The 144179-nt window shown below is 43.3% G+C and overlaps 1 protein-coding gene and 1 non-coding gene across 5 annotated transcripts; both read left to right on the top strand.

Annotated features, from left to right (window-relative positions):
• The first annotated feature begins 33577 nt into the window (after positions 1–33577).
• Positions 33578–143455, top strand: LOC114769590 (leucine-rich repeat and fibronectin type III domain-containing protein 1-like protein). Of its 4 annotated transcripts, XM_028962773.1 has the most exons (7): positions 33578–33649; positions 88690–88823; positions 100195–100324; positions 129136–130509; positions 135265–135825; positions 135922–135960; positions 142383–143455. In XM_028962773.1, the coding sequence occupies exons 3-5, from the start codon at positions 100215–100217 to the stop codon at positions 135818–135820; spliced, it is 2040 nt and encodes a 679-aa protein (XP_028818606.1). In that variant the 5' UTR covers positions 33578–33649; positions 88690–88823; positions 100195–100214; the 3' UTR covers positions 135821–135825; positions 135922–135960; positions 142383–143455. The 4 variants fall into 4 exon arrangements, 1 of the variants encoding a protein (XP_028818606.1); XR_003743234.1 differs by lacking the exon at positions 100195–100324 and adding an exon at positions 127922–128154 and having other exon boundaries at positions 135265–135960; XR_003743236.1 differs by lacking the exons at positions 33578–33649; positions 88690–88823 and adding exons at positions 101180–101247; positions 127922–128154 and having other exon boundaries at positions 100271–100324; positions 135265–135960.
• Positions 89865–89976, top strand: LOC114769800 (U6 spliceosomal RNA). Its single transcript, XR_003743260.1, has one exon. It is a non-coding gene; the product is annotated as a U6 spliceosomal RNA (small nuclear RNA).
• Positions 143456–144179: the final 724 nt, after the last annotated feature.

The following is a 144179-nucleotide window of genomic DNA, read 5'->3' as shown; positions in this document are numbered from 1 at the left end:
AGGTAATTATTCACAATGGTCACAGCTGACAGGGCTCATAAACAAACACACTCTACTATTTAAATGCTGGGTCTGCAGCATACAACAGCACCCACAGACTGGCTGACCCTGACAAATGATACATCCAGGTGTATGATTTATGGAAGTTACAAAAACCTTTAATGGATCCAAAGACTACGCATTTGCAATCTTGCATAATGTTTTTTCAGACCAAGGTCAACTATATAGATACTTTTAACCACATGCAACATGTGTGCATGATGGCTGCCGCACATAGCTAATGTCCGCTTTGTGCATGGGTAGTGCAAAATATATGAATGGTAGGTGCACTTTAGTAGCTCTATAGAAATGCTAATTGACAGCAGCGACATTAGCAGACAATGACAATGCTTTCATCTCACTGATTTATCATTGCCACTGCACAATATGCATCACTGACGCTGACACATTCTGTGTGCCAAAAAGCTGAAAAAAGATCATTACAATATATACACACACACACACACACACACACACACACACACTCACTGCGTTTTCTGGTGGTCTCCAGTAACACATTTTTGCAAGTGATATTTTCAAACTAGCACCAAGTGCAGTGGTACGTGCTAATCCTGGACCTTGTTCGCTTGTCAGGATTAGTCCAAATACATAAAATGAGCATTTCATGAATAGAAAATAACTATCCTCTCTTGGTGTGTAATTATTTCTGTCATACTTTTATACAGAGCAGTTAAAATGGTCGGAGCCCAATGATTGACAGCTTTCGCACGTTATTTCCGCATTCTGGATGATATAAATACGCACCTTAGAATACATCACAAATGCAATCATCGTTAAGGACAGTGTTATTTCATGCATTTATTTAAACTCTTAGGTCTCAAGAAAATATCATGATAATTTTGCCTGTTTACAAATAAAAGCAGGCAAAAAACCTATGGTGTGCATTCTCTCAAACATACTTGATGTGAACAGACCAAAGGAAACGGTCACAGTGACTAATGGAAAGTTTGACCAGGGGCTGCGTGCTTGGTAGGGCTGACTTCAGCTCTGATTACATCTCCAGGAGCTTCAGACTGGGTCTATTTGCTTTCATACCCCAACATACAGTATGCGTGCCTCGCCACAATCGCCTCGGCTCAGACGGTTTAGGAGCCCTTCGGCCATCGAGCCACCTGATAGCATCTGTTCCTGGGGGTGGCTGTCATGCATGGCACTCAAAGGACATGCAGTCTGATGCGCTTCGGATCTGGTGCTATCAAACGATGCTGAGTAGCAGCTTTGATTTCAGAGGAGCCTGCAGCTGTATGTTTCCTCAGCCTTTTCTTCGGCTCTTTCGTGCAACACAAAGGCAGAGGAACTTAAGCGGTTCTGTTGAACATAGGATGAGGGTGTCACTCTCCATATACTATGTTTATGGACACCTCTTTATAAGTTTCAAAAAGCACTATTTGAATTCCTGTTGTAAGTACATTCCTGCATGCAAAGATGATTCGTTACGTGCAACCATCAAGTCTCATGGGAAATACATACCTCTGAACACAAATATGTACCAGCATACATAGTGTTAAAAAGGTTGGCAGCAGCCTAGTGGGTAACTTTACGAAGTGATGAATGTTCAAACCCCACTTACTACCATTGTGTCCCTGAACAAGACACTTAACCTTGAGACACTTAACCTTGAGTGTCTCCAGGGGCGACTGTCCCTGTAACTACCGATAGGAAGTTGCTCTGGATAAGGGCGTCTGAATGCCATAAATGGTAATGTATAATGTAAGTTTTACCTGAGTGACTGCTAAAGGAAAATATCAAAAATGCACAAGTTGCTACACAGGTAACATAACAGTTGTTCATTTTTGGAACATGTAAGGCATGTAATTTATGACATTTAAATAAATCTTAGCTATGCAAATACAAGTACGTGAAACAAAAAATGTAAGCATACATCGAATTCTTTAGAAAAACGTTGGGTGTTAAAGTTAGATTTTTTTGTGCTTTTGAAGTATTGTACAATAATGCAGTGTTTGTCCTTTCCTTTCATCTAACACACTTATAAGTTTATCAATGGGTTGTAAATAGATTCATTTAGGACCAGCATGTTAAAAATGACTTAAAAATGACTCCTGAACTGGGCCTTTGAATAGTGTTCCCATGATTATCTTGGATGTGTTTACCTGTGTCTCTGTGTGTGTGTAAGCCTACCCTTTTCTCCAAAAACCTTGCCTGTAGTCAGTCAATGCTACCCCTTCGTAATTACCAGTACCACGAGTACCACGCATGTGCAGATGTGCCATGTTTGAACGCTATGGTGCCATTTTCCCTTTTCCCATGGAATTGCGAGTGCATTTGGGACCTATTAGTTTCCCCTTCCTTATGTGTTTTACCATGATGTATATGTGTCAGCTGTAAGTCATGATGTTTTTCAAATGTATTTCATGTTTATTGGGTTTTTCACTTACATTGTGGTGTACAATTCTTTTTGTATTCTCTGTTGTAGATAACCACTCAACACTCGGTAATAATTCAGTAACCTTCAATAACTGCAATTCTTGTCTGGGGTTTGTGTCTAACCCGCATGCACCATCACATACTGTGATCCAGCTGAGTGCTCTCCTCTTTGTGTTTTCTACAATCTACTATTCTTTTACCTTTTGTGGTTGCAAGGCAAAGTAATAAATGTATATATACAACTGCAAATGTGTTTGGCTTCAAATCTCTCTCTGTTTATTTGCTACAGTCAAATAGATTTCAGTTTATGACATAATAGCACAACAGCAGACTCTGATTCAAAGGGTAAAATGGGCGAAAAACCGACAACGTCTCTTCTCATTTTCAGACATTATCATTAAATTAGTGGCAGGCTCTTTTGTTAAGTTCTTGGGCTTCTTTATAATCTAAAACTAGGAGACACTTGGAGCACTCGGACACCCGTGTGGAGCAACAGATGATGACATTAGCATAACCGCCAGGGAGCAATCCAACCAGAACAAATTTGAATTTGTTACATTTAACGCTAAGTGGTGAGGGGTCGCCAGCCTCACAAACCTACAATATGGCAAATGTATATTTTTATGTCCACATGTCCACATCAATAAACAGACACACTAAGGATGTTTTGATGGCACATTGACCTTTTTTGCAGCATGATAAAATATGCAACACATTAAAGACTGATGCAACCTGTCACTGGTTTTTTCCCCAAATTTGCCATTTTTTCAAATGCTGCTGTGGTTTTTAAAAGACTTGGGTACATCAGTAGTCTGGTAGGCCTCACTTTGATCAAAACTGGCATTTATTTAGCATTTATTTAATTTAATAAATTGTATGTATTAAATCTTAATTTATTTAAATCTCTGTGAGAATTGTAATTGGTTTTGTGTGTGTTTTAGCGTTCATTTGCACTTCATTTTAAACACTGACTGAACCTTATGCAAACTGTAGTTAATTGCATTACGCTTTACTGATTTGATGATTTAATTATTAATGATGAGACTGCTTCTCGTAATGGCCCTTAAAATCATTCGTACAAATGAAACCGAACAGCAGATGTGTCAATATTTTTTTCTGCCATTGCACTGTACATGATAACAGTTGGAACAGTGATTAATGACCAGAACTGTGCTCTGATGTGGTGGTCTGCAGCATGGGGGCTTGATAGGTGCAGTGCTTTGCCCTTTAGTCTTACATCTAGAACACAAAAAAATTACGACGCTTACTGTATGATGTGAAAGGATCCAGCTCTTGATAAGTATCAGTACGACGAAAGAAATGGTGATTGACTTCTGCTGCAAGGTAGTTCTGCTGCAACTAATTATACTGGTGAACATCCAAATGAGGAGCTGGAATAATTATTATAATAATCCGAGTCTGAGTCACATACTCGACTGGAGTACAAGTCCAATGTCTGAACTCAAGTATTAAAACCCTGCTCATGGTGCATAATGTAACTGTACAACTGGTTCATACTCAGATACAACAAGAGTAAACACGCCCGTGCTCCTCTAACTTCAGACCTGCTTTCCAATCTCTTTCTGACAAACTGACTCTGGATCAGTGTGTTCTCATTGTGTGTGGCGCTTGAACCCAGAAGTGGGCGAACTCCATTAGCTTGCTGCTGTCCCTTGGCTGGACAAACAACTTGTGACAGCAACCCCAATGCTTCCTGTCTGCGGGAGATAACTGTTCAGTCTGGGGGCGCTGAGCTCACCAGATGACAAGCAGGAAATGTCATCTCCTGGCTTCCTCAAGGGACTCCATCTTTACCTAGCAAGACAGGTCAGGACACGACACCGCTGACATGAACAAGTAAGGCCACAGCAGGCACTTGCTTTCTTCCGCACCAGCTCTTTGAGGCACCTGAAGCTCGACCTTTTTGTGAGCAGTCCTACTTTCATCTATGTTACCGTCTCTGCATTGTCACTTATTCTGTGTCCCCTTTAAGTACCACTCAGTGCTAGGGACCTTGGACACCAGGTCCACATGTTTGTCTGGGTTGGTATTTGCTAAGTGCTCATTGTTCCCATTATAACGCTATGTAAGTGGATTAGTCTTGTTTGTACAGTGAGCATTTATTTTACAGAAAATGTCACAGCATTTTAAAAAGAAGTTGACAGGAAATGAGTGTGTATGTGTGTGTGTGTGTGTGTGTGTGTTTTGTGACATGTGTGTCCATTAAAAAAAATGGACGTGCAAGGAACACAATCTGAAAACGGTAAATTGGTTTGTGGGGGGCTTCAATTGGCATAGTGGACCTCTCATAACTCATGGTGATCTTCAAGAGCCAGAATATATGTAGGATTACTTAGACGGCAAATTCAGCCAGGCTCTTCATATCAATATCATGTGCCACCAAATCGCATTTTGGAGACAATATTACCTCAAGGAATCCCCCATGGCTACTTTTATCCTTCAGTAGCATTTGAAAAGAGTTACCAGTACATGCTTGATGGGAAAAAAAGTGGCTTATGTGGGAGATCATTGTGGAGTTGCTCTAAGTGGTGCTTGGCAGCTTTAGTCCAGACCTTGGATCAAGTTTTCATTGAAGTCTTTATTAGTCTCAGTCATGACCAGACTCCTTTTAGTCTAGTCAACTTTCCTTTGAAGGTATGAACATTTTAGACAGATTTTAGTCAGAATTATCCAATAATATTTTAGTCTAGTTTTAGTCAATGAGAACCGATGACATTCTATTAATCTATTTTTAGTTGATGGAAATTGTATTTTATATCTTTTTTTTTGTAATGCACTTACCAGGGCACAATGGGCATCTGCTTTTCCAGCGGTGGGCAACTGAGTATGATGGACTGGAGGAGCATATGAAAATGTCCCCAATGCCAGCTGGGTCATAACCTCAGACAACAGCCTTTTCAAAGTAACCAATTACTTATTTAATGAAAAAGATTATTTATTTATTTGTTTGTTTGTTTGTTTGTTTGATTGATTGTTGCTAGTCCTTGAAATATTCCAATACGCTTCCTATCCTGGTCAGTACAGTCAGCTGAATTCTGTGAGTACCTATGGTATTTATCAGACACCCTTATCCAGAGCGACTTACAATCAGTAAGGGATTACTTACAATCAGGGACAGTCTCCCAGGAGCAATTTAGGGTTAAGTGTCTTGCTCAGGGACACAATGGTAGTAAGCGGGATTTGAACCTGGGTCTTCTGGTTCATAGGCGAGTGTGTTACCCACTAAGCTACTTCCACCCTAAGTACCTAATTTATAAATATATTCTCCCCATTATCACAGCCGCTGTTGTGTGTAGGCCACTGGTAGTGTGTCATCTTGTAGGCTCATCTTTTACCTCCCTGTATCTGAACAGGTCCTAATTGGGCACTGTGGACGTCTATGTGTTCCTGTTGCACTACATGAAACATTCACTTCAGCTTCTCTGACAGCACTGCTCTCACATCGCCTTGTACTCACCACATAACAAGGCAAAATGTGCCTACCATTGTGGCAAAAGTGAATGAAAATCAGTATATAAACACAACCGACAGAGAAGAAGACTGCTCAACATTCAGCATCAAGCACACTGAAGGCAGTGCCAAAAACAAAGAAGGCCCATGTGAGCAAACACATGTGCGTTTATCTTGTGACAGCATAGCGAGACGCCTCAGAAGGTTCTTGACAGGTCAAAACAACAAATCCAACACAAACCTCTGCATGCAGATTAGTCTGATGGTGCAATTAACTCCAGCCCAGTCCAAAATCAGAACTGAATAAAGGCACTTTGGTCCCTTGTCAGCGCCCGCTTTGGATTTCAGACCTGAGGTGTGCTTTGTAGATAGGTATGATCTGCATTATTTAATGTGTTTGGATAAAACTGCTGTCTTTCAGCTCTGCAGAGCTGCTCTTGTCCCAAGGGACGCTCACATTGGTGAGCAATGACCTACTTTTCAGCACTTAACGTAGAACAATAGCTTCTGAGCAGTGTCAAAAAGAGCGACTTGGGAAAGACATATAATATAGTGAGCATTGATTAAAACGGCTAAATTTCATTATTTTAGATTTTATAAGAAGATTTGCAGCTCTGAAAGGAAAACCATCTTCTGATCTTTTATCATTATAGATAATATGATTAAGAAGAGACATTAAAAAAACCTACATTATACATTTGACTTTTTTTTTTGTTGTTAGGGAGAGCACAGAACATTCTTTTTGACTGAAATCCTATGGGAGATGGGGCTCAATTTCTTGATCTGACGTTTTTGTTTGTGAAACAATGGCTCTTAGAACAATGAGACCATGGGCCGTATTTTCTCTGTGCTATTTAAATAGCCTATATAGAATGCAGTTTGAACATATATGAACATCATTCATTTTTGGTTGTCCTCCTTTATACTACAGAGAGGATATTAAGAATAAAAACCACACTGCCATTAAACACAGAACAGCTCTGAATATTAACAGCTTTCTGGTGTATTTCTAGCTTGAAAACTAAAGGTCAAAGATTGCAAATATTTGTATGTCAGTGGGTCGACACAGATGAACGCAATATACAAAAGGCATGGCTAATTGAATAAAAGATTGTTATCTCTTGAATCCCATCCATAATGGAAGGCAGCACACATTACAATCCTTTGTACTATAGATGTTGTGGTCACAGCTTTAACATATTTCCTTTTCTAAAGACAACTCACTTTAATATTCAGCACAGCCTACCAACAAGACGAATACTGTACCCACCCCCAATTCCATTATGTGCTCTCAATTGATTCCTCCCCAGGCGTTATTTGGCTGGCAAAAGAAATGGAGTCTAATTCCGAACCTTCATTTCTTTATCTCCCTTTTTTTCCTCCAAAACAAATCCATTTAACTCCTATAACCCTTGGTCCCCCGCGCTAATAGTTTCCAAATCTGGGCTAAGGTTTCATATCAATAGAAAGGATGAGGGTTTGGTTTCGGCTGCTCTCGGGGCATCATTGGCAGCCATGTTTGGGAAGACCCCTTCTTTAATCTGTGGCCATCATCTATCACTTAGCCGTGGCCTTCATGCCTGTCAGAATCGTAAAGAGTTGAGTCAATAGACAGTCCTTGGTGATGTGGATAACATCCAGTGCCTCAGGAAATAACTCTCCTGGAAAGCATATTGGGGAAATCAGGCGAGGCTCCATTGAACATGTCAGTCAGACACGTTCACACACTTCCACACTGAAAGGAACAGGCTAATTGTTCAAATGTGTTGTGTTAGCAGCAGGGACGGATTACGGACCAGGCCAGCAGGGCTGCTGCCCAGGGGCCCTTGGGGTGCAGGGAGCCCGTGGGGCCCCTAGCCCAGAACAATTTGCAACGCTAACTGTTTTTTTTTTTCACATTGGAGAACTTGCAATGCGTAAATCATGGGGAGAGACCTATCTTTTCCCGTGGTAATAACCAGGCTGCTGAATAGAAATGGGATGATTAGCAAAAGTGCTTTGATTTAGAGTATGAATTGTATGACATTCAAATAATGTTTGTTACGGTACGATCTGGTTGTGCTACATTGCTGCCTGTCTCTATAAACAGAGATGGGTAACCTGGTGCTAACATTAACGTGAGGTAGTGGTATCAGGCTGTACTGATTATAATTTGAGATCCAACTTACTGTATCAACTTAAGCCACCTTCTTTTCAGTTTTTCTGAGGTAAAAAGCAGCAAAAGATTTTGTCAACATCATTCTGCTTTTACAACACGGTACACCGCACAAGTTTGGACCGACAAGTGGCATGGTGACATAGCAACTTTTTTTTTTTTTGAGGGAGGGGGGCTCGCGAACATTTGCCCAGGGGCCCACACGACCCATAATCCGTACCTGGTTAGCAGTGCCTTACATGCACCTTGAGCTGATATTAAAAGACCACTGACAGTAATTATTTTTGGTTTTATATCGGTCTTGGTGTCCCCTAATACTGTATCTGATGTCGCTTTCTGAAACTCAGCCATGGTGCAGAATTACAGCCACTTTGATCCAGTCCCACAACAAGATTTCCCTAAGACACGCCGTTTCAGAGTCTGTAGCTTTAAATGCTAATGAAGAGGAGCTACACGCTTTCTTTCTCCTGTCTTGCCTCATTCCCGTGACAGTATGACTGAGCCAAACATTAAACCTGCGGAGTTCACTGTTTTGTGTGTCCAGGTGTCCACTATCATTGAACGTCTGTCTCAGAAGGGTTAACCACCTGCGACAGCCGGCCACACAGGGGCCCACTTCCTCATTCTTCGGTTCCGGAGCCCAGCTTGCCTCTCCTGGAGCACTGGAGCGGCACAGAGGGGAGCAGAGTAGACCTACCTTCGTTTACAGTTTTTGAGTTACAACCCAGGCTCTACCCCTTCTCTTGGTCTTTTGGGATTGCCCATCTGCTCTCTCTGATTGGTCGAGCTGCTGAATGCGCGCCGGCATGTCTGCCATCACCTAACTCTGGGTCACTATCCTACCTGGCCTTCTTAGCTGGATACAAAGCCACCTTCTGCCATCCAGACAGCGTGGAGGACGTCTCTTCCCGGCTCTACCAGCTGTGGCAGGGTTCCTCATTGGTCAGTCAATTCATTGCCAGATTCGACCACCACCTGCTGGTGCAACCCAGATACCACAGTGCACCGGACACCCGACCTCCTCCTTCACCACTGACACTCAACCATCCCGAAATCCTGGGGGAGCCGTACAGCTTGGACGGAGCCATCCCGGCAATGACCGCCCACCGAAAATCCACGTCATCATCGCTTTCGTCATCCGTGTCCTCCCACTGGTGACTCAGAGGGTCGTCCACCCTGCGGACATCCTGGACCCATGGCGCGATAAGCTCCCATGGGCAGTACTCTGGCCATTCGGGCTGGAGGCTGCCCACCTCCTCGCTGGAGGAACGCCGCCGTTGTTGCCGCTTCTCACCCCCCTGGAAGTGACGTGGGTCCCCACGGACCTTGCGACGATCGCAGACTGGTGCGATGGGCGGAGCCCAACTCTCGTCTCCCGTGCTCTCGTCGTCGTCCGTGTCGTCCCAGTCCACGGGGAGCCTTGCCAGCAGAGCGCAGAGTTCTTGGCTCGACATGGAGAAGATCGTGGGGGTCGCATCTTCTGCGCTCGCTGCTCACGTCTCTTCCTCGCTGCTGCCGACGCCAACGTCCTCGCTCCGCCCACTCACTCGCCGACGTTGTCGCTTCCGGGTTTCGCGGAGTTTCCCGGGGGTGACGTCATCACTCGGCGCCGCGTACCACGGCTTCTCGGGGAGAAAACGCTCCACCAGAACGGGTGTCGCGTCTCTCCCCTGGCGTTCGCCGCGCCGGGCTGCGTCCTTCGCGGCGTTTCTTCTCCTCTGCTTTTTACCTCTGTGCTTTTGGGGGGGTCTCTGGCATTCTGTCACGACTACGGACTTATGGGGGAAGGAAGCGCAGAGGTCTGACATACTGGGAAGGGGGTTTTATTATTAAATAAACAATAAACACAAATAAAGACGGGCGCGGTGGCCGAAAACGATTTAACTTAAATAAAGAACTGAAACTAACCCGTAGGCGTGTGGCGATTGCCAGAACTCAAAACACATGAAACTAAACCAGGTCAAGTTCGTGCAGAGAGTTCACGAAAATGCCAGAGACCCAGAAGGGGCGGAAACTTCCGGCATTTATGGGGCGTCAGGATTGGAGTCAGGTGTGGAGCCCAGCTGCAGGCAATCCTGACAGTTCCACCATACATTTTTTTGCAATTGAGTCATTAGTGTCATCAGCACTGTCATCAGTATTATTATCCACAAATGATGAACATTATTAGTAATTGGCCAATGCTTGACCTATAGCTTTCATTTTATTTAAACCTTAATTAAAGCAAATAAATGGCTCATGCACTATATCTTCTTGTTTCATGTATTACTTTGACAGCAGCAAACATTTAAGTCCACTTGAAGTCCCTTGAGAAAACATACACGAAGGAAGATGACAGTAAATCGTGGCAGCACAGCACCCCAATATTTTTTTATTAGTTTTTGTGTAATTAGCTGAACATATGCATTATGTACGAGTTTCTTTCTTTCCAAGACACATTAATGAGAACAATCTGTTGTCTTCAATTGCTCCTAGAAATCAAATACATTGATTTGTAGTTTTGTCAATTTGCAAACAAATAATAGTTGTGTTACACTGACCCGGTGATTTTGTTCTTTGACTGTATGATAATGTGGCATTTATAACTCAGTATTGTATTGTATCATTTAAAAGACAAAAGTCATATGTTGATGAACATTCAGCTCTTTGAACAATGTCTCTCAACATCACCTTTCACCTTAGACACATCACATCTATGTCCATGGATGTGTTTAGCGATGTACACAATTGTGATGCCTCTACTGAGCCTCTACATAGCTGTGCTAATGAAAATATTCAGGGGAGGAGGGCGTCCGTGGCTTAAATTCAAATGAGATGGGCTCCGTTCGTGATGGATGTGACAGGCGGAGAAAGTCCAGACGGCTGTATCTCACAGCATATGAGCCCATCCTGTCCTTCAGCCATAAAGCAATTGGAATGGAGTGCACTCACTCAGGGAATCAATAGAAATGTCTGCAATGTTTTAATATTTAAATGAAATTCATGTCAAGTTTATTTTCAGTGTTTACTATGACAGCAGAACACATGTTAATAATCCGTTGATATAACACAATTTTAAAATATGTACAGAGATGACAAAGATTTTAATTTCACTTCTATTTACACCACCAGTCAAACGTTTGGACACACCTACTCATTTATGGCTCTCTCATTTTTTACATAAAAAAAAAAAACGGCACCATTTCACACTCTTGGCTTCTCTCCACCACTTTAAGTAAGAACCAACCTTTCTGAAGGTTTATGCTAAATACTTCATTCTAAAGCCCCGGGCCATGGGGACGGCACCTGATTGGGATAATCATCATCTGGCCTGTTCACTCAGGGTTCCATGAAAAAGAGACACGTTAATGTGGACTCCGCTCCTTACCTTATGTGTTTAGTTTCAGTTTCCTGAATGCGTGAATGCAATGCACGCAATTAAATTGTTTACTGAACAACTGTGTTAATGAACAACTAGTCTACACCCACCATCATTCCCCCTGCCACCTCTGGCCATGCTGGTTTTAATATGATTTTATTTCATCCCTTTACAAAAACAGGCATGACTTACAATACAAGCTTGGTTCCATAAAACCTTGGATCCATTGGACAGCCATATATTAACCAGTATAATGCACCATTAATTGTTAACTGTGAAAACGCAGAAGAAGTCTGAAAGCCATGTATTTTTGTGTATGTATTAAAGTATTTATTAATTAATTCATTAAAGTAATCTAGAAAAAACTATTTTCACATTTATACAGACAGTACAAGCCAAAAGTTTGGACACACCTTCTCATTCAATGTGTTTTCTTTATTTTCATGACCATTTACATTGATAGATTCCCACTGAAGGCATCCACACTATGAATGAACACATGTGGAGTTATGTACTTAACAAAAAAAAGTGAAATAACTGAAAACATGTTTTATATTCTAGTTTCTTTGCTCTGATTACTGATCCCCCAAAGACCTTGAAAACATTTTTAGGGTACATGGCATTCCATCAAATATCAAGACATTTTAAATCAAAACTTAGCTGTCTAATTCAGAAAACTATAAATGGGGGAGAGCATAGGAACCCAGACTAAAAAGAAGAATGGTCTCAGATGACTTCCAGCCTTATAAAGGTTTAACAGAGAAGACACCATGCTGTTATTTTGGCAAAGAAATGTTGTATAAATTAATAAATGTTCCTTGAATAAATGAGTTTCAACTAGATATCAGATTTTTCTCTATTCATTCAAAAAAATCAGCAAACAGTGACTTGTCTGTGACGATTCACAGTCATCCTGGTGAATTTGTCTGAAAGTTGAGTCGTGGCAACTGGACTTTCTTTCTTTAAGGCAGAGACGTTTCATTCTGCATCCACAGAACTTTGTCACATCCACCCACCCCCTCCCCCTGCCTTTGTTTTTACGTAACGACCCTATTCAAGGCGGGATTGAGGTAAAACCAACCTGGAGGATAAATTTGTGGGCACAAGCCAACTTCCCTCAGATTGACAAATGTCTCTACCTTAAAGAAAGAAAGTCCACGTGCCATGACCTAACTTTCAGACAAACAGTGACTTGTTTCTAACCATTAAACTATATGCTTAAAGGGTGCCAATAACAGTAGAAGACTGTATATTATACAATGAATCATAGAATTAAAAAGTATTGTAATGTTTAAATATGTTCTTACAAAAACAGCAATAACAACATGAGTGTGTGTGTGTGTGTGTGTGTGTGTGTGTCCCAGTTCAATATTATGACCTTTTAGAATACCTTACACTCACACTGTGCCTTTCTTTTCTACATTCATCTTCCTTCCTTTATTTATCTATCTATTTATTATCCAGCACACTGGACATGAGCTGGGAACTGGAAAAATGTCAAGTTATTTATAGCTTCAGCGATGACTGACATGCGCTACTTGCAACGGAGTGATACGTCTGTCATGCGTTGCCTGGTATTTAAAGGCACTTCGTGACATTTAAGGAGAGGCTGTGGCCTCGGAGCTCCTTTCGGTTCTCTTTTAAAAGTGCAGTGCCGGCTCAGGCATGGCATGTACACCAAATCTATTTAAAAAAAGAAAAAAAAAAACTGTGTTGTGAGCGACGGGTTTGCATCGGCAGCGGTAATGTAAGTAAAAAGTCCGCTGTACCACTGCCGACACCACAGGGGGCGCATGACCTGCCGAGGGCACAATCAACTGAATATCGGAAGCAGACGGGGTCAACATCACCAATAAAGGATGTGCGGCCATCTTGGGTGTTGCTCGCTCTTTTCTGGAACGCCCAATCCAGACACTGAAAATGTATGTTGCCGACCCGGTTTTCCGTCCCTGGCAAGTTTCCCGCCCAATCGGATGTCACCATGATCGAACCACGGCCACGAACCTGGATAAAACCTGGCGCGTTTGTATTCACCCCTGCCCCGGGGAGAACCCAGTGGTTCTTCCCTGCCTGGTGCCTCCTTCACCCCTTCCCGCTCCCTGCGCTCCCGTCCGCCTTCCCCCTTCACTTCCAGTCTCCATCCCGAATCTCAGGTGTCATCGTGGTGTCACCAGCCTCACCTCTGTGTCCTCGCCCAATCCCTTCTTGTCCTCTCCCCGTCCGGCCATACAGTCCCTTACTTTTGCTGTGTCTGCCGGCGCGCCCCCGAACTCTGATCATGACTCTTCCAGGCTTGAATGTATAAGGATGAAATTTGCACAGAGCAGAAGAAAAAAAGGAGGAAAAGGGGGATCGTTAATGACTGTAATCCCACGGATGTATAATCAGTCTATGAGGTTGAGAAACGTGCTCGAATAGCCGAGACGAAACTGAGGAGGAAACGCGCAGTTCGGGACCAAACCCACTCAAGCTCAGGAGAAAATCCATCGTCCCACTGGCAGACGGGCATTTAGGAAGACGGTCAATTAAGGCCGAGCCCGTGCTGAGGACATGAACGGGGGCTTCTGTCATCTTGGGACCTGCACTGCCGCGCTCGGCCGCGTGGGTTAAATGCGGCGCAGGACGCCACGCCGCGGTTTTCACGAACGACTTGGCTTTCCCACCGACAAGGGAATCTAATGAGTGAAATCAGGCGTTATGGTTCAGGATCGGCGCAGAGCCCCAGCAGACGCCGCGCCCTTCGGTAGGAGCGCAGTCAAACGTTTCCCACATGACAACAGAGGCAAACAAAGACAAACAAGTGTGAGTAAAGGTTACGCCGGCGAGGAATTTAATGGTCTGTGCAAATTGTCAGCAGCTGCAGGAGCTCTGAGGCTTCATCCGGCCTTTTTGTAAAAGGCTCCAGCGCCGGTCGTGAAGCGTCTTGATTTCTGGTGATTATGTCAATCGTTCATCATATCACTGCAAGCGCATGCTGCACAACACACAATGGAGTTTTCGGTTTGTATCTAACAGGGACGTCGCTGCCGAACACTGTAGACTGTGTGCAATATTTCTCAAGGGTTATTGGGGTCTTTATGATTGCACTTTATCCTTTTCTATCATTGTAAGGCACATCACTTGTGCCGTATTGTGTTGTTTTTCTATCTATCTATGAGTTGTACATCTATTCATCAATCTATCTATCTTAATAGTAATAAATATGAAGGTAACAGTCTTAATTTCAAATGAATTTATTTATCCTGGTTTTATAGCTGCAGCTCCCGCAGTTGTGACCCTGTTTAAGATCCACATTCCATTATTCTCCTTGTATGTCCAGTATTGAATACCACTGTTGCAGAACATGGCATGCAACACAATAAGGCTGATACGGTGTGACCTACATAACCCACTCAAGACACAGGAGTAGCTACAAAACTAATGAACATGGCAGAGGATGCTATCATGGAGAAGTGTTTCTTTAATTTTGCTAATTAACACTACACAAGGGAAGACCAACAAAAACAAGACGTACCACAAGCAAATTGCCAGGAACTGCAATTCCTGCCAAGTTGGAGGAGAAAGAAGAAGAAGAAATAGCTGGCTGGCAGACAGTCCAGTCCCATGGGAGCCTGGATCTGGCCCTGCAAAGTATGATCTCACCTTCTAAATTATCTCCTGTCATATTAAACAGTGTGATAATCACTTTATGATCACAAGCATAAAAGCACGCCCACCAAGGAGAAGCGCTTCCTTTCTTCCTTATACTTTAACCATTCTCTCATCAAAAGAACAGCTCACCTTGGGGAAAGAATAATCTGCAATAATGCACCCAAAGATGCAATAGCGTCTGAATTAAAGTGGTGGAAGCTACAGGCTGCACCCACACAAGATCATCAGCCTCTGGCTTCCCAGGTGGAGAAGGCACCCCAGCTGAGATGAGTTATTCTGTCCATCTCCTTCATACGTTAATTATATAGCAATGCTGAAAAATTGTGCTGCAGTATAATCAATAGGTCTTATAAATTATTACTGCTCATTAATATTAAGCTGTTTGCGTGTACTGTACACGTTGAGCACGTTCTGGCGCTGGCGAAAGTGAAAAAAAAAATAATAAAGTGAAGTGAATGTTGTTGTGAAACACTATAGGCACAGCACATGGTGACACAACAAAAAATTAACCATCACCCTTGGTGAGCAGTGGGCAGTGCAGTGGTGAGCAAGACACACTGCATACAATGACCCGACGAAGACATGAGACAAGCAAGGCAGTTTTATACAGGCGGGAACAGGAGCAAACAATGCGGAATCAGGGGAAGACAGTCTCCAGTAAATTCCGGTCCAGACGTGCATGCCGAGTAGGTCTATTCATGAAAAATGCATTTACTCTGGAAATAGAAATGGAAGCAAAGCTAATTTGAACGATTGTAAGTCCATTTCAAGTATGACGATGATTGCACGCAGAATAGACACATTCAGATATATTCTTACATGTAGGGTGGGCACAATCATGGCAATCAGGGCACACAGGACATGGGACACAACGAAACCCAGCCTGGAGTGCCGGGGAAGTTTGGGTAATGACAATACCTTCCCCTATGGCACATCTTCAGGGTGCCATAAGCACAGTGAGGGGATGCTCATCCTGAGGAGAAGCATTGGGACCTCCAGTGTCAACCTGACACAGAACCCCAAAGCGCACAACTCCATGCAAAATACAACTGATTAATCACGTACCAGAACATGTACCAGGAAATGACAATGGTCACACGCAAACTAGATACATTCAGGTAATAGTAAAGTAACTAAAAACACTAGGAACACCCAACCTGGAGTGTCAAGGACAGTTCAGTTTGGGTCATGAACATTATTTACTGAATTAACATTATTTCTTACTCTCTTCCATGTCATCCTATTTTGACAAATTTTATGAAAGCTCACAGGAACAATGGCATAAACAGAAAATACACATACATATATAAATATACATTCATTAAATAATTTCCCTATACAAAAAAAACATAAATGAATACATTTTTAAATCGACTAAGGGTATCCTGGCAAATGTGTGCTGAATGTTGATTTTTTTTGTGTGTGTTTTTGAGCTGCAGCATCCTTGTTGCCCACAGTTCTGTTTCCTGTACTGTGTCCTGTTCTGCACTGACCCGTGTTTGTCAACCCTATTCCAGTTCTGGCAGCTAACCTGAGCAGCAGCGCACTGGGAGTTTTCCCAGGCCGCCAAATTAGCCACTCTGCCGGAAGCTCTTGAAAAATTCCCAGCTGGCTGCCAAGATTGAAAAGAACCTATCATTTCTAAATGTGCACAACAGTAAAAAGTACAGCAAAAAGTAACTGATTTGCTGAAATGGAATACAGAGATGGAGCGTTTGTTAATGCTCAGTATAGAGGTTTGGAATGTGTGCATATTGGTAATATACTGTGTCACGATGGCTGGACATGGCGAGGAAGGAGCATGCATCCGCATGACGTCACAAGACAGGGGTTTAATACATGGTACACAGAACAGGAGAACATCACCAAACAATGGACCGACGGAGAACAGACACGAACAGGATCGCTTTATACAATCACACACAGGAGAACACGATTAGACAACATTGCACGTGACGAACATGAAACTCCGGTCCGAACACTTGCCGGACTGGATCATGTCAACTGGTCATTGTTGAAATGTTACTGTTGGTGTCCTGGAACAGAACTAGTTAGTTCCTCATCTCAAAGATACAGATAACTAGCAGACAGTCCATTGTAATTTGGCTATGGTTATTTCATTTTAAAGCACTTTGAAAAAAAAAAAAAAAAAAAATTCTCTATCCCTAACCATAACCCTATATTTAAAATGTCACTACAGCACTGACACTTTTCCTTGCTTGTATCATATTTTTATAGGCATGTTGTTGTGAGCATGCTGTGTTCTAATAATGAAATACTTTTACTTTTTACTTTTCTTTTCTTCTGATGTGTTCTGAATGAAACTGGCATGTCTTTTGTCTGGATGAAGTAGGGTTTGTTTTTGAATTGAGACTTCCTGAGCATTTTTTGGCCTGGTGATTAGAGCTAATGGTATTGGTGGGTGGTGTGGGTGCTGACAAGCATGCAAGCACGGTGAGAATCCGGGATGAGGCCCTATCAGACAGCAGCAGGCCGCATGCTGACCCTGTAATTGCATGGGCAGTGAATGTGTCATGAACAAAGCCACAAGCCACAAAAGCCACTCCTGTTCTGTTATCTCTGGTCATGGCCCACTATCGGCCCTCACAAAGGGGGTCTCTGAAACAATGGGGATCGCTTTCTCTGCTATTCGGTTCAAAGGCTGGGTGATGCTGGATGATGGTGGACATCATGGTCATGCAGGAAAGTGGCTTTTAATGTATTCCTCAAGGCTTTTGCATTCATTTAGAGGCTTCATGTGAGTCACACAGCATGATAAAGCCTGCCTTTCATAAGTGTTCGGAAAAACATTCTTTCTACAAAGCATCAGTGAAATCAAACTGGGATTGAACGGGAAATGGCATCAAACGCTAACAGCCCGAAGGACCGGACTGATCTGGCTTGTCTAGCGGTGGGAATTATTCATAAGAGACCCCTGCCTAATTGAGCTAGCCTACAGCACTAATTTTATCTACGGCCAAGGTTCAGCCATTAGAGCAAAACGCCTTAATATTGTATGGCTGCAAGTGATGCTCAAGATATTACCAGCGAATTGTGGCTCCAGTCGGAGACAAGCTAATCTCAGGAGGTTGAGGGAAATCAAGAAAGACAACACATCTGCTCAGGTTATCTGTTAATGAATTGATATAATTGCCGTACGGGCGCCATTTAGGCAGGTGAGCGGTGATTCTTGTGTAATGAGGTGAGCAGACGCTGGTCAGACCCAGTCAGAGGGAGTTAGGCTGCCTCAGATCCAATCAGCTCTCTTTGAGAAAAGCCCTTTTGTGAACGGAGAGACCGGTTCGGAGCACCAGACCGCTGCAGTGTTTGCTTTCATTCCCTTTATTTGCCCTATCAAAGACTCACCAATTAAAGTGTCTGTCGTAGGTCCCCACTTCAGTTGCTCTTGAACCCGTCCATCAGGGTATTAGGTAAGAGTCATGACACAATAGAGCTTACAATAGAGCTTTGGCCATTAGAATATTTTAAGCAGGTAAGCTCTGGACCTGTGAGCAGGTCAAGCCATCAATTCTATGTGTTTTTTGTTAAAAGAACCAACTTAATACAAATGATGTATTAAGAATGATATGGATTGGCAACCAATAATGTGTGTAGTGTAGTTCATTTCATGTTTTACCTTTCTGCTATTTGAAATGTCAGCACCAAGTAGACATGTTCGATCCCAAAATCATTCATTCACAGCACAAAGACACATCTCCAGGTTCATGCATTTTCTTTATCCACTTCATGCTTTGTTAAGAGGACCACAATGGACCAGGTGTCTAAATGACCCATTCGCTATTCCTTTTAGTGTTTCCAGAACCACTCCTCTCCTGCAGACAGAGAGGACTGATAGCAAGGGCGTGGAGGAAAGGAGCAAATAAACTGTTACAGTTGCCCAAGACTCGTAAATGGGTGACACTAAAATTCTGATGAGATCTCACTTGGTGTCAGTAACCAGTTATTAGTTATCTCATTTACAGGCATTACCAACTCACAGCCGCAATGTTTCCAGGCAGTACTGAGCTTGTGGCTTAGTTATCTTGTTAACACACATTGCCAACGTGGGAATTATATTACCAGAATTTGATAATCTCGTTCCCACGCATTACCAACCCGTTTCCATGACTATCTAGCCTGTGGCAATGAAACAATTATCAAATTCCTGCACACTGACAACCCGTCGCTATGAGTTACTAACTCATTTTCACAACTTCACTATGTTGTTCCCAAGCATTACAACTTGCAGCCATGTAATGATATTTTTATCACCCCCTAACTGATCTGGTCATTTGTGAGTCCTACCACTGGCCAGTCAAGTTCCCAATTATAAGATGGCAGGCTGTATAGTGGGGACAGTAGAAGAGTCGCACAAATTATGTTAATCTTTCACACCATGTAGATTCCCTTTGAGGGGCACAGTGGAAGTGTGCAGGCTTCGACCTGTGATTCTACTGCTGCCCTCTTGATTCACTGGAAAAAATCTGTATATAAACTCACCTCATGGCTGTTGGAACAGACAGCGAGCACCACTTATTTACGAAATATTAATTCCCATTTAATCAGTATTACACTGCTCAGCTGTCGCTATTAGTTTGTCTAGATTAGTCTGTGATGGAGACATTTGTGTGGGATATAGAACTTCAAACATAGCTTAAATGAGAGATAACTCCCACGCTCTGTCTGCCTCCCTATTGCTTCTTACCTTGGGTCTCAATGCTTCGAAATGAAGGCTGCTTTCATCTGCCTCAAATGAGATAGAAAATGGCACCGGGATGCATGGATTCTGCAAGACTCTGACATGGCTATTTAACCCAGAATTCAATGCTTTATTTCGGAATGGTGACAGAAAATTGGATTAAAGTGAGAATTTTTGATTTTACATTTGTGCCTTTTTCTCACAAGGTTTCAGAAATCGGAATGACAGCCATTACCCTGTCCATAGTGTTGTAGCTTTTAATATTAAAGTCAATTTTGCAGCAATGCAAAAAGTAATGTAAAAAGGTAGTGAGGCAAAATACCCCTTAAACAGAACATTAGATGCTGCATAATGCAAAACATTTTGTCACTTTTGTCATTGTAATGATTAACATGCAAAATATTAAATAAACTGTGGCTGGGAAAGACAAATCTGTTCAAATCTCTCAACAACCTTCAAGCCGAAGCACTATAACATTTCCCCAACCAAACACACACATACACACACACACACACACACACACACACACATACAGACACCCCTTTTATTCCGTCAGACAGAGCCTGCAGCCAATGTAGCAATTCCTGCAGAATAATCTTCTCTCCCAAGACAGAGCTACTTACCCACTTGCCTTCAGCATGCAGCTTCGTAGTGGAGACAGAAATGTACGACGCAGCGCATCTCTGTTCTCAGGCATCTAGATAATGACTGTCAGGGAAGAGTAAAGGACTTTTTAATTATTTATTATTAGTAGGTTTTTTTTTTACGTGGAATGAGTTGTCGCCGTGAGAACAAATCATTTCAAAGCACCTGGCTAGACTCCTACAGAGACAAGCAAGGATCTGCGCATCATGAAGGAGTGTTAACACTCCACTGTTACTTAGGACCTCCCTTTTTTCTTTCTTTTCTGAAAAGTCCTGGGATGTGTCAGGACATCATCGTTATTTCCAAGACAGACTTGTTTTGTAGATCCTAAAATTAAGAAATACATACAAAAATCCCACTGATGCTTCATAGCAACAACACACACCGGACTGATCTTTGACACTATACCCATGTGATATCAGAACACCTCTGCAGACCTCAAACATCTGTTATAACCTACAGGACTTCAGGGATCTGCCACTGATGGTTTACGTTCAAAGGGCAATAAATATTGGGCCCATAATGTCATGGCTAATTACTGTATTTTTGGTTACAGGATAAATTATAAAGCCAAAACAGGTTATGCCATATGTATTTGTGTACATTTCTCACCTCCCCTTGGTAGCTTCTGCCCCTTAAAAAAAAAAAGCATAGTCATCTGCATGCCTCCATGTGTTCAGTTTTGTTTTTTGCATAAACAGTTGCTGTGGCGGGTGAATCAAAGGGCCGTTTTAAAAAGAAGCACTTTAATCAGTAAAGATGAAGACAAAGGCAAAGCGTTCCGTGCCAAAGACGATAATGAGAGCGCACGAGATGGAAACCGCATCTCTTGGACCAAACAAGAGCACACGCCACAAGAATGTTTTAAAGAATAACCGCACCGCCCGTTTGTCTGATGTTTTACGGTAATAAATAAGTAAATTGAAAAAAGGCCCTTTTAAAAAGGTTTGCTTTAAAAGTCCTTGGCCCAGATTAAAGTGCCGCCGCAGCAGCTCGGCTTGCTGTTCAGCATTTCCATGCGGCCGTGTTCTGGGAAGTACCTTGTGACGGTTTATTTGTATCGATTAACGCCTCCAAACGCAGGACCTCTGAAACTTGTCTCTCATACAAACCCCACCGTATATTCCTCTTAAACGAGCTTATCTTTGAATCCATTCTCACTGACTGCTGCTGGGCATCCTTGTTTGTCACCGTGAACAAATTCGAATTCGCCTCACTAAACCGTGGCTTCACAACGATCATTAAGAATCTTTAATTCCTCCAAAAAATCACAACCACGGGTCCCTCTAACAGTATCTGAAGCACCAAGAAGGTGAAGATTACAAAAAGATGGAAAGCATTTTCAGTTATTAAGAGATAACGTTTCACAGAATTCTAGAAAGGCAAATAAAGCCCACTGTCTGGCTGCAACAGACTTTTAGCAGATTCTGGAGTGGCGGGGCACTGTTCTACTCTGCAACACAAATATGACCTTCGGGGGTAGAGTTAACAGAACAACCTTTCCTGCGGCTTAGCCTGATGCATTCTGGAAACAAAGTTCTGTGGATTGATTGAGTTTTTTGACCACAAATTACAACTTTGGTGAAAAAAGCACGGGGATCATCACATTGTGCTAAAAAGACAATGGGGTCATCATAATGAGTCAAAAACCCTTCTCAAAATCTTCAATGGAATAACCCACCAAGAATAAGCTGAAGGTTATTCCCCCAACCTAAAAATATCAGGAGACATAGCATTGAATGCATGACGGGTCAGTAATCTCACAGAAATAGCTTTTGTAAGGACAAATGGTCAAAAATACTTTTAGATGGCTACAAAAAGTGGTTGCAGGTTGTGATGCTGCATTCCTTTGTTACTTTTTACCTGTTATTGATGATTGTAGTGTTAAAATATGTGTTTAACATTCTTTAACTTCATGCCTTCTGTTCACTTCACTATTTACTCTAGCAAAGCAAGGATGTCCGACCTTTGCATGCAATGCAATCTGGCTGTTCAAAAGGTAGTACCACATCTTCCTGTGTGTGGGTAGTAATAATGGTACGGTCCATATATGGTTAGGAATTGATTACCGTTTGCTTATTTTGAGACTACCTGTTCCCATTAGTTATTGTTTGTTTACTTGGTGTGTGTGCACATACTGTCAATTGAATTAAACCAAACCTATATTACAGTGAAAGTGAAGTGATTGTCATTGTGAAACACTGCAGCACAGCACACGGTGACACAACGAAACGTGTCGTCTGCTTTTAACCATCACCCTTGGTGAGAAGTGGGCAACCATGACAGGCGCCCGGGGAGCAGTGTGTGGGGACGGTGGTACCTTGGCGGTTCGCGATTTGAACTCACAACCTTATGATTACGGGGCCGCTTCCTTAACCGCTAGGCCACCACTGCCCCATTTATAGTAATGCTGTGTTGCAGAGGAAATCTTTTTGGGTGAGCTGGTCTTCAAGTAGTGTGAAGTAGTTTCTCCTGGAATATCTCCTGCAAGATATTAGTGGCGTGTATGATTTTAATGGTTTTTCTTAAACAACCCTTTTTTTCCTCGCAGTAACAAATGCTTTTCTCTCCTCTTTGTTTCACTCATGAATACGACTGTTTATTACTCTCTTTGTCACACATACACACTGCAGCATGAATACTGAAATTCAGTGAGGGAATGATGTGGACAAGATTAGCAGGTTAATTCAGTGTCACTAAGAGCTCCCCCATCAGCCAGTCATTCCCAGCCATTGGTGGACAAACACAGCTACACTTTGCATCATGGGAAAACGCTGGTCAGATGCATTCTCTATGATTAGTTTTAAACAGATTTATTAAGGTCTTTAGGTCAGAGATTGTCAGTGTTTTTACTTAGGGGCACGTTTAAACTATCAAACGCAGGAACACACAATACCATAATCCAGTCAAAGAGAAGATGCTAAACTCTCATAATTAATAATATCAAACAAAAAAACAGAGAATTGAAGCACATGTCTGTTGTGACAATGTGTCAGACACATGATAAACAGACAAGAACTGGATTCAAAATTGAACTGGATTCAGACTTAAGTATTGTGAGCTTTTGGGGTCAGGTGTTCACATGTCCACATGTAAATTATTATGATTTAGGCTCTGTACACCCCCACCACTGACCCCGCAAAAATATGACCACCACCCAAAGGGTTAACCACAGTGAAAGACAGAGGGAAACGAAACAGACCCTATAATAACTATAATACAATAATACCCCATGATTCTCCACACACTGGCTGCCCACTGCTCACAAAGGGTGATGGTTAAATGCAGAGGACGCATTTCGTTGTGTGCAACTGCATGCTGTGTATCAAAATGACAATCACTTCACTTTTACTTTCGAGGCCACGTAAGGACAAAGCAGGGAGTACCGCCCCAGAGAGAGCAAGAGCGAGCAGGAGCACAGGGAAATTACACAGATGAAGTAATCGACTTTCTGATTTCAAGGTCACTTAGTTTATCTTAAATATGAAATATTGTGCATGATTTTTGATCCAATCTTGGTCACAGTATGTGGGGCATTGTTTTCCTTAAGCTCTTTTTTACCGAGGCTGATCCCCTCCTACCTGTTCTCCAACAAATCACTTGTTTTTGCATCAAAATCTTACATAAGGTAAAGAAATTTACTCAAACCTGCAATGGAATGTTTAATCTATATCCCTTCATTATGTGCACAGTATAGACAGTAGTCACGTAAAACCTGCATGGAATAATTATACATGAAGCGGTGGCTGTGTCCCATGGGTGTAGAGGTGTTAAAACCTGATTCGTCAATTTTTTGGCAACCGTGCATTTGTGCTGGTTGCCAAGTTAAAGTAACCAAAGTGGAGAGCACAGATGATCAGTGAAAGAGGAGGGTTTTGGTTTTTTTGTTTTTTTTGCACACCAAACTCTAAAACATGACTGCTCGTTGTTATTAACAAAGTAAGATTCTGGTTTGAACAAATACTGCAGGGGACTTTGATATACAGAGCACATAAAGAATCTCATTACTGGTGAAGATAGTAGTGATCTTTGGTTAATGAGCAATACATTGCAAGGCAGTTTAACTGGACCTTTCAGCGGCATTTAATACAGTCAACCACAAGACTCTCCTGAGCATCGTTAGGGGTCTGGGAATTAACGACTTAGCATGGCAGTGGATAGCTTCCTATTTGGAAATGGAAGGGGACCACATCTGTACCTCACAAGTTGTCATGGTGTCCCTCAGGGCTTGGTAGTTGGCTCTGTCCTTTTCTCCCTTCGCACCAAATCTCTTGGTGAGGTCATATCTTCCCATGGTCTATCCCATTACTGCTATGCAGATGACACCCAAATATTCTTTTTTGCTGCCATCAGGAGCTCAACCCCAGCAAAACTGACCTGCTATTCATCCCTGCAGATTCCTCCCCAAAACAGGACCTTAAACTCTCCCTGGACAATTCTTCAATCTTTCCTTCAACCACTACACTCATCCTTGGGGTAACGATGGATTATTCCCTCTCTCACTCCCCTCATATTCATGTTGATTTCTCCTCTGCATCATTAAGAGGATTTGTCCATTTCTATGAACTTAGACTACTCAGGTACTTGTCCACTCTCTGGTCATCTCCAAACTGGAATACTGTAACTTACTCCTGGGTTCTCTTCCTCCTAGCGCAACTCAACCTCTTCAACTGATTAAGAATGCTGCCGCACAAATTCTCCCACACCACACCACTGCTACGTTCCCTCCACTGTCTTCTGGTAGCTGCCCATATCAGATTCAAAATACTGATGCTGGCCTACAAAAAGAAGGGTCAGCACCTGTCACAATAGCTGGACATGGTGAGGAAGGAAGACGCATATGCACAACATATCGAGACAGTGTGGTTATTACATATTGAACAAGACACGGGAAACATCATGTAACAATCACCTGATGGCGAACACGAACACGAACAGGGCAGCTTTATACAGGCAGACACGGGTGAAAACAATCAGGAAACATGCAATTTCACACTTGTGGGACTAATAAAGGTTGATCTTATCTTATCTTATCTTAACAGCACAGAACACCGGACCCGGAGTAGCCCCTTCTGTACCAAATACTGACAGTAACCTCCCCCCTAGGCACGACTCCTGGAATGCCACCCAAAACAGTCCATGAAGGGAGGGAGGAAGTCCATATAGACGAGTGGCGGCTGTCCTGTGCTGATGGCTTCAGGCCCCAAAGCACAGCCCATCCATGGGGGACCGGCATCCTGTCTGCTGTCCGCAGGCAGCCACAGCTCCGGTCAGTCTCTGTCACACCCCGCTGAATCGCCGATTCTCACCTTGAACGGCACCAGACACATGACCATGGGGCAGACATCCTCAAGTCTGGATATTGGAACCCACGAAACATGATTCCAGCGTTGGCCAGTTACAGGGGGGTTGGCGGCTCCTTGGATTCCAACGAGGCGGCATTGGCTGCGTCCAAATGAGGCCGGGTCATTCTGTCACAATGCTGAACATGGCGAGAAAGGAGGTCAGACACGATGGCTGGACATAGCCAGGCAGAAGGCAGGGGTTTATTACATGGTGAACACCCCAAGTAGTCCTTTTCAGACTGAATTCTGAAAGCACCTCCTACCTTAGATCTCTCATCACTCCTCACTTTGCACCTCGATCTCTTTGATCCTCCATCACCATATCTCAAAGTACTAGGGAAAACATTCATCTATACTCTTCTCTGTCTTGGTTCCTAGATGGTGGAATGAACTTCCTCTAGATGTTCAAACAACTGGGTCATTAAAGATTCTCAAACACAAACTGAAAACCTTATATTAAATATTTGGAGTAAAAGAGCTTGACTAAAACTATATTCAATATTGATTTATATATTTAAAAAACGGTTGGGTTCTGAGTTATTATGCAAATGATATCTACAGATCGGGTCCTAGTGAACCAAATGAGGGTTTTCAATGAGGGATATTTAAAGTACTCATGTAAATGTAAATGTGAACTCCTTCTTTGAAGATAATCGACGTCTGTGAATCACAGTCTATCTGCTTGGGGAAAAAATTGACAAGGAAACTTTTCCCTTTAATTTCTTCCCTTTCTCTGGGGGCCTGTTGTGCAATAGCTCCACTGCTACAGAAGGAGAAATCTGTAACTTAAAAGCCTGAAATGTGTGGAAGATCTCCATATATACCGCTGACCCTGCTTTTCTTCGCTGTCATTTAACACAGTCCCACATTTCCCAGCAGTAGGAAAAGGAGCTGCTCATGATTTTTTAACAAAGCGAAATCACTCACCCACACTTCACAAGGCATTATAACAGTAATTCATTTTTCATAAGCCCACTTGGTTTGAATGCTTCTCTTTTCTACTGATGTAGGGTATCTTATAGGGTGTGTCATTTTACACACACTTAAAAGTGGAAATCAAAGGGGGTATCAGGGCCTGCAGTTCACATAACTGTAACATGAATAATAACCTTGAAAGAGGTTATTATTGTGATAAACATGCAAAATATGCAAAAAGGCAAAAGTGGATGAAATTTCAAATGGGAAAAGAAGTGTAAGTTTCATCATGGCTACTATGAAACATTTTTGGGAAGTAATCATGTACTCTAATGGCATAAGTGGAGGGGAACTTCTAAACTAGCCTTTTGTTTAATTAAAATCATCTGGTGGAACAATGCAAAGAGCTAAGGTGAGACATATTGAGTCTCGATAATGGCCTTGTCTTATATGGCACAAAATTTACCCTCAAGCGACCAATTATTCCAGTTCATAAAACCCCAAGCAATGTAAATTGACGGTAAGAGTACTGGTGCATTAAACAGAAAGGCTGCTGTTCCACTAATGAGAACTTTACACGTGGTTGCTGGTTTGTGCATGTTTGTGTGCACATGGTCGCTCGCATGTGTTAATATCCTCACAAAAATAAAGAATCAAAAACAACATTGGCAAATGTGAAGATAATGTGGGATTTTTTTTTCAAACAGGAATGTGATTATTTACAATAATCTCACTCGCCCATAGGGCACAAGGTATGGACCAACAAAACCAGCACACTCATATATATAAAAGAAGGGGCTGTCATCCAAGGCTGTTACCCAGCATACCAGTTACAAATGTATTATCCTAGATTCCCACTAAGACATAAAATCAAGTGTGTGTGAAAAAGAGAGAAAATGTGTTCTGCCATGTGTGGAATTTCTAGATAGTGAGAGATCAAGACAAATAAAATCTCTGTGGACATTTACCAATTTTTGTAGCATTACCAAAGTACTGTAAATTACCTTGGAGGGGCATCGAGGGGCCGGGCTCAGTTCTGATCCAATTCAGCTGCCTTTTTTTATCCATCCTGTAATCCCCTCCTCCTCCCTCTCTCGCCACCTCACTACCCCGGAGAAAGCAGAGCCAATCCCCCAGGATCCGGCAAGGTCGAAAGGGGGGGCCACTGCCATCAGAGCAGCAAGTTCTCTCCATGACCCTGGTGGCCTGAGTAAAGTTCGCTTCAGGTAGAGGAGTCGGCTCATCTGTCACACTGATGGAGTTATTAGGCTGTTGAAGTTGCAGATTTGATTGGCATGAAGCTCTCATACTTACTGGCTTAACCATCAACCGTCAAGGGTTGACAGGAGGGAATGAAAAGGCATCAAGGTCCATCAGTAAAAACGAGCTGAGTGTCATGAATCCAAATAAACAATATCAAGTGTAACAAGTGTTACCCGTTTCACTCCTGCTCCATAAAGAAAACATCTGGTTTGAAGGCTTGACTAAAGAAGCTAAAAAGATGCATTTTTAAGAAGCAAACTTAAAAAGTACATGAATTAGAAATGGAAGGTATCTTTTTTTTTTAGACCTGCACTGGTCTTCCCAAAAAAGACACCTGATTTTTGCATTATATTGCATAAAACTGGCATTTTATACACAAAATATAACTTCTTTTTGTTACAGAAACCAGAAATTACAGAAGTCAGACCAGTTTTGCACATGCTGCAGCAATGATTCTTGTCCACACCTCCAATCAGAAGATGTTCACAGATCTTTCAGGTTTTGGGACTGTCAATGAGAAACATACATTTCCTATTGAGTTCAGGTCTGGAGAGAGCATAGGCCACTCCAGGACCTTGTAATGCATTTTACGGAGCCACTCCTTTATTACCTGGGTGGTCATGCCTGACCCAGCCATGGCCGAGACTGGCTGTTGGCCAAAATCTCACAATACAGGACCCCATTAATCCTCTCCTTCATACGGTGCAGTCGTTCTGTCCCCTTATCCAGACACAGAGAGAGTTTATGCCAAAATGTTCTGTTTTAGTCTCTTACAACCTAACCTAATTCTCCCAGTCCTCCTCTGGGTCATCGAGATGAACAACATGAACGCGGAGTCAGGAAAGTGAAGCGATTGTCATTGTAATACACAGCAAGCACAGCACACAGTTACACAATGAAATGTGTCCTCTGCTTTTAACCATCACCATTGGTGAGCAGTGATTGGCCATGACAGGCGCTCGGGGAGCAGTGTGTGAGGGCGGTGCTTTGCTCAGTAGTACCTCAGTGACTGTTGGTGTATTTAAGTCCGTCTTTCTCAAATCACAAGTCTAAGGTAATCAAATACTTATTACCTGCCCATAACTTTAAATGTGTTCCTTCAATTTGACTGGAAAGTTATTTGGTGGGGCTCAGTCGGCTCCCCTGGCTGAACTCCAAATTTTAACTTTCTTATTGAGATTAATGCAGAACTTTGACAAAGTTTTCTTCAGGACCATGTTCAGACTATCCCACCGAAGCCTTTCCTGTGAGAGTTCCCTCGTTCTAACACCACTCTCTGGAACAAGTCAACAACAAACATATAAAAAACAATTCAAAAATACCAAAAAAAAACACTGTCCTTCTGCACTTTCCCCCAACCTCTGTGAAAGGAAAAGAGAGTGAGGCAGAGAGCAAGAGCCAGAAACAGTCGGCATCACCTCTACAGATTCAATCCTACGTCTTCCATCTCGACAAGAGCGAAAGTGGTCATGGCAGGCACCACTTGGGGAATGGCACCGCCTTCAGCACAGATAGCAGAGCAGGGCCAGCCTAAAGTAATGTCTGTGACAGGAAGGCCAACATCTTTAAGACTGGGAACACCAGCAGCGGGAAGTTCTCCTGTAAAGGCAGTAAGTTATTCTGGGTGGATATTTGACAACAGGCATTCTTGTAAAAAAAAGAGAGAGAGAGAGAGAGAGAGAGAGAGAGAGAACATTCTGTATCCATGTCCAAAAACAAAGAGACTCTCCCCAACACTGCTAGCAGCTCGTTGCTGTCTCTGGGATCTCTAGCTGAGACCAACCAAAAGTATGTCAGGACCATTAGCTGCCTTCACACCTTCCCATATGCCAAGAAGCAGAAGCTCACGTGACTCCAGTGTTGAAATATCAAGCGAGGCCACATCTTCCTGCTAATCTCGATTTATCCTCTGGAAATCTTTTGAATTCAGAATGTAACCAGGAAGTGTTCTCTGGGGAAGATGGTCCAAGACCATTTTCATTTGAAAATAATGTAACCTATCAAGGGTCCATGAAATAAGAACTAATGCTAAAATAATGTTGATTGCAGAACTGGAATATACTGATGTTTGCAGGATATGTGTGCAGTGCCTCCAGACTGGCCAGTTTGTAATTAAACTTTGCAGATTACAGACTTGCTGATGGTAAACAGGGCTGTTCTGAGATCAGTTCTCATCGCTGTATTGACAATACTGGTCAGTTAATTTCACTAAAAAAAAGCCATGAAAGAACAGGAGGGACGGAGGAGATACTATATGGAGGACCTCAGATGGCATGTGGGTGAATGCGGCTGAATAAAGAGAAATATGAAGCTGTAAAGCCCAACATTATCATGACACGTTAACACAAGTTGTTCATGGCTCACTTGCGCAATTATCTGATGCTCAGCTTGCCAGTATATGTTGCTACTGAATGGAATTGGGTTTTTTAGTTTCAATCCCCATCCGTGCAATGAAGGTATTGAAGAAAAAGGTAAACATTATGTTTTGTGTGGTTTTATTAGTATTTTTAGCATTTAGGACATTCATTGGACTGGAAACCATTAGCAGGATCTGGCAACAAACAGTGCGTACGTTGAGATAAATCCGCAGTCTTAATGGTTCTTGGACGTCTGGGAAGAGCATTTAAAGCAGCATTTTAAAACGAACTGTTGCTGTAAAAGCCACAGCGCAGGTTCTCACCGCACCTCTCACTGGCGGATTTGCTCTTCTACGCTCATACCCACGGCCTGGCTCCTTCAGGAAGGAAAAAGAGATTACCGAACCGTATCTGGGAGCTGCATAATTAACCATCGTCTTTTTTACAGTAATATTTTCTTTATCTCTGGCTCCTTTGGCACTGCTCTCATTTCTCTTCCTCTCTCCTATTTCAGCGCATGAGTGCACTGTGATGCAATTTCAAGCGGAAGAAGGAGGTGTGCTTTGAAGACGGAAAGCCGCGCCAACCCCATTGACTGTAATCCATATGTCAATGAAGGCAAAAGCTTCCGTGTAATTAATTAATGAGTAGGTGCTGTACAAGGGAAGGTGTTTCTGTCTGGCGTATGGCATATTCAGACATGGGCACAGACTGTGACAACCAGACCCATTGTCTCAGGGTCACTTTATTGACACTCTGTGTTTTAAACATTTATTCTAATACATAGTCAGTGAATATCAGATACAGAATTTACACAAAAGAAAAAACATTGATTGGTCACTTTTCTGAAAATAGTAAATCTGATTATTTATGGCTGCATTTGTATTGCGTACTGCAAGGATCTCGTCCGACAGAGAGCTGTCGTCCCATCAAGTCATCCTGTATGAGGCCAGTCTAGAGGAAGATGGAGGAATGACTTGTCAAACTCAAGTTGGTTTTTCTTGTGCTCTGTACAGATTACTGAGAACAACAGACAAAAGCGCAAGAGGTTGGAATGAAAAGATTCGTTCAGGAGGTCTGGAGCAGGAGTGTGAAATTCTGGATTCCTGGGAAATTTGAGGGACATCATAAAAAGTGAAGAAAACTATCTAAAGAAATCCTTTATTGCTGGCTGGGGTTTTCTTTCACTTGAAATTCCAGGCTCACTATTTATGAGGCAGTGAGTTTGAGTGACAATAGGGACATTTTACTTCCTTTTGCAAACTGATGTCCCGCAGTAATATCTCCAACACAAACCACGAGCACGAGACATAATGTCATAACGTCACATAGTTCCAAAGCCTATTTGAACTTATTTTAACTCCTTTAATAGTCCGTCACATGAAAAATTCTGTCAGTCTGAGGCTCTTGTTTAATTTGAAAACAACTGGAACTAGAATAAATGTCATCAAGTCATACTCCGTATCCAGGATTTTTTTTCATCCATTTCAATTTCTGAACCTTATATGATTCCCATATAAGGTTACGATAGACCTGCTTACAATAGACCTTGAAAATTAATTTAGACTTTTACAGTGCGTATCCAGTGGGAAGAGCAAGATGGCTGCTAACACTTTCGAATTGTGGACAAATTCATTCAAATTCTTTTCATATGTGAAGATCGTGGTTCTTGTTTCAGTCATGGTTGTGTATTCAAATGCTTGGATCAAGCACATACTGAGCACAGAATACAGAAGTAAGACTAGTGTTAAAAGCCTGAGTGAAACTTGACAACTGATTCATTTATAAACTTGAATCTGATCATTTATAGTCAAGCAAAGTATGGTAAAATTACTGCTATTTTGGGGGCACGCGCCATGCGATTCTTTCATGAATTCCGAGTTCTCGGAGAATAAACATCCTCTCTGCTTTCAGGTAGTAAAAGCCAGATGATAGTCCGCAAAGTGACTCAAGCTTTCACAACTCACTTTAAATGAACATCATCACTTAAACGTCCCTGTTGTCATGTTGTCCTTCTCTCATGATGACTGGCCAACCTGTTTGGTGAACATGGACAACGTCTCACAGAGTCTATGAAATGGGGATGTCTGCATTTCTTTTCAAGGGTTCATCTGATCGCACTGACGCGATTATTACATGCTTATTAATAATAGCAGCAACACCACATTCTTTCATGGAGCGTGGGTTTTTCCACTGGCGCCCCAACATGCCATGTCTTATAAACTAGGTTTCTAACTGTTTTCTTATGAAGCGTATTTGTTTACCTCACCTGGATTCGTTGTGTGTTCATTTTACACCATGTGTGAGGTAAACTGTGTGTAGAGTAAAACGGCGTGCCTCTAACGTCAAAAGCCACGCGCCATGCAAATCACGTACTTTTGATTCGAGCTCATTTATATTCAGGATACAGACTTTCTGAACAGTGCTCTCTCTCTCATTCTCTCTCTCTCTCTCTCTCTCTCCGTCTTGCCTTCGAGCAACACAAACTCGACGTCAAGGACAATAATAAAATAAAAAAAACCACCAGTGATTAAAAGCAGCGTGAGCGCCAGGACAGCAGCTCCTCCCCGGCCGGGTGGAGAGGTGGGGGCGCGGAGCGGGACTGGGCGTGACGTGGGGAGCTCCATCCTCACGCATCTCGACGCGCTCCTCGGAACGAAGGGGAAATAAACGAGAAGATAAGGAAGGACGATCGTTTCTGGATATTCGTCTGGAAGAGAGAGAGAGAGAGAGAGAGAGAGAGAGAGAGAGAGAACGAAGCTCAAGGTCGCTTTGTGGGGAAGACGGTGGAAAGTGTACCTCCACCCACACACTGTAGCCTCACATCGGCCACGCGGATGCTTTCTGGGTGGGATGCACCGTTAAAGAACACAGTTTTGGACCCATGTTACGTGGATATTTGCCAAGGACATCGCGGGGAAACGCGCACGAAGTAGAAGGAGGCGCTTCGTTTCGGCTTTTATTGGGGTCTCCGGCAGAATAGTGCGTGTGTGTGCGTGTGTGTGTTTGTGTGTGTTTGTGCGTGTGTGTGTGCGCGTTCCGAGACCCCCTTGGCCGGCAGCGGTACCTGCATCTCGTCTCCTGTCTGGGTGCATGTGTGCGTTTTTGTGGGTGCGCGTCCGTGTGCGTTAAGACGCGCCGCCGTCTCCCCCGCAGGAGCTGCCACCTCCGCTGAGGGTGCTTTTTTTTTTTTTTTTTTTTTTTTTTTTTTGGAGCCACCGACCCCCCCAGAAAAACGGGGGTCACTTTGGAGATTGTTTTTTTTTTTCTTCTGAGGACCGGAGGACACCAAAGTTTGGCCCGTGGTCCCCACCCCCGACCTGCGACGGGAGAATCGGGATCAAGGTAACGGATTTGTCGGCGTTTTTACCCCGTCCGGAGATCACCATATGTCCGCAGTACATTGCGAGTGTGTGTGTGTGTGTGTGTGTGTGTGTGTGTGAGTATCTGGGTTATTCTTGCCTTTAATAGGCCATCGACGACAGCCGAACTGCTTTCAGGTTTTTTTTTTCCCACGATAACCCACGCAGCTGTGACAATTCGGTACGGAATTCGTCTGTTTGCCCTGCTGTCGGTGCTCAGCGAGCGAAGGCGAGTCCGTCACGATGTAGCAGCAGCACCTTCATTCGAACCAGAAATACCGAGTTTCTGTCCCACGGAAACTCGTCTTACATTATTATTTCCGTCTGTTTTAATCCATATATTATTTTCTAGTTAGTTAGTTAATTAGTTAGTTAGTTACCAAACCCGATCCTGTTTGGAGGGCAGAGATTTGAATTCAGCACCGCGGACAGCGCCGTCGTGAGATTTATAGGATCGTTTTATTAGATTTTTTTCACTGTTTTTTATATATATATATATTCATATTACAAGACCCAGACTTCACCCTCTCTTTTATTATCTATTAGAACCTACACACAATATCTAGACAACCTGGGTCATGTTCCTTTCTTTCTTTCCCTTTTCACCCTTTGGGCAATGTTGTTTGTCTCATATTCACACCCAGTTGATATCACTGACACGCGATCCCCCCCTGTCTCTGTGTCTTCCCAACACACACTCCCTCACACACCCATACACACCCTCGCATGGAGAAAAATGCTCAAAATGCAGCGACAAACATCGAAACAGCGAGGAGAATCCGGTGCCGTTTTGAAGGTCATTTCTGTCAGAAGTCCAGCAGCCTCTAGAAACGTGACGCGGTGGAAACAAGCACCAATTGGCACTCTAGTCAGGATTGCGACTGCCCAGCTACCGGACCCCCGGTGCCCGTGAACTCTGCACCAAACATGGTCCTGGGTGGTGCAAGGTTGTGTCTGACCCTCCACTCGGGGCTTTTTCCTTGTTGCGGCAGGTTGCCTCAGTCATGGCTCCTCGGGGGTTGGGTTGTGGTGGGGTGTTTGATTGCCCATTTTACGTGCCGTGCTGGAGAGGTTCGGTTTAATGGCTGATACGCCCAAGTGCAGGTTGATGAACTTGCATCTCTGCTCTGTCTGTCCTGATGGTCTGGTGAGCCGACCATATTCAGCCACCGCCCCGGAGAGGCTGCACTGGGCGGTCTGTCGAACGGAGAAGTCTATTAGTGTGAAATGGGGCGACCCCGAGGCACCGGTCTCCTCGCTCCACGGTGAAGTCCAAACTCCCCTCCCTCCCTGGTCCCCAGACGATGGGCCTGCCGCCGCGGCTGCTGTCTGCACCACCGTAACTGCCCTTGGTGTGGTGATTGCGAGCTCCACCTACACCTGACTTCCTTCCACCGTCTCACTATCTCACGACGTGTGATGGCAGCCATTATTACAACTGTTCTATTTGTCATGTGACTGGAGATCCCGGGGACCACCTCTCCCTAACACCTTTTTTGGTTACCCGTCTGTGCCCATGTCTGTACAAAGTGAACCCTTTGAGCTGTGTGGATATCCTGGTTCTGCTTTTTGTCGGGCTCTTGCACTGTTTGTATGCATTTGCACCTCTTGCACCTCTCGCACGCCATGACCCTGACATGCTTTTCAGTTGAAACGCTGCTTCTGCTGCCTGCGTAACATTACGTAGGTACAGCGGGACCCGTTCTGGCTTTGTAGCCTCATCCAATGCATCAAGGGTGAAAAACATAACCAGACCCTGCTATCTCAGAACACCAGTATTTCCTTCAGTTCATACAGTGCTTTACATCCTCATCACCACTGATGTGTAGCATTTACCAGTGCATCACTACTGTGCAAAAGTCATAGGCACAAATAAGGACCAGTGAAAATAAAAATCACTGCTTATCTAAGCTGCAAGCATACCCTGTATGTAAAATATGCATTAAATATTGATTTACCTAAAACATTTTATGGCAGAATTTTCATGAAACAATGACATTATGTACATAGAGAAAGGGACTTGCCATCTGTAGACATTTGTAGGAGATCATTCATTAGTTTAGTGTTGGGAGAGACCAACTGCCAGTTCTTCTAGCGCATCTCGACATGTCAACATGAAATTATTGCCACATTCACTTATCATAATAATTATTCTTTGTGTTTCTAAAACAATTTCAGTGTTACTGATGTGATTGCAGCCATTTTTACACCAGTACACTAACCACACATCAGCAGTGAAGTGGACAGTCGGGTGAGAAGAAGCCATTTATCAGGAATGGAGAAGATGGGGTAGAACCCCCCACTCATTTCAAAGGCAGGCATCCTTCTGAGATGAAAGTCGTGATGTCTCCTCGTCTGTGTAACAGCACAGTCTCCAGGTCACCATACAATATGTGGCACTACAACAACACCACCAACGCCACTGCTGATACCTCATAGCACCTCACTGCTACTTGTGGACTAAAAATTAATTATCACTGAAGTGCTTCACCGCAGCATTGATCAGTAATAAGGCAAGACACGTCCCTGGATGTTGACCATGTGCACTATTTGAATACAAGAAACGTGTATGCGCTTTGTCATTGGTGCTACAGCGGGGCCATGTGGTTCATTGGTACTGGTACTTTCGAATAATTAAAGAGTAAAGTAGTGAATTAGACCAGCAGGGAAGGCCAGGAAGGATCATACAGCCAGTACCTTGCGGCGAGAATAACCTTCCTGTGACCTGACAAGCAGGAGGCGCGTGGAAGGCCAAGCCTCCACAGAAGTGGAGTAGGCTTTCAGAGGCATTAGCCGACGATCTCTCCATACTTTCACTCTGACACCTCCCTCCTGAGTCTCTCAGACACCCATAAACGGGTTTCAAATCAGATTACCTCCCTTTAACCAGGCCCCGAGTCGCTCTCGCTCCCTCTCTGTTTCGCTTCTCTTCACGCTGCCTGAGTAAACAGAGGCTCTCTGAGTCAGCTCTCTCGAAGAGTAGCCTCCATGCTGGGCCACTTTGAGCGCAGGACACAAACAGGGGAGGAGGGTAATGAATGGAACCTATACTGCTGTTAGTGCCAATGGCCCACGATGCATCAGTGGAGAAATGTGGCCGGCTCAGGGTGGGACCGTAGACAAACGACGCACAATTATCTCAGTCGCTCTGGTGTGAACGGTGGAGGCGGCTGTGGCGGGCAACTCGATAAAAATAGACCCTCTCGCGATCATGAACCCTTGGTCGTCGCCAGGAGCGGTTGTGCACTATGGCTTTCTCTTTCTGTTGTTTGTTTCCACTGTCAATTCCGTTTGCACTGGCATTTCTCATAGTCACCAAACGTACAAAAATATGCAGAATACTAACTCAAAAGAATATTTTTCCGTAACACTACGTAGTGTTACTTGGCCTAGCGGTTAAGGAAGCAGCCCCGTAATCAGAAGGTTGCCGGTTCGAATCCCATACTGCTAAGGTGCCACTGAGCAAAGCACCGTCACCACACACTGCTCCCCGGGCGCCTGTCATCACTTCGCTTTCTCCCCATTTGACTGGTTGGTAATTAACTGATACATAAAAGCTCTAACATGATCCATGAATGCAACGTCTGCATGAAATGCAATAACGGCTTAAATGCAATATTTTGAATGCGTGGATGCGTCGGCATGGCTCCGGAAAGCATGCCCGAGAGTATGAGTATTCGCTCATTAAATAGTGATTATCCGCTGATGTGATAAGGGCCCCAGACAAGAGAACAGATTGTTTCTTGTTCTTCCATGCAATGATTTTTTTTTACTTGGTGTTATCACTATTTTACAATTGTGATTCATTGTATTATCTGGGCGTAATATTGTATGTAATTATATTTTAGGGTCTATTTCAGATGGTGCTTTCTTTAAATGATATAATATGCTGCTATATAACTCTCAACATTTATTGTAATTTCATTGCCGTCGTTGACTCAATATATGAATATGCAACACACCTTTTTATTATTTTAGATGGGATTAATGGTTCTGTTAAATATTACTTTTTAGAATAACCTCTGATCATGACCCCAGTTTTCTTGAAATAGACTTTAAAAGTGTTGCTTTGTGTGATATATATATATCACACATACACACACTGACACTAGCACTTAAAGTACAGACTTCGTTACCCAAGCTGCCTCCCTCTATCCGCTGGCCTTCCAGGGTCATTGTGAACCTTGAACCCATTATTCTGAGCATAGAGATCTGTTGCTACGCTTCGTGCCAAAGCCCTCCATCAATCTCCCCTCAGCTCTGTCTCAGAATCTATCTCTCCAGAGCCCTCTCTCCTCTACTGCACACACACTCATTCTTCCACCGACGGAAGGCAAGTCGGGGTGGACTCATTCCTGCAAGAACAAGCCTGGTTTCCATGGAATTGGGATAATAAGTCAGTAAAGTCAAGGAAAGCAAGTAGTGCATTTCATAAAATGAATGTAACCCAGATAAGTAGTGCATTTAAAGCAAAATGAGTAGAAGACATTTTGTATAAGATGCACATGCTGTATATTGAGACAACCTGCTCACAGGCTGGTTCATAGCTCAGTTTCAAAGTGTTGTTAAAATATCACAAGAACAGATTTGTCGGCTTTCTGTGTAAAGATGCAGTTCACCCATGCAGTTCAATGATGTGTAGCCATTTTATTGAGGCACATTAAGGAGCGGCTCCCAGAAAGCATGATGTTATTATAATGGAGGAATGAACATCACTACACCCATCAGTGTGTTATTCCTCCCTCTGACTTCTCGATTCGGCGAGTGTGTGAGAATGCTAAATAAAATCATCCCTTGTGTGCTGAGGATGACAACATGGTTTGCTCAAGGATGTGAACAGATGTCACATGACCAATATCAAAATATCCTGATGCTCACTTCCTCATTGTTTTCCAGATGATAATGCAGTATTAGCCTCAGCAAATACTTTAAAATATACTCTAAATACATCAATTTAAGATTGTATATTAAGATTACATGTACCGTATGTCCCACAAACAGTAGACGTAGGTGTCCTCTAGTAAGCCCTAGAGGGAATATTCAAGCAGAAATGGACTCCTGTTATACCATTATTTCCCGGGAATGCAACAATTCAAACTAGGGAAGCTAATATCAATCAATTCCTTTGTTTTTCAAGTCATGAAAAGGACATGACGGTTCCCTGCATTCATCTATTTGTCCCTTTTGGCAGGCCCTCTCACCCACTCCCTGCAGTAGTTTGATGTAGTCACTGTTGAGTAATAAAGAAGAACAGATTCATGAAAACTTCATTATTTACAACTATTATACTTGAAAATGGGATGTGGAAGTAGCCTAGTGGGTAACACACTAACCTATGAAGAGCACAAAGTCACAGGTTCGGACCCCACTTACTAACAAGACATGTAACCCTAAGTGTATACAGGGGGACTGTCCCTGTAACTACTGATTGTAAGTTGCTATGAAGAAAGGGGCATCTGATAAACTCAATAAATGAAAATTACTAAAATATTTTACTTCTGTCCAAAGCCACATTTTGTAATTGTAAAAAATTATCTTAAAGACTGTGAAATAGATGAAATGCACTCATGTATTACATTGTGCTTTCACAGTGATTTATTGAGAATCTTCTTTACTCTTTAATTGTCTTTTCCTGAGCAAAACCCTGGAAATGTTGCGGGAGCCTATTTGTGACTTTGCTTTCCAGGTTCACACAGTGCTTTGTGCTGATTTAGTTGAGGAGTTATTTTAAGCCACCCCGTCATGCCATTTTCTGCACTGTGAACACAAGGAGCCAGAGTTTACGCATACATTCCATTTCCAGTCATCAGTTCCTTGCCGAAACTGAAATTATTGTATGGAGCAAAATGCAGTGTGCAAGTACCGTATTAGGCCACGTCTGGAAGTTCCTGTGTCCCCCATCTGTGAATGCCGCATTAGTACTTTAAATACTTTCTAGTAGTTCTGCCCATCTCAGGAAGGGCTTTTACTCAAGTGTGCATCACCGCCGGTTACACAATGGCGCACGAAGTCGAGGGTGCTTCAAAGGTGCACAGTACTGAAGCGAAGCTGGTTGTGTCTGTGAGAGCGCTGTTTGCAAATCAGTCTGGTATTAGGCCATGATGACAGGTGGTCCCGGGTGGGAATACCTTGTCAGAGTTAGATTGCTTTAATGAGCTTGCTTAACCCAGTCATGTTAGATCAGCCACCTGGCTGGAGGGAGGATTTAGGATAGCACACAAGGGGGACTGGTGCCAGACAGCCAGACACTTCCTGTCCAGATGCAGCCGTGACCTAGTCTGTGTTATTTACGAGGGGCTGTGATGTTGCAGCTGTACCAGGTTCCGACTCTTAAGTGTTTTCCCGCATCAAACATGCAGCCAGCTTTCCCTCCTGGCTCTCCAGAGCACCAACCACGGCGAGGCCATCGAGTTCCTCTCTCCACCCGCCCACTTAACTCTCCCCAGACCTGACAATCACCCGTTCACACAAGTTCACAAAGGCTCGCAGGTAACAGGCTTGATTAAACATGCCGCCGTGCTTAAGCAGCGAGCAGCCGGCCATTACGGCTCAGCAGAGGTGTTTCCCGATAATCCAGTCTACTGCTCCCCCTCCTACCCAGCGATCGGAGTCCGTCCAGATGGTGATTACCAGTTCAGTCCATTTGCCGGTTTTTCTGCCCCTTGTTGAACCCGAGACTCTGAAGCGCTGTTAAATATTCCCCCAGGGACCTGCTGTAGTTTTTGCCCAATGACAGCAGGGTTCAATGGCATGTCCACTCATTTCGGGGACAATGGCGACGTGACAATGGCCTCAAATGGGCACAGAGATAAATGGAGCGGTTTGATGGAGGACTCGAGCTATTCCACTTCTGCCCGTATCGTGAGCCATTCATTAGGGACTCCACTTTGTCAGCACTTTGACACGGCCCGCAGCCTTTCATGCACTAATCACTAATTTGCGGCTCCACTTTTTCGCCGCGGTGACAGGGATTGATAGCGGCCTATTTTTTGGTGATTCGGAGATAATTTCAAATCCAATACAGGATTGAAAAGGGATTGAGTGAAGTGAAGGGAGACCATTCTGGGGTTTTCTGAAATCGCCATTTGCACTTGAGAGAGAATATTCCAGATCTCTTACACATACGAATGTGTGTATATAATGCTATTAAGTACCTAGAGTACCATTTTAAATTACAGCAGATTTCATTATCTTCTGTATCCATTTTACATATTTGCATAATTACAACACAGATTTTTTTTATTAATATGTTGACAAAAAGGAGTGGAAAACTGGGGTAGGTTGTAAATAGAGAAGTAATTACAAATAACATTTTGCCCTTCAAATGTGCATTCATTAAAATAAAGCAAGAGAGGATGAAAATAACACCAGTGCTTTGCATCAAGCAGCTGTGTTTTTGTGCGTCTCAAGACCAGAAGAGTAATCCTTGTGTTACAGAGCGAAAAATAATCAGCGGCAGTAGGGCCGGAGTATGGAAGCTGCATCCCTTGTAATGCAGCACTTGATGTATTCCCAGTGAAAACGGATCTTCATGCATTTTTCATTGAGGGTGCCGGGGCGCATGCTGGGCCGGCGAGGCTGAGGGAAGAACGGGGCTCTGTAAACGTCATTTGCATATTAATTGCCCCCAATTGATCAAAGGATCCGTCGTTGATTGTAGATCATTTTTGTCTTTCGGGTTTTCTTTTATTGCGTTTGTTGTTTAATGATTGCTCCCCACCTTCTTCATCGGAGATTGCCAGCGTTAATTCATGAGAATTTACTGTCAATTGGTGTCTCCTCCGTAATACCAACTCAGTTGACTCGACATCATCCTGCTGCCATGGTACCCACCACCAAGCACCGCCAGGCTCAGGCTCGGTGACCCCCAGCTCAGCCCTACAGAAACTGCAGCTGTTACAGAACCTGTGAAATGATACATTGTGCCTTTTTACGGGGTTTTTTATTTATCCATTCGGCCCGAAATAGCTTTACCTACAGTGTGCGGCGCAAGCACAAATCAGAAGAACCTTAAGTTCCTTGTTGCCGGCGGGGAGATTTTCTAACACCCCCTCCTACCCTCGTTCTTCAGCGTGACTCGCCAAATACTTCAGGAAGTGTTTAAAACGCTCGGTAAATTCTCCTCCTTAGGGCATCCTGGAGTAGACCTTTCGTTTAAAACAAATACACCCGTACTCTCCCCCGCCGGCAATCAAAATTCATAGTAGCAACATCCTATGGGCTATGTTCCTCAGACAGGAACAGTTGAAATATTGAATTGTATCCAAATTGGTATGAAAAACATAAAATTGTGTTCTGCTGGTCCCCAGACTATGAAGTACTAGTACTGCTCCAGCCATTTCTCATTTCTAGATGAAAAGCACATTGCGATTCACAAAACAGTTGGGAGGGGGAAAATGAGGAGGATGTAGAATACGTTTTAGGTAGTTAATGTCCTGGTAAATACGACCCTTCAGAGGAAATGGCCCGTTCCCCATTTTTAAGATGGCTGACAGTTTGCCATTTGAAGCCGGGCCTCACTTTTTATCAATCTTAATTCATGTTTAGTTTTTTTTGTTCTTCTTCATTTTTTTTTATGCACATTTATGACTAGCAAACCCATAAGCCCCTGCATGGTTAAAGAATAGCGTTATTTGATGTAAAATGCCACTCCTCGGCTCAAAACGCCCACGTGTTCCCAACATGGCTCAGCCTTTAGTTCCTTCCCTCTAAGACGTAAATAAGGCATTCAATCAGATTATTGAGAGGCATTGATATGGCTCGCTGACAGGCGGTGTTTTTCTCCGCTTTACTCACTCTCTTGTGCCGTCTTCGATCTTGTTTTGTTTCAAAGCACCATGTGTCAGAGCTGTCAGTACTCCCACTCGCCCGCTATCCCGGATCCTCATCAACGTCTCCGTGTTTGGGTGCAATTGCAGCCGTGAGTGTAATGCAGCAAATTCACCAGCCTGATACCCGCACATTCTGAACGGGGGCCGGATATGAAGGACTCATCCCCCCTTTTTTTTATGTCAGAAGAAAGGGATGGGGAATGAGTTTCAGGCCACTCAAGGGCGATGTGTCCTGTGATTTATAGGGTAGCATGTCCTATAGGGGACAGAGGTAAACGGGACAGCCTACATCAAGCGTCCGAGGTAGGCGCTCTCTCGCGTCCTTCTTACACTTCGGATTTTGAGGCACTTTGAGGCTGCTGTACGGTTGGTTGGGTTTTTTTTTTTTTGATGAAAGTGTGATTCTGTGCCCTAATCGTCACCGGAACGTTGGAATTATGCTGACCTCCTCCTCCGGCGCTGCGCACGTGGCAGAAGATCGTTTATCTCCACTAGAATCCCTCTGCTGCCTCTTGCTAAATCGCATGCATTGGACGCTTAGGCCGCGGCCATTGAAACGGCGCCTTTAAACCAATCAGATATGCCGCAGCTTCTGCTGATAAGATGGAAGGTCATTATTTCAGATGGATTTTCTGCCTTGCGGAGAGGATTTTTGTAAGCCCGGGGACATTTCCTTGTGGCATGCATGCATGAAAAATGCACACTCACTTGCCCGAGTGCTGCACAGTGAAGAGAAAGCGGCGAAGCTTCGGCTGAAAGGGGGGGGGCGCATTGAGCTGCTGATTTTGAATGACATCTTTTAAAATAAATAAATAAATTGGCTTGGCGATTGACAATTGGCATCACTCTGGGTCGCTTGTGATGTGCATGATTTGCCTGGCACTGGAATTATTCTTTTCTCCAGCAGTCTGAAGATCTTTGTGTTACTGAATTGTAGAGCTCCAGGTCGTACCAGTAGCAAACGTGGAGGAACAGCATCTGATGGAGTCTCAACGTGTAAAGAAATTTATTGACCATTTAAAGATGTTATCACATACCACATAGGCACTGGTCGCTAATGGCTCATCAACAGTTTAAGATATACTCACTATCCATAAGCCTTTTTGTTGGAGTGTAAACCCAAGGGGGTGGACGGTTGGTCACGCACTCTACTGTTTGCTTCTGACTAATTTAATCCCACATGAGCTAGTGTAGCTCAAGGTCCCGTCTTCTCCGTTCTTCTTCTGTTTCCCTACATTTTCTTTGCTTGTAATGCATTTTGTTCACATTCACAAACACTCTGAATGGACTATGTCTTATATAGCACCTCCAAAAGCTCCAGCTCAGTAGATGTACAGCGTTTGTGAACAGCAGTTTTCAGATCTTGCCATGGGATTAAGATCTGGACTTTGACTGGGCCATTCTAACACATGGATACAGCCGTGACCTAGTCTGTGTTATTTACAAGGGGCTGTGACATTGTAGCTGTACCAGGTTCTGACTCCTAAGTGTTTTGTTTTAAACCATTCCATTGTTGCCCTGTTTATGGTCATTGTACTGCTGGAAGGTGAACCTCCACCCCAGTCTCAAGTCTTTTGCAGACTCCAAGAGGTTTTCTTCCAAGATTGCCCTGTATTTGGCTCCATCCATCTCCCCATCAACTCTGACCAGCTTCCATGTTCCTGCTGAAGAGAAGCACCTCCAGAGCATGATGCTGCCACCACCATATTTGACAGTGGGGATGGTGTGTTCAGAATGATCTGTTAGTTTTGCATTTTGGCCAAAAAAGTTCCATTTATAGTTTTCTTTTAACAATGGCTTTCTTCTTGCCACTCTTCCATAAAGGCCTACTTTGTGCACTGCACAACTAATAGTTGTCCTATGGACAGATTCCCCCACCTGAGCTATAGATCTATGCAGCTCGTTCAGAGTCACCACGGGCCTCTTGGCTGCATTTCTGATCAGTGCTGTCCTTGTTCGGCCTGTGAGTTTAGGTGGACGGCCTTGTCTTGGTAGGTTTACAGTTGTGCCATACTCCTTACATATCTGAATGATCGCTTGAACAGTACTCTGTGGGATGTTCAAGGCTTGGGAAATCTTCTTGTAGCCTAAGCCTGTTTTAAATTTCTCAATAACTTTATCCCTGAGCCGTCTGGTGTGTTCTTTGGACTTCATGGTGTTGTTGCTCCCAATATTCGCTTAAACAACCTCTGAGGCCATCACAGAGCAGCTGTATTTGTACTGACATTAGATTACACACAGGTGCACTATATTTAGTCATTAGTTCTCATCAGACAATGTCTATGGCCAACTGACTGCACTCAGTCCAAAGGGGGCTGAATAATTACGTACACCCCACTTTTCAGTTATTTATTTGTAAAACATGTTTGGAATCATGTATGATTTTTGTTCCACTTCTCAAGTGTACACCACTTTGTATTGGTCTTTCACGTGGAATTCCAATAAAATATTTTTGGCTGTAATGTGACAAAATGTGGAAAAGTTCAAAGGGGCAAATACTTTTGCAACCCACTGTAATTTGTGATGGGGTGTTCCTGCATTGCACCTCAAGTTTGCTGGGATAGTATTCATCTTCACTGTCTCAATGTTATGGGTACATGGGTTTGGAAAGAATGAATGTCACAATAATAACATTCATAATTCACAAATAATAATTATTGGCCATATTTACAAGAATATTGCAGTAAAAATAAACATTAGAATTTGTGTAAAATAAGAATATTGTTGGTAGGTGTGTACACTAGCATTTTAAAGCTGGCTCAGGAGAGAAAAACGTTACCCTCTCCTCTCTTTTTTCCTGAATCCCTTTGTGCTTCTCTTAAATGCTAATTAATTCAACTTTTTTTGGAGTGTCAGCACTTTTGTTGAATACTCATGGAAGAAACGGAAGAAGCCGCAAATCGTTCTGCCTCTCTCTGCATTGTTCTCTGCAGTAAAACTTTTTTCAGTCTCTGGAAAAAAAAGTTTGCATTAACATCGAGCTCCGGGCTTGACTCACATCACGACTGGGAGTCAGTGCTGCTTAGCCGATTGTTGCAGAGAAGCACTGCGAATGATTAAAGGATGAACGTTTGAGAGCAATGGCCTCTAGACAGCTCAACATGACAGGCAAGTTGTACCCTTGCGTCTATGCTAGGTTTTGTGCTCTTTGAACAAGAGCCCGTCTTGGCACTTTTGTGCTGTAATTAATTAAACATAGGGTGACCTTTTGACTCCAGTTTGCTACAAGAACAATACTGATTAGTTTACTGGTGCAGTGTGCCTGTATCTGATCCAAATGACCAAGTTAAATAGAGCGAGTTGAGGTGTAGGAGAAATGAGATCGAAGTCAAGCGGGCGGGTTGTTAAAGAATGAAGAGCGAAATCTAGAGATCAAAGGCCTGTTGAGTCTTTTAATACCTCAACTATTTCAGTTCCCGTGCCAAGTAGTGAAAGCATCCCTTTGATAAACTGCGACGTCAAAGAGATTTCCAGCTCTGTGAAATGTGCAAGAGGAATAGAGCAGCGTCCACCTCGGGTGGCAGCCTGTCATGGCCATGCATCAAAAATGACTGCCGGAACCCAGGCCCTGCAAATGGAAACGTTAGTTATCAGCCCTGTCAATTGGAAAACTCTCGTTTTTCCAACAAATTACACAGGCGCCGCTAACTTCGCCACAAATTCCCGCATTTTTGGTAAATGTGTCATCTGGAAATGAATAAAAAGTGGTGTAGTTGCCGGTGATGTATGGGCATGGTGATTGTTTAAGGCTAAATATGAAGTTAAAAAGCAAACAGGCAGACATCAGTCACCCCTGAGCGCAAGGCCTCGTGCCTGAGCTGTGTATTTATACTCCCGGAGAAACTTAATGGCTTTTGCCAGATGCCGGACGGTCCTGTCAGCCGCCACAGCCGCGTTGAGGTCCACGTTTGAGTGTGGCCTCAGATAGTTACTTTTGTCATGGGTGACAGCACCTCACTTTTAAGACACGGCGTTCTCCTACAATCCTTCACAATCCATTTGCTCTTTTTGCTGTCAGGATCTGCGGTCACTCCAGAAAATGGAGGTTAAAAGGAACAAGCTCACAGCAAACTTTGATCACGATGCTTGAAGAAATATATATATTTTTTGGTTCCTTATTTGAATTAGTTTAATGCATTTTTCATGAAGGAGGCCCTACTTTCTGGAATACTTATTATGACTGGGTGAACTGCACATTTACTAAAGAGAGCAGTTCAGAGGCCTAAGATCAGGCCCAAAGATCTGAGACACAAGGAACTGCCACTGATAATAACTCCTCATGAGTTTATGAGGAGTCCCCAGGTTTATTTTTATGTGTGGTAAAAAAATGGCCATTAGGGACAAAGTCATGAGTTTAATGGAGCTGCGTGGGTGACCTTCACATTCTCATTCTTAAGGGCAATGGGCGGTTGGTGAGGAGGCAAAAAAAAAAATCCTTCTTCTGTTGATGCCTAATTTCACAGCTTGTTTCTCCCGGGATCTTCAAGGTGATTGGAGAAAAATTGATGTTCAAGAGATGATTGTTTGCCGTCTAACTAATAATCAACATGTCATGCTGACGTGCATCATAGAAGTAATGCTGGGTATTATAACATTATAGGGCAATATGTTCACAAAATATAGCTTGTGGAATGAAAGAAAGAAGCGATAAGCCATCAAAACATAAAACATAGCCCTTTCACATTGGCAGCTTTAATACGGACCGTTTTCAACAAAAGGCCGAACCCCGCAACAAAAACAATAGAAATATACACCAGTAATCATCAATCATATCAGCAGTAAATAACCACCTCAGGAAAGTGTGGGCATATGTGAAATGCACTTGAGCACCTGTGTCAAAGCAGTAAAAAGCAGAACTCTGCCCTAAAGCTGCCACCAAGATCTGGATTTCTTGGTTCTGGATAGTGAGTGAGTGAGTGAGTGAGTGAGTGAGTGAGTGAGTGAGTGAGTGAGTGAGTGAGTAAAACGCATCAGTACGTGATGGCTGAGGATCATCAAGGTGAACATACATCACAATACTCGGATCTTCTGCTGAGAACAAATGAATACACATTCCTGCAGACACTTTGTCTTTTCATTAGTAAGCAACTCCCGCAATACCCACAATGCTTAGTGCTCCTTTATATGTTATCTCTTATGCTCTTTGATCCTGCCCTGGCGTTCCCAAGTCCTCCAGCACCAGTGCCAAAACGCGTGGGGACTATCTCACCATCTCGACCTTTGCAGCATGAACACACAGGCAAACATGACCTTTGCGCATAACACAGACTAGATAAATATCAGTTCAAATTAATACACGTTGGCCGACACATGCGGAGCCATCACTGTAAACAGTTTTATCACTGTGGTGATTTATTATTAATGGCAGAAAGTCTTTGCTTTTCTCTGGAATCTGGCCTGGGAACAACATGCCCAGCAAAGAGTGTAGCTCTCAGTGAGAAACGTATCTTCCCGAGTCCAGAGTGCACGGCTTTGTGAAAACCTGTGATGCGTTGCCATGCTCTCGGCTTCCTAAATCAGTGCGGACGTCAGGGGGATAAGAATCAGGGAATCGCGATTTATTATTGCGGTGTAATTACGCGGCAACGCTGGAATGGCCACTGCGATAGCGCCAACTCCTAATTTCCATCACTGTCACCCATTCCATTTTGTGTGGTAATACATCCTTCATAATTTATGAGGAACCATTTATTCGTCCGTGTTACGGATCCGCAGCCGTGATGGACCCTGATAAGGCCTGACAATTCCAACTCTGCACCACCCGCCCCTGAGCCGCATCTCTCGCTCCAAAATTATGCCGGGGCCGGCACACAGGAGTGCGGGCCTGTTATTGCCTGACGCACGTCAAAAAATTCCTTCCCTTCTCGGCTCAGGACACGTAGTCTGTGCTTTCCCGGCGCCATCGCGGCGAGCTGGCCAAGCAGCGCGATTTGTGGGGAATTAGGGGCCATTACTGCGAGGCGCAGATGCAGAGGGGCGGATTAAAGGGTGTCTCGCACAGGAGATGGAGAGCCACAAATTGCAGTAATTCAGACGACGGGGCCACAACAAGGGGCTGCTTCACCTGAGATGTGACAAGATACATAGCCAAATTGTTATTTGACACAAATATTTGTGGCAGGAAATCACACTTGATGACTGCCAGGGCTTGGTGCGGGAGATGTGTTGGTCTGTAATGAGAGAAGGGAGTCGAAAAAAAGACAAACAGCACAATGCTTCCCGGCCACGCCTCTGCCCAGGCCACCACGATGACTTTGGATGGTGTCCATGAGCACCCCACTGCTAACTGGGTGTTCCTGACAGAGCTGGAGATGACACAGTGAAAGTGACCGGTCACTAATTGGCTCCTAATTGAAACATGGACCGGTGGCCGTTGATAGGGGGCATATGGTCAAAATCTACAACAGAAGTTGTAGAAAACAAGAAGGACTCTTTCGTTTCCAAATGCCTTTTGTTTCTGCCTCAGCCCCATACGATTTTTTTTTAAAAGAATTCACCAACTAATCTAAGGGAACATGCCTTTGAGTCTAATGGAAATTTCTGATGACAAGTCTCTCAACAGAGCTGGGAAAACAGGGCTACCCATAAGCAGTAGCAGGCTTAATCTATTTTATCAATTTCAATTCAATGGCTATGGTATGTTTTCGTTGTTTCCAGATCCTAAATGTTGAAGTATGGTTACAACCTCTTAAAAGTATTGTATTTTGGGAAAACGTTTCATACACATGCAATTTCCATTCAGAGGTTGCTCAGAAAACCTGCTTCTATAACACATTAACACTATGAATATTATTGTGTTTAATGCAACTTTAATCTACCTAATGAATCGCGTTCGAACTGAAGCGTTGTATTATAGGATATGTAGTTTGTGTGTTCTGAGTGCTTCAGATCACACAGCCATCATAATAGATCTATATTAAATGATCTCGCGTGCCGGATGTAATTGTACACCAGGCCGGATGTGGCCAGCGATTTTACACCTATACATTACATTGTGCATTGACTGGCTAAAAAGGTGATGATCACCGAATAATGATCATCCAAAACAATTATATCGTAAATACAGTAGTAAATAAAAAACAAAATTTCCATTAGTGAAGTTTTCAATATTGGTGAGTGCTCAGTAACTCACATTCAGTACTTGAATTCAGTCCTACAATTCTCACAGATTCAGCTTCTGAAACTTAGTATGTGCCAAAAACAAGACACTTAACCCTGAGTCTCTTCGTTATGACTGTCCCTGTCACTACTGATTGTAAGTTTTTCTGGAGAAGCCAGATATATATAACTGATGGTTATAGATAGATAGATACATAGACAGACAGATACCTAGAAAGATGGAGGAAATTACAGACCTACCACCTGGCCTATTCCTAACAAATTTCAAGCCCAACGCTTTTTATGTCATCCTGGGTGGCATTTGACTGTCTAAAAAGTGGCATTGGGGCGTGTTCAGAATGCCAATTTTTTGGTGTGTTTGCACAAACACCGTTTTACCAATAAGTGCTGTTAAAATGGTGTTGTGGACTGTTGAATGGCATTTTAAACAGTATTTTCTTGCCTTCATGCCATTTTTTAGGAATTACCTCTAAAAATGCAGTGTGAACCTGTACTTTGGCCTTATCGGCTTGCCATAGTGGAGGGAGAAGGTTTGTGGTTGTGCCGTTGTGGCCTCATAGAAAAGTTACATATAATTATTATTATCAGTAGTACAACTTACTGCTAGGCTTTGCTAAGCGAGTAAATTAATGTGGACTTTTTTTTTTTTTTTAAGACACATTAACACCAACTAGTTGTAAGAAACTTTTTTTTTCTTCCTCCATTGGCCTTGTCTTTCTCCATAGTATTTTTCTATACTTTCTATGCTACAGGCTGGCCCAGCCTCCACGCTTCCTTCACACCATGCTCACACCAGCCAGTCACTGCAAATCCCAGTGATCCTTTCGAAAAAGAAAATGCCACAGGACATGCCACCGGCACGCTAAATGTCAATGAAGTGCGACAGTTTTAAGTGGCTGAGCTGTGACTTTTAATTGAGTAGCACTTTTTTTATTATTATTTTAATGACTCTAACAGTTGTGTGCCAAAATTATCTCATTATATGACCGTCTGGCTATATTAATTAAATGTGTTTTTTTGTTTTTTTTTTGTTATTGGATATGATGAATTGTTCTGTGTTGGAAGAGCAGTGAGAATCCAGTGGTTTACCAGATAACTTCTCACATAAGTTCTGTTGCTATGTAAAATGTCTGAGTTGATGAAAAAACGAGTCAGTGAAAACCACAATTTGCTGTATAAATAGTACAATAGTTAGTACAAATGACACTCCCACACAACCACAGGCAAGTCAGTCAAGATTCAGAATTAGAAAATGAAAAAGACATGCAGTTAAACTAGAGAAATCTGTGGAAATATAATGTTCTTCTGTGTTGAAAATAGATAGATATGCATAATCTGTAATTAATTCATATCTAAATAATTATAACATATATAAATATATAAATAATTGCAAAACTGAGTCAATACATGCCTCACTGACACACTGCCAGTGTATAACTGAGATCCCAGTTTCCACTTATAGACCCTACCAGTGACTTCAGACATTATGCCATGTGACCCTGAAGACTTTTACAGAAGGAAGAGAGGAAACATAACTGTGGATGAGCTGTTAGTGCTGGCGACCCCATGCCCCTGTCCTACCGCCACGCTCTACAGCAGCTAACTGGGCCCTTGCCTGAACGTTTCCACCTGTCCTGTGGTGTATTGGAGTTGCCCCTTTCTGAACATAGTCCTTGTCTAGACACTTTCTGTCCAACATGTGTTGATTAATTGGCATTTTGCTTGATGATTTGAAAGTGAAAATGGTGGAAGCGTGTTTGCTTGCCGACGACTTTCTCAATTGACCGGACCAGCTTAATTTATGTGTGCTTATTTTAACTGTCCTTCACATGCAGTTCATTCAGTTTCATTTGCGGCTGTAGGTGACCATGTGCACCATGTTATCTCCAGGCTTGGGGCAGCTGTTAATGAGCTATTGGTTAATTGTTAGGGACATTGGGGACTGTTTGTCAAAAGCATGCCTCTGAATAAAAGAGACAGAAACAAGATCAAAGTGCCTGGTAAGAGACGAAGCAGGATGACAACAGGAGGCCGGATGTGTCTACGAAGGAATGGCCTTCATAGGACACATTTTTTCTGCACATTGGATGATTACAGCGTCTCCACCTGTAAATTTTGTAAATGGTGAAGCATTAAAAGTACAGAGCAATTTCAGTGGAAAATAAAACAGGATATACAAGACAGACCAAATGTCTGGCCCACTGTGGAATTATTTTTAAAACAAACATATGCTACAAATAAAACTATTATTTCTCATGTTTTCTTGTCCATTATGTCCTGGTCTAGGGACAAAAACATAAACCAAGGGAAAATGACAATCAGCCGCAGTAACACAGGGAGTTTTGGCAATTCATATGAATAATAAATTAATATGAATCAGAATTAGACTTACGAAATGTCCTTGCAGAAACAATGGTTGTAGTTTCACAGGTGGTGTAAAGAAAATGACACTATGAGAACATCGCCAGCTGGTGATGTAGATCTGAAAACTTTGGAAAACACTGCCGTTGGAAAACATTTCATATCTATATACATGCAAATGTCATCTGGCCTGTAGTGAATTATCTTATGCTGGAGAAACTTGCCGCATTTTCCACAGTTTATGACTTTTGGGCAAAAGGACAGGTTCAGAAGAAAATCTATGTTATGAATTATGGGTTGAAACAAGAAGGATTCATCAGCCAGGGAATAGAAGGAAGCTATTATGGACAGCATTTCAAGGAGCCTCTGAACCAAGAGAGCTTTGTCTGGCCTCTCATGGCACGTCCAGACATCAAATGTGCTCTCAGAAGAAAAACATACCCCAGGACTGACAACTAACGTGAAGGAATGTGCACTGGAATTATGGGAAAATGCTGGGATCGGTGTATAGGATTAAGGCGTCCAGATGCTTTAGGTAAAAGTTGAGTGACTGGTGTCCGTTCTGTGAGATTCATAAATGGGAATCACAACCTTGGTTCTCAGATGAACAATTCAGGGAATCCTGTAGCCATAACCTGCAGTAAATCTTTACTCAGGAAAACAAGCTACTTTTCAAAAGCCCTGAAGCTTCATTACATGCCAGGCAGCAGTGGCCTCTCTGTTCTTTTGAGTCGGTGCAGTGGGTTCGTGTGAAGGATTTCATGTAGGGTCCAGATTAACCAGCATCTCTTAATGGGCTTTACTTAGCATCATCCAGCGTCTTTCTTGACTGTAATGAGTTTATATCTGCAGCCTAGCTGCTTCTCGGCGGCAAACCCTGGAGAAGAGGCGACACTAAAGAGTTTATGCAGCAGAAGCCTCTCCGTCAGCTCATTCTGCTGGACCCTGATTGAATTCTGCAGCCTACGCTAGATCCGGGCACTGTGGTTGGGCTATGGTGTGCGGACCTCAAAGCTCTGTGACAGAGATTTTTATACTGCTGAGATTTTATCCATCGCAACCTTCTGGACTCAGAACCCCCCCTTTCAACCAACAGTCGTTAGCTGAGAAAATGAAATTGGGAAAGTGCACCAAAACACTTCCATTACTTCAGATGCCTCCTTTGTGTTCGGTGTCTTTTTAAAGGTCACACGAAACCAGATGCACCTCAGCGAACTCTAAATGATTCAGGAGCTCTGAGGATGGTGCTCTGTTTCCCTATTCCCTCAACTAAAAATAAAAGCTCTCATCTCTGGGAAGGGAGGGATGGCTGAAAGCATGACAATCGGAATCAAGGTCGTAAATCTTTCATTGGCCCACGTGCGAGTGGCTGGACGAATAAATGGCATTTGCACAAAGCAAGAGTCCCCCTCCAAAACCCCCAGCCATCGTCCATTCGCTATTTTGGCCTATTAAACAATGTTGCGGCTCTGTGACCTATTTGGTTCGGGGGCAGAAAACAAGATGGCTTTGTAGTGATTGGCTTTTCTCGGCACACGATGTGTCTCGCCTCCTTCACTCAAAGGACTGCAGATAATATTAAGGCAGGTGGATGTAGGAGACATTGCCTCATATGTACACTTAATGCACTTGTCGTGGTTGTGTGTGTGTGTGTGTGTGTGTGTGTGTGTGTGTGTGTGTGTGTGTGTGTGTGTGTGTGTGTGTGTGTGTGCGTATGCCATTTTCTAATCGTGCTGATAGCGCCCGGCACACGGCGCCAGGAAACTGAACATCAGTATTTTGATACATTGCCTTAATATCGAGATTGACTCGCACTTGGCCGTGTTTGCACGTTTTGCCACCCGCTGAAATATATGAAACTATGAAATGCAGGCTGGAGGATCCATGCTCCTCCCATGTCAGCATATCTGCAGAAAAAAACTAATGATTATGCCAAAAACCTGAGGGGCAGAGCAGACAAACATGCTATATAGACTCATCCATAATGCTTGGTAATGAATGCATGGTTTTGAGGCGTGATGCGCATAGCATAGTTAGAAAAGCCTGGATTGAAATGCAAATTGTCACATAAAATATTGCATCATTTTTCTGAAGCAGGGTATACAGTCCCCTATGGCCCAAAAAAAAACACTATCAGTGGTGCACAGATATTCTGTTCCGCATGCATGAATTTAGCACAATATTGCATCATGGGTCATTTCCACCTTTTGTGGTGTCGTTTAGCTTATTTACAGAAACATGCCTGAACATTTAGTCTTGTTTCTTGGACAGAATGGTGAACAGCCTGTGTTAATAGCCACTGTCGCTGCAGTAGAAAATTAGCTGTCATACCCTTTCATTCAAAGGTCTTCATTTTCATACCTAGAAAATTAACTGCCACTCATTTGATATTTTGTAACCAAATTGTAACAAACGTTCAAAGACACACACACTAACTTGAATACACTCACATTAAAATGTATACTAATTATTATTAATAGTAATAAATTAATTGATTAATTAATTTCTTGTTATCAAATGTATATTTTTCCCCTTGGGGACCAATATTAACTTCTTTAATTTGAATTGAATTGTTAAGTGATGTTTTTTTGATGCTTGGAATCCTGGGAGTAACAAAATTCTCTTGTCTTGTGAAGAAACGTCTCTCACGCATCTCCTCAAGTAGCATTCCATCTCACACGATCAGCCATAAAATAATGACAGCTGAAGTGACTAACATTGATTATCTTGTTACAGTGGCTCCTGGCGAGGGGTGGGATGTGTTAGGCAGCAACTGAACATTTAGTCCTTGAAGCTGACGTGCTGGAAGCACAAAAAAAATTCTGCAAGAATATGTTAACATGGTCTCGAAAGGAATTTGAGTATTTTTGCTTTGTTAATATGAATGAATAGTTAGTAAGTAGTTAGTAAGAGTTAGTAGGTTAATAGTAACTGTGCAAAAGTTTTAGGCAGGTGTAAAAAAAAGTACAATGAAAAAGCTTTCACAATTCTAAATAATTAATTATTGAAAAATTGTACAAAATGGAAAATGAGCTAACAAAAAACATAATGACAGGGATTATGTAGGCTTATTCTGTAAGCTTTTGAAGGTGTATTATCAATCAGTCAATTATACTAACCAGGTACTAATACTAGTGAACAGCTGAGTAAGAGTCTTAACCTCGGTAAGGAACGGCCATACTGGAAGACACCATGGCAAGATTTAACCCAAAAACAAGACACAAGCTGCATCAGCAAGGTCTTTCACAGACAAAGATTTCAAAGCAGACTGGAGTTTCAGCATTTCCTGTTCAAGCTTTTTTGAAGAAGCACAAATAAAGGGGCAATGTTGAAGATCACAGACTCGGTGGTCGGCCAAGGAAATGCCAGTTAAAAACAAATCAAGTTCATTTCTCATTTGGAAGATGTCCAGATGTGGTCTTTGTGGAAGAGCTGCAGCTAAAAAGCCACACTTTTGACATGGAAACAATGCCAAGCAAGGCCAAAATTAGAGGAACTTGGGTGCAGACAAATGGACTGATGAGGCTAAAAAGTTCAATATTTGGCTGTGAGCAGAAAGCTGTTTGTTTGCCAAAAGCCTGGAGAATGGTGCAATAATGTATGTCTGCATGCAACAGTGAAGCATGGTGGAGGTGAGAAATACAGAAAGATATTTATCCATCATGCAATACCAACAGGTAGGCATAGTATTGGCAGCAGGGTAATGACCCCAAAACATACAGCCAATGTCATTAAGAACTACCCTTATCTTCAACCCTACACCATTTGAAGAAGCCGACAGGCATAGAATGTGTCACGTGACGCTCCGCACAGTGACAGTGACAGGAGATTCCCGTTCTATTATATGAGCCTTGACCTGCACCCTTTGCTCCGTTCAGCATTTGGGTTCAGTCATATTGCGGACAATGTTGTGCCGGCGTCGCCGTGCTTTATTGCCGAGCTCCTTCAAAATGACGTTCAGACCCAATATTGATTTGGCTTAGGTTTCCTTTCTGTTCAGTCATTGTATAATATGCTATTAGCACTTTGAAAGCATTCTTAATTTATAGCATTTTTTCACATCTATCTAAAACTTAAGCACACTTACATACATATTCGTTTCATTGGTCACAGATAAATAATTTATTGCCTACAGTCTTTTCTCATTGAATCGTCTTGATGTGAAGAAGAGCGGCCGAAAGCTGGGGGTCCACTTGTAGATTGTCCTTAAGGTTGAACCTCCTTAAGGCTCCTTCAGCAACAGATGTGATTTGAATGATAATGCAACAGATTCCTAAATTGCGAAATGCATGCTGACGTGATCTGCACAAGCAAAAATTCGGTCCTACTCCAGCAAAACCCTTATTTTCAGGTAAAAAGTACCAAACATACCACAGTGATTATTAGCAAACTAATGAAGTTCAACGGCACCTAACTGTTTTTTTATGCTGGTGGGTGTTGTGCAAAAATATTGAGTTAAAGCTTTATATTCCCTTGTGCCTTTAGAACTGCCTTCAGAATTAGGACCTTATGACCTTTTTGAAGACATGAAGTCCATGTTCATGCATGGAGCAAACATTTCAGCAAACTCTGACAAAGTCAGACATGCCAGGTTGCTTAATGCAGGAGGGGGAAAATATGATATCCAACTGAACATTGTAGAAAAACACAAATGAACATTAAAAATCCAAACCATGCTACTGAAATCTCTTTGATGCTTGAGGATCAATGTACTTTTTGCAAAGTGTCATAAACCCCACCCTATAGTTTGGTGACAAAGATGCAAAATCTTGCTTGAGACCTTGGCTTTGTGTGTTTTGCTGCATTCTTGGATAATTGTAGACTGAAACGTCGCTTGGTAACACTGCTTGCGCTACTTCCTGCATTTCAAAACAGTTTTTACAGATCCATGTAATTAAAATATAAATAAATATAATAAATGTAAGACTCTGGTACAAAGAGGATGAGTGGGTAGTTGTTGCTCTACAAGTAACAGTTAACTGACTAGAAGTCTTTTATTTGTTTGTCCCTGATTATTTCTGTAAATCCAGATGACGTGACTTTAGCAAACATGCCCCAAGCACTCTATAATGTCTATGATTGCACTACTGCATTAATAACAGTCAATTGCTGAACAATAAGGAGGAGTTGCCTATGCTGCTGAAAGTGTTAAGGCGGCGAATTGGTGATGTTTTCTGCATCCATTGTGGTGAGAATAATAACACCTGAAAGGAAAGGCGAAGGTTTTCCTGGAAAACAGGAAAGGTTCTGTTCAAGCAAGCCTATTATAAGGATTTCAGGCTCTTCCCAGACAGATGAGACAAGATTAGCATGTTACAAGAGAGGTGCAATCTCTCAACTCCCATTCAGATTGGTATCTCGTGCGGTGGCGAGAATTAAATTGCAAGCAGCGTGAATTGGCTCGTGTCCCGGTGTCGTACGTTTGTGAGGTAAGACTCTGCAAGGCAGATGTTCGGCGCATGGCCCTCCCTGCCCGAATGTTCCCATCTCTAGCCGAGCCACAGCTCAGCAAGCTTCCCCATTGATTTTCAGGGCCAGGTTTGTCTGACAGGTAACCAGCTTCAAACTCTCCTGAGGTGGCAGCATCAAACACAAATATCCCTTGACAACCTGTAAGCATCAGGGTTTCGAGAAGTGACATTTCTTTTTTGGGGCACAATTCTTTTTACATGGTTTAACTTTGTTGAAAATGTTATCTTTAAATATATTAATGGAGTCCAAAAAATAGGTTATGGAACACTAGGTATATGGAATATGGAAATTAATACTAATGGGATCCTGTGACGCCCAGGGGCCACTGAGCTCACACAGCGGGTGCTGGTGCACCTGATTCATGGGTCCTGATCACTCCACGCTCACGCTAATTAAGCATGAGTGCTCAGGACCCGTTTAAAGAAAGCATTCAGCGTCCTGGAGCTGCTTTCTGATTAATTTTTTTGATTATCGCGCCGTGTTAAATAAACCCCTTTTTTCCAATGTGGGGCTTCTGCTCCTCCTTCCCCTACAAACTCAAAAGCATCCAAGTAATAAGCTAAAAGCATTTAATAGTTAACATCTCGCTCACTTCAATTTCCAAGATTATATCTTTTGATCCTCTGACTTTAACCATTCATAGTACACTGCAATTTTTCCTAAAAATATAAAATATATATTTTTATATTGCAAAAGTAACATTTACACTATATTATGAACAAAAACACTGGGGCTTTCCCCACTCTGTTTAAATACGTAATGAAAAAACAATAAATCTTTTTATTTCCAACTGATTGAATAACAAATTAGCAGCTAATTAGATTGTGCATGAATACTTGTTAATGGCAGAGTGAACCATCTGTTAGATTAAACGGTGATACTTGGCCTTTATGATGAGGATGTCTGTGAATGATGACAGACCCCATTATGCATTATTTTAATCACTGAAGTTTTACTTTATCAGACTTGTTGGGCCAGAATTTGTTGTCTGCATGTTTCTGGCAACAAGTGTCCCTCCCTGTAACATCTGTACAGAATGGGGGTAATCCCCCCGCTGGGGTTTAGGCCTGCCAGAAGCTTTTGTTAATGTTTTCATCAGTGCCCCGCATAATCCTGTGAAAGAGCCTCCTCACATGCGCTCTCGTACCTTCTAAAGCCAGGATAATCACATTAACTTCCCTGTCGTTGACTGCGAGGTGATGAGCAACTCTGTTGTTCTCCAAAACTTTTATGAGATCTGCTAGTCCTCAGATCTGCTAGTTAGTCAGAGGTCAGGTCGGGCTAGATGGGTTTTGCCTTGAAAAAGCCCGGTCTGAGTGAAGAAACAAGCAGTTTGGCCGGACATTTTATAAGATGATCCATTTTGTTGCCATATAGCTTTTCCATAATGCACCACAAAAGCATGTTACATAACATCATAACCCCAAATCAAACCAAGATCAAGATGAAAAAAAGACATGATTTCTTCCAATGTATATTGAGAAAAAATGCTTTTCTATTTGGGGCAAAAACACTAACACCTTTTAATTCTGTAGGTTTCGCGTCATTCCAGGTTGGATAAAACTTGACCTATTAGGCTAATTTAACAGTGGCCTTCTGGTTCATGGGCGAGTGTGTCACCCCCTAGGCTACTACCACCCTGCAAAACTTGCTAAAGCCACACACTCAACACCAGGGCTCAAGCAAGGCCATGATCTCAGAAGCGTGGAGGCCAAAACAGCGTGGGTTACCAAAATAAATCAAATCTCAGGACAAGATCACAGTTATTGTCCTTTCAGTTACCCTGTTTGTGTGTGTGTGTGTGTGTGTGTGTGTGCCTGTTGTACTATGATCATGTTTCGGAACCGAGACAAGCTGTTATTGTCTTCTGCGCATTTGACCCCAGCCCCATTACGGAACTGTGTTGGTCTGGGGCTGCATAATGTACGAGGCACAGAAATGTGCCGGACAGGGTGGACCATCTCCACTGAGCTGATTAATATGATTTATCTGGATCATGTTTCGCCGTTCCAGATATAAAGACTTTTTTTTATTCATTTGGAGGCATTTATCTCACATAACAGGCCTCATCCATTCATGTGCTGGCTTTTTATTTAATTGCTTTATTATTCAAGTTCAGTCATTTTCTCCTGCTGGCACCATTATGACCAGTGATCCATGGTTGTGGATGAAGGATTATCTCTCACTCTGAAGCACAAGTGCAACTTTAAACTGTTTATTATGCCTCGGCTCAGTGAGAAGTGCTCTCTCTATTTATCTCTCACTCGCAGCTCCCTTTAATTGTCTCAATCACAGTTCCTCATGGGGAAAATAAGTTAACTGCACATTATCATACTATTGCTCAAAGATTTGCGAGAAAACGATTAACTGTAAATGCTTATTTTTTGTGTGTGAATTTATAACATTTATCATAAAAGTTTAATAATCAGGATTTATCACTGAAATGATAGTGGGACTCTTATCTGTATGTTGGAAACATACATGTGAGTATGCGGACTTTTATTAGAACAATTAAACAACTCTGCAGCAGACACATCGGTAGGTGGGTTTAAAAGAACAATACTCGCTTCGTTGCGGATCAATTCAACATGGCGCCGCAGCTTCAGCCATCCCGGTAGGCCTTGACAAGGACAAGAGCCGGTAATTAAAGAGTCTTATTAATAGAGCACGTCTCCAGCGAAGGGCTGTGTCAGAGGGAGAGACTCCACATGCAGCTCCTCAGACACTCAGGCACGCGTCGCAGCCTGCAACCTCTCCGTCATTTTCTTACTGATAACGGAGGGGGGAAACGGGCGGGGGGGGGTCGGGAGAAAAGTAATTGTGGAGGGCATGTGGAAGGTCGGGACGGCTCGTCTCCTCTCCGTCCACTGCGCCAGTCTCTGGAGCAGACGGGCGGTCCGCCCGCAAAAACCTCTAAAACCAATTTGGAGCGAAAGCGCGCCAGAGGAGTAACTGCTTCAGAGAGATCATATCAAAAGTGGCAGTGAACCTCGGGCCCGGTAAGGACCGCTGATATCATCACCAATGAGACGCGGCTCCCAGGAAACAAACAGAAAGTCCTCCCCGGTGCCGAACAAGCCCGACACTAATGCGCTTGACAGCTATCTGATTCCGCAACAGCTTCTCCTCTTACAATAGCCTGAGCCCGAGCTTTTACGGAGCAAAGTCACCTGGGAAAATAGGACACGTTTCCGTGAGCGCGACTCATCGCAGGATGCAGGTGCCCTACAAAAGCCGACAGATGAAAACATGGAAATGTGGAAGTCGGCCTGAAGTTTCCCTTAATGGAAATGGCCGCTTGCTGTCTGCCCAAATTCCAACCCACTCAGACTGGGTGGCTGAATCCATACAGAAACAGTCATGTGTCTTCTGCCAGCAGTGTCTAGTTTTGTCCTTTTAGTCCTACATACCTCTACTGCAGCACAGTGCCTGTCTTTTTTCAAATTCCGAACCATTATAGAATATGTACTATGTGTACTACTGTATGCGCTCAGGAAGGCTAGATTGGCCAGTCAGAATTCCTAAATAAACGTGCTGATAGTAATCTGTGTGTTTGGTTCAGCAGCAGTTGTAGTCCCCAGATATATTTTTTTGACGCTTAGTGAACGACTGTCATTATAAAGATGCAAACTGGATGTAATCAGTGGTGGTGGATGGAGACGTTTCAGGCTAAAAATTCTGGCTTTAAACAAAACTGACAACTAAAACTGCTTAAGCATGGGATGAATGTGAATTTAATTGTGCTGAATGAGGACGTAGGACGCATGAGAGCTGTCAGTCATTATTTTAAACATGCTTTATAAAAACACCATTACATCTTATGGGCAACAGTAATAGTAACACTCGAACCGCAGAAAAGGGGTAGTTTGAATCTTCAGAAACTAGGGCTCCGTCCTTGTTTTTAATGTGATCTATATATAAATCCAGAGGATCTACTTGACCTGACATTAACAGACAAGCTCAATGCAAAATAGAAAATGTGGTCCAAAAAAAACCCACTTATTTTTATAGCACTATGTCATTCAAGACCCATAATTCTATTCATCTGTATTACATTTTCCCTGCCCTTTTAATTCCTTATAGCACAATTTCAATATAATTGTAATTAAAATAGAATTATGGGTCTTGAATGAAACTATAAAAACACACCTAGCAAATGATAAGATAACCAGAGAACATCAGATCTGAACAAATTACATTAAATCCCAAATTGATTGTTGCTGAAAGCAGCAAATATTTTTATCTTGCGCACTCGCGGTCATACCTCCCAGCAACACATGACTTCAGGGGTTACCAACAAGCGAGACATCATCAGGTTGGCAGAATTATGTTAGCTCTGAGTCTAATGAAGAAGATTACTCTTCCGTGCAGCCTTCTGTGTGCCCTTTGTCAATTTGACGCAGGCTTCCTTTTTGTCCCCTGTGTCCTCTCTATCGCGGAGATACCCAGCATTCATTGCATGAAAGCTGCTCCCGAGATGGCGTTATGACAGCTCATTCCGTCTCCCATTCCGTCTCCCATTCCGTCTCGGAGCGCCTTAGCTTTCATGTGCAACAATCAAACATTCACTCTTCCCCGTGGCTCTTGTCTGTGAATCATCCCTCTTCGCCCATCCTTTTCTCTGCCCTCGTCCTCCAGCGCATGGCTGACTCACAACCCATGCGCTCTCCCTTCTGCAGCCTCTTTCTGGGCCTGAGGGGTGCTGAAGTAATGGACTGCTTTGCAGACTGGGGAAAGACACATTGGGTTTTCTCTGCAGTCGCTGCGAAAATAATGGCTGTGAATAATGGCGAGACAATTAATGTGGCGAGGAGCCTTTGAGACAGAAGAAAAGCCTTTAAATTGTCATTTAAAAAAAAACCATTGTTCCAGATGACAAACTCTTACTCTCATGACTACTCTCTGTATCCTATAATAAGTCACAAGTGCTCCACAGTGACAAGCATCCATTTCAGCTTTATTCATTTCAGTAAAATGTGTATGATTAATGAACACAAGTAAAGCATAGTGGCTTTAAGTCTGAAGTCCTGTGGTGTGAAATAAAAGAAGATCTTCACTAAACCTCCATCCAGGTGTTTACCGTATTGGGCAAAAAAAAATATCATTTTACCCATTGAGGACCTGAGGCAATATTACTTCTCAAGCTGTGGTGTCAATCATGTTCATGGTTTAGGCAAATCAGTGACATTGCTGTTGAAAGACCAAAGCTGTGTTACATTTTAATATATTCAAAATCATCCAAGCAGATGCAGGATTTAGTGTTAATAAAAAACAGAGCACAGGGAAACCTAATTTTTTATATATGTGTTATTTTTAGTAAAAGGCCAGAGCCCCCATAACAATTTCAAAAGGAATCTCTGATCCATGTCAATGAGTGGCAAGGCAAGACAAATTTGAATTTATACAACATTTTAAAACCACTGATGCCAACTAAGGTCTAAAATATAAAAGGAAAGACCGTTTCTCAGTAATCATATGAAAACATTAATAAAAAGTGCATAGCACTTACAGAAGAAGAGGTTTTGTCGCTCAAATTGCTGAAAAGGTTAATGCAGGTTTTGATTGACAGGTATCGGAAGACACAATGCATCACTGTTTGTTCTGTATGGGGCTTCTTAGTTGCGTCGTGCCTATTCTGACTCATGTTAGAAAATGGACAAGCGACCATCAGAACTGGACGAGCAGAGCTACATTTATCAGGTCTGATGAATCATTAAATGGATGGCCGGGGGCATGTGCACCAGGATGCAGGATGGGAAGAAGGCCAGCCAGGGGAGGAAGTCTGAAGCTTTGCTCAGTGTCCTGTTGGAAATCTGTGTGTCCTGTCATTCATGTGGATGCTACTTTGACATCTACCACCTACCTGGACATTATGGCTGACCAAGTAGACCTCTTCATGGAAACAGTTTTCTCTTAAGGCAGTGCTTATGTCCAGAAAGATAAGGTGTCTTTCCATACCGAAAAAAGGTTCAAGAATAGTTTTGAGGAACACAAAGACACATGTGAGCTGTTGACTTGCCCTACAAATTGTCAAGATCAATAGGAGTCTAATATCACTTTACTTGATATATACTAATTGATTTTACTAATGATATATATATACTAATACAATTTAAAGGCTTTTCTTCTGTCTCAAAGGCTCCTCGCCACATTAATTGATTAATTGCCACATATTGCATGGCAGTTTTGGTATCATTCAGTTCTGACTTGTTTCCTATATTTGCACAGCACTGTTCATTGGATATTCAAACTTGGCCGGAATTCCAAAGCATAGGTATTATTGACACGTGGCACAGAACAGTAAAGCAGACTGACTCAGGCACAGCTTTAGAGTTAATTGAGGTTTTTCTTGGGGTTTAGCCTAAAGTCCAGTGTTGCATCAATACCCACTCAAAAGATAGGAAGAAACCACTCATTTGTCAGTTCCACTGAGTCACTTAAAAACATGCAGCTACAGTATAATGAAGAGAAGCTGTCAATGGAGCACATGCTGAAATATTTATTTGCAGAAGGTTTGCTGTTGCTGACGTGTCACCGCGTTGCAGAAAGCGGTATAATCACAAAACAGCCTTCCCACAATTGTTCTGTCCCTTAGTGACATGGATGTTTCTTTTGGAACCTCCTCAATATGTCAACCATTCAAGAAACAAGCCCCAAAGCCTAATTCTCCTGGATGTGAAAAGAAGCCACTTTTCAGTAGATGCAAGAGGTGCATGGAGCGCATGACAGTCTGCCAGGATTTTTTTTTTTTTTATATATATATATATATATATAAAGAATTTCTTCCTGATCGCCTGAGATGTGCCACATAGATGCTACTGTACGCCAGGCAGGCGAACAAAGTGAGAATGAAACAATGCTGATGTGGCCATAGCTCTGATTTCATCACCAACCCTGCCCATTTAATTCGATTCTTCTCTCTGACTTGCTCATGACTGCATTCGTTTTCATTTGTGCTAACGCACTTATATCGCTGGCTGCCTTCCCATGTGTGCCTCAGAGGTTCCAAATTAGACTCAAATCGTCGAGGACTTGCTCAACCTTTGAAGCCTGCCCGACTTATCTTCTGACCTCCCGAGAACTACTGAGGACCGGGGCAAGTAGATTCGGCGGCAATGGCGAAAACGAAGAGCGAGAGCGCGTCCTTAATTGCCGCGCGTTTGAGTTCATTACGTTCAGTGGCAGATTTGAGCGAAGAACGAGGAAAGAAAACAGGAGAGAAACAGACAAAGGGCTCCGATTCTATTGAGAGTCGCTGTATTTTCACACACTTCTATTTAGATCATGCTTTGGATGTTCTTTTCATACCCGGCAGTGGCTAAATAAATCAAATCTCACTCCTTAGCACAACCGACGGCAGAATGCAAGCTGTCAGAAAGGCGACGGGGAGGAAACGGGGAAGGTTCGCGTTACGAATGAGAAATGGAATGGGGTTTTTTTTTCTGCCATTCCGGATATATTTAGACTCTTTAGAACCGGGCCGGCGCAACGGCCCCCCTCTCAAATAACATCTCCTCCTGATGGCCGCGATTTGCCGGGGGAAAATCGATAGCACGCACGACACGGCACCGAGGCGCGGCCTGTAGTTTCTCAACGCCACCCTCCTCGTCGCGACGATGAAGGCGGCGGCCCGCCCCCTTTTTTTGGTTTTGCAGCTCCGGCGCGGACCTCAATTAGATCGAATCATTGAAGTGTTGATGGCTGGAGACCCCGAACTCGCACGTTTGCCAGCTTTCGTGGTAGAGATGGGGGGGCGGGAAGAAAATGGCGAGTTTGTCACCACGCGGTGACGGCCCCGCAGTAGCGGGTCCCTTTCTCTGCCGCACGCCATTGGGGGCGAAGGAAGCGAAGTCGCCAACGGACTGTCAGGATGATTAAAGCGCGGTGATGGCGGCAGTTTGCCGCGCTGTTCGGATCATGCGGCCGCCGCGGGGACGACAGGCTTCAGGTGAGCGGCCCGAACTTCGGCAGTGCCCCCGTCAGCGGTTTAAGCGGCGCTCAAATGAAGCCGCTTAATTAAAGCATGAAACAGCAACTCCTAAATTATTCAGAGGCTGCCAAGCCGAACTCGGTTCAGAGCCATTTCCAACTAGACACAGGGTCATCATTTTCAGCCTGAACGCCGTGGCGAACTGCCGCCGTTAATGTAACAGCCTGCCGGCGGTGTATTTGTTTCCACGTCTGCTTGACCCATAACCCGGTCGGGGCGAGTTCGCTTGCTTTCACCCATGCCAGTGCATCGTGGAGCTGATTCTTGTGCCTTTTGGGGACACAAAGTTGTATTTTTGTCTGTAGAATTCACATGATGTAATCTGAAGGGTGCTCATTGGCCATTAAATTAATGTTATTTCAGTGCACTAAACTTGCCATGAATAACCAATTAAGTAAACCTCAATTAGCAGTGATTATTTCAGCAAATGATGTTTAATATTACCAAGGATGTGGCATGTCGCCGATAAAGTTATTAGTGCCATTGCACTGCCCCTCTGTTCAAATCATGGTAATCATCAATCAGGTAATCAACAAATTAATCAGGGAGCTGAGCTTTTCCGATTGATTCGCGCCACAGGCACAGTGAGCGCCGCAGCGACTTAAGATCTGAGTAAGAACTATATGAATATTTGAATATTTCAGCAGGTGAACACATGAAATGATGAAAAGTACGTTACTTTTTCCAGATGTTGCTCCACAGGTCAGGGCGTAAAATTGCGCATGGAAAACTACCAAACCATTGCAAAGGCAAATGTCATTTAAGCTAAGTTTGCCATTTTAGTGATGAAAGCATGTTAGAAAATGCAGCATCAGACCGACACACACACACACACACATCCATACATGCATACATTTATCAAGAAGAACGGTACCTGCCAGAACTGAAGGCATTTAAATAACGTCGTGGCACCTGCTGGGAATGTGGTCATTAATATTATTTCGAAATCAATTGGATTCATTTTTCCGCTTCGCCCATTTCTCCTGCGCCGTGCACTTCTGGGTAAATACCTGAAGGATCCCCTAATTGAGTTGTGTTTCAGCGTTTCCAACCTGGCCTGTGCACGGTCCGCACTGAATACAGAGCATGTTGTGGAGGCCGAAATGACGGTGGCACAAGGAGAGGGGGTGGGGGGGTGGAACCGAGATTTGTATAATTTGGACGCCGAATGCTCCGCGGTCATGTGGAAGACCACATGTGTGGGTTTTTGCCAGCGCTCTCGCTCGCGCCGTCTCCGTGAGGCATGACAGAATCGTTTGTGCCGCTGGGAAGGGGTCCGGTTCTCCACAGAGCGCTGACACTGAGGGAGAAATTGATAGGCTACGGAAGACAAGAAGGCAGTAATTGCACGGGGCTAGGGGACGAGAGACACTGGGTGCCCTGCTAAAAGTGTCTTGGCGCGAAACGACCCACTCTTAACCTTCTAAAGCAGGCGCGGCCTGTCATTACTGTAAATGCGCGCGTGTTCCCCTCCGGGGCCAAGCATCAACCTTTGCAGTGGTGAATATGCATTTGCCAGGACTTAAACGTAATCACTTTGCGTTCGTTTTTTCCTAAATTGATTCAGAGGTGGCGAGAAGGGACTAAAAGGTTCTTAAGCGTGAGTCAATATTTTCCAAGCACGAACAATACTGCCAGCCAGCAAGCGGCTGTTCAGCCTTTAGCAGGAGAGACCTGCTCGTGTTCTCTGGGCAAGCATGTAGGACTGAAGCACTAATGTTCTCACAAATGACCTGTCAGCCTTTCTCCTGCGGTGACGTGCATTACATGGCGGAAATCACTGGGTCTCCAAATGCCAGACATGCAAGTGACATTATATTTTATTTGACACCTACAACAAGCTATTACTGTATGAGGAGGTCAAACCAGACTTAAAAGGCATTTTAAAAGGCAATGACATTTTATTTTGGATCATTCATTTTCTCCTCAAATTGAAGTTTATTTTTGCACATCTATTGATATTTCATATGTGTTCTGGAATCCCAACTCGTACTTTGTGTGTGTGGAATTCGCATGCTCTTCCCATGTTGGCGCCGAGGTTGCCCATGGGTTCTCCTGTTTCCTCCCACCATCTAAAGGCATGTGTGATTCTGTCACGCTGGTTTGACATGGTGAGGCAGTAGATCTTGAACAATGAATGTATAAGCACGACATCACGAAACAGGGGTTCAATACATGATGAACATGACCTGACGGTGAACAGACATGAACAGGGCGGCTTTATATAATCATATACAGGTGAACACAATCATGAAACATTACATAGGACAAACATTAAACTCCGGTTACCCCTTCCGGACCGGATCATGACAGATTCTAGATTGATTTTTATGATTTTTTTTGTCTCATTTCTATAACTGGGTTCTGTTTATCTACTCTGATAATATTTCAGACATATTTATGTAAGAATCTGGAAATTCTGATTGTAAACCCTGGCCACTTTCAGAACTGGCATATTATTAATATTTGTAGTAATGTTTCTCATTTCATTGGTTTGATGCTCAAAGCACAGTGCATACATGTAATTACCTTAAACATGTAGTATTCGCTGTTTTCTGGGAGAAAGTTCAGTTTTGCATCATGGGAAAGGAAGAGAAGGCTTAATAACCCCGAAAAAGAAACAGTCCCCTGGCACAATGTTGCACGTACCAAGTAATTAAAGTCATAAAATAAAAATGTAAAAAAAAAGAGAAGCATTTGAAGGCAAATTTCAACACTCTAAAGCCTTCTGCAGACACATAATCCCACCCGTCCACAAACTAAATTAATTTCAGCCAAACAAGCGAAATGAGGAAAGGCGTGAGTGATCAGCACGTCTGATTAGATTTTACACACTGCGCGTCTCTTGCTGCAGCTGCGGTTGGTGGGCGGAAAAAAACATGTCGGTCCCACATACTGAATTCTGGAGGATTAGATTCACGTTACGACTTGGGGAACCTAAGTAAGTAAGGCTTGTCAGTGTATTAACATTTGTTGAGTAAATTATATTTAAATAATATATGATCAAATTATATTTAATATTTCTGTTGTCATTGTTATGTGTTGTTATAAAAAACGAAAATGTGTATGCTGATATTATTCCATGTTCTTCAAATGTGTCCAGCTTTTTCTACAATATCTCACTTGCACAGTTTTATTGAACTTCAGAATGACTTCGGATTCTTTCACGGCACACATACCAGGGTATATTTTTGTTGTGTTATGTTGAGGACATTTGTGCAAAATCAGAATTCTTGAATAAAAGTGTGGGCATGCACAAGATTTTTTTTTGCGAAAACTGCCAATGCTATGGTTGCATTATGAGACAAAAATCTAAGGAGAATGGAATGAGAAGATAGGACCTTAATGTGCTATGTTCCCTGGTTGGAAGATTAAGAATTTGATTTGATAATTTTGGAAACAGCTTGTTAAGAATAGGTATTGAGGAACTCAATTATTATATGTTGTATGTTGTGCAGTCGTAGCTGTTTGATATTTTTGAAAGATAGATGTGTCCTTATCTGGCAACGCTGCTGACACCCTTTCCTGTTTTACAAGCTTTGTACACTGCATGGCACTCATTACCGCCAATATTGTTTGCATGTGTATGTGTGAATTATGTACTTGTATGTGCTTCTTCCCTCTACTCCTGTGAAGGCGGTTACAGACGAAAACAGGCATGTAATACTGTAATGCACACATTCATTTACCTTTACATTTACATTTACCTTATCCAGAGCGACTTACAATCAGTATTACAGGGACAGTCTCCCTGGAGCAAATTAGGGTTAAGTGTCTTGCTCAGGGACACAATGGTAGTAAGTGGGATTTGAACCCGGGTCTTCTGGTTCATAGGCGAGTGTGTTATCCACTAGGCTACTACCATCCCACACAGATATACACTGTTCAATAAACTACAGTACAGAGTACAAAGATGAATATATGAACTAAGTTTAAATACTTAAACCTGGTGAGTGCACAGGGCTATTGTAGCTGTAATAATAATAGATTATTATATAACATTTTTAATGCCCTTTTGGCCTGCCTTGTGTCTCCAGGGTTCTCTGAACCGCAGTGTAATGTCAAAAATGTGTTGATTAGTTAAATACATAATAGGTTATGTGCTCAACCCAGAAACAGATGAATGCATCGCCCAATGATACACAGAGCAAGACTAAAGCACAAATGTATACTAGCATGAGCCTTGAATGAAACCAAAAGTGATCACAGGAGACAGAGCTGGATTTTAAAAGAGGAATCTTTGTCCATATCACATTTCATATTCTGTTTTGTGAATTGAGACTGAGACTATGATATATAATAAAATACCATGTCACCTCAAATTATTTTTTGTGCAGTTTACAAATTTATTCTAAATTTATTAGTAAGTTGGTTCGAATTTACTAATACGATTGGTTGAGAGAAAGCCACGAGATGCCAGAGATGCCACAGATGCCACAGAACAAAAAGCAATTCCGAGAGGAGATTCCCTGGCGAGCCTCAGGCTCCAGTCCCAGCCAATGGGGACATAACACAACGTCACATGACATGCTATTGCCTGATGCTGCTCAACAACAACTGCATCAGAAATAATTCTGAGAAAGAATTTTCTTTATTATCTGTACTGTCATAAACGTGATTGTGCTACAACCACAGTAAGGCTCTCGTGGCTGAGATACACCATGAGCTGTTAGAAGTTAAAAATTTTGCTTAGATATATACACGCAAACATTCTTTTGGACTTTTGATCATGTACTTCCCATCACAGTGTTAAGCAGTGCTGATGTTGCTGATAAGGTCATCCCTAGTTTTCTACTCGGCCAGATGGACGCGATACCGCCATTCTGTCTCTGTGTCTCACTTTATAACTACTTTCTGTCTCAACTCATCTGGGAATACTAATACACGGGGAGGCATGTGACTGGCTCACACCTCATTTCATTACATATCGCGCATGCCCTCCAGGGGCTGGGGGAGCTGGGAAGGCAATAGGTGCAGGTTTATTTATTTCTTTTTTGGTGACAAAGTGTAGACGGTGCAGTCGTGCTGTAGCCATATGTTCCTCGCTGCTACACTCAGTCTGCTTCTCCCGGGGGAACCGAGAGCCTGACGGTGCCTGCCACCCACGCCCCACGCAGGGGGGAGCTGTTTTTAGAGCCAGCCTCATTTCCAGAGCTAATTCTCTGCCGGCTGTCACTCGGCGGCCCGGCATCCGTGCACGACGTCACTCAACGAGCGTGCAAGCGTCCTCCTGCGCAATCAGGATCCTTTTAACATAAATTAGAACAGAGAGTGTGGGAGTGTGTCTGTTCACCTGTATTCCTGTCTTAGTCAAGACCAGTTGTCTTTTCAAGACAAAATGCAAGTTCATTAAAATGTGAAATATTAAAAGGGTTAAGGATAGAAAGTTATGTAACATTTTAGAATATGGTCTTGCATAGCGGCCATCGCAAGACCATGCTTTTGTTTTGCATAGCGGCCGTCTACAAGTAGAAATGTGACATTCCTGTGCCAATTGCTGTGTATGAAGATTCAACACCTCTGTTTTTCATGCCTTTTGTGAGATGTGAGGTGTCGGCCTTCAGGACCGCCCAACAGGTTCTGATTGGTCTGTGACAACTTCCTGTAGGCCAGGGGTATAAAGGTCTGCTCACATGAGGGGAAGGGGCTCTTTTTCTTTTCTTTTTACATTCAATATTCACATGTAACTACAATAATTATTTACCGGTGTTAATAAATTAGAAACTGTTGATTTTTAACCTCTATTGTGCCAGGTAACATCAAGTTGGAGTGGTTTGAGGCATGGCACAATAGAGGTTAAAAATCAACAGTTTCTAATTTATTAACACCGGTAAATAATTATTGTAGTTACATGTGAATATTGAATGTAAAAAGGTACCAAGGTTACAGAGAAAATAAAAATGAGAAGAAAGAGTAAAGGGGGACAGAGAGAAGCAAAGAGGCAGAGCCATGGGAAGAAATAAGATGACAGAGCAGGCTCAAAACCAGAAGATCCGGTTTTGATGGAAAGACAGCTGGGAATATAAAAGAAAAGAAAAAGAGCCCCTTCCCCACACGTAAAGCAGACCTTTGTACCCCTGGCCTACAGGAAGTTGTCACTGGCCTACAGGAAGTTGTCACAGACCAATCAGAACCTGTTGTTTCTGATGTCACGCCCCCGGTGCCTCCCATCTGGGGAAGACAAAGAGAGTGGGCGGTCCTGACGGCCGACACCTCACACGTTGCCATCTCACAAAAGGCATGAAAAACAGAGGTGTTGAATCTTCATGCACAACAATTGGCACATGAATGTCACATTTCTACTTGTAGACGGCCGCTATGCAAAACAAAAGCATGGTCCTGTGACGGCCAATCTTACAATGGCTTCTTATAGTAATCTAGTAGTAACAAATACAAATCATGCAAAATATTAATGATGAGTTGATTAGTTGATATATATATAAACTTAAATATATCACTTTCACTAACCACTCATATATGTGTGAGCATTAATAATCAAAAATGTATGTATTGTAAATGTACCATACAAGTAGTGTGTGTGTGTAGAGTGGAGGGGCAGTAACCTGCCGAGGTTTACAAGAGAGGGAGTTTACAGCTCTGTGTGTTTACATAATGAGACAGGCTCTTCTGTTTGATCTTAATTTTCCCAGTGCTTCCCTACATTGTCATCTCTTACGTCGGGCTGGCTAATGTGCCTGATAAATATTTAATTATGCTTAATATCATCAGATATGGAACCCGTATGGAGGGGAGAAGAAAACTCAGTGTAATTATTGGTAAGTGTGCCCAGTGTCACTTGCCTCATGCATCATTGATGCACAGGATCAAGGAGAAGCTGGAGCCATTCTGTTCTTGAGAAATCGCCACCGAATGGCATTTTTTTTTTTTGGAAAATTGAATTGGACTTACGGACCGCTGAGGAGTGCTATACACTTGGTGGATTCAGCTCAAAGTGGTATTAACCAGGACTTTCCTGTATTATTAAATGACATGTCCTTCCAGAAAACAAAACACTAGTGCTAAGCTCAATTTAGCGACTGTATAAAGGACCCTTTCACAAGTTAAAGTCTCGTAATCCCACAGCGCTAAAAAAAGGAAAAAATTAAGCGTAGTAATAGTGCTTGGAATCATTTGTCGCTTCATTCACACCAAAGGAATGGGGATCTAAAGCATGAAGCAGACAACTCTTTCTGCCACAGTAGAATAGAATAGAATAGAATAGATACAATAGAATAGTCTGCATATATGTTCTAATATAACATTGTGAGACCCTGGAGTCCTTTAGCTGGTGACACTTTCCCAAAATCAATTTCCACGGGTTTCCAGTCCTGGGGAGATTGCAGGATCTTGCACAATAGGACCCATGTTTCACATTTTGTTATTAATACAATCTCCATTAGGCAGAGGGTTCAAAATTGCACAGCAGATTTGGGAGATTCCTAATGGAAGCTGGTCACAATTTGATACTAATAACCTTGGTACTACAGCCCTACCTCCCTGTCTCAGGCTGTAATATCCATCCTGCAAAGTATGATGGTGCGGTGACAATAAAACTGCAGACTTTTCTCCACAGACCATGCATTGATTATTCGATTCCAAACAGGAATCACATAAGATAGAAACAATAACAATTGATATGTTATTTAGAGATGTGATGCAAAGTGTCTAGCAATTCCTAAATGATTATGTACATTTTTATCTCCATAACCATTCAATACATGAAGAGCAGTGCACAAAAAAGATGTCATATTACCTGGTTTACCCAACAGACTCTCCAAAAGAATATCAATGCCAGGAATATAAGAACGAGCGGACTGACATCAAAGGATCCATGCATCATGCGCTATTCTCACATTTATGAGATATATTGCTATTAACAGCATTTATTGCATGAGAGAGAGGGCATAGAGCCCCATGAACCCAGCCCCTGAATGGTAGTAAGTGTTTTTGTGTCCCAGTTGTGTTGTTACTGATTGTAGGGTTATTTGTAGGGCTATTCGTGCCTTTACATCTGGTCTCTGAACAGTCTTTTAATTCCTATGAATATTTGTTCCCTCTAAGCACTTTTCTCTTGGTTATTTGGCCATCACACACATCACACAATGATATTGCCGAAACATCATCCAACAAGAAAATATTTTGTGCTTTAGTGTGTTGCATAGAAAGGGGTGGATGAAAGGAGCCAAATTCTCGACCTTGATAGGTAAGACCCTTTATAGAAAACCAACGGTGAGACGAAAAGTAACGATACAGAAAAGTTTATTGTACACATGAATGCTTTTGGGAACAAAACTCATGTCTGTGCTTTCATTTTATAGTGTCCTCAAGATTCAAGATTAAGATTGAAGATTTATTTGTCACATGCATAGTTATACTAGTACAACATGCAGTGAAATGCATTGTTGGTATCTCTCCTGATAAGACTAAGGAACAGAATGTGCTCTCTTTGTGCAGTCTTCCCTTCTCCTAATACAGAGACACAAAACATATCCGCACACATTACAAAAAATAAAGTGAACACAAAAATAAGACATACTAGATCTGAATGAATAACAAATTCTTATTAAATGCTTTGTTCTTTACATAGCTGAATGCACCGACAACAAAATCACACAAAAATTATCGATGGAAAACAAATTTATCAACACATGGAGGTCTGGATTTGGAGTAACACTCAAAATGAAAGTGGAAAAACACACTACAGGCTGATCCAACTTTAATGTAATGTCCTTAAATCAAGTCAAAATGAGGCTCAGTGTGTGTGTCCTGGACTAAAATATCCACCAACTCCTGGACAGTCTGTGGTGCGATGTGGTGTTGGTGGACATGATGTCCCGGATGTGCTCAATGGGATTCTGGTCTGGGGAACAAGCTAGCCAGTATATAGCATCAATGCCTCCGTCTAGCCGCAGCAGCATTTGACCTCACATGGGGTCTGAGGATCTCATCTTGGTACCTAATGGCAATCAGGCTGCCTCTGGCGAGCACAGGGAGGGCTATGTGCCCTCCCAAGAAATGCCACCCCACACCATTACTGACCCACTGCTAAACTAATCGTGCTGGAGGACGTTGCAGACAGCTGAACATTCTCCACGCGTCTCCAGACTCTGTCACATCTGTCACATGTGCTCAGTGTGAACCTGCTTTCATCTGTGAAGAGCAAATTTGTCAATCTTGGTGTGCTTGGTGTCCTGGATGAGCTGCACTACCTGAACCACTTGTGTTGGTTGTAGACTAGTGGTGGCCTGGCGGTTAAGGAAGCGGCCCTGTAATCAGAAGTTTGCCGATCCGCCAAGGTGCCACTGAGGTACCGCTGAGCAAAGCACCGTCCCCACACACTGCTCCCCGGGCCCCTGTCATGGCAGCCCACTGCTCACGAAGGGTGATGGTTAAAAGCAGACGACACATTTCGTGGTGTCACCGTGTGCTGTGCTGCAGTGTTTCACAATGACAATCACTTCACTTTCAGTAGAGTGAAAGCACCACCAGAATTCAAAAGTGACTGAAACATCAGCCAGAAAACACATGAACTGAGAAGTGGTCTGTGGTCACCACCTGCAGAACCACGCCTTTGTTGCGGACGTCTTGCTAATCACCTGATATTTACACTTGTTGTCTAGTCCATTTGCACTGGAACATGCGAAATGGTTGAAGGAACAATACAGGATGGATCAAAATCATGAGAGGATTAATCAACATCAACAACCAACATCATAGGGCATGAAATGGATATAAGTCATTATAACGTTGATTTCAACATCCTCTAGCAGCTTTTCAGTCCGCACACAAGCAGAGGTGATGAACTGCATGTGAGAATCAGGTATAGAATTTATTTGTTAGAAGCCTGCGTATGTTTCGGTGGCCCGGGTAGCGCCTGCTCTGCGTTCCGCCGGTGGAACGTATGGAGGGGTCAAGGCAGAAGCTCGCTCGCTCACCCTGAGCTTTCGGCCCAAGCGCTCACTCGGAAGGGCCAAATTCGCGCAGCTCAGGCCGGATTTTGCCCGTAGCATTCGAAGGATTCGCTCCGTTTCCAAGTCGCTCGCGCCGCACGGATGCACATGACACATTAAGCGAAACACCTCCATAATTACGGGGAGCGAGATCTAGCCGTCCTCCCGCCCGCTCCATGGGGCGCTCCTTAACAAAGCAGGACGCTGATACCGCCGTGGCGTGTCCGCTGTTTTGTTGGCAACAATGGGCAGGATATTCGCACCGCGTGCGCCGACTTGCTCGTGCGGCAGTTTCATTACGTGTACCCCCCCCCCCATGAAAATGAAGCAGCTCCCTGCCCCGCTTATCCTAAAGCATTGTGGAATGGTTTCCTTAATTACAGCCTGCCTCGCCGGAGATGTTGGGATCGATGCTCGCGGGGCACGTGAGGCGGGAGCGAGCTGCGCCATTTCGTTTTTGGTAGTCGTGGGAGACCGAACGGTGGAAAGAGTGGCGCCGTTTTTCATATTCAGATGAGGGAGGGGGGGGGGGTCATTGGCTGAGAAGAGTGAGAAGAGGGCATCGTCTCTGATGCTGACCGCGACACCGTACCGTCACCGCGGTGACACTGGACGTTCCACCAGTCAGCCATCGTGTTGTCCCTCGGTCCGCTAAACCCGAACCATTTCTTTCAGCGACACGTCGGCTTCGAGGGCGAACACGTTCACCCCGCCCGCTGCTATTCAGCGTAATTCCCGTCGTATGAAGCGCGGCTTCGACCTTATTTATCCGCCCCCGTGTACGGTGGTGATTAGAGCGCCAGGCCTCTCCGGCGGGGACGAGAGAACCCGCTGCCAGCAGCCCGTCTGGCGTCAGCATCAGCATGCGTGCTCAGCGGCCTGATTTTCGAGAGGCGGCCCGCGAAAACGATCCCCGAGGTGGCGAGAGGGGCCCACGGTGATGCCCAGGTCCTCTTGTCAAGCCTGACGATTGTTCTGGAGACTTTTGCATGTGTTTGATTTTCTTTTGTCAAGAAGTGAGAAGAAAATGGCCTCATCATAATAATCGTTCTCTGACATTTTTGAGGGCTCTTTTCAATTACGGTGGCTCTTATCAAAATTGGCAGCCCTTAAGATTTAATATGGCAGGCATTCCCAATCTTCTCAAGTGCACCAGCCTCAAAACCTTTTTTGACTTTGCATCTGTGATGAAGTGTTATTTTTTTTGAACATCAACTTAGTTCATTTTAGTTCATGGTCATCAGTTACGTTTACAGTGTGCACCGTTGTTCAGAGGATTTATTACATTGATCTTGCAGCATTGTATTTCAGCTAAAATAAAGACATCTGTCACGTGCTGTCAACAACAGATCATACAATTTTTGGTACGTTTTTGGCAAAATACATAAATAAGTAAAAATACTTAAACGAAACCCTTTATTAAACACTTTGTTCCAAATGAATCTCGTAGTTTTCTCTACTATTAAAGTTCTTTTACATTTATTTGACCCCCCAGACGGACTCAGACTGAGTGCTTTTTACTTCGAAATTTGTCATACAAAGTAGGGAGGATTGTGCAAATTCAAACTATTTGTTTCTATATTTCACTCAGTCAGTACAAAGGAAGTTATCCATTATGCCCCCCTATAAATATACACCCTCAGAAAAAAGTTCTGCTAGCTGAAAAGACTCTACAGATGATTCAAACCCACCAGAGAACTACTTTTAGTGTTTCTTTGTGCTGAAGCACCCAGCAGGTCCAACTCAAACCATTAGCGACCTTGGAAGGGTTCACTGTCTTCTCCAGGCATTTTATTGGATCTCAGGCTTGAGTTCTATCCCTTTCTTCAGCCCTGACATGCTATTAATGTCTGATGTCATTTGATGGCAAACGGAGCGAGTTGAGCTTCCATCATTAAAGAGGAATGAACCTGTCTTCATTAGCGCTGGCAGCCTAGTGGTCAGTGATCTTGTCTACCAACCAGCTAACCCAAGTCTGAATTCTACTCTAATTAGTGTAATTAGTGTATGCTCATTTTTGCTGAAAAGGGTATCTGTTATCACATTAAGTATCCTCACCAGGCTAGGAATTTAGAACAAATGCTGCTTAATAAGCACAGCCTGAGGGCCTTATCAAAGCCCTATGATAGGTGTTGCACGTCAAATGTGTTCTTGGGATTTACATAATAAATAGGGGAAAGCAGAAAAGAACAGCTTTCTTGTTTTCTGTGTCTCACATGCTTTTTTTTTTGCTTTGTAATTATTTCTTTAACCCAAAACTTTAACTATGTTTTTATGAACAAAATGGGAGTAGCACCGTGGCAATGATGTATACCTCTCACACACTCAATTTCCTGATTCTAGATTATTTAAACTTGTACCAAAGAGACAAATGAGCGAATAAATAATTAAAATGTAAAAAATATTGATACCAGGTGCCTGATGGCCCCAAATTGTCCTCAAATGCACCAAAACACACAAAACTGACAAAACAATCTGATATGTATGCTCTAATTACTTACTTAAATTAGATTACTTTCTTACTTTTGAAATATCATTTACAAAACCACCCATCAAGTTCAATTCGAAAATACACCTTCGAAAATGCACCCATCAGTGATTTTTTTTTTTTTTTGCCATTGAAATAGATCAGTTGAATAAATTCACATTGTGCCTTGCATTACCTACTATGCATTATTTTTACATAATTATGCATTTTCTTGTTGTTGGTGTGCATTCATGTACACAGTATGCGTGTTTAGAACAGTGCAGTGGTTACACAGGTCCTTTAGATCATAAAAAAGCTGCCGCAATTTCCCATTCTGATGTCCCCTTGAACTCATAACTCTTTTCCCCATTTAGAATTGAGCAGCTTCGTACTGAAATACATTCACTTCTGTATTAGCATTTTTAAAATCTATTTTATATATGTATGTATTGGAGTTACATGTTCTACACAGTGAGGTGACACGGAAGGCAGTGTGAGGAACTTCTGCAGAAAAAAGAGCTACATTGGGTGACGGAAAAGCTCTCTAGATTTTCTACTCCGCTAGAATTAAGGGCGGCCAATAATCAACTGAGCGCCAAAAAATATGAACACATGATGTGTAATGTTGTCATGATCCGAACATTACCCGACACTCCGGGCCAGGTCTTCCTGGCGTCCCGTGTCTTTCGTCCATCACCTGCATTATGTTACGAATGTTCCTGTATGATTCTGGTCCGCATGCGCGTGCATTACTTCTGTTCCCCGGTCCTGACATGTTATTAAATCCCCGCTGTTGTTGTTTTTTTTTATTAAAATCAAAATCAGTACATGATGAGTAGAGCGTTGTTCCTAAAAGCATCCCGCCTACTTTTTTTTTTCTTCTCAGAAATCTTCTTGCTCAACAGTACATCATCCGGCGTGAAAGTAATACCTAAACCCATTAAGGGCCGCAATTAAGCAAAGAATTTTGACAATGATTCTATCAGCAGTTCTAAAATGCTCTTCCCCCCGCAGTCTGGCGATCTCATCTGTGCTTTAGATGAATACTCTCCGTTGACAAGTCGCTATGCAGAAATCAATGGCTTTTGCGGGAGCCTGGAAAGCACCGGCACTTAACTCAGTAAAATGGGGTATAATTTCCGCAGGTACTTTTGTGTGAACTACCGTATCATTGCTCAGGAATGCTTAATAATATTTTACAACACATTGTGCATTAAGAACTTTATTATGCTTAATGCTTTATTGCGTGACAAATATGTCGGCGCAAGCACAATCCGGCTGCCATTGGAATATATTTATTTCTTTTCGATAAAGAGCCATTTCCACCTGGGGCCGAGTTATTTTCCTGCCTTAATCGAGAGAAATTTTACAGCAGAAAGTAAATGTGTCAGAGAAGGAAGAAAGTGAATGTTTTCTTCACGGCCTGGAGCAAACAAACCTGCAGACCTTCTTGAGCAGTTGGTGCTCTTAAACTGACTTCCAAGTCCCGTTTCATAGGGCAGCTTGTCACGCACGGGAACAACTTCTCCATACTGGGTCCAGTCCTTTGAATGAAACACATCCATCAAGTTTGCATAGGTGTTTCAGTCCCTAACATATTGGACAGTACTTTGCCTTGAAGTTGGATGGAGATGCCTTCTATTTTCTTGATGGCGACCACTTTGGTCGACAACAACACCCTTTTCCACAGCGACTTACAGTCAGTAGTTACAGGGAGAGCTTCCCTGGAGACACTCAGGGTTACAGTGTCCTGCTCAGGGACACAATGGTAGTCCAGTGGGGTTTGACTTTGTGGTCTTCTGGTTCATAGGCGAGTCTGTTACCCTCTAGGCTACTACCACCCTTGTGACCTTCCTCGGTTGGGGAAGGTCCAACACAGGCCGATCAGAAGCGTGTGGTGCTTGATAGCCAGAGTGGTTATTAGCAGCCCATACCTGGTCCTTCTCCAGAAGTGGTGAGTTTGTCAATCCCTTTCTGCTGCTCCCACCTTCTCATGCCTACCTCCTGGTGCAGATGGACCCTGCAGCCCATCTCCACAAGACACTCTTTACCTAACACCCAACATCTGGATTGTGGGAAACTACCTGCGCCACGTCCTCTTTTTCGTCACATCATGTGTAGTGGACATTGGGTGTTGTTGAGCCCAGAAAGGGCATTATATCATGTTATGATACTGTATTGATTTGTGTCGTCCAGAAGCAGTCGTTTTGCTTTATTCCTGCTCCTGAGAAGCTCCTGTGTATCACGTCTACAGCCTCCTGTCAGCACACCGGCTCTGGTTTCTGCACTAGAGCTCAATCTTTTCCTTGTCTCGTCATTCCGAGATCATTCTCACCTCTGCTTAAGTGTATAAAGTGTCTTTCCACTGTCCTCCTGGCCGTATGTGCGTGTGTTTATCTCTGCGGTTTTGATTTTTGTTTAACTTGTCCTTCTTGTGGTCCTGCGTCTTCGTGTCCACTGTTTCATGAATATGACATTTTGAACGTTTATTTTGTCTCATTCAAGTTTATCAGATTTGATTACATTTGGAGGTGGTCTGTCCTGTCCATGTTGAAATACATTTTCATATTACATGAAGGAAACAAAGCAACAAAACATCAAAATATGATCATATGCTGCCCTTTAGTGTAAAATGCAGGCGTGCAGCCCCAGTAATATGATGTTGATATAAAGTCCAGGACTGACAATGTGGTAGGACAATGTGTTAAATGTATTGCATAAATGTTTGATTTGAAGATCTCAAACTATTACCGAGGGCCAAAATTAATGGCTGGCTATAATATAATTATAATAAAAAAAACATGTAGAGCATAGCGGCAGCAGCCCCAACCAATTAAACAAGTTAACACTGTCTGGCTTGATATGGTTTCGTGAAAAAAAAGAATAAATCCACCCCATTATCTAGAAAGTGCCTACACCGCGAAGGCCACACTTAGACCATTTTATGGTAAAACGTACTTACTGCATGATAAAGAGGAGCTGTCTCTGGTGCTGGTTGTCACCTCTGGTAATGTGAAATCCATAATCGCTTTAGTTTTGTCTTTGTTCAGCACGATTCACTTTGAAGGTGTCAGGTGCTGTTGACATTTTTTGCTGGTTCAGTGCTTTTTAGTGCTGAGACCCGAGGTTAACATAAACTAACAAAAGTATTATACTGTTAGTGTGGGGTCTAATTAAGTGTCATGTGGTTCCGGCTCAGAATGAGTTTCAGTTTTTTAGCAATTATGAGCTGCTTTGTTCTGTTTTAACAACGTACTGAGGCCTGTTGTTTTTTTGTTTTTTTTTGGGGGGGGGTTGATAGGAAATAGGAGATAGTAAATCAATTAGACTTTAACTCTCTTTCAACATCTCGTGATGGTGTTTTTTCTCGACCTGGAAAAAAAGACGTTTTGATTGCTAGAAGGGAAAGAGGACTGAGATTAGCTCTGTGTGTTTCCTAGCGGGTGGGTGTGTGTGTGTGTGTGTGTGTGTGTGTGTGTGTGCAGCGTGTGCTCTTGAGGAGTAACTGGGAGATAACCCCTCGTCTCTCAGCTCCCTGTCGAGACTGTGAGAGCAGACAATCAGCAGCTCGGCCTCTCACTAAAAATAGTGCCAGAGGCCCTATTCGCCGGGACTCATTCTGCTCCGGATCAACGGCCTCACCCTGACACCCGGTCAGGTCACGTGATCAAACGTGTGATGAGTCCCTTCTTTCCTTCACGCCCTGCGCTTGTTATTTCTGAAAAAGAAAAAAAAAGAAGCTCTGCTCTTTCTCTCTCCCTGTGATGTCTACTTTCAATGCTCGCCACTCCCCTCAAGGTCAGTGGGGAAGGAAAACTGCAGTGTAAACACTCTGAGAACGGATCATGTGCTTCCTGGACCTGCTGTTACGGAGAGGGCAGGAAGCAGCTAATTGGATTTAGCCACGGCGGTTATGAGAATTTATCGAAGTCGCAACTCAAGGTCCAGCCTGTACCTTACACAATGTTAGCCCTTGTCCACCAATGCTGAAAGCCCTTTTAGACATTTTAATAGCTCTTCTTCCTGCAACACTGCTTGCTATAGAATCTGTCTGTTTGGCAATAACGGGCTGAACATGTCATGATCCTTGGTGACCAGTAATGGAAGTTCTCCTCCTACCCTTCTTCCATACAATCTTCCATCAATACCCAATTTGGTTGGTTCTAGTACTAATATGTTTACATGTAAGTCAAGCTTTAGTCTGACTAAGAAAATTATTTGACTTTCTTTAATGTCATGTAAAAAGTAACTACTTGGGTGAACAGAAATTATGGCCCAGGTTTGGACCTGTCCAAGGCTCATCACCTATGGGAGATCTTAGACCAAGTTCCCCACACCTCCAACATCAAATTCTGCAAAAACAGATGAGAGAACTGTACACTTTCTAGGTTTTGGAAATGTGATGCACCTACCTGACAAAAGGCACTGTAAACCTCTGATTACGGGGCCGCTTCCTTAACTGCTAGGCCACCACTGCAGTAATCAGTAGGACACCACTGCACCACAGACAGTAGAAGCCACGGGATAACAGTACATTTTATAAACCAGATGTCTAAAAAAAATGGCAAAATGTCAAAGATGTGCAACCTGCAGTCCTGAGGAATGGAAATCTGACAATAAAAGTAGAGTTGTGGATTGTCCATGTAATTATTGAATGGAAGTGTGAATAAGCTTGTCCTCTGAACATAAATGCTCAACGTAGAGGTTAAATGCAGTGCAAAATAAATCTGTTGCACTTGTGAACGTATTTTAGTCAGTACATTTAATCTGATTGATTGACTTAGGACAAATGGTAAAAAAAAATTGCATTGATAAATACTGGCTAACGTGCAACAAGAAGTGTTGGGTAATTGAAGTAATGGTAATAAAATTTTTATTTGAATAATAGCAAAAAACATTTGAAGCAATAGTATTATGCAATGGCTGTGAATGAGTTCACATGAGTGAATATGTGTTTTATGAAATCCTGATTTCAACCCTTCCCACCGTCTGCTGGCATATGGAAGTCAGCGAGGCAGATGGCAGATGATATACTACTGTACCTTTATTATCTGCAGTGCCTCTGTTTCCCCCCTGGAGAAAGGCTGGACTGTCCGGACCTCTCCCGCCCTTTGAGTCACCAGGCGCCCTGTCTGATTGAAAATGGCTAGTTTTTTTTATGGCCAATCAGTCATCCTGTGGGCACCATTCACCTTCCCGCCGCCGAACTATTGACGCGCCACCTCTTCTGAGTGTGGCTGGAGCAGCTTATCATCTTTGTAATACAGATAAAATTGCTCTTTGGACAAAGAGGATGGGAATCCTTTTTCGTTTCCAAATTGTGAGGCAGGAATTAGGTACCTTGCTCCATCGCACCTTTTTTTTTTGGAGGGGGGGTGGGGGGGTATGCCTTTTCATTTTGATTGGGAGATTGAGCTTTTAAGGCATGGAGGGTTCACGACCTGTTAGACAGAGAGGCTCGGAGTGCAGTGGCAGACGGCACAAACCTTTCATTTTCCCTCTCCCGCTTTCTCCCCATTTTTCCATCTACCTCTCAGGGCCTAACCTGCCAACTGTTTTTCTCCGTCTATCCGTCACTCCGATTCTCCCTCACACATTTGTCTTTACTCTTATGCACTGGTCTCCTTGGGAGGGTTCCACAGAGTATTCTTCAAGGATTTTTCTGAACGATTTAGGTGAAGTTCTTTGAGGGGACTGATTTGTGAATTGCTTTGAATCGCTTTTCTCTCATAGAAACCCAGTGGACCTTGTAGACATTTCGCTCTTCCCAACATCTCAATCGGAACTGTTTGGCCAAAGCGCAGCCATAAACATTTTGTGTGGGGGGTGATAAAACATCAAAGCCAGACTGGCGCGTTCTCAGACAGTCACAATTATTGCTAAGCTAAGCAGCCAGACAGACTTGCAGTGTAGTTTTTATTTATTTATTTTTTCCGTCTAGGGGTAAATCAATTTGCATTCTCATCGAGCGTTTGTGCATTATGTACTTTCCTTTCAAAAAAGCCATTACAACACGGAAGAAACTCATTTTCTAAGAGTTAGGTGTCAAAGTGCACATGTCTGCAGATTTGGCTCACACCATCCTCATCACACAAAGGCAAAAGCATTTAATTTCCCCACACACTCCACCGAGTTTGCATACATACTGTACATCAAGCACTAAACATGCTGCATACACAACACAAATGCATACACACACCACCCAGTACCTCAAACACACATGTACGTATGCAGCTACTTCGGGGATTGTATTCAGTTCTTGGAATAGTAAAGACATGTTCTTTGCTTTTATGCCTTTGAAAGTAGGGGGGACATTATTGAGTGAACATGAACCCAGCAAACTCGTGGGAGTTTGACATTCATTTTCCGTATCAGCAAAAGCTCCTTTCGTTGTCAATCTCTCAATGAAGGTCAGTTGTCTAAATATGTCACTAATGGGTCTTTTGAAGGTCTAACGGAGCAGTGACGAGATCAGTGAAGAAGGTTCTAGGTCTATTTTTCAACACCGTTGGACAGATTTGAATAGTGCTGTACACCATACCAAGTCCGGAAAATCAGTTGTCTCATCAGCTTCAAGGATATTCATAGAAATATTGGTATCTGTTGCAAATGTTTCATTGGCATAAAGTATACTTAATATCAGCATTATGAGCATTGTCTTCTGTTAGTACGATGTCACATTGTTCTGTCTTTATTGCAGAGATCCTTTATCAACTGACGCAGACTCTACAAATATTGCCAATTGCAACCAATATTGTGCAGAGCATCACAAGGGCATCCCATGTAATAGGAAATATTTTTTGTCAAGATCAGAGCACTCTTGCAGCTGTGTTATGAATGTCTGATGTTTTGTGTGTTGGCACGATCAGCGGTCTGAAAGCATGGTCATGTCATGCAAACTGATCTGGCATGGAATAATCTGGAATTACCTGCCTAAAATTTGTCTTTTTCTCAATACAGGAATTGTTTCACAGTGTAGTGTGAACTGACGTGTTCTCATAAGTTTGTAAATTGATTTATAAGCATGTATAGTTTCAGTATAGTTTTAATAATTCCAATGTTTGACAACTCATCTGCCAAGAAAGTCTGGTGATGAATTCCAATAGTATACTGATCTTAGCAATGTGCGAATAAAGAATGCATCTATAGAATTATTCACGATTACAAATAAAAGAGCTTAATAATGAGCTGGTGTGGGTTTTTTTAGGTGTAGTGACCTTGTATTTTAAAACCCTCTTTTGGGGGTTTATTGAATAGCCGAACCACCTGGCACAACAAACCACATAAAACGTAGAAATATAGGAATACATATAACATGGTTTCATTCAATCACACCTAATCATTGTACTAGTATAATGGTAAGAGATGGTAGCTCACATTTAACTAGATAAAAGGTTTATTATCCGTGGATGCTGCAGATAACTTCTCTAGGAGAGATGCAACGATATATACTGTAGTAGTGAATACCCATTTATTAGAAAGGTGCCAGTGGCTTAGTGCTATGTGTGTGTGAGTGTGGGTGTTCCCCACACTCAGGCAGGTTCCTGCGTCGGCTGTTCTCAGAGTTTTGATAAAATGTTGTCACTCAAACCTCACCTCAAATAGCGTGACATTTCAGCAGCTCCATTTTGAGATATCTCTCTATAAGATTGCATACATATAGTGACTTCTTGCTCTATTGACTCAAGAAATCTGCTCTCAGATAATCTCTAAACACAGAGCATTATATGGGCTGTGGTACCTTTTTTTTTTTTTATTAAAGGTAACTTAAGTTATGACGTGAATAAAGCAGCCATATATGCTGGCCACAGGCACTGTCCAATCCCATCATAAGCAGGTTCTCTGCTCTAGCCTGTTGGCATAAAAAGCATAACCCCTTAACCCTGCATCTGCTTCCACCGCTGAGGTAGTAGCAGCTGGAGTGGCCCGGCTAATGAGGAACTCACAGGCGCGTAAAGGAATCGGGTCTCCCCTGGACTCCTCATTACCATAAAGATGCACTTTGTCATGCTACTCAAAGCCAGGCCACCAACTGGGCTTGGAGGAACCCAGCCTGACTAGACGAGCGCGCCCCTGTTTGAATGGCCCAAGTGGCGTCGTTATGAGATTGATCGAGGACGACGGCTTTTGGCAACATGTGACATGCGGCTCTTCGCAAGAACATTGCAGGAATATTTACAATGGTATGGACCCGAGTGTCACCCGAGATGTATGGATGCGAGTTAATGATGGCTGTTAATTATGTCAGTATTGAAGCTGCCGAACAGCAGATGGGCTTCTTCATAGATTGGCTGTAAAAGAGCTTTTGGACACACCCAAGAGACTGTGGTAAAGATACGATGCTCTCATACTGCATGTATAATATGTGTACATAGTTTTACCACAGAGGTAATTTGCTTGAGGCTCCATTCATGAGGTGCATTTGTCATAAATATTTCATTCTTATTTGTAAGCGCGCTGGTAATGTGATAACTGATAACTGTGCTGCACAGCATGACTGTGCAGCTATGGCTTTCGTCCTTGACAGACGTCCTAAATGTCACAAGTTATTTAGACGGAGAGCATGTGAAGTGGAGCTGAACTGTTGAGCATTTAACTTTAGCCGAACTTGTTGAAAATGGTATTTGACCTTCCCTGTCGTCAGCAATCGGAAAGTGAAGTACAGCTTCATGGGAACTGACTGTTAATCCGAGCTGGGCTAGACACAATATTCTGTTATTGCTTCGAGAGTGTGAGATGAGATGAGAAACTGCCCTGATGCTGTCTCGGGCTTTCTCGACTCTCATTGGCAGATTTGAGGGGGGGTGGAATGTGCCGTTATCGGAGTAGAAAGATCTAATTTGAAGTGCTGCTTTAATGACATGGCTGAAAAGCCAACAGGAGCCGAGTCTTTCCAAAAAAAATAAAAAATCCGCCCATTTCTCTTTTCACCCCGTCGTCTCCCTCCTCCCTTGTCAGGTATTGGCCTTATCAGATGGGGATTGTGATATTGCGCATGATTAAGATGCATAGCGGCTGAGACTAATTCATGACGCCGGATCCTCGGCCCTGACTGGCGGGGGCGGCTGCCAGGACCTTCAGTTGTGCTTAGGTACCACATCTGACACAGCCAGATAATCAGATTTACCCACAGTCTAATGGATTTAATGAAGAGTACGCCCTGCTGCATAGCATGGGATTGTGCTTGTGTATGTGTGTGTGTATGTGTGTGTGTGTGTGTGTGTGTGTGTGTGTGTGTGTGTAAATGCACTGTACGTGTGAGCATCGGAGAGTAAAATATCCATAACAATGCTGTCATGCTGAAACGGGAAGCAATATACGCACTTCAGCGAGAGGAAGGAAGTGACTGCTGCCAGAACTGAACAAACAGTTTAGGAAGGGTTTCAGAGGAACACTGACTCTATGGAACAAATATATGAGGACATGCGGATACATTTTTTATATAAAAAAATATCTCTTTTATAATTAGATCTCATACACTGGTACAGCTCAGAGATACGTGGTGATGAAAGAATCCCAGGAATGAAAACAGTAAGATGGGAAATAGTCTCTACTGAAAATCTCTCAGCTGGTTTTTGCATGACAGCTGAAGAGGCGTTTTTTTTTTTGTTTGTTTGTTTGTTTGTTGTTGTTTGTTTGTTTTACTTCCATAACCATGGACATTTATATAAACAGTGTTACACTATGACCAGTTTATTTACTTAACTTTATAACATTTATCAGACGTCCCTTATGCAGACTTACAATCAGTAGTGACAGGGACAGTCCCCCTGGAGACACTCAGGGTTAAATGTCTTCCTCAGGGACACACTGATAGTAAGTGGGGTTTGAACCTGTCATTTTGATGTCTTCTGGCTCACACTAGGACACTACCATCTCTAGCAGGCATCCTGAAAAAGGTCTCCTTTTAAATCCTGAGGCATCCCATCATCAGCAGCAGGTTGGACCCGGTAGGCAGGAAGCTCCTCCCACTACAGCGACTTCAAAGAGACAAGACACACACAGAAAAACAGAGAGAGAGAGACACACACACAGAAACTAAGGTGGAAACATGGCCCGATGACACCGGAATGTAACAGTTGATTGAAATATTGTTCTGAGGAGGAAAGACATAAAACAGATCATAAATGGATTATACCTAAAAATGTTCAGCTGTGCTTAGTTCACTTTCCTATCCTTCACCATGAATTATGGCCATATAGGAATTCCTCCTTGCTGGGATTTACATTTCAGTCATTAGGCTTTGCAGACATACGCCGACATCCCATCTGCTCCGTCTGCCCCCACCGTGACAGCAATGCTCGTGATGTTTTTCTAACGCATAATCTGCATTTCAACCCCACATCAAAATGCCAGGATTCAGACACAATAAAAAAATAAAACAACCTTCGATTGCACACCGCAGTGTCCACCGCTGTGAAAATGAAGGCCCGTGGGCGGCGGAGGGGGGCCTTCCCACACAATTCGTTAATCTCTATCCTCATTGCAGTCCCTCCCCCTGAATATCTACCTGATAAAAGCGGGTAGCGTGTCTCGTGTGATCCGTCAGCAGGTGCCAGAGGAGGCGGCCATTTATCTCTAACTCTTCAAGGTTCTGGCGTTTTGATGAATGCTGGGCATTTGGCTTTGCTCTTTTTTTTCCCCCCAGGCCCTGTGGCATGATGAATAAGTCCCTTTCCGCGATGCTTGTTTTGTGTTTTTGTCTTAATTATAATGTCACCTTCTGAAGTGGAAATGCACGGAAATGTAAAGTTCTTTCTCAGCCCATCGAATGCCATGGTTGCTGCTCCGTCCTCATCTGTCTCCGTCCCCCTCTCTCCATCTCCCCGACAGGCTGGTGTATTATCCACTGTGAAGCATGACCACTGCTGTGGAGCCTTAGCGCCTGGGGGAACTGACACACACCGAACTGCCTGGAGGTGACGAGAAGCTGTTCTGGCGCACGACCGGCACGTGCCGACTGTCAGGTACACACCACCACTCACCACTGCTCTGACATGTGAAAGTGACAAAGTGTCAGTTGCTCAGGACTGTGTAGAACGGGTTAAGTGCTGATATGATGATTGATGAACATGGCCAACAGGACACGCTCAGGAGCAGGATGAGCTGGTCTCCATCTTTAACTGCCACGGGCTCTAATTTCATGTCACAACACCGATCATACAGGGATGCACAGTTATCACGATGGCTGGACATGGCGAGGAAGAAGGACATATACGCACAACGTCACGAAACGGGGGTTTAATACATGGTGGACAGGACAAGGGAAACATCACCAAACAATGACCCGACGGCGAACAGACACAAACAGGGCACCTTTATACAATCATACACAGGGGAACACGATCAGGAAATATTACCTGAAACTATATACAACATGAAACTCCGGTCTGAACTCTGAACCCGGAGTAGACCGGATCATGACAACAGTAAATATTCCAGCAAACCAGGAAGCAATACATGTTTCATTTCAAAATGCACCAGAACTGTTAAAAAAACAACTAAGTAAGTACTCATCTGCTACAAATATCATATCATACTTACTTGAGAAATTGATTATTTAATACCTATTTTTAATGCGAAATATTATAGTGTGGCGGCGAGTGCAAGCGACAACGTCCACTTGTACTACATGGAATGGAGCGAGCTGTATGGCTATGGGTACTGTTATCTAAGCTCAAAATGATGTCAAATTAATGCGTGTCTTTAAAATTCAAACAGCATATTCAAATTTGTGAGTTTCTGAAAGGTCTTAATGTCATGAGCACGGAAGTACTGAAACGCATCAGAGTTAATTTCAGTGTCCACCCCACTACCTCCTACTTCTCGTGTCCAGAATAAATGACTGACTACTGGTTGCGCTTGAGAATTATGTTTATATGTTGTGAATTATGACAGTTCATAACACTACACCTAAAAAGATGATTAAAATTCCATACATGGCGCTGGTTCTGCTTGAAATGAACATTTACTTAAGTGAATGTGAAGTGAACACAGCACAGCACAATGTGACACACCCTTGAATGCTGCACATATACTGAAATTGGATCGATACAGTGAAGATTAGCATGGCCCCTGCGAAAGGATGACACGCAAATCCGTGAAGCACTCCAAATTTTTTCATTTTTTGGGGCAGTGGTGGCCTAGCGGTTACAGAAGCGGCCCCGTACTCAGAAGGTTGCCGGTTCGTATCCCGGTCCGCCAAGGTGCCACTGAGGTGCCACTGAGCAAAGCACCGTCCCCACACACTGCTCCCCGGGCGCCTGTCATGGCTGACCACTGCTCACTCAGGGTGATGGGTTAAATGCAGAGGACAAATTTCACTGTGTGCACCATGTGCTGTGCTGCTGTGTATCACATGTGACAATCACTTCACTTAAACAAAGAAATGTGTCCTCTATATTTAACCATCACCCTTAGTGAGCAGTGTGCAGCCATGATGGACGCCCGGGGAGCAGTGTGTGGGGACGTCATCATCAAGGGGACGTCAGTGACACATTGTAGTTCGGGATTTGATCCTTCAACCCTTTAGTTATGAGTGTGCTTCCTTACCTGTCAGGCCACCACTGTAAAATAATCTGTGGATCATACCTCTCCTGTAATCAACACATGGCTTGTTTTGGTAGTATTTTGTCTTAGTTCAAACATGTAAAAAAATTTAAATATTAAATAGTATTCATATTTCTTCTTTGCATTTTAATATTAACATATTATTTCATATAGGGTGGTACTAACCTAGAACAGGATTGGCGAGCTTGACACAGGACAGAGGCAGCAGAGTTATGCTCTCGATTAAAGACACAGAAATTCTGAAATAAATAATGGAAAATGTCCATGTCATGTATGTATTTATAGATTTAATAATCTATTCATACATACATATGTGCCATATTTTGTGGCCTCCCACTTTAAATACTCGGTTTAAATACTGCTGTTCATGATAGTTTTCTTAATTCATTTGGATGAAGGTGTCTGTTGAATAAATATGAAGTAATATTATACTGAAATGCACTAGCATCATTCTTAGGTGCATGTTATTTACAGCATTTTCCAGTTTCACCAGGTAATTTTAGCATTATACACAATTCCAGGGAATAACTTGAACCTTTTAACGCAAATTTTACAGCAAATCAAATCGATCTGCTGTAAAACGTGGTCAGTGGACATGCGGGCAATCTGAAATGTTCTGTTCTCCAACCCTGACTGCGGAGCCATCTCCTGGAAGTGCAAATGAAAGTGAGAGGGAAGTGATTGTCATTGTGAAACACGTGTCTTCTGCATTTAACCATCACCCCTGGTGAGCAGTGGGCAGCCATGACAGTGTGTGGGGACGCTGCTTTGCTCAGTGGCACCTCAGTGGGACCCTGGAATTCGGGATTCGGTCCTCTGACCTGCTGGGCCACCTCCAGAAATCAGTGACCAGTTAAGTGTTGAAACGTTGGGCTTCGCCGCGTTGCCTCCTTCGCTGCCAGTGAATAAAAGAGCACACGTTGTTTTGGTGACCTGACGGACATAACTGACGCTCGCTTTACACGGTGGCTCATTAGCATCTTACCCAAACCCGGCGCTGTGCGTGCTCGCCGGCGTCGCTTCGGTACAAACATTTGTACGCGCCTCAGAAATGATCTTGACGGGGCTACGACACCTCGCTAATTAGCTCGGAACAATGATGCAGCAGGGACTGCTTTTGGAATTTGAGGCTGCCGGCCTTCCCGCTCTCGCAGCGTTTCCCGTTGAAGGCGCGGAGTACGCTTGGCGTCCATCAGAGCAACGCGGGCCGGCTGCTGATCCTCATCGATCCTGTCACAGCCCTTTTGTATCCTGCTTATTTTCAAATGATGGGATATATTTGCTGTACTCGCTGTCTCGGAGGGGGAAACAACACAGTTTATAAATGCGCATAACAGAGTACGTGAAGCTTTTTTTTTTTTTTTTTTTTTGGGCTCAGCAAGCATGACCTGGATAAAGTCTGACATGGCCGACCTTAAGCGTGCGGTGCAATTCCTTGTTTTTTGCTAGAGGGTGTATAGCCGCCAGGTCTCTTCGTCAGCGGTGAGGTGCATATTTTAACAGGGTTGACGCAGCAGCAGCAGCAGCCTGTCATGTTTGGTGTAGGCTGAGGTTTCTGGTGTCTGTGTGTGGCTGCTTGTATATAGTGACTTTTACACACTGGACCCTGTTTTTGCTATGCAACCCACATACCAGCACTACATTTACATTTACATTTACAGCATTTATCAGACGCCCTTATCCAGAGCGACTTACAATCAGTATTACAGGGACAGTCTCCCTGGAGCAATTTAGGGTTAAGTGTCTTGCTCAGGGACACAATGGTAGTAAGTGGGATTCGAACCCGGGTCTTCTGGTTCATAGGCGAGTGTGTTACCCACTAGGCTACTACCACCCTACTAGGACTAAGCGATCCGGCTCTCATACGGCATATGGCAAATTCAACAATCTCCGTTATCTGTAATCAGAACGTGAAAATACTGATTATCAGCAAATAAAGAAAAGAAGTAAGAAATAAAAGAAACATTAAACATAAGAAATAGAAAATGAATGATTTACATGAAATGCATATTTATACAGCAGTTTGTTCAAGAAAAAGAATATTCTTTGCCCTTGGGTAATTACTTGTTTTATTACTATCTTTCTGTCATGCCCCCAATCCATCTGTCCTGTCTGCCCCCACCTGTTGTCACGTCCTCAGCATGTCTGCCCTCGCCTGTAGGCCGTCGAGCTCCCATCTTCATGGTTATCATCTGCGCCCCCTGTGATACCCTACACCACACACATTAGAGGACTGGTCCATGATCCCTTCTAACATCAGCCTGTGTGATTCTGGGCTCGATGTGAACTCTTCTTTTGTCTTTGGCCTCGACGTCTGGTTTTCGTTGTTTTGGTTTGAACACTCGCACTTGAGTCCTCCATCCACCGATGTCACAAACCCTCACATTCAGGACCACTTTTAAACACTTCGCTTTATTGGAATAAACATTGCAGGCTGTAAAAACGTTGCAGTTAAAATCTGAATTTTTTATCACTTTGACACTGTTATTTTCACATTTGAAAGCGTTTTACAGCTGGGAAGAACACCAATTCAGTATTCCTATTCCTGAGACCAATTCAGTATTCCTATCTGCCTCATCCTCTATCATTGTTGAGCTTTTTTGGTCAGAATGTCCAGGTGTTGTACACAAAATTCCTTACTCTATTCAGCAGTGTAAAGTACTCTCCAAGCAGATGCTTGCATCCAGAACTCCAGGGAATGCTGAAGGTAAAGGAAAAAGAATCAAATGTGCAGTTTTTTTTTTCATGAACCTACATTCAATTGGGACATCCTGTTGAGAGAAGCTCTGGATGCTGGTATAAAAGGTATATGAAAAAAGTGAACTCCAACTCGACTGATGAAGAAGGGAAGACAGGGGCAGACATTGCATTGACCTCATTTTTCTGACTCCGTTAATTATTACTAATGTATTTAAACTCATCTGATGTTACCTGGACAGGCAGAGGCATGGCAATATAGAATATATTAGTATGAACAGTTTCTAATTAATTAACACAGATAGGTTACTCTTGCAGTTACATGTAAATATTGTATGTAAAATAGTACCAGTGTTACAGAAAAACACAAAAGACTTTCGGTCATGGCACCTCAGGCCACTTGTTGGCCTTTTGCCACCCTGGTGACACCTCCTGCTTGCTAGGGGGAGGCGGCAACTTGACAAAGATACAGTAGCCCGGACCTGGAATTTCCCATCTTACTCTGGAACGTTCCACAGTAAAGGCCAACTCAGCTGTTCATTTAGTGTGATCGGGAAGGAACCACTTAGATCTAGAACCAGAACCTGGTGGAACTTCTGATTCATGACCTGCCAATAAATGTGTAACTCTTCCTCTGCCAGGATTAAATGGAACCGCCTTGTTTTGCTGCCGCATCTGCCTTCTGGTAATAATGTATTCCATTATGTTAATATTAATACAGACAAACAATTAACCCAATTTAATTTCTTCATAACATAAGCAGATGCAACGCTCTGACAGGAGATTGTATATTATAATAAGAGGTAATATGTTATATATCTATTAATAGTTAACTGCACACAGTTGTTTTATGAATACACACCTGAAATATAATTAAATATATCACGCTCCATCAATGTCCATACAGGGATATATCTATTAATTAGTGTAATTATTTACACAACTGAGTAGTTTAAATATGAGTGATATTATTTTCTTCAACGTAACAAGTATTTTGTGCCTGTCAGGATTGCCTGCAGCTGGGCTCCACACCGGAATCCAATCCTGACGCCCCATAAATGCCGGAAGTTTCCGCCCGTTCGGGGTCGCTGGCATTTTCGTGAACTCGCTGCACGAACTTGACCTAGTTTTGTTTCATGCGTTTTGAGTTCTGGCAATCGCCACACGCCTACGGGTTAGTTTGTGTTTTTTCCCTTTTATTTCCCGTTTTTGGCCACCGCGCCATTGTTTATTTGTATTTGTTTGTTTGTTTATGAATAAAACCCCTTCCCAGTATGTCAGACCTCTGCGCTTCCTTCCCCCGTAAGTCCGTAGTCGTGACAGTGCCACAGTAAAGCACGGGCTATTGCAGCATTTTTTTTGTCTACATTTGTAAGTACAGATTTGTAGCCGAACTTTGCGCACGGTTGTGTTTTTCAAATGTCTTTAGCACTATTAAGACATTTGAAATATACCAATTTGAAATATACCAATTTGAATCTTGCACCAACTTCCTTAAAACATGACAATATTTGTCACTTCTGCCTGGATGTTGGCTTTATGTCTTTAGTGCCTCTTAACCCCTTCATGGTGTAGGGAATCAGCACCATGGACAGTTGTAATGTATTAATTAGTATTCCTGATTTATTAATGCAGTAACTACATAAAATCTTGACATGGAGTTGATTTATGGACCTGCCAAAAGGGTCCTTTAAATGTTAAGATCCTATTATATGTATGTGAAGGTAGATGCTAAAAGAGTATATGCATAAAGGCTGCGAATATGTGCGAAATATGCATTCTACATTAATTAACCTACTGTATCCTCAATTGTACATGTAATGACGTTAAACAAAAACTACAGGGGTTTGCAGATACCATTGGTTGGGGGAAAACTGAATGAAATTCATGTGACCTACTAGTTCAGAAGTGCATTCCTTGGGGGAGTTGCTGAGGGTCTTTGGCCCCTGTCAGACTCAGGAACCTGCTGGAGTTATTGGAATAAAAAGTTGTTGTCTTTCCCAAGAGGAAGAATGAGCAGTCATTAAAATCAATATTTAAAGGTCTGTGGGCTTAAATGTTATTTGTTGCGTTTGCTGCTGAGGTTCCTTTATCCGCTTATTAGATATTCTTGATACCCCAGTGGTGACCCAATAAACTCAGGGTGACTGGCAGTGAGATGCCTTACTGCATTGTTTACGTGGACAAGCGCCTCCAGATGTAAGCTAGAGCATCTCCGGATGCTCAAAAATAATATGTCTTGTTAGATATTTCCTCAGTTGAATATGCCTCAAGCAGGTTTTTGCTGATTTTTATGTTTTTCGAGTAAAAAAAACATATTGTAGGCTGTGATTAATTACTGCATTAATTTAGTAATTTGTCCCACTTATATACCTAGTGAAAAAGCAGACAGGGCTGTATTTCCTGAGTAGTTACTAAAATCCCTCTTACGAATCATCTTAGACTTACAAAGTGTTTCCTGAAAGCATTGTGGTTTAAGGAGTACTTAAAAATTCTCTGGAGTAGCCATAAAAGATTTAGCTTTTGGGGGGATTTTTGATTCTTCCCTCGGATTTGCCCTTGCCTGGTCTTGTTTGCCCCTGATGTTTTCTGACCCTCTCCTGAACCCTGACGTCCCTCGTCTGATCTGGATCCTGCCGTTGCCAATCCTTCACAAAGACAATTCTATTTCCTCTCCGAATTCCTGTTCACCCAATCCACGATAAATCCTGCTTCCTCGTTCACAGAAATTACGTAATAAACACTTCCATTTTTTGTTGGCATTTTTCCTGAAAAAATTTATTAACTTACTGAGTTTCGCATGACAGAACTCAAAAAATACATCTGTGCTTATTTTTACATCCAATCACCAAGCAACTGCAATGCTTTGCATGTTTGGAAGCCATGATGGTCGGTGGAGATAATTTTTTTGGGGAGGGGTAGAAAAAGCATGAGAAACAGGAGGTAACCTTTCCCCTTATGACGACATAAGGGGACATAAGGGGAACCTACATTAATGTTACATAAATTTTCATAATAATCACCATAAATACCCTCTCTTTCCAAATTCTGATTTAAAACTGATTTTTTATTCCATTGGTAATAAGTGAACATTTGAGCAAGACTACAGTTCACATGTGTACTTGAGCTGGTGTCATTTGATGTGTTATGTGAATTAGTGTTGGATGTCTAAGAGGCTGCACGTCATTTACAGAGTGCTTACTTTTTTCCAGAATATTTCCAAGGTTGATAGTGGGACAAGTTTGCAGTGCATCGTAGATTGTGATTCTCAGAATTGTTTTATTGCTTTGTGTTAAAACTATGGGTGTGAGACAATAGACATTGGCGCTTACAGTGAATAGGCTCTTGTGCTCACTGTGGAGATCTCGTCTTCTGATGCGGTCGTGGAACAGTGGGCGTCACCGCAGCACCAGAGCCTGTTAAGCTGTAAGTGCCAATGTGCGAAAAGCCCATTTCCAATCACTGTTGTGCCTCCACCCTCCACTAGATAAAATAGTAGTGGTGCTTTAGCTACACCCACTACCATTTTATATTATTTAATCTGTCCTAAAGATAGGATATGTGTTTACTATGCAATGTGCACCAAACTAGCATTCCTAGATTTTGCTTATAGTGTTTCTTTAAACTCCTAATAACTAAACAATCAACCTGCAAAGTTGGAAATGTTTGTTTGCAGGACTCGTGGCTTTATGCATGGATATACATCTCCAGTTAAGGTCCCGTCCACACAAGAACATTTTTTTTTTAACAAAGCGGAAACATTTCTAACCAATTTCACTCTGCAGCCACATGGAAATGGTATTTTAGGGAGCCCAAAACATAAATTTTTTCATGTGGACAGCAAAACACCTCCAACCTGACCTATAACCCCAAACAACAATATGGTTATGCTGCAGCTCCACGTAAATCAAGTCAAAGAAATCCTCTGTAAGCTGTCCTTTTTCAATGAAAACAGAAGGCTGGTGAACAAAAACATATTCCAGATGCTCGATTCATCAAGGTCTTACAAAAATATACAAATATTTCCAATGAACTACCATTTGAGACCAATTGAGGTCATCAGGGGTTGCCAAGCCTGATTTTCTTAATAACTCTGGGACGTCACTCATAAAACAGACCAAAGGATAGGTTTCTGTCTTTCGCCCCAAGATAGGCTCCATGTTCCCCTCAACTCTGACTTGAATTAGTGAGATTCCAAAAGCTTTGGATGGAAATCATTCAGAGCCCAACTAAAAAGAAGCCAGTTGTGGTCTATGTGCCTGACAGGAGTTCTGGCTTAGGAAACCTCACCTGGTTCCGCTAATCGTGCTCACAGTGAGAACCGGATTAGTGGTATCAGGAGTGTTGGATTAGGCTGGAAGGAAATCCAGCGAGAAAGCAAAAATGGAGAGTCCGTGCAAGCTGAGATAAGGCTGCCATCTTCCAAGTTGGCCTTGTGTGGTTTTGAACTGGTATCATTTTAAAGATTAATAAAAAAAAACACCAGCTTTTTCAGGTGCCTCCATTTAACCAGCAGTGTCAATGCCAGCCTCCGCTGAATTTACCAGGGCAGGATGGTACAGAGTTGAGTTTGGTGACCATCCAAGCCGCTTGCAGGGCCACAGCGTGGCATCAGGCCCAAAATGGCCACCAGGCATACCAGAGGTGCCAGCTGCAGCCAGGCATGACCAATGGAATGCCGAGGGAATGGCCACCTCACCAGCCCAGTGGTAATTAAGTGCTGGACAACCAGAGATAATCCCTGACAAATGCGTCTGTCTGGATTGCCTAATAAAGCCCAGTGCACATCTCCTTCAGCTTCCTTCAGCAGCAGCTGTCTATGGTAATGGGACAGTCATTCCCCTAATTTACATGTATTAGTACCATTCTGTTTTTTTAATGCAACTCACTTACGCATTCAGACGGCACAAAGCAGGAAGTCAGACTGTGAGGGTCAGAAATTTGTTAAGTGGCTTAAAAGCTGAGGGCAGCCACATATGACTTGCCATCAGCAGTGTTTTCCCTAGATCTAATACACACTTCCAGCTGCCTTATATGGTCTTTTCATATTATAGACCACTGTGTTCCTTCGCTGGAAAATGGACTCATGCATTTGGAGAATTGTTGTAACCATGCACATCCCCTGCGGTGCCATTAGTGATCATTGTAGTCGTGGGAATACGGAAAGACATTCAGAGATGGCTGCTATACTTAGAATGAGGAGCTGAACGGAGAACTGAGTAGTAGACAAAAGTATTGATGGTATTAAAATTGTAATTAAAAATTGAAATCCAATTATGCTTCCAAATTCACACTTCCTTAAAGTCCTGGCCAGAGTGGTAAAAGCGCAGGAAAAAAAACAATATCTCATTATAAAGGGGGTCAGAGTGACATAACCTAGACAAGTAGTCTGACATTTACCCAGGCTCTAAGTACAGCAAGCTGAGGCATAGATTGTGCAGTAGAGATGCACAATGCTGTCCTGCCATTTCTTACTACATGTGTACCGCACATCCACAATGCTATTTAAAGGCCGGCAGGGATCAATACTACAAATTGGTCAAACCTGAATGTAATAAAAGCCGCGTTGCGCTGACCTTTGTTTAAAGACAGCCCCCACAGATACTGCACAGTGTTACAGAATTTGTGCAGTGTCAAGAGAGGAAGGTAGGAGCTTCATCTGAAATTCCTATTACTTTGTACACTCTAAGTTAGGGGCAGTGGTTGCCTAGCGGTTAAGGAAGCGGCCCCGTAATCAGGAGGTTGCCGGTTCGAATCCCGATCCGCCAAGGTGCCACTGAGGTGTCACTGAGCAAAGCACCGTCCCCACACACTGCTCCCCGGGCACAAATTTCACTGTGTGCACCATGTGCTGTGCTGCTGTGTATCACAATGTGTATCACACTGCTGCTGTGTATTCACTTTCACTTAAGGATGGTAAGAAAAACAATAATATTAATAATAATGTGTATACTTGATTAATGTTCAATACCCAGATACCAACATGCACAACAGTGTCAATTTATCTATTAAAATCTATTATTATAAAAGCTATTATTAGTAGTGTCAGTGTTATTAAACGTGTTTTGTGGAGCCCAAGATTCTCTGTTTCTGCTATAAAAATGATAAAATACCGTTTCCATGTCTGCTTGAAATAAGTGACCTTTCGCAAACTGCCCAGCTACGTAGCCGGTTAGGTGTTCACACATGTCCCTGCTGGAAGGGAACAGATCCTACGCTGCCCGCTTTTCTTTTGATTGAGGGAATATTTGCCTAAAATGATGGAAGTTGTTTTGCTGAACCTTTTGTTGCCACTGCTTTAAAGAGGAAGAGGGGAAAAAAGAGCTCTCCTCATTATGAAAAAGACCTTTTGTTCCCTGATGATTTTTGTTAAAAGCGGTATGGCTGCATTTTATTCTCACGCTTTTCCTCCTCGTTCTTTTTCCTTCGGCAAAAACAAAACGTTACAGCTTCAAAGAAAAGATTTCAATCTTTGAAGGTTTTCCCATATCCCACCGTTTATATAGTGTGTACTTTTTTGAATTTTAAACTCATTAAAACAAACCTCCAGCCTGCGCCTCTGTGATTCAGGTCGCCTGCACACTGACATTGTTACAGAGAGAAATGCACGAGCCTCGCAGGAATCGTGGAAATAAGCCGCCACCCTCTCCCTTCAATTAGCGACACTTCCTGCACACGTGAGCGTTGTCTGTTCGGCATTAATTGTCAGAACATCTGTGGGCCTGCAGATGTTTACTGATGCCGTTTTATATCCGAACGGTTCATTCTTCTGCCTCATATTAATAAAGCTGCACTTCTAATCTAATTGCCATCTTCATACGAAGAAAAAAAAAAAAAAGGTCAAATGCGGGAAATCTTCACATATCTAGAGTTCTTTTTCTATAACGCACATCAGCTCAGCATCTTGGCGAGGATGAAGAATCCTTGGCACGCTGGGGGTGCATGCGCAAGAAAACGCAGACACAGAAAATATGTGCGTTCGGGCAACTTTTAATCTCAAGGCCCTGAAAGTGCTGTGCGCCGCGCATCGCGTGGTACCTCCTGACGCCCCAAATCTCAAATCCATTTCAGCATCTGTGGGAGGAACAGGGATGAAAAGCCAGCAGACTGCTGTCGTCTTAACGCCAGATACCATAAGAGACCTTCAGAAGTCCCGTGGAGGCCACGCATCGACGGACAGACAGACAGACAGACAGATAGCGTAAGTAGGGCTCGAAATGCGGGGCCTGGGACTTTATGAGCATGTATATGATATGAAACATCTTTTCTGAAAGTAATTGACGTTGAGAGGATCTTCAATACCCTGCAGCGGTGCTGCTGAGTGTCATTCCCTGCCTTGTGGGGATTCTAGTATCCCCACAGGTATAGTAATACAAACGCAAACCCGAAAAGAACAGGCGCCCACACACTCAGACATCCCACACGGCGAGAGGACCTGCCTGGAACGTAAGCGGCCGCTCTCTTCCGTCAGCGGGCGCGCTGCGCGCGGGTGGGCCCTGCTTTCGCAGACGCCGCTGCCATCTGTTGACGCCGGTGCCCGGCTGGTGGGGGCATCCTCCAGTTTTTTCCACCACTGAAGGCACCCGTTCCTGACGCTGCTGCCAACCCCCCCCCCCCCCTTCCCCCATCCGCCCGCCAAGGTGTCACCGCGGCGACACGGAGGCCTGAGACGGGGTGTCATGCGGTTTTCGGTCTCGCTGCGCGCACACGTTCTACCATTCTCCCATCGCACTTCTCTCCCCTTCCACGCGCCTGGCCTCCATTCTCCTTCCCCCTCTCCCTCCCCTCCCCTCCTTTTCTGCCCGCGTCCATTGCACTCCTTCTCCTTCTTTCACACATGCTCTCGCTCTCACTCGCTCCCTCCCACTCGTTCTAACGCTTTTCTCTCCTCTCCTCGCCTCCCTACCGTCCTCCTTCACTCGCCCATTTAATAAGATCACAACAGACACTCCTCCACATCCCCTCTTTTGATATGTATTTTTGATATGTATTGATTTGCATGTAAATGCATCTGCTGTTATGTATTGCCATTTTTTTTTATTCTCATTCTAAACAGACATGTGGCACAATGTAGCCTCCGTGGCACAAGATGGAGTGAATACAGGACTCAGTGGTGTTTGTGAGGTAGAATCAGACATCTACATTAACATTTAAGGCATTTGGCAGACGCCCTTATCCAGAGCGACTTACAACGTGCTTTCAAGTTACCATCAATGAAGAGATCAATTCCGGTTCACTAGGACCCCAAGTTCGACAATAAGAAAGTTACAAGTTCATCTAAATACTCTCTAGACTCTTCTTCGTCACTGAGTACTTGAGCTGCCGTTTTAAAGTACTCAGTGACGGAGAAGAGTCTAGATGAATGTCTTCCTTTTACCTTCAGAGATGGAGGGACCAGGCAAGCAGTACTGGAGTCTCGGAGTATACGAGGTGCAGTGTGAGGTGTAATAAGGGCTGTGAGGTAGGATGGTGCTACTCCATGTTTGGCTTTGTAGGCCAGAATCAGTATTTTGAATCTGATGCGTGCAGCTACTGGGAGCCGGTGGAGGGAACGTAGCAGAGGGGTGGTGTGGGAGAATTTGGGAAGGTTGAAGATCAGTCGTGCTGCTGCATTTTGTATTAGTTGTAGAGGTCGGATGGTACATAGTGGTAGACCAGCTAGAAGGGAGTTACAGTAGTCCAGTCTTGAGATTACTAAGGACTGAACCAGTATCTGGGTGGCCTGTGTTGGCAGCTAAGGACGGATTCGTCTGATATTGTAGAGAAAGAGACTTGTCCTGAGGTGTCCTGAGACTATTGTAGAGAAGGAGACTTGTCCTGAGGTGTGGTGAGCGGTTTTGTGCCGTAATTTAAAAACATTCCTGTAAGAAAGACAGAAGGCGTACAGATTTAACACCACCTGCCCTTTTGTGCACAACACTTTTCAGAACGTTCTTCATCAGTGAACAGTCATCCGTGTGCTCCCTCTCCCAATGAAGTGTCTGTGTGTGTGGGAGGGGCGGTGGCTCAGCAAAATTACTTTTCCTTCTTTGCATACATTTGCACGTTAATTACGAAGCTTCCTATTTATAACTGAATCAGTAGTAGCTCAAGGCTGTCAGCAAGGAAGTGTCCTTAAACCCATATGTTCGGAGAAAAAATTTCGGAAGATTACCATGGCCAGAGGTGCTGATGTATTAGTCCTGTATCCGCGTGACCGGAGCTGCCACGGATCATACGGCCAAAGGCTGTCAATAGATGCAACGGTCAGCAAAGGACGACAGATCATAATAAGCGGCCCGACCTGGTTTTGTCCGCTCATCCTGTGACAACCTTTCCTGGGGTCCCTTTCTAAGCCTCGCCTTCTATCTCTTTCTGCCTTTCGGTTTTCGTCTTTTGTTTGACGCTTTCCAAGCTGTCTGGGAGAGATTCTCCCCTCCAGCAGCCGTAGGGCCCATCTGTTAAAACAATCCACGAGCCAGGCCGGATAAGTCCCACAATCCCTTCTGCTTTGGCCTTCTCAGAAGGAAGAAGCCTTCGGCAGATGCTCTTATCCACCAGACTTGCTGTCCTGCTCCTTACTGGTGCCGGGGACGGGTAGGTGTCAGTCAGTCCCAAATTACAAAGGACATTGACAACAATTACTTATTGACATATTAAAGGATTCCAATCTTGGTTTTGTTTTGCGTCCATTTTTAGAAGTGACGGAACACAGATGGGCGTAATGCGTCATTAGTCTCAAAGTCTTTCATTCAGAAAGTCTAAAGGCTCATGAGTTCTTGGACCAATGAACAAGTCCTCACAGCTCCTTCTTGTGATGTCTTGTTGCCATATGAATGTAACGGTGACTCACAATTGAACTACATAATGACTTCCTACAGGAAAAACGTCACTTTCATCATGTTTGGTTGAATAAGTGCCTGTCTCAGCAATAGGCCAATAATGTGCTGACATCCTTCTCACCTCAGATATGTTTGTGCTAATTAAATGGATTTGATTGCTTAGGTCTTGAGCGAACACCGTCCTGCTGACCTAAAGTTCGGGAATATTTATCCTCACTGGATTGTCCTCACCGTTCTGCCAAGCAGGCTTCCAAATTCTCTTTTGGATCTCTGCTGTAGACATCTCAGGACCGTGCTACCAAATGAGACATGCAGATAGATTTATTTGAAGCATTCAGATTTGTGCCCTGGCGAATGTGACGTTAGCAAAAACACCCCAAGCGCTCTTATATGTCTAGAGCTGCAAAGATATATCCCATTATGAACTGTTCCTGCAGTGGACTGTAGATTGTCCAGATTCCGTATGGCCTTTTTCTGTAAAATTCGATTCAGGCGATGCATGAAGGGATATACTACCTAGAACAGAAAGAAGAGGTAAGAGTAGAGGTATTTTTGAACAAAGCATAGCAAAACAAGAATTAATGAACAGTGTGCATAACTGATGGTAACGTCTGATGGTAATGATATTACATTCTCTAGTGCTTTGTTTAAGTGAGCTCTCTCTTTGGAGGTTGGAACGTCGATTTTTAAGAATCCATGTAAAAGCCATGTAATCCATGTAAAACCATGTTAAAGTCATAAATTGCTGCAAGAAACACCTCCACGAGTGACAACTTTGTCTTGGCTCCGCTATAATAAATTAGCGTTGTCCCAGGATCACAGAACCAAGATGAAGAGCCGGTGGAAAATTGATCCTGCTCAACTTCGCTGCAGTTTTTTATCCTTCATGGACAGAGCAGCGAAGGCACCTGCAAAGCGGAAAGCAGCTCCAGGAATGGGATTAGACTGATAAGAAAATGTTTAGGACTTTCACTGACAGACTAAATATTGGAAGAGTGTGCTCAAAAAGTGCTAAAACCTCTCACAGTGTACCTGCCCCAGAGCTAACAGTGATCTTTGAGGAACCAGAAAGACTCTTTTTTTGGATCTCCAGCTCTTTTTTGGATCTTATGCTCTGGGAAACTTTTTGAACTAGCTGGAATCACACGGACACAGCAAAGTGGCTTAATAATGTGCCCAGCCTGTATCATCTTCTCCACGACTGCAGGTTCCTTCACCGCACCACTCGAAGGCATTTCCAATTTCAGCATGAAAATGTTTCTCAGGTAGCTACTATGGCACTAGGGTGCCTTCCAAAAAATAAGAGAGGGGAAAAATCTATCAATATTTGATCCCATGTAGGCTGGAATGTTCACAGCTGGAACTGTGGACTGTGGAGAATGGTATGCCTTAAGAGAAACTTAAGAAACGGTATGTTGAATGATGTTTTGCTGAATATTTGTAGATAATCTGTTACTATAGATCACGGGGTGTCCGAACTATGGCCCGTGAATCATTGGCCCGCAGCTAATTCTAAGAATATAATAAAAAAATACATAAAAGTTTTCTCAACGCAACGTGAAGCTATTGGAAGTGATACACTGCAGCACAGCACACCGGCGCCATGACAGGCGCCCGGGGAGCAGTGTGTGGGGACGGTGCTTTGCTCAGTGGCAGCTCAGTGGCACCTTGGCGGATCGGGATTCGTGAGCGAGTAACATCACCAGATGATTAAACATGCTATTATTTTGTTGGCAAATGAAATGAATAAAAAAAGCTGTTGGAGTTGCATTCTAAGTTCCATTAACAAACTTCCCCCCAAAGATAACACCAGAGACCAGTCTCACAATTGATCAACAAGAGTGAACGTTGTCAACCATAGATAAAGTAGGAACATTCCATGCCTTATATTGTGTAATCATACGTCAGACATAGAAAACCTTACGAATCATGCATAGTGCATTTGCATTTTACGGTTCATTGCATAAGTCTGCCTCCATTGTACTCGTGAAGTCTTCAAGCTGAGTTATTCAATCGTTGCCTGCTCCTTAAGATTGTACCTGATAATTTGATTAAATCGAAATCCAGCACCCTAATGTTTATCCAGATATCTGTATGAATGTGAGTGTGAATGATACGTACCTCTCTTTCCTTGTTTGACTCTAATAGCTTTTATAACAAGTTTTTTGAATTTCTTCAATAAAAACAATGATCCCTACATTGATTATGATCAAACCGGCTCTAATTTGATCTAATAATAATAAAAAGTAATAATCTTGGACAAACTCTGGGGATGCTTTTTTGTCCATGCCTCGTTATAAGAACCTTATTATTAAAATTACTATGAGACTTACTTGGGGAACGAATTGTCAAACACATGGAATTATTAATAATTTACTAAAAATCCTGTGCTTATGAATTAATTCAAAAATGTATTTATAACCAATCATTTGGGCTCAATTTACTCTACCAAACCAACAAGTTATTCATGCAAGAAAAATGAATATACTTAATTAATATTAATTAATCTGAATGATTTTACAAGAATTAGACTTGTGGATGGCACTACAAAACCAAGCGTCTAAGACTGTATGCCTCACCTCTAGTAAGTGACCCAACCATTCATATATTCTTCTATATTTGGCCTTCATTGTTGTCCAGTGTTTGGGCCAGTGGTGGCCTAGCAGGTAAGGAATCAAACTCATAGTCAGAAGGTTGTGGGTTCAAATTGTGAACCATGAAGGTGCTACCTGGTAGGGGTATTGAAATTAATTGTATAATCGATGCATCGCGGTGCACACATTGCATCGATGCAGTGCAGAACATAATCGATCCCACCAAAATGACGTTGCTTGGGGATTTTCTGGCGGCGGCGGCATAAAGGTTCTCGTTGTGGCGGCCTGATCTACGCTCCGGGTGGGAATGTTAACGCTGCGCGGCACCCGGCGTTTTCTTTTCTGTGCGTTTTCACACACACACGAAGTGGGAACGGAGGAGAAATGGACCCTCTTCTGAGTGTCCAGAGATCTACGACACGACATTTAGGAAAGCACGCAGATTTTTCGCACTGACCGCGTCTCAAAGTCATAAATACTAGTCGTGTGAAATGGGATGTTTAGTTTAATTCAGTTGAATTTGAATAAAAACTGGAATTCTGTAAAGAATACTGTTTAAAATATCTCCCTCTGAGGGACTCACTAAACTGCTCTGGGCGATTCATATTCACCTACATGTTTTCGGCTGTGGAGGAATTAACCGGCCGATTCACTGACCCAGGTTCAAATCCCACTTACTACCATTGTATCCCTGAGCAAGACACTTAACCCTAAGTTGCTCCAGGGGGGACTGTCCCTGTAACTACTGATTGTAAGTCGCTCTGAATAAGGGTTCTAATAGGGTGGTCAGACATCCTCGGACTTGTGGAATGCGGGTTTTTAGACAGGTTTTTGTCACAAGGGGAATCTGGTGACGCACTTGCAGACATACTATGGGCGGGGGGACAAGCCGTCGTACCGGGAGAGGACACTGGACGTGTTTGGTCGGTGAGTGAGAGACTGGCGGGGAATGAGGACAGGAAGGAAGCAGTGGATGTGCCCCAGCGCAGCTGGGAGTCAGTTCGGGATCTGTGGGATATCGAGGCACTGATAATCGTAATCGAATCGAATCGTGAGACCAGTGAAGGTTCACACCTCTACTACCGAGGTACCTTTGAGCAAAGCACCGTCCCCACACGCTGCTCCCGGGTGCCTGTCATGGCTGCCCATTGCTCCGTCAGGAGATGAATTAAATGCAGAGGACGCATTGCGTTGTGTGCACCGTGTGCTGTGCTGTTTTTAACAGTGATAATAACTTCAATTTCAGTAGTATGGATTGCCCTGCTATAGATTATTATATGTAAGATACTCTTATCTATGCACCACATCTGATTGCTATATCATTTTCTATAATAGGTACATGTTCATCTGAGAGTCTTTATTGTAATATTGGGCAATGTCTTCAAACTGTGTGTCGTATCAGTTACTGGTAAATTAATTTGGTTAGACTACCGTGTAGCTCAATTAACCCGATCACAGGTTGGAAGTATTGGTTAGTGGTAATGGATGCAAGCAAGTGTATAACCCATTTAATACACTCACACACCACCACCCTAAGCCAAAAAACTTTCAGACTACCTAAGTAAAAGTCATTTCACTTCTCCCGGAATGTGTTTTCGTCTTGTGTGTCCATTTGATGAATCACCTGACAGAACTGGCCATATCCACACCAGTTTATCTTTAACCAAGTACTCTGGGAGTCACGGAGGGGTTGACACCACCACTGGCTCTATTGACTAAAGATCATATTGAAGCAAGTAAAAGCGCTGATAAATCCTGGAATTCTCACTTGCAAGTGAAATGTGAGCCAGAGTGGTCTTTTTTGTTTTTTTATTACGCTTTACTGTGCATCCATGATAGGTGACTGATTGTTCCTTCCTCCAACATTAGGTTTTAATTGAGTCTTTTAATTGAGTGACTTTTTAACCGGAATTGATCTCATGCAAGAAAAAATCTTTACCATTAAATCCCTTCCGATGAAAATGACACATTAAATCAATTCTCTTCACTATTGTGTCTCTCTAAAAGAGCTTGTCTCTAACTGCCATTTTTTTCTCAAAAATGTATTTAAGATTTTATTTATTTATTTATTTATATTGCATGTTTTTGTAATTGCCATTTATTTTTTCTTATTAATAAATAGCTCCTTTTACATGTCTGTGGCACTCTTTTGTATTCCAAATCCACATTTGCTCATATCACTTTCTTCAGGTATATTTTTTCATCATATTATGTTGCCAGGCAACAGTACATTACTTGATGGAAGATCAATATGTAATAACATATTGCTTAAATTCAATTGTCTATTGAATATTTTAGTGTAATAGGATTTTTCTAAACGCCACTTAAGCCCCGCAGCCACAGATATCTGTGGTGGCTTGGTTTTTTTGTGCATTTTCTCCAATTCAGTGCTACATTCACCCTTTCAGCGAATAATAATTAATAATGTGGAAGCAGTAAACACAATATGACTTTTTTATTTGCTTTGTCTGTGATGGGCTGGTGCCCCACCCTGGGAATGTTCCCACCCTGCACGCAGTATCCTGGGGTTGGCTCCAGTTGGCAGTGCAAAGCAGTTAAGGATAGTGAGTGAGCGAGTGAGTGAGTGAGTGAGTGAGTGAGTGAGTGAGTGAGTGAGTATTTGCTTTGTCATTTTACTGCAGTGACAATATTTATGAATAATTACTTTTATAATTAGATGTCATTAAGTGTAAGGTGTGGTAAGGGGTGGATGGAACACACTCGCCTATGAACCAAAGACCACAAAGTCACAGGTTCAAACCCAGCTTACTACCTGAGCAAGACTCTTAACCCTGAGTGTCTCCAGAGGGACTGTCCCTCTAACTACTGGTTGTAAGTCGCTCTTACTAATTGTAAGTTGCTTACTACTGACTGTAAGTGTACATTATGGCAATGTGTACCCTTTGAAAGTTCTGTAAATACCGAACTGTGTGATGGCAGTGCGAGCTATAATGTCAGTGCACGGCTCAGTGCAGAGGAGGACTCATTTGCACGACTCCATGGATCATACAGAGGATTCAATTATAAAGAAAACAATACATAACAAGAACAACCGCACATTGTCAAGGTACGACAATAATCGCATGCCGACTAAACACAGCGAACGTGTATTTATGTAATACGAAATGGTGGAAATCAGGAAGCATAGCACAAGGAACATACGGAAAGGCTGGTCTGGAGTATCAGGAACAGTGGACATACAATAATCTAAGAATTATACTCTGAAGGCCACTGTGCATAAAACATGTGTTGGGTATGTTGGGATATTAACTAATGGTGATCCTTTCACTGAGTGCGTGGATGGAAAATGTGTCCATTTTACATAATTACGTTGTATTTTGTGCATAACTGAAAATCCATTGAGCCAAATTTTGTCACAGCAGTCCAGCCACATAATTTCATCAGTCAGAGCGGTACATTCAGATGAGGTGACTTTCTGTTGAGGTAATTACACAAGTTTAATGGAATAATTGCCTAGCCACAAAGAGAGGCAGCACACCCTGCTGCCTGGTAGGACCGTGGGTGGCCGTGAATGCCTTAGGACAAAATCACAGCCAATTGAAGCCCCCCACACACACTCCCTGAACCCTTCCAATCAAATGAGAGCAAATTAGGCACAAAGAAACAACTTCATAAATGTGCCATTTTAAATGGCCCAGATTTAAATGTTGTTGTCAGTACAGTAATATCGTAAGATTGGCTGAGCCCATGTCACAATGTGAACGTCTTGTTTACTTGCTCTTTAAATCTGGCACCTCGGATAATGCTTGCTTGCCTGCTGAGATCTGATCTCCACCTCCCTGCAGGAGCACAGTTCACAGACCTCGTATACAATTCACACAATTTCTAAATCCGGTCCTCAGTCCCAGACTTCCATTTTCCCTGGACAAGGTCTAGAAAGACAATGGATTGAGATAAACAGGTTCAGCATAAGGTCAGATTTGTCACCTCATAGTCCCCAGCGCAGGATGCATTTGGCTGGCTAATGGATGAAGATAGTATCCCTTCTGCCAGGCTCTCCCAGAATCTCCGTAGGGGCGCACGCTCTCGGCTCAGCCCATCTGCCGCGTGCCGCGTGCCAGCGTGGCACGACGTTCTAACCCGGTTCATCTTTGGGAAGGTAGAGTGGCGTGTCTGTGCAAGTGCATGAAAGGGGAGGCGGCCTGGAACCTCATCTCCTGGCCACGGTTTCCAAGGACCACCTTAACACCCACGACGACGACGACAACAACAGAGGGTCCACCAGTTAGGCCGAGATGAAAGCTCTCATTGGCCGCGACTCCCCGGCTTCCTCAGATCCCATTCTCCGGCGGAGTTAAATGTCAGCCACGCTACAAACGATCGATATTCCCTCCCGAAAGAGGCGGCGGAATAACAATCAAGGTTTGACGGCCACGCACAGGAAGTTGGAGAAAAGAGAGAGAGAGACAGAGAGAGAGAGAGAGAGAGAGAAAAAGTGGGTTATCTGATAAGACAGCGAGGCTTCAAGTGGGGTTGGGGGGGTGGGGGGTAGATAAGACACGAGACTTAAACACCAAAAGGAGCAGTGAATAATCCTTCAGTTCTCCGTGAAAATTAGACCAGAAACGTTCTGACAAGCGCAGATCTGATCTCGCTGTTGATGACACAGCCTCCTCGCCACAAGCTGCAGTGGGCCTGACTTGACCCCCGTCCCTCGTTCTCGTCTCGTCGTCCTCTTCCGGGGCCGACAAGGGCCGATGCTTCTCATTGCAAATCTCGACGCTCTGGCAAATCTGCCGACGCGGCTGAGAGAACAAAGAGCGGTATAAGGAATCGGAGGACTTAAGGGAGATGAGTTCACTGCCCTGAAAATCACTTATGCCATTTTTTCTATTTTCTCTCTCTCTCTCTCCTTCACTCAACATGGAGGTTCTCGGGGGTGGGGGGGTGTTTGGTAAAAGACACGGCGACTCCTCTGCTGTCTGCTGATGGATTCGCCAAGGTTTAGGGAGAAAGTTCTGGGAGAACTTCGTTGCCTGCAGCGACTGGACTGCGTTTCCACCCTTTCGAGCCAGACGCCTTATCGATGTGCCCCGAGTGCCGAGCGTCCGCGTCTCTTCCTGCAGATCCATGCGCATATTGCATCTCGGCGTCGAGCCGAACGCCCCGAATTTAATTATTACCATCATAGAAATGGTTGCCGAGAGTCACTTCCCAACACTCCAGTCAGTTTAGCAAAAAATGGCCAGTTGGCGGACTTCTGGAGCACCTTCACTCATTTTCACTTTTTTTTTTTTTTGTTCCGGCAGAACAGTAAAAGTTTTTGTTTTTCGTTCCAGCTGCTTTTTCTCCCTCGTGGGCCAGTGGTAGCCTGGTTCAGTGGAACGGAAGCGCACCTGTAATCGGAAGGTTGTGGGTTCGCCGAGGTGCCACTGAGCAAAGTGCCGTCCCCACACACTGCTCCCCGGGCGCCTGTCATGGCCGCCCACTGCTCACCAAGGGTGACGGTTAAATGCAGAGGACACGTTTCGTTGTGTGCACCGTGTGTTTCACAACGACAATCTTCACTTTCATTTCCGTTAGTGTTTCGGCAGGCAAGGAGTCGATATTCATGGCTACATTCACCACCAGCCGAGTTTTTAGTTATGAGCTGGACGACAATGCATCTGAAATGCGTCTGTACGAGTCTCCTCACTTTTGCTTCTTGTTTATTTTTGCATACTGCTGCTGTTCTTGGCCGGGTTCCAGGGCCATTCTGCAGCGCCTGTATGTCATTATCACGGCACAGTGCTCCGCGCCTGCAGAGATCCCATCATCGGCGTCCCAACGGGGGCACAACTCACAGTAATTACAGCCAAGACACAGAGAGAACACCCCACCCCCCGCCGCCGCACACGCAATCGCGTACGTGCATTTTTTTTTTCACTGGCGCAAGCGCATGTGACTTTGTGGCCCTCGCACGCGTACTCAGAGTCACCTTCTCCCATGCGCCCGCGGTGAGCTGCGCACAGACGCCCGCCCAGCCATCCACGCCATGCAATTATCTACATGCAGATGTTCGTACATACAAATATGGTCACGAAGCGTCATTATTTACAGACAGATGTACGCTCACTATTATCTGAAAACCCTCGACAGCTGGATCGAACGACAGTGGTTACTTTCAATCAGTCAATCAATCAAACTTTATCTCTAAAGTGCTTTACAGGATGGACTCAGGCCAGAAATCTTTCAGTTTGAATTTTAAACACATAAAGTACATTAAGAACTGCATGTGTGACGCTGTGTGGTTACTTTCTTTTGCAATACTTCTGTTTTGGTGGATTTGTCAATACGGTTTTGCACATCAAAGAACAAACAAAGAAAATATACTTTTTTTTTTTTGTATTATTTTTTACTGCCATTATATGTTTTTTTTTATTCTGGAGTATTCTATTACTTCCCAACCCTAATTGGCGCAATGCTTGCATATGACCATCATATGCAAGCCACAGGCAGCAGTGTCAGTGAAAATCTCTGATTAACATAAGCAAAGACCCAAATGGGACCCCATCCTTCTCTGGTGAGCACTGGGTGGTTTTAGCAAAGTATAAGGTAATCTGGACTAATCCAGGATATATATGTTGCTATAGTGTAGCTATGGCAGAGAACATAGCTGGAACTATATTCACTTAGCAATGTGTTCATTGGGCCCATTGTGGTTAATCCAGCCACCAGGTGAGGGTTTTAATGGTTTAGGATTTGCCTTAATTTGGTTTATTCTAAGATGAATGTAACAAGGCAAAATCAGATTGTGCTACACTCGAACCCTTGCAAATTGCCCCATCTGTTTATCCTTTCTTTCCCTCCTTCACTCCATCCCAAAGCTTAAATACCCACATATGGGGTCCTCACATTCCTCTAGGCCCCCTACCAGCACACAAAGGAAGCTGAGAGCCTTCATCAGCAGGCAGTCCCATCCAAACCCACCCATAAACTGAGGGCCCGTGAGGAAACATCGTTTCACTTTCATATTTCAATTAATATCTTCTCCTGCATTATCTCTCTCATTATTTGCATTGCTGTGCAGAGCAAGTAGAGACACCATGGGAGATTTCTCAGGAAGAATAATGTGTAAGCATTTGCCTTCCACCTAGAGACCCGTGCCAACCGCAGTAATGTCAAGTGTGTGTGTGTGTGTGTGTGTTTTGTAATTAGCTCTCAGAGATCATTTGTTTCATTGGTCCAGAAGATTATACTTAGTTAGGGCTGCTGCTGATTCTCCTTGTGCAGCACATCCATTAAGCCTGTCTTCAGGCAGTCTGCATGGGCATCGCTTGCATGGCCCTCACTGCAAAATGAGGTTCAGAGACATTAAAATGTTGTTAGGGACTCTTCAGGGGATTGACTTGATTGTCCTTTGAGGGATTATAGAAAACAATTATGCAAGTCGCTTGGGTCAGAATGCTACATGCCGGCTGCTGAGTTATCATTTTAACATTTTAGCCAGCAAGGGGTGATTATGACGTAAAATGCACTTATAACATTGCAGGCACAATTATTCACACTAAAATGGTGATGTGAGTTCAGTGTCTGCGCTCTGTCGCCTCAGACGTGGTGACACCAGCTGCGCTGTGATAAAGGAGTGTGCTTAAGGAAGAAAATTAAAACTCAGAAAATGTGTTCTTTCCCGGTATTAAAGCCAATGGTGTCGGCAGCAGCTGAATTAAATTGAACATCAGATCTGAACATTGCTTTTAAAATGTGCAACCAATGGCAAACAATAACCTGAGTTATTACAGCTTATCTGGTGTCCTCAGGGGAACAGTTAAAAAAATGGTTTTCAAAATTGGCTTTGACATCATGGCCTGACTGTGATTTCCATTTAATCGTGCATCAAGCCCCAACAGGTATTACATACCCCATCACTGATTGGCCACAGTGGTCATACATTCATTTGACACCCTTCATTATCACTGAAGGCGCAGTGCCGTCCTCGAACCGGCGTCATTCTGATTTGTAGCACCCTAGTCGTTTTTTTTGTTTAGTTTTTTTTTTCGATGTCTTTGCAGCACCGGGTTCTTGTTCATTCCCTTAATCTCCCCGAGCTCAGTGTCTGTGCACGGTGCAGCTATCACGGCACCCTGGGCCGATCATGTATTATTTCAAACATTCAATTAAAGCCCGTGCTTGAGATAAGCGGCAGCCTCTGCCACCAGGCGAATGCGGGACAAGGGTGCGCAGTGGGAGAGGCAGCAGTAATTCCCAGGGAAGGGGAATTATGTGTCAGTTCCATTTCCATTTAACTAAATTTGGAGGTGGAAAACAAGGTGCTTATGAAAGTGTCACCGAGGCGCTTTTAGCAAGATTGGCAATAAACAGGAGGCTAAAAAACGCGCTGATAAGTCCAAGTGGCAGGCTATAGTTCACACCTCGGTTTGACAATCTCCGACTCGATAGCTCATCATGGTGACTGGCATTCGCTTTTATCAAGGAGATCGTGCCTGTAGAATTACTCCATATAACCGACTAGCGGTTTATTAAACGACTTGATAACTTTTCAGTCCATTCAAGGAGGGTATCATGGAATTCATGACACTGTGAAAATGTTCATGCAAATGTCACTACTAATATGGGGCTCATCTGATGAAAGCTACTTGGCAACTCTGCATGTATGTTTATCACAGGTATTCCCTGTTCAGGACACCACCATACTATAATACAATCAAATTGGTTGTCACAGTTCAGTCACAGTTCACAGAAAGTTTTCAGAGATGTCCATGTCCATGTGTGAATGAAATTATGATGCATATATAATTAAAATGAATTATAACGTGTGCTTGACCAATAGCCACTAGGTAGCAGTGTAACTAAAATGCACAAATATACAGAAGAGCACTACGAGCCCAATTATGTGCCAAAAATGTCCGCTGGTTGCTGGTCAATGGACACAGAAGTGAAAATAGGTTCATATTGTATGTACAATGTGGAATGTCTGCATCATGAAAGCGTCATGTTGTGACCAAAGCTTAGATCAGTGAACCAAACTCTCAATACATAAAATGCACTAGTGACTAATTCCTTTTTGGGTCATATTAAAGTCAAACATTTTACACCAACTGGTGAACTTGACACTGAACTTATTTAATTTTCTGGTCACAGCTTTGTTCCACTGCCAGGTTCCGTGTTCCAGACCAACATGGCTCTGCACTGGATACAAATGGCAGGTCGTTGGAACCTCATGCCCCAGGTCAAACCTGTAAAAAGGTGGTGTCCTTCATATTTCAGGTGGAGGCAATGTTCTGGATTTCTCGTGTGACGGAGAGATCTCAATTCTTCCTTGCAATGGGAGTGTCCCCTCCAGCCCAGTGTGGCTCTTTTGACTTTGGCCTCCTAACCAATATTCATTAGAATAGTGTTTTTTTGTTTCCTCCCACTCTCTGCCTCACAAGCTGAAGTGTGGTCTGGTGTGATATGCATTCTGTTGCCTCACCAAAGTCCATCAGATTGTTATTGCTGTCGCTCATGACGTATCGGCCCTTTAATTTACGTAAAAAAAAAAGAAAGCTGTAGCATCCAACCACAAGCAGAGGCTTAGAATATTGTGCAAGGGTCTTAACTTTTTTTTTTTCTCACATTTAGCCAACAGAAAAACAAACATTAAAGAGTCTTTTAATGTGTGTCGGTCTGTCTTGTTTTGTTTGTAAGGCAATCAAAGGGTCTGCTCGAATACCTTTGAAGCTGAAACATTTGTGCATCATTCATGTTCCTTGTTCTTCTTTGTTTCTTTACTCACTACTGTTCCTAGTGATCGCTTTAACTGGATGTGTCTCACATCCATCATCAAACTATTCTGGTGAGAGAGTTGCATCTTGAACCTTTTTTCAGAAAAATCTAAACATTTGTGACGTCCAGGGACCACTGGCCGATCCCAGTAGGTGCCGAGACACCGGATTATGGCGCTCTAGTCAGTCACAGCGATGGACCTGGCCTGATCCTCCCAGAATATCAGAATATCTGAAGGTCCCCATACGGACAGACATGTTACGTCATGACATTTCCATTTAACCATCTCCACACATTGTTTCACCCATTACTTGTTTTCCATTTGCACCGTAGCTTAAACATTTTGCACAATATTTATTTTGTTCTGGAACGGCTCACATATTTTATTCATTAAATAATGGAATGATTTAAAAGTTCATGCAGTTTACCACTGAATGCCTATAAAGAGATCTTAACGCAAGGTAATTTGTACGATGAATCCCAATAATTAGCTTAATTAATGGGTTTGAGCAAACGCGAACAAAAGCCAACGGACGGCACTACTCTCAAATGCCAGGGCCACATTAACACGATGACATGGTGTGATTTGTTCGCGGTGACAGAAGAGGAAATTTACAGAGGCCTTTCACGCTTCGGCTCTTCATAATCTGGTCGATTGGCATGGCCACCTTTATTTTTAGCTCTGCTAAATGTGTGCATCATATCAGACTTTCTGCAAACAAGCCAGATTCCATCTAATTCTTCTTCTTTGGATGAGGTGCTTCGCCAACGTATTCATGCATGCAGTAATTGTCTTTGCAGATACGTCAGTCAAGGGCCCTGATTCATCCCAATATCATGATATTATCACCCTGTTAGGAAGGCGGTAGACATTTTGGCAGCGCCATGTTAAGCTTTGTTGTGGCGAGGGAGTGTCGGCACCGCATCGTACCTGGGTGGCAGCTGCCATCCGTGACTGTGTCCCGCCGGAAGCGCAACCTGTCCCTGCAAGGTCAAAGCTTTCGCCCCACGCTGTTTGTTTGTTCAGAATGCATATGGCTTCTGCTGCCTGGCGCCGCAGCGCAGGGCCTCGAAAGCACACACAGTGGAAAATTCGAGTGCCGTTCTGAGCTGAGCCTTACCGCTGCCAGAGTGGCTTTGCTGTGCATGATCATGTGTGCACATGCTTGCACAAATATGTACCAGTTCACATTTCTCTGCTTTGCAACTTCTGCTGCCATGGTCTGGATGAATGCTGTATTCTGATTGACAGTGCATAAAAAGAATGTTTTGTTGTTCAAAAATATTTAATGTACTCTCAATATCTTTAGAATACATATAAAAAAAACACAGCTTTATACACAGCTGTTGTGTTTCATGCACTGATTATTAATACAATTTATTATTGCATATTGCATATTATACTCATGCATATGTACACATGCCAACAATTTTGTTTTTTACAGCAAATGTATTCTAAATGTATTAATTTGTTTTTCAAACAGATTAATTGAAAGCAGATTTTGTAATAGTTATTTTATAGGAGTTATGAATACCAATTAACATTACATTTTTTATTTACCCTTATGTGTTTCTGCAAATCCAGAAGATAATGTACAAATTTTTAGATATTAATTCTCAGGTCTAGAAGGAACATTTTATGGTATATGTGCCATCGGTGGATTATTGTAAATATTCACAACTGCTGCATGTTTAAATGCAGTGTTGTTATTATCTTTATATCCAAAATGTAGTAAAGTTAATATACTGGACATAATGGCAGAACACAGAAAGCATACATTTTCATATATTGAGAAAAGTTTACTGCTGCAGAGCAATACAGACATTACCAGCTGGGAATTCAAACATTTGAATCAGTCTGGCCAGACATTAAACAGGTCAACTATAACCTTGTCAACTAACTAACTAAGTCTGGGTTAATTTTATATCAGAAATTTGTTCTCCAGGCAAAACAGCCTGATATTGGCATATAGCTCAGTGTGTAGCTAAAATGTTCATTTAGCATCTAGTTCATGCTGATAAAACAAAAAAAGAATAATGTAGCTAGTTGCTGCAGGCTGCTTTATTGATGGGTTAGCTAGTATGACACGACTTGTGGTCAAAGCTGTTCTTCGCTGGCAAGACAACGTACCTTGAGCTGGTTCAACTGGCGTGTCCAACAGCCTTACCATGGCCATACGTATTTTGCTTTTCACAAAGATGTGAAAAATCCATGCATCCAAAATCACATACAATGCACTACATGCTCAATGTGTACACTGTTGTGTGTGTGTGTGTGTGTGTATACATACAGTACAGTGTGTTTTTGATGTCCCCACAAAATAACTGAACACAGAGCTATCAATGTCCATATCACTGGCGACAAAGGTGAGTACACCGTTAAACACTGAATAATTTACGTTGTATCAAAGTCTCAAATCTTCAGTGTTGTCCCTAGGAAAGATATAATAAAATAATTTTTGAAAATGTGACGAGTGTACTCACTTTTGTATGATACTGTATGTTCATGCTCTCGAGTGAATAAACACTCCTTTCGGATGCACTGCTCAGGCTGTTATCGCCACATCACTTCCTGAAGTGGCACGCGTAGTGACCTCACCTCTATCTTCCGCCATCTGAAATAGCTGACAGCAAGCATGAGGAGCCTCTTCAGATTGGTTTTTATCTTTGCGCCTGTAGAAGTACTTCATCTGTTAGGAAATGTGAGCTGCAGGTGATTCAATTTATGCAGAAGCTGTTGCACCAGTAGTGCATTGCATTGTGGGATATATAAGGCAGCGTAGAGTCCATTCAATCATTCAGTGCATACAACAAAATCTCACATACTGTTCATTTTAATATTATGCCAGTATTAATATTATGCAAGTACAAGATTTTGGATGCATAGCTTGAGTCTGATGTCAGAACATTTTAACAGTTTTCATTGGCAGATATTAATTGTTATTGCATGCATTCTAATGAATTCTAATAATTTTCTTTAGTATGTAGGTAAGTGTGTAGCTAAAAAAAATACTACAATTATTTAGACAATGCTGATAAAAAGCTGGATTTAGTTGAATTAGCTAGCATGGCCCAACGATCGTTCTAGTTAGTCGACAACATGTGTAGCAAGTACTACATTTCTGTACTTTTTACCTTTTGTTGTCAAGAATGTCACTTGCAATGGTAAAATGCTCGATGAATTTCCTTTTCTGAAATGTTGATCTTGAAAACTTGCTCTGAGCACTATAAACTGGCCCAACATGGCTGCAGGTTCTTATCGTGCACAGTGTTAAGTGTTTTTGTGCTCCTGACAGAAATTATCATGCATAGTTGGTGCTGCATTCAGCATCTTTCCTGTTCAAAAAAATTGATAGCACATTCAGCCGTTCTCATTTAGCAAATGAAGAACAATTAGCAGATCCAGCGGCGAGAGGAGAACATCTGCAGGAAGAGAAATGAAAATCACAGCAATTAAATTATCTACTGTGAGAGCAGACGATGCAATGCATCACCCTCTAATGACGGTTCGGCTTGAAACGACTCGCCGTTAACTGCGGTTATCACATGCTTCTCCGTTACGCCAGTAACAATTAACAGCATTTCAACTGGATGCTCGTGTTAGTCATGTTTAGGTGGGTGACGACCCAAAGGGTGGGTTTGCATCTACACTGTAAACTCTCCTTCTCGTTTCTGCAGGTGCATGAGACAGAGAGAGAGAAATTTGCACCTGAAATAACCCGCTGCAGTCGTCTTGCCTCCTCTTCATCGTGCAATTTATTATAGCAAAAGCTGAATTCGTGATCCTCGCTGCACGCTGAGCGACCCAACAGGGCCATGATGTGGACTGGATCTTGTTGTTCTGTGTACGTAACGGCACGAAAAATCTTATCAGGCTGCTTTATGTTTGTCTACATCCGTTTGTGTGTGTGTACATGAGAGAGAGACAGAGAGATGTAGCATGAAAGAGTGTGTGTGTGTGTGTGTGTGTGTGTGTGTGTGTGTGTGAGAATAAAAAAAAAGGACAGTGAGCGTGTGTGGGCATCTCCTCTGCTGGTTTGTTGTGGAGTGCGAGTGTTGGACAGGTAGTGCACTGTGAGTAGGAGGTGGGTAGGTAAACACAAATTGCCTGGGCCCTGGCTCACCTCCATCTATTAGCAGAGCTGTCTGAGAGACTCTGTTGTCAGCGCTGCCTGAGTGCGGCTGCCTCTGGAACCTTTCAGCTGGCTTGGCTTGAGACCAGCGGCGTGGAGAGGGGGCACTGGAACCCCTCCACGGAGTCACGATCCCTTCGTTCAGCTCACCTTCGTTTCAGGTGGGAGGAACGCGCGGTGAAATGCACATAATTATGCTCCGATCGTGCCCACTTGGGGTCAGGGCCTCCTTGGAGCCAACAAACCCCCACAAAACCAAGAGGTAAGAAAGAAGCAAAGAGATGATGAGTGAAAGGCGACTTCCATCCAACCTAACACACTCTCGCCTCAGCTGCCACACTGACTGGGGGCTAACAGCACATCAGCATTCCCTGCCACACAGCGCTCATCCTCGCCGCCTTTGAAGGCGCGTGATGTCAACAGATAACAGCGAACCCCCCGCCCACCCCCCATTCCCCCCATTTCACCGTAGAGAGAGGAGATCGGCCAAGCTGCCACGGACGATATTGAAGCAAAAAAGTCTCTTCCAGCAGAGAAATGAGTTTGACAGCGAAAACTCTTGTTTGGCTCTTGAGAAGGCAGCTTTGCTGTCAGAAGGGGAGTGAGTACGTGCAGCCTGCACTGAGCCGTGCGAAGATGGCCCCAATCTTATATGTTATTACTGTTAAAAAATGGGGACATCTTCTTTTCGAAAACAAAAAGCTTTTGGGAAAATTAGTATTTTTTTTTTAAGATGTGTAAAGAATTCATGATATTTAAAAGAAATAGGGCTTAAAATTCTATTCCAGTCATGTCAGACACTGACCATGTTAAGGTTAATTTGCAAACACTGTATATTTTTAACTGTTTTAGAGCAGAAGGGAGTTTTTTGCCACTCCCTAATGTATTACAAATTTGTTTGGCTACTTCAAAGTTTCACTATATAGGTACCCCAGTAATTTCTTGACCAAGATGTGTCCTAAGAAGTCCATGTTCCTTTAGGTATATATGCTGTATAGAGGATTTGTGATCATTTATATTTTAAATTAAGCAGATTTCGCTGAACAAATATTTGGTCAATAAAGTGGAAAATATGTCCCTGTACCTCCAAATAGAGAGAATCTTGTATAGATCCGACCTATTGAAATCATATACACTCTTCAATTTCTGTGCTTTATACTCCAAGGAGGCAGTAAAGGCCAGTTTTTCATTACTACTCAGTGAGTTGAATGTTGCGCATGTTGTGTGGCGTTGTGTGGTTTCCATGTTGCCATTGCTCTGTGCAGTTGTGTTCAGGTATTCAGTTTGGATTTCTCACCCCCAGTTAAGGTGAGTCTTAGTTTGGCTGGAGCATTTGGGGCTTTCAAGCCTTAGCGGCAAACCAATCCAATTTTGCTCAATCACACCATGAATATTTTTGAATGTTAATTGTAGAAATACCACCTCTCATCAGTCTTTGAATGCCCAATAAACAATGCACACTTAAAGCATTGAAAAAAAGGGGAAATTTAACTTAATTTTTTTTGTGAGACTAAATTAAACAATAAATTAATATACTGTGAGGGTGTGTTAGATTTAGATTTGCATTTAGCTATATTCCTTTTTCAGATGCACTGATAATTCAGGATCACTTCCCCTAATGCAGTCCTTGCAAGTGTTTGCTTAACATGTCTGTGAGTGTTTAAGATGAACGAATCACAAAAAGGCTTAAAATTTTATGAAAGCTTCGTGAATTGTTTTGATTTGCACAAATAAGTGTGGCTTAGTGATAACTTATTGGTGAAAAAAGATTGAAAAGTTGCAGGTGCAGTGTTTTCAGGTAGTTGATTCATCCAAAGTAACTGGTTAACATGAAATCTAACTTGAAATGTCCAAATATATCCCAAAAATTTGCATGCTGTGGATCCACTTAAATGGATCCACTTGGTACTGCTCAGTGTTAATTTTCCTGACCTTTTGTCACACGCCTTCGGGTGGTTTTGAGTTTGTTTATGTTCCATCTCGCCTCTTTTATTTAGTGTTTAATAAAACTCTTCCTTTCCAAAATGACATGCTTCTTCCCCTTCCGGCCCCAAAACGTGACAAGTATTTTGTGTATGTCTAGAACCCTCATGGTTAAATCTACCCATCATTCCTACTGTCAACTTTGCCACGGAATGAATTGTTTTGATGTGAAATATTTAAGCATTCCTGACTCCCCTGCAGTGATGACCTTAATATTGCCCCTCTTACATTTACAAAGTGCACAAAAGAAGTCAGTCATCAGTACACGAGATGAAAAAAAACGAAAGTATTTCACATCGCACTGTCAACACCATCCAAATTAAGATCAAAGGCACCTCAAGATAGAAACAACCCCAAAAATAAATATAAAGACAGTATATATTCTGAGAGCTGTTTGCAACTTCCATCACATTTCACCAGTGCACATAGGCACACAGCAGGTGTTGTGCCACATGGATGACTTAAAACAGTATAGGGATTGACAGTTGGTTGGTGTAAATTGGAAGGAAATGCAAAGAATGACTCATTTGAAAAAGAAAGAAAAAATTGTTTGCTGTTGTGTAGGATCACGTTGCCATTTTTTCCATTTCCACCCTCAGTGGCCGCTGTCTGGCTCTCCGGAGTGCTTGTTTATGTACACAGCGTGAGCATCTTTGACCCTTTTGGTGCCCTTGTGCACACAGGCTGTCATATCCACCAAGAAAATGGGGGGGGCAGGGTAAAATCACGGTGATAGACTTTCTCTCAGAGGTCAGCTCTGTTAGGGTTTAAGGCCAATGGAACACATTGCAATTACTTTGCCTAATAACCATTAACTACACTGCTAAAAAAATATATATATAACAAAAAAAATTTGACATAATAGATCTGAATGAATAATTCATATATAAATATTAAATACTTTTTTCTTTACATAGTTAAACATGCTGACAACAAAATCAGACCAAATTTATTTATCAACTCATGAAGGTAGTAAAAAGTAGTTAAAGTGGAAAAACACACTACGGACTGAATCAATTTTGATTTATTGTTCTTTATGGTTCTTCATACCACCATCATGGAGTCTGTTTCTGACCGTTTGAGCAGACACATGCACATTTGTGGCCTGCTGGAGGTCCTTTTGCAGGGCTCTGGCAGTGCTCCTCCTGTTCCTCCCTGCACAAAGGCGGAGGTAGGGGTCCTGCTGCTGGGTTGTTGCCCTCCCACGGCCTCCTCCATGTCTCCTGATGTACTGACCTGTCTCCTGGTAGCACTTCCATGCTCTGGACACTACGCTGACAGACACAGCAAACAACCTTCTTGCCACAGCTCGCATTGATGTTCTATCCTGGATGAGCTGCACCACCTGAGCCACTTGTGTGGGTTGTAGACTCCGTCTCATCCTACCACTAGAACAAAAGCACCTCCAGCATTCAAAAGTGACCAAAACATCAGCCAGAAAGCATAGGAACTGAGAAGTGGTCTATGGTCACCACCTGCAGGACCACGCCTTTATTGGGGATGTATTGCTAATTTCTACCTGTTGTCTATTTCATTTACACAACAATCAGTGTTGCTTCCTAAGTGGACAGATCTATTCACGCTGTGAGCAGTGCACTCTCCCGCCCGCTGTCAGTCTGGTTGCCGCTCGAGCAACGGCCTGTGAGAGATGGACTATGGTGCAAACGGCGGGTTTCGCATATGTGTCTTTACCTGCCCACATGGTGGGACTGTGACACATCTGCATCAGAGGGGGAAGAAATTCAGAAGAATTCTAGACAGATTTGCCAGTGGTTTTTAAGTGCTCTTCATGTCTTTGTATTCTGGCTGTCCAAGAAGCTCAGTTTACACTAATCCAACAATATCTGTGCATAATTACAAAATGGCTGTGGTTGTCATTATATCATCTGTCCAGCACCCTGGAACACAAAATCTCGTCTTCCACTTACACACATGGATGTATGCAGCTTAGAATTTTAGTCCTCAGCCTGCTTGTTTCAGATACTTAGGTACTGTAAAATTGATATAAAGATATCTCATAATCAAACATGTGAAGTCGCATGCATGGGTTTAACAACTCAACATGCAGAATGTCAAGCAATACAAATATCGTATTTTGTCCGAAGATATGCCTTGTGAGTAGAGGTTTTAAAACTGAATCTCATAATTGATGCATCAAGATGCATATGTAGACAATTGTAGACATTGATGCAGTGCAGAACATAATCAATGATTCCGCTGCAGTATCGGGGTGCCACCAGTGCAGAACTTGCTCAGGTATGGCAGCAGGCAGGTGTGAGAGCATCAACACCCACAGTGAGGAGAAGACTTTTGAAGGATGGCCTGGTGTACAGAAAAGCAGCAAAGAAGCCACTTATCTCAAGGACAGGAAAAACATCAAGGACATATTGATATTCTGCTAAAAGTACAGTGATTGGACTGCTGAGGTCTGGGGTAAAGTCATTTTCTCTGTTTTCCAATTGTTTGGGGCATCTGGAAAAATGATTGTTTGGAGAAGAAAAGATGAGTGTTACCATCAGTCCTGTCTCGTGCCAACAGTGAAGCATCCTGAGACCATTCATGTGTGGAGCTGCTTCTCATCCAAGGGAGTGAACTCACTCACAATTTTGACTAAGAACACAGCCATGAATAAAGAACAGTACCAAAACATCCTCCGACAGCAGCTTCTCCCAAACATCCAAGAGGTTTGGTGAAGAACGATGCCTTTTCCAGCATGATGGAGCACTGTGCCATAAGTCCAAAGTGACAACTGTGTGGCTCGGGGAACAAAACATTGACATTTTTGGGTCCATGGCCAGGAAACTCCCCAGAACTTAATCCAATTGAGAAGTTGCAGTCAATCTTCTAGAGGTGGGTAGACAAAACCTCAAACAAAACCTCACAAATTCGGACAAACTGATTATGAAGGAATGAGTTGCCATCAGTCTGGATTTGGTGCAGACGTTGATTGACAGCATGTCAGGGCGAATTACAGAGATCTTGAAAAAAAAGGGCCATCACTGCAAATATTGGCTTTGTATAAACATACGTTACTGTCAATAAAAGCCTTTGAAACGTATAAAATGCTTGTAATTATACTTGGCTGACGTTTTTGCCGACTGTATTGCCGGTAGTGACTGTGGCTGCCTGATCTGAGTACAGCTCTGCTCTGAGTAGGAGTTTGGCCTCATCCAAACGGACATTCGAAATGAATGAACATGAGCCTTTTTGATGAGTTTTGCATCTGCATTTGATTGACATTTGATTGACATTTGCTTGACGCTGTTTTATGCTCCGAACTTGATGGCAAGAAAATGTCGCATGCAGCGTTTATTTGACGCCATCCGAACGCGCAGCCAATCGAATGCTGGCGCTAAACGCCTGTGTCAACGCTTTTATTTGCAGAAAATATCTTGTATTGGCATGACGAATGTTTGTACGTATGTTTCCATAAGCGTCAAATCATTTTGATTGTAGTGCCAATTTTTTTAAATATCTTCTTGTTGTTCCTAAAAGCTTTTCCTAAAAGATTTTCTGCCGTCTTGGGAGTTCATTGTTTTCGAGCCAAACTTGATACTAATGGATTTTGAATGTTTTTCTGACACTTTGAGATAAAATCTCATCATTCCAGGAAACAGAAATTTTATAATTTTGCTATATTTTTTGGTGTAAGAAAAACAGTTTTATAAAAAAAAAGTTTTACAAACTTTGTCAACAAGAAATAAAAACAACAAACAAGACAACAGGTTCTAGCATCATTCCGTTCCGTTCAGTTTTGCACCATCAGTTCTCGTAAACTTGGCCATCTGCTCTGGTCGATTTACACACAATATAATGGTTTGATCAACACTACAGCACCGTTGTGCAGAACCATTCTAAAATGAAAGTGAAAAAAATAATTGAAAGGGATTGTTTTTGTCATTGTGAAGCACTGCAGCACAGCACACGGTGACACAGCGGAATGTGTCCTCTGCATTTAACCATCACCCTTGGTGAGCAGTGGGCAGCCATGACACTGGCCTTTTTTTTTTCCTTTTTCGTTAGTGACGGATACTAGCGTCATTCCGCTGAGAATTTCATTTCAGATGCGCAAAAAGCCTGCAGTGAACGTCTGGACAGTGGACCTAGCGCCACCACTCAGAACCAAATTGATTTCAAGATATTTGCATTGCACACTTTTACAAAATGGCCATGCGTGTTTTAAAGGCTGCATGCGTGCCATTAAGTACGCTGGCTAAGGGGAACGCCGGTGTGTGTGTGCTTTATTTTTTATTTATTGCTGCGCCCCTGTAATTACAGCCCAGAAGTGCACAACACCAATTACAGATGGAAATAGCGCGGTCCTCGACCGGTCTACACCCCTCCATTTGCGGTGGGTGGGCCGGCTTTCCAAGCGCCGCGTTCGCTGTAATGGCCGCGACAACAAAGCGTTACACAGCTGCAGCCGTGCCTCCGTCACCTTTCCCTCCATTTTAATCAGGCCCACGGACAGCGCTCACAAAGGAAATGAACATAGGTGTGTGCGGCTTTTTGGAAAGAGCGCTTTTGCCAGAATGTCGAATTTATTCGACATTTCCATCCAACCTGGCTCCGAGTGGCACGCAAGTCACGGTACGCCACGCTTCCAGGTTTTTTTTTGCCAGATACTACCAGGGGGGGAGGCAGTCATTTAAGCGCCGTAATCATTTCCAGGGGGCCGTTTTCACGCTCGCGTGGAAACGAGATGCCCGTCGTGGTGACAGCCGTGTCCAGATCACGGCCGCCCTGATGGCTGTAACGTTTATAGTTCAGTAGAGGGGTTTATGATGTGACTGGGTGGTAATGACCCCTGGCCGCCCTCAACGTGCCAGGCGATGTCAGCGCCCGGTGGACGGGCCTCCACCGATCTCTCCAAACACGGCTGACAGCAGCTCGTCTCCTGTGGGCTCGGGAACCCTCACCAGGGGCTGAGGGGGTTTCTTCTCGTTCAAATACGGCTGGCCTACTTACTCGTATTTGCTTTGCAGATCACAAAGGTGGGAGGGGGAGCACGCACACACACAACGGGCAAGAAAAAGCACATCCTGTGATGAGCCGCCGTCTCTCTGGGCTCCGTTCTCGCTCTTCACGCCGGAGTGGGTGGGGCAGCTAAGCATGATTTGCCACCACGAGTCTTCCTGCCCACCGACCCTCTTCTTCTAGTTTTAACTCCTCTCTTTCGTGCGAGTATCAGCTCATCACATCTCCATCCATTATTCATTGCCAACAAAAGAAAATGGACACATTGTCCAACATCATTTGTCTGGTTGCCAGTTTTTCTCCGTTCCCCCTACCGCCTCCATTCAAAACGCGGGTCCTAATTTTCAGCCGTATACGTACAGCAAGTGACATTCTCAACAGGAACAGGACGTCCATTCCGTCTTTGTGTAACGGAAACGCAGCGAGGGCGGTCTAATCCGTCAGTCCGTGTCAAGCCTCCACGCAGCAAGTCCGTGTCCTCTCTGAAATATTTATGCTCACCGTCAATACTGTGAGCTCAGATGTTCTTCAACAGAGCGAAATAGTGAGTAATGTCGATGGAATATGACAGTTCAGTGTCACCCCATCACTTCCCTCGCACCTTTTTTATTTTATTTCTACAAGCCTCTCAAGAGCGAGCGTAAAGATCACGCACATCTGCTTTCAAAATGTCAGGCCTGCACCGACGGAAATAATTTTCACGTTCAAGTCTGGGAATGCTCGCGTTTTTCTCTCATGCACAGCTTGCAGAGTGACTGTAAGACTCTTTTCAGTCTTAACCTGCTTACTTTTTCCATTTAACTGCCACTAATTTAGGCCCAAATGAAACAGGAACTGCAGGGATTACCCTTAATCCTGCTTCTGTTACCGTGTCTAAGTCGTATATTAAAAATTTATACTCCTGTGGCATTCATAGCCACGTCCTTTCGTTCCACCTTAATCTTCCAGCCATACAGGATGCTTTGCTTTTTCCTATTTTACTTTTGTACTTTTGTATTTTTACACACATCAGACTGCTTCACGTACTGGAGTTAACAGTTCCATCTCATCTCAAATGCTATATTCCTTACTCCTAATTCCAGTGATGTTGCATCAAAAATAAGCATAAAATAGGTCTTATCACATTAAATGTCAAAAGTTCAACCATTAATTTCAATGCAGTTAGCATAACTTTTCTTTTGTATAGTCTGAATTTATTCTCAATTATATTCTCAATTCTGTTTGTGTTTTTCTGATTCTGTTAGTTATTCAATAAACATTGTAAATGCAGAAATTTGAATGCATATCTATATTATGAGCAACTAATGGGTGGTAGTAGCCTAGTGGCCTATGAACCAGAAGAACCAGGTACAAATCATACTTCATTATGTCCCTGAGTGTCTCCAGGGGGGGACTGTCCCTGTAACTACTGACTGTAAGTGGCTCTGGGTAAGGGCTTCTGGTAAATAATGTAAATGGAAACTATTGGTGATAATTCACTGTAGGGTTTCGGATTACTTTTCCTAGTGACTTGCTGGATAATCACACACTTTTGGAGGAGTGATGTAATTTCTCATTTCTTCAGCATACCGGAAACAAGAGAAAGTTAGCCCCCGCTGGGTCCCCCACCAAGCCCACACCTTCTCCCTCAGAGTCTAATCTGCAAGGACTTCCAGCAGAGTAGCTGAGAGGGGCTGTGCAGCTCAACGTTGCCCCCACCAGGTCAGGAGATGCCTCTGCAGGGGAGAACGGTTGCCTCCTTCAGCCTGGAATGACAGTCTCTTTCATCTCCCCACGCTGAGCTACTTGATATTCACAGTAGGTTCCCTGGCAGAGAAAATAATTACATTTATGTGCTTTTATGTAAAAGTTATTAAAATGGAAGAGCATGCGCCAATAATAACAGCAAACAAAGGACAGCATGGTAGATATTCATTAACATCTCAAGGAGTGATAGCTCTCGGTGCAATTATTCCTGTTTCTGTATTCAAAGGCTGGCCTGGCGGGTGCACGTACAAATTCCGCAGAAGGCTGAGCCGTGTTTCATATATATCTCCTAGCTTTGAGGTGTTGGAGGGCAATTAGGTGATGCACATTTCTAAAGGAGTTATGGAGAGCTACCACCGCTGCACCGTGCACACTGGAGTAATATCTGAGGACAGCTGCAGCAGCTGGGCATGAAATATGCACGCTGCTTCCACTCACACACCTTGTGCTACTGCTGGAATGCCGCGTTTGTGCCCGTTTTTAATTTGTGACATGATGTGGTTTGGAACGCATGGATGGCAGTATTCAAATTTTCAACATAATTTTCAGATCATGATGAAATTGTACCAGCAAGGGTTATTTTTGGCTCTTGTGTCATTATTGAATGTCGTTATTGCCTGATTTTAATAAATCTTAACCATTTTTATCGGCATATTCCATCATTCCATCTAATCAGTGTATATAGTTACATTTATCAGGATTGTGTTCAGTTGTCTATTCAACCTCCAGGACTATATTGAGTTGAATATTATTTAATGAATGGATGAACCCGATTCTGATTTCGAAATTTTCATTATTAAAATTTGCCTTGATTTGAGCTCCTGTTCTCCACTAAGTCCTAGTTCTATTGATGGCTTCAGTGTATAGGTAATGCATACAGAATACATGAAATACATAAATATTATGTTTTTAGTATATTATATTGTGTCAAATAATGTAGAAGGTTTATTCTTCGATTGACTGCATATGTAACATGAAACAGATTAAAAGACCAAAAATATTAAAAATGCTGTTTCCTCCATTTCTCCGTAGAATCTCAGCCATGGAGATTCTCGTCTTCTGCCTCGCCCTCTTCGCTGCTCCTGCTGCAGGCATGCTGTGTCCAAAGCGCTGCACCTGTCAGAACCTGCTGCCCTCCTACACAGTGCTGTGTGCCAAAACGGGGCTGCTTTTTGTGCCACCGAACATCGACCGCCGCACCGCCGAGCTTCGCCTCATGGACAACTTCATCACCACGCTGAGACACCGTGACTTCGCCAATATGAGCAGCCTCATCCACCTCACACTGTCGCGCAATACCATCAGCCAGATCCGGCCCTACGCCTTTGCTGACCTCCAGGATCTGCACGCTCTCCACCTGGATGCCAACCGCCTCACCACGTTGGACGATACACATCTCCAGGGTCTGGTCAACCTGCGACACCTCATCCTGGCCAACAATCAGCTGCACAGCATCTCTGACGGGGCCTTCCAGGACTTCCTGGAAACGCTGGAGGACCTGGACCTGTCCTACAACAATCTGGTGGACGTGCCCTGGGAGACAGTGGGCATGCTGACCAGCGTCAACACGCTGAGCCTGGACCACAACCTCATAGAGTTCGTTCCTGAGGGCATCTTCTCCAACCTTCACAAGCTGGCTCGACTGGACATGACCTCCAACAAGCTGAAGAAGATCCCACCTGACCCTCTCTTCCTCAGGATCCCTGTCTACGCCAAGTTGAAGGGTTCGCCGCTCACGGCCCTGGTGCTTAGTTTTGGTGGGAACCCACTTCACTGCAACTGCGAGCTGGTGTGGCTTCGGAGGTTAACGCGTGAGGATGACCTGGAGACATGTGCGTCGCCACGGGAACTAGCTGGGAAGTACTTCTGGACAATCCGTGAGGAGGAGTTTGTATGCGAGCCGCCAATGATAACGCGCCACACCTCCAAGATGTTTGTGATGGAGGGCCAGGAAGTGAGCCTGCGCTGTAAGTCAGTGGGCGACCCTGAGCCGTCCACCCACTGGGTCAGCCCAGACGGCAAACTGATCGGAAACACGAGCCGGACCACCTGCTATGAGAACGGTTCCCTTGACATCTACACCACCACGGTGAAGGACTCGGGGGTGTTCACCTGCATCGCTTCTAATGCTGCCGGGGAGGCCACCGCCCCCGTGGAGCTGGTGGTCAACCCCAACCCCCACTACAACCCCAAGCTGGAGCCTGAGCCGGGCCCTTCAGACATCCCCACCTCCATAAAATCAAACGCCAGTGGAGGTCTCCCGCGGATGGACCAGCAGCGGGTCAGCGTGTCCGAACTCACTTCCTCCACCGCCACCATCCGCTGGCCACTCCAGAGCCATATTCCCGGGGTGAGGATGTACCAGATCCAGTACAACAGCTCCAACGATGACATCCTCATATACAGGTGAGCCATTACAGGTGACAAATGAGTGTGATTAAAAAATGCCGGTCCAAACTAAATTAATTACTTAAAGTCTGCTCCCATCATTCCGCAATTCCATCATGTCCCTCAACAATCATTTATCAACGACTGAGAGAGAATGAGGGACCTTAAGGAAGGGAGCTTACCTAATTAGAAAAGTATTAGACATTGTGTATGAGAATGTTTTATTAATTGCCTCTGAAGCCAATTTATAAAACTATGTCATTTACATAAATATGGAAATATGGGCATTGGTGGCCTAGCAGTTAAGGAAGCGCCAAGGTGCCACTGAGGTGCCACAGAGCAAAGCACAGTCTCCACACACTGCTCCTGTCATGGCTGCCCACTGCTCACTCAGGGTGATGGGTTAAATGCAGAGGACAAATTTCACTGTGTGCACCGTGTGCTGTGCTGCTGTGTATCACAAGTGACAGTCACTTCACTTTATCGCTTTAAATATTTAAATACACAGTGAATTGTTACACAGTTGCTAAAACGATTGCTTTCACTGCATCCACTTCACCGGGCCTTCACACAAATGCCACTGGGGATCAGTTTTTCACCGAAATCAGGTACACCTACTGTGAGAGTGAAGTGATTGTCATTGTGAAACACTGCAGCACATCACACAGTGACACACAATAACATGCAACCCATCACCCTTGGTGTGCAGTGGGCAGCAATGAAACGTGTGTGGGGATGGAACCTTGATAAAAGGGACCTCAGTGGCACAGTGCCGCCTCGGGATTTGAACCTGCAACCTTCCTTAGCCGCTTCCTTGGCCCTAGTCTGCTTCCTTTGCCGCTAAGCAACCATCAAGGATGCCACATCTTGGGTGAGCACCAGAGTCACTGTCACCGGCTGCTGTGTTCAACAATGGAAACGATGTAATATTAGGAGACCGGAACTCCACAGTGTAAAAGGGCTCTGCAGGGAGGATAAATCCATGATTTGATTTCACAGCCAGTTCCTTTGCCCTTGGCCTGTTAGGAATCATGTTCAAAAAAATACTCTTAAATGGGAGTTGCCATAACGGATTAAATGCATGTACATTCCACCAGTGGCCTGTTGCCACTCAAGTATGAGGGTTTGGGTGTGAAAGTGGGGATTTTTACTTTCCTCTTATGTAGAGCTCTCACGTCCGCCACCGAGCAGAGCGGCAGAACGCGCACATCATTGCACAATACCGGTCAAATTGCAGCAGCTCGTTCTTTAGTGTGCAAATAATAGAACCGCTCCCAGGAGGCCGTTCTTCTGGATCCATTTCAATCCAGGCATGCGCCCACTGCGTGAAGAAAGCCTGTAAAGCAACACAATTTACATGCAGATGAAAAGCTGACCGTGACGCTGACCGTCTCAGAAGAGGAGATAGGAAACAGGACGCCTTCAAACAATAATAAACAGTAATGAACACGATGATAATAATAAGCCTGGGAAGAAAATCAAAATGCGATTAATGTTCCCATGGCATGCGTTGCTGTTTGGCAGTGCCTTACGCGCAGCTCCATGCAGTTGTTATTCGGCAATGTGTGCTGAAGGACAAAACCATAGCTGTTGGCAGGGCGACTGCCACCCTTGCAGTCCTGCCATGTTCATAAATCTTGCAGTGCAGTTTGATGCATTTTATTTTTTGTTAAGTTCCAAGCAACAGCTTCATTTCATTCTTCACTATTCCGCCTTAAGGTCTTCATGTGTCATAGAAGAGATTATTTCCAGAACCTGTTACTGGCTTGGCTTCTATGTGGAAGTGATTGCATTGATTTTTCTTTGTAATATTCCTTTATTATTCCACGACCGTTTCCTCGCCGGCGACTCAGGAGTGATTCTTCATTGAGGAAGCCTGTTAGCATATAATTAACTTTTGCCACGTCCCCGTGGATAGATTAAGACCAAAAAAAAAAGAATACATACGAAAAGCAATTTGCTGTTAATTATGCAGAAGGCAAAGGGAGTTCTTTGGTTTATGGTGCCGCGGAGTAATCAGAACACATTTCAGAATCAATTAAGTACACATGAGTCTTGATCCCTGTGGATAAAAGGGAGCAGTGAGTTCGAGGGGAGATGGAAGGTTGAGTAGACGAGGCCCAACTCCATCACCTCTCACCTCGAGGTAAAAAAAGGAAGAAACGGGGAAATAAATTGGAGGAGGTGGGGAGCGGTGCAAAATGTCATAGTTGGACGCTTCTTTTCCCCCCCTCACAGCTCTCATATCTGTCCTCGCGATAAGGGGACTTCTCCTGTCCCCCGGACTATTTATCTTCTCCCCCGGCCCCCTCTCCTTCTCCTTCTCGAGGTGATCCGCTCATTAATTGCCTATTTGCCTGCATGGCTGTATCTTCTGGTCCCACTCAGGCTTGTGTCAGCCGGTAATTACAGCAGGCCAGCAATAGCGGATGACAGCGGGTGGCCGTGCTTCTGAAGCCTACAGTCTGTAACAGCCTCTCAGCGGCCCGCCCGGAAAAAACAGCCGCGCTGACTCCCCGCCCTCCCCCATCCAGCCCCCTGACCGCCCCCCCCAGGCACTCGCTGTTGTGACAGTGATGTGACAGAGTGACAGCCCTGTGAAAGGGGTCAAGCCTAAAAGTGACTCCCAGTGCGAGGCATATCACTTGACGCAAGTCCATCAATGCCAAAAGCCTAAGTTACGGATCGGGACAGATCTGAAAGTGCTTCTCATTTTTAACCCCATCAGATTACATGCATGTTGGCTTTATGTGACCCTAATTAGTGGTTTGCATTAAATTATGAAATACACAGCATAACATAACCTGAGTACTTGAAAACAGTACATTGCTACTTCATGAGCTTCATAGCTGCTAAGTGCATGTACGTGTTATGGGTGTTCATTTGGGTAAAATTGTGCATTGCCAGCCTTAATACAGCTGTTACTTTCAATTTTTTGAGTTCTATAAACCTGGGGCTCCCTCACCTGTTTTTGTCTGAGCCTCCATTTAAAGTCTGAATGCATGATGGGAAATAGTATTGTGAGGATTGTCATTCTAACCCACATTTTACGAAAATTGTACAAAAAAACTGTAATGGTGTTTGTTTTATGCGACCTAAAAATTTACTTCCTGATGAGCTAAAATAATTTTAAGTGATAAATTGAAGTGATTGTGATACACAGCAGCACAGCACGCGGTGACACAACAAAACGTGTCCTCTGCTTTTAACCATCACCCTTACCATCGCCCGGGGAGCAGTGTGTGGGGACGGTGCTTTGCTCAATGGCACCACAGTGGCACCTTGGCGGATCAGCATTCAAACCTGCAACCTTCTGATTATGGGGCCACTTCCTTAACCGCTAGGCCTCCACTTCCCTGCATTTAGCATTGTTTATACTTGATTATTGATTGTTCAGCTCCTTAGAACGGTTAATTCTCACCACCACTGTAAAATTGATAAAATGATCAATGATTACAAATCATTTGGATGCCCACGAAAGACACGAAACGAAACATTGGCACCAACACCAAGACTGTCTACTGAAGTTATCACTTTTGACTTCAAAGAATCTGGGCAGCAATGTCAGAGGTCACATCTCATTTGAAAAGCAACATTTAGAATTTGTGACCGGTCACAGGATCGCAGCATGGGTTGGTAATTCCTCTCCACATCGTGTCACCCGAATGCCCCCAGACACGGTGGCAGCGTTTATAAATGGAAGAGGAACAGAGCGGCATTGCTTGAATAATACATGCTTTCCACCCGAGAAAAAAAAATTCCAGTGCGGTCGGCCCAGTGATGCGTCGAGCAAATTGCCTCGTGCTCACCTGCGGAGACGAGGAAGACGCCAGACAGGGTCATGCGAAGGTCAAGGGTAATTTTGCCAGGTGGCGAGGGGGGACACTCCTCCAGAGTGTGAAACTTTAGCCGTTTTTGAGCAGTGGAAGCGAGCGCTGCTGCAGTTTGCTGTCCGCAAGGGAAATACGTTCATTTTCGGGGTTTTTTTCGCACCTCGCCACTCTAAGATCAGCTTACTAAACCCCTCTGCGAACTTTAGCCATTACAAGATAAATGTGGAGACTGACCCCAGAGCACCACCAAAGGGAAGTACAATTCAGCTTCCTGATTTGAAGTGGCTCTGTCACTCTCCCCTCACACACCCTAGATCTCACACCCCGGAATCACACTCACAACTTGCAAAAATAAACCAAATTAGAAGGAATGTGAGGGCAGCCGCTAACAGGGGTTGTCTTCTCGGAAGTAGATATATCACAATTCTCTCTTTCACTCGCTGTGTGTCCCACGTCGTCTGTTAGTGATTGGTCCAAATGTGTGTGTGCCGATTGGTCGAGCGCATGTGCCGATGCTGACGAGGCCCCTGATATCGTTGAAATATTCTACAGCGAGTACACCTCGCTTCCACCACAGCTTCCTGTGCTTTTTCATTGTGCCAAAGTGACATCTACATACCAACTATCACTTCAGTGTTCCATCTGCTGAAGGTCTGTAATTCTGGCAGTAGCCTAGTGGATAACACACCACAAACTTTCAAAGTGTCAAACCCCGCTTACTACCATTGTGTCCCCGAGGAAGATACTTAACCCTGAGTGTCCCCAGGGGGACTGTCCCTGTAACTACTGATTGTGAGTTGCTCTGGATAAGGGCGTCTGGTAAAATGCAGTAAACAAAGATGTCAGGGGGAGCTCCACCAATGGCTAGTTCTTGACGGTAGTCGGTAGAGCGGTTTGGTCTGGATTCTATAACACAAACTTCTCTCTCTCCGTCTTTCAGGATGATTCCTGCCAATCATAAGCTCTTCACGTTGAGTGACCTGGCCTCATCTCGGGACTACGACCTGTGTGTGCTGGCGGTATACGATGACGGCATCACGGCACTGACGGCAACGCGCCTGGTGGGCTGCGTGGCTTTTACTACTGAGCGTGACTACAGGCAGTGCCGTTCGCTACACGACCAGTTCTTGGGCGGGACTATGATCATCGTTATTGGTGGCATTATCGTGGCCTCCGTTCTGGTCTTCATCTTCATCCTTCTAATGAAGTACAAGCTGCACAGCAACCACTACAAGCAGAAGGCTGCCCACGTTAGCAACGTCTGTTTGCAGACCAACGGGGGTCAGGCTGGGGCAGCTGGGACCACCGCGCCCCCAACATCGGCGGCGTCTGCCACACCGGCTGCCAACAAGACGCCTGGCCCCCTGGTAGACAAGCACGAGGGGCCACAGTCCCAGGAAGGGGGCTACGGAGGATCTCTAAAAGGAACAACAGTGGTGGACTTAAACCCGGAGTATGGCAAATCGGTGAAGGACGAGGATTCCTTATCGCAATAACAAAGGTTCATGTCTAGGCCCCCTCGCCCCATATCCCTGATCTGCTTTTATTTATTACATTTCCTTTGTTCTTTTGTGTATCTGTTTCTTTCCTGGCCCAGGGACTCTTCTGTCTTACAACCCGGCAACTCCTGTCCAAGGTACGTCCTGGTTATCTGTTGAGGCCGGTTGCCTGGCAACTGCTGGTCATTGTTTGTCAGATGGAAATCTTTTTGGCGATCCTCTTTTGTGATGAGTTCTCTTTGCTGTTAGCCTCTATCCAAGTGGCTACAGGAAAGCAGCCTTGATGAATGTTCATATCTTTGTATGACCACATGGTTACACGTTGCCCAGTGGAGAAAAATGTTTTCGGAAATCATCTTCAATATGGTTTTCAGGCCTTATAACCTAGTGTCAAGCACAAACTGTATATTGTAATTGTATGTAATATACTGGGAAATGTGTTATTGTACAGCCCACGCAACATATTTGCAAGTGACCATACTTGTTAATTCCATTCAACAGTTACAACATCACCTGCCCTTCATAATTCCGTAATCACTGATTAAATAACATTAAATAACCTTATTAAACACTACAGGACAACTGCCTTCATATTTTTAAATCACTATCACATTCAGGAGTGAAATGTGTAAGGGAACAAAGGGAATCAAAGCTCCCAAAGTGATCTTCTTTTTTTGTGCCTGTGAATAAAGGACTCCAGGGTGGAACACAGCAGATTTTACCAAGACAGAGGCATAAAAGTGGTATAGAAATAAGATCTTCAAGGCTAGAAATATGGCATGACAATCAGTACTCGAGTTAAGGGGGGATGAGGAGCAGTCAAAATCATCCCCCCTGTTCCGGTCCTTGTGCTTTTTTTATCCAAGAATGCACAGGTCTGTTGAGTAAAATACAGTGAGCGAGAGCGCAAATAATGTACGTGCTAACTTTTTATTTAATATACCTCAGATAATGGTATAGCAGATGACTGCAGGGTACAGGCAATATAAGCAATTGCGAAGGGCGCCATCCATCCAGGGGACGCCACAACGAAGGAAGAAAAAGACTAATATGTGTTAATGCATTAAAACCACATGAATTTACCCGCAAAGTAAAGACTATTAAGTAGTAGTAGTTGTAATAATAATAATGACATGTACATTTCCTTTGAGGCCACCACAGCGCACCCTTTCCCTCCCTTTCCACTATGGCAAGCCAACAGGGCCAATATTCGGCATTTGCATTTTAAAAATGCATTTTTATAGGTAATGCTGTAAAAAACGGACAATTGTTTCAAGAAAGCAGCTTAAAAACGCAGTTGGTCTCCCACCATGTGCACTATCATCAGCACAAAATATGTGTGATAAACGATGAAATTCACCATTCCCCCGATTGGTTTTTACAACCCATCTCTGATGACAATATAATGAATTTGATTTTTCGAATGAGGGTGCCTTTTAAAGGAATTAAACAATACTGATAAGATAAACATAAACCTGAGTACCTCTGCTTTATTTCAGTCAATGGTAAAATCCCATAATTAGCACATTAGCACTAAGGGTGTGACAAGATCTTCCACCATAGTCTTGCAATATAGTCAAGTAACAATAATTCCTGTCTGGCATAAAGTTGTTAAAATAACATCACAGGCAGACAGTAGTGAAATGGTAGATGACCCGCCCACTTTTTCAAGTCTCAAACAGGGACAAATATAGCCAGCTGTCACTTAAAAATTCCTGTATCGTTCTCATGTATTGTCTCGTCTTGTGAGCTGAGGTGTGTGTCTCGTCACACCCCTAATTAGCACCCATTATGGCAACATCAAAAAACCTTACACATTTGTATATAAAATGTGTGACATGGATGTTCATGTTCATCATTGGATGTGCGTGGATCTGAATTTGTGAGTGCTCATGTATGTGTGCTTGCACTGTTTGAGCGCCCATATTTATGAGCTTATACTTTTGTATGGGGATTTGTGTTTGAGTTTTGGCATGTGTGTTAATGTTAGAGTGAACATTGCTGAATTTTATACACTTTTCAATGTTTGTGTATATGTAATTATGGGTGTGAGATCATATGATTTTGTTTTTGCGTACATTTTTGGTTCAATACCTGTGCGAGACCCTCAGTGTGATTTTGTGTATTTCTTTGTGTGTTTGAATAGGTGTGTGTGTGTGTGTGTGTGTGTGTGTGTGTGTGATCCAGGGTTTGTGAACCAGATCTATGGCTGCAGCTGCCAAACATCCCATCTGACTAAAGGCTGATGAAAATAAGCAATCATCATAAAAAAAATCATCACCAAAAAAATCACTTCCAAGTCCCCATCGTGCCAGTTTAGCCATTCTGAGGCCAATCCAGCTCAGTTCCCCCCATGCCCCGGGGGCAAAGCTCTCACTAGTACAATCCCTCGCCACATCTGTTAGCTCCAGTGGAACGAATGCAGCCGCTTTGCATCCGTCTGACACTAAATGACAACCGACAGAGACGTTGTCCAAGACAAGCACAGCTGTTCGTAATGCCAAGTTCAAAAGACAGCTTTGTATGGACGGATGCCCCAGGGTCGAGATGCTGCGGGAAAAATACAATAGATAATTCTAAAACAGAGCATGGATTCAACATCCATATGAAATGCAGTACAATTGTTACTAAAACGAATCTCTTACGCTGGTGGTTCCCAACCTTTATCCCAACCTTTAAGCCCACCGTGCCTGTGCCCAAGACAAGCCAGGACACCCAAACCCTAATCCCTTCCCACAACACACATATTAAAGGAATAAAATGATTAACTTCAAGCTGTTATTTGCAAAAAAATAAACAGCAGTTGTAGGTTTTTGTTCTTATTCTCCTTGTTTTACACTGCAGGCTATATAGAGTCTATATTAGAGCTATAATCGTAATTAAAAGTTGGACCCGTCCGGAGCCCGAGCCGACTGTTATGCTGTGTGGTGCATTTAAATAAATTACAGTCACACAGTCAGTTTTTTTACTGCACCATTTTACTACAGCCATGACCCTGCTTTTCAAAACTCCACCTTTCTTTGCTTTAGACTAAGAGGGACAATTTTTTTTATTTTACAACATGTGAAAAATAAACCAATCACCAATTTACCAATCACCAAAACAAATTTACAGGCAGTGAATCATACGGAAAGGATAGGTACTATAGACCAGCTGAGAAGAACTGAGCCTGAATAAAATGATAGAATGATATTGAGTATGAACCGTCCGAACTCGGGCCAAAATATAGAGCTCTAGACTACATAGCATTCAGGATTTAAAAAAAAGAATTTTGATTATCCTTTTGGCCACGTTGCAATTTTACATTCAACGTGTACAAATATAAACCACTGGCTGACAGGACTTAGAGAGGAGGAACAAGTATTATCTTCACATGAGCTGCCATCTTTTCTGGGTGCCATCTGCCTGGGTAGGAAAACAAAGTGTGTTCGTGCTTGTTTTATTTTTGACTACCCTTAAATATCTTATACATCTGGAGCATTTTGTGAGATTTCGCACCTACCCTCAGCGTGAAACAAAGGCAGCCAATCGCAGTGAGGCTTACCCTCTTACAGACATGAATCAGGAACCCATAAGACTGTAGGGGTGATTGATGATTCTAGAGACCCAAAATTTCCAGAATTATCTAACCTTGCCCCTGGTTGCAATAAGAGTGATAAGGAGCATTGTGGTGGAGCATATAGAGGAGAAAATTGCAGATGACTGCTCTGATAGGCAGAGGGGTAGAGTTCGTCCATGCGAGATGGACAGAGGAAGGGGAGCACAGGCACCGATACTGAGAAGGAGACAAACTAATCTTCTGGGCAGCAACAATCACGATGGGAAAAGAACCGAGTCACTGAGTCACAAGAGACGTCACTGGATCAGCACGTAATTACTATTGTTTGCACATGGCAGAAAGTGGGCCGCGACCTCACCCGCTCAGCTGCCAGAAGCGGATCAGAACCAGATTCCCTCCTGACTGCGGCAGGGTGGAAACTGGCTATAAATAGTCTCCTGGATGTGGCTGAGCACAAGAGCTCTGCTGAAGCAGGGAGCAAGTGAGAAAAAAAGTCCAGTGTGCGCACTTTATGTTGTGCTACACACCTAAGATTTGCCAAAGAAATCATTTGAGCCAATTTGTTCTAAAAATGAACAGAAATCAAATGCCACATCATTTTTTTGCCTACAACATTTAACAGATGGCATAACATTTGTGATATCATTGCATATTAGTGGTCTGGCAATTATTTCCACACCAAATACCAAAGGATATATATTTGTTTTCATTAACCTACTTTTGAAAGATTTTTTTTTATTTCTAGACTTTTGTGTGACTGGAAAAGGAATATTTTAAATAGCCTATTTATAAGCTCAAAAGTGCTTAACAATTTGTTCAGTGATGACCATAAACACCATTGGTGTCAGGAATTTACTTGATGTTGCTGTGCTTAATATGATCATAATATCCATAATAATGAGAGAACTACAGAGCATTGGACAACAGTTTGCCTTTTAAATGATTTAAATTATTTCCTCTGTTCCTCTGTTGAGAGCTATTTGTGCGTGTAGAATGATAAGTTAGCGTTAGCTTGATAAGTAGCCAGTCTACATACGCCAAATGTTCAAAAACGACTTATTCAGTTTTATTTCCTTATTTACATTTACAGCATTTATCAGACGCCCTTATCCAGAGCGACTTACAACCAGTAGTTACAGGGACAGTCCCCCCCTGGAGCAACTTAGGGTTAAGTGTCTTGCTCAGGGACACAATGGTAGTAAGCGGGATTCGAACCTGGGTCTTCTGGTTCATAGGCGAGTGTGTTACCCACTAGGCTACTACCACCCTATGACAGCAAATAGGAACGGAAATGGCTTTGGTTGATAGTTACTGTACTGTTCTACTCATGCTAGTCGAAGTATCACTAGCAACCTGCTCAGGCTAATCATGCTCTTAACTAAATGAAGAAAGAGAAAGCTAGATTCATAGATTCCCCCATTGTTCAACTGTGACCTGGAAAATTAACAAGCAGATGGTGGCAGTTCTACATCGCCTCTACGTATGTATTTAAAGTACGTTTCTTTTGCCATAACCTATTAACTAGCATGCAAGCAAGATCAGCAAATAGTGGTGTATTTTGTGACTTGTACCACCACAGGCTCCATTTCTCCATGGCCGCATGCGTGAGAATAAAGTTCTGCCATTTTTCAAGCTTAGAAATTACCGGCCAAAAATTCCTACAGTGTGTTTCGCAAGCGAAACACAGCTTTCAGCTTCAAGCACTTGTTCTATGCGCATTGAAGGAATCTAGGTGGTAGTAGCCTAGTGGTTATGAACCAGAAGACCCAGGTTCAAACCCCACTTACTTCCATTTTGTCCCTGAGCAAGACACTTAAACCTGAGTGTCACTGGGGGGGGGACTGTCCCTGTAACTACTGACTGTAAGTCGATCTGAATATGGTCGTGTGGTAAAGACCGTAAATGTAAATGAATCTGTGCGCATCTGTGAGGTGTGGAGCTCCACAGAAGGCGGAAACACGTGACCTCCACCTTGAGCAAACTTTATCCATGTTTAGGGTTAGATTAGGGTTGTGGCCTCGCAGTGGCAAACTTCAAAACTCGAGAGCCCTGTTATAAGCCTTATTTCATTCAGTTAGCTATGTGTGCCCCTCAATTTTCAGTCATTTTGACAAACTGCTTTCGCAGATGCTTTGAAGTCTTTTCTGGTAAAAAATAATGCCACGACCATTTTGAGACAGAAGAGCTAAGAAATCCCCCCAAAAAATGATAGATAATGATTTGAGAATGCTTTTCTGAGTGTGATGCTGTGCAAATAGGCAGGTGGATTTTGAACGACTCGTCTTTCCATGTAGAACTGCAGGCAGTTGACCCCTGCACCAACAGACAGGGTTTCTCTTCTTTCTTTAAAATAACCATCTAGGGCCGGGCACTAATTAGAATTTAATAGTCATGCACATGGCCTGAAAAATGGGATCAGAACCTTCATGAAATAATCATGTTTTTAACTGGCTCCTGGGTTGAAACTGCAGCAAATTCTGCATGTTCTTGCAGAATATATTTTTATTTAACAGCGTTTAGGAATTATTTCCTCTACACACACAGCATTTTTTGGTTTACACGTGTTCCTTTCTTCCTATTCCTATTATGGTGTATTAAAGTGGGCCTTTTTGATGCATGTTAACAATTAGAAATGTAAAAAGAGAAGCAAGAATGTTGAGCATACGTTTGTCTGAGCAGTCGAATATTGAATTCATCAGACATTTGTCCCCTGTTGTCAGAAGAAGAGTCTGGTGTTGAAGACTCACCCACAGGAGATATGGTTCATGCTCACATATTAATAGACCCACTTATATTAATAGACCTTTTCATTACTTGAACATGTTCGCACATCAGTTTTACTGAGGTGTGTAATTTAGAAAACTTCATATTCATTTCATAATCTTATGCTGCTGCTTGAATGGTGTGATATGAACCCGTTTTATTATTGGCCATGGTGATCTGAGGCAGATTTCAATCTAATCTCTTGCTGACAGGATTTTTATTCTCTTCTTCCTCTAGGCAAACTTTTCAATCTGGGATCAGAAGACTTGCTGCCTGGCTGAACAGGACTGAGGCCAGGTCTCCGCTCATGAGCCAGTGACAGCCAATCGCGGACTCAGTCCTTTATGCAATTTTACCCAGGATCCATGGAATAGAGCTGAACTGTTTTGGAGCTGCCGCTATGGAACATTATTGAGATCCGAGGCCAATTCGAGGAAAATAAGCAACAATAAGCAAGAGCCCAGCACATCAAAAGAAGACAATTATGTGAAATTACTGTGTGATTCACATCTATGGGTTTTGGTTTTGCTTTTGTTTGAATCCATTTTTGTATTTTGAATCCTAGACTAAGCACCAGTCCAGGCGATTTGTTGCTGGTTTCCTCTCTAAGACTCCAGTTTTCCTACGATGGTCACATGCCAGAAGGAATTCATACGGCAGGCCATGAAGCCAACATTGACGGAGAACAATGGGACTGGAAGCATCAGTGCATTTTTAATGTAATGTCAACGTACCAATAATGAAACTCTCATTTGGCAAACTTTCAAGCACTTTACCATCTCCTCGATTCCCCGACTCCCTCGGCTGGCTCTCCTTCAGTCTTGTGGAGAACTGAATATGATACTCTCCCAGATGTGATGAGGGATTTGATACCCCAGTGTGGAGTACCCACACTAATGTAGGCTTTGGCTTTGACTTCAAAGGAATCAACAGACGGCTGTGCAAGAAAAATCGGCCGTTGAAGATTCTGATTGATTGTGGCTGGGTGGTAAAGTGTCTCGACTCGGAAAATATGGACACAAACTTCAACAAGACGAAGAAAAAAACAGCGGTTCAGTGAACATCTCTGGTCCGAGAGCCATCCAGTCGTAAGAAGGAAAGAAAAGAAACACACGCGTTCTTTTTCTCTTCGTTTCTTTTTCTTGCTCCAGTTGACTGTGTACGTAATTGTATGTGAGGTTCATCTCTGGTTTGATACCCATAGTTCCTTTTGAATTATAAGACAACAATAACAGAGCCCGAGATGGAATTTTATGCTTTCATAGGTACAATATGTGGATTTATAAAGAAATAAAATATTTTTCTTCAAGGCCCGCTGCCCTTATGCTTGCTGTTCTTCTCGAAAGTGTGTACTGCAGTTTCTCAAGGTTGCTGGGGCTGCTCCACCTCTTGACTCGCTCCGCCTGGCCCTGGGCACGGGCACAGGGACTATCTGTGCTCAGAAACATCCCTTATTAAACAGGGGAATCCATATTGTCTTGCTTCTCTGGGCTGAAATAATATTATTATGAGTCCAGCGCTTCGGCCCGTCGGATGCCTGCGGCAACTTCACGCAGACACACACACACACACACACACACACACGACTGAGTACGGGATGACGAGCGCGATCAGTTTCTTGTCTCCCTGAAGATAACACGTTGCTTTCGGGCTTGGTCAACGCTATGTCTTTTTGCTTGTTCAATGTGTACTGATAGGAAACAAGTCCATGGAACAAGCTCCCAGAGGGCGCCTTTGTTGCCGCGGTATAAATTCACCTCCGCATTTTATTGGCAAACAGAAAAAAAAGCCATTGATTGCTGTAGGAGTGTTTCTGTCCGCTCCAGGGGTTGCGGAAATGCCACCGGATCGAAGAGGCGAACTAGGCACGTGCAATGCGCCTCCGGGCCCGCATATGTTCGGTAGCATGCCGATAATTAGCCGGCGCGGTTTGCGGGGAGACTCCTGGCTCTGCAGCCGAGTCCGACTCCGGCCTTCGTCGCACGACCACGATGCTCCCCGTTCGCGTGGAGTCATCTTCCTCGCAGCAATTCC

The sequence above is a fragment of the Denticeps clupeoides genome, chromosome 19 (genome assembly GCF_900700375.1).
Source record: "Denticeps clupeoides chromosome 19, fDenClu1.1, whole genome shotgun sequence".
Lineage (NCBI taxonomy): Eukaryota > Metazoa > Chordata > Actinopteri > Clupeiformes > Denticipitidae > Denticeps > Denticeps clupeoides.
This window is presented reverse-complemented; position numbering and strand designations above follow the sequence as displayed.

Excerpts from the sequence above, each read along its gene's own strand:
- LOC114769590 (XM_028962773.1), top strand. The coding sequence starts at position 100,215 with ATGAAAAGCCAGCAGACTGCTGTCGTCTTAACGCCAGATACCATAAGA. Across the intron at positions 100,325-129,135 it reads CAGACAGACAGACAGATAGC|AATCTCAGCCATGGAGATTC; the intron begins GTAAGTAGGGCT and ends ATTTCTCCGTAG. Across the intron at positions 130,510-135,264 it reads GATGACATCCTCATATACAG|GATGATTCCTGCCAATCATA; the intron begins GTGAGCCATTAC and ends TCCGTCTTTCAG.